We start from the raw sequence: 116331 nt of genomic DNA, 5'->3' as shown, positions 1-116331 counted from the left end.
ATGGATTTGTTTTGGGGGTGATGAAATGTGCTGGAGTTAGTGATAATTTTTTGTACACATTGTGAATTGTACCAAAAACCACTTAATTGTATACTTTATTTTTTTTAAGTTTTGTTTTATTGCTTAAAGTAGTACAAAGAGTATTATATATATCTCCTTTTTTTCCCCTTCTTGACATTCCCCCGGCTTCCCCTACCCCCCAGTGTCTTATGTCCATTGGTTATGCTTATATGCATGCATACAAGTCCTTTGGTTGATCTCTTACCCTCCCCTCATGCCCCCCAAACCTCCCCAGCCTTCCCACTGTAGTTTGATAGTCTGTTCAATGCTGCTCTGCCTCTGAATCTATTTTTGTTCATCAGTTTATAATGGTCTTTATTATCCATAAATGAGTGAGATTATGTGGTATTTTTCTTTCATTGACTGGCTTATTTCACTTAGCATAATGCTCTCCAGTTCCATCCATGCTGTTGCAAATGGTAAGAGTTCCTTCTTTTTTACAGCAGCGTAGTATTCCATTGTGTAGATGTACCACAGTTTTCTAATCCATTCATCTGCTGATGGGCACTTAGGCTGTTTCCAGATCTTAGCTATGGTAAATTGTGCTGCTATGAACATAGGGATACATATATCCTCTCTGATTGGTGTTTCTGGTTTCTTGGGATATATTCCTAGAAGTGGGATCACTGGGTCAAATGGGAGTTCCATTTTTAACTTTTTGAGGAAACTCCATACTGTCTTCCATAGTGGCTGCACCAGTCTGCATTCCCACCAGCAGTGCACGAGTGTTCCCTTTTCTCCACATCCTCTCCAGCACTTGTCGTTTTTGAATTGTTGATGATAGCCATTCTGACAGGTGTGAGATGGTACTTCATTGTTGTTTTGATAGTGACTTTGAGCATGTTTTCATATGTCTCTTGGCTTTCTGAATGTCCTCTTTTGAAAAATGTCTATTTAGGTCCTTTGCCCATTTTTTGATTGGATTGTTTATCTTCCTTTTGTTAAGTTGTATGTATACTTTATTTTTTAATTAAAAATTTTAGTTACAGTTGACATTCAATCGTATTAGTTTCAAGTGTACAGTATAATGGTTAGACATTTATATAATTTACAAAGTGATCCCCCTAATAAGTCTAGTACCTACCTAGCAGCATACATATTTATTACAATATTAGTAACTATATTCCCTATGCTGTACTGTACTTTGCATCCTGGTGACTATTTTGTAACTGCCAGTTTATACTTCTTTTTTGTTCTTGTTGTTAATTCCCACCAGAGGATATTTTTCCCATTGCTTTTCAGAGAGAGTGGAAGAGAGGGAAGAGGAGGAGAGAGAGAAAAACATCAATATGAGAGAGACACATCAACTGGTTGCCTCCCACACGTGCTCTGAACAGGGGGTAGGGAGCAAACCCAAAACCCAGGGACATACTTGACCAGGAATCGAACCCACGACCCTTCAGCATGTGGGCTGATGCTCGAAACACTGGCAAGGGCCAGTTTGTACTTCTTAATCCTTTCATCTTTTTTGTTTAGCCCCCAAACCCTTCTCCCATCTGGCAGCCATGCATTTGGTCTTTGTATCTATGAGTCTTGTTTCTGTTTTGTTCATTATTTTGTTCTTTAGATTCCACATATAAGTGAAATTATATGGTGTTTGTCTTCCTATGTCTGACTTATTATACTTAGCATAATACCCTCCGAGTCCATCTGTATTTTTGCAAATGATAAGATGTCATTCTCTTTTATGGCTGAGTAATATTCCATTGTATTTATGTAGTATATCTTTTTTAATGTATTTTTTATTATTAATGATATTACAGATATCTCTCATTTTTCTCCCTTGTTCCCCCCCTACCTACCACCCACTTTGAGCATTTTTTCATGTGTCTTTTGGCCATTTGTATGTCCTCTTTGGAGAAATGTTTATTTCTCCAAAATGTCTTCTGTCCATTTTTTAATTGGATTGTTTGTCTTTTTTTGTTGTTGAGTTGTATGAATACTCTATTTTGGATATTAATCCCTTATCAGATGTATTATTTTATTTAAAATATATTTTATTGATTTTTCACAGAGAGGAAGGGAGAGAGAGATAGAGAGTTAGAAACATCGATGAGAGAGAAACATCGATCAGCTGCCTCCCGCACATCTCCCACTGGGGATATGCCCGCAACCCTGGCACATGCCCCTGACCGGAATCGAACCCGGGACCCTTCAGTCCGCAGGCCGATGCTCTATCCACTGAGCCAAACCGGTTTCGGCTATCAGATGTATTATTGGCAAATATGTTCTCCCATTCAGTGGGTCTCATTTTCAATTTGATGGTGGTTTCTTTTGCTGTGCAGAAGCTTTTTATCTTGATGTAGTCACATTTTCCTTAGTTTCCTTTGCCCTAGGACAGTGGTCAGCAAACTCATTAGTCAACAGAGCCAAATATCAACAGCACAACGATTGAAATTTCTTTTGAGAGCCAAATTTTTAAAACTTAAACTATATAGGTAGGTACATTGTTATTAACTTAATTAGGGTACTCCTAAGGCTTAGGAAGAGCCACACTCAAGGGGCCAAAGAGCCGCATGTGGCTCACGAGCCGCAGTTTGCTGACCACGGCCCTAGGAGATGTATCTGTAAACATTTTGCTGCATAAGATGTCTGAGATTTTACTGAATATATTTTCTAAGGTTTTTATTGTTTATGCCTTACTTTTCAGCCTTTTATCCACCTTGAGTTTATTCCTGTGTATGATGTAAGTTGGTGGTCTAGTTTCATCTTTTTGCATGTGTCTGTCCGGTTTTCCCAGTACCATTTGTTGAAGAGATTGTCTTTATTCTGCTGTATGTTCTTGCCTCCTTTGTCAAATATTAATTGACCATAATGGTGTGGGTCAATTTCTGGGGTCTCTGTTCTGATCCATTGGTCTATATGCCTGCCTGTTCTTGTGCCAGTACCATGACTTTTTTGGTTATAATGGCTTTGTAGTATAGTTTGATATTGGTATTGTGGTCCCTCCTACTTCGTTCTTCTTTCTCAAGATTGCTGCAGCTATTCAGGATCTTTTATGGTTCCATATAAATTTTTGGAGTATTTATTCTAATTGTGAAGTATGCCATTGGTATTTTTTTTAATTAAATCTTTATTGTTCAGATTATTATATTTGTTCCTCTTTTTCCCCCCCATAACTCCCCTCCTCCCAGTTCCCGCCCCACCCTCCGCCCTCACTCCCCACCCACTGTCCTCATCCATAGGTGCACGATTTTTGTCCAGTCTCTTCCTGCATCTCCCACACCCCTTTCCCCCCCAAGAATAGTCAGTCCATTCCCTTTCTATGTCCCTGATTCTATTATAATCACCAGTTCATTCTGTTCATCAGATTATTTATTCACTTGATTCTTAGATTCACTTGTTGATAGATGCATATTTGTTGTTCATAATTTGTATCTTTACCTTTTTCTTCCTCTTCCTCTTCTTAAAGAATACCTTTCAGCATTTCATATAATCCTGATTTGGTGGTGATGAACTCCTTTAGCTTTTCCTTATCTGTGAAGCTCTTTATCTGACCTTCAATTCTGAATGATAGCTTTGCTGGATAAAGTAATCTTGGTTGTACGTTCTTGGTATTCATCACTTTGAATATTTCTTGCCACTCCCTTCTGGCCTACAAAGTTTCTGTTGAGAAATCAGCTGACAGTCGTATGGGTATTCCCTTGTAGGTAACTGACTGTCTTTCTCTTGCTGCTTTTAAGATTCTCTCTTTGTCTTTTGCTCTTGGCATTTTAATGATGATGTGTCTTGGTGTGGTCCTCTTTGGATTCCTTTTGTTTGGGGTTCTCCACACTTCTTGAACCTGTAAGTCCATTTCTTTCACCAGGTGGGGGAAGTTTTCTGTCATTATTTCTTCAAATAGGTTTTCAATATCTTGCTCTCTCTCATCTTCTGGCACCCCTATAATTCTGATGTTGGTACGCTTGAAGCTGTCCCAGAGGCTCCTTACACTATCCTCGCACTTTTGGATTCTTTTTTCATTCCGCCCCTCCGGTTGGGTGTTTTTTGCTTCCTCGCATTTCAAATCATTGACTTGATTCTTGCGCCCCTCTGGTCTGCTGTTGGGAGTCTGTATAGTATTCTTTATTTCAGTCGGTGTATGCTTAATTTCTAGTTGGTTCCCCATCATAACATTGAGAGTCTCATTAGTTTTCTTGTAGATCTCATTAAGTTTATCGGCGGCTTCTAAAAAGTTCTTGAGAGACCTTAAAAGTGTGGTTCTGAACTCTATATCTTCCATTGACAATTTTGTCCTGTTTCTTTGTCTCCGCATTTTGTTATGCTTTCTTGGTGCACCCCCTAGTGGTCTTTGTGCGCAGTCTTGTAGTTAAGCCTTGATTGTTGTAGCTAATACCAGGGAGGGTTTGACCTCCAGGCCAAGTGGCTGTGAGAATCAGCTGTGTCTGCAGTGAGAGAACTTCTGTTCTCTAGGGAGGTGCTAATCTAGCCTTTGCCTGAGGCTATCCGGCAAATGCCTCTGTGCAGGGCTTGGGCGGGGCGGGTCTCACAGGATCAACAGGGTGGGCCGGAGCGAACAGTTATGGCGGCTCTCAGTGCTGTCCCCAGGGGCTCTGCCTCTCTGAGTCCCAGCAACTGCTACAAACCTCGGAGAGAAAGCTGCACTCGCTCTGACCGAAGCCAGACAGTCCCGCTTCTCCCGTTTGAGTCTGGGTCCCTAAAGACTCGCCCGGATCTGGAGCTCAGAGCCTGCGACTCCCTCCCAATTGAAAACGCCAACTGCGCCCTCCGCCACCAGCCCGCTCTGCGCGCTCTGCACCTCAGAATTTGACTTCAGCACTGCGCCTCCTCTGAGTGTCCGTATGCGTTTCTCTTTCCTCCTAGTTGTAGGACTTCCACTCAGCCAGCGTTCCTGTGGTTCTGGGTGATGTCAGTTCCGTCTTTTAGTTTCACTTTTTTTTTTTTTTTTTTTAATATATTTTATTGATTTTTTACAGAGAGGAAGGAAGAGGGATAGAGAGCCAGAAACATCGATGAGAGAGAAACATCAATCAGCCGCCTCCTGCACATCTCCCACCGGGGATGTGCCCACAACCAAGGCACATGCCCTTGACCGGAATCGAACCCGGGACCCCCCAGTCCACAGGCCGACACTCTATCCACTGAGCCAAACCGGTTTCGGCTAGTTTCACTTTTGAAGTAGTTGTTCAAGGCAGCAAACTCTGGCGTTAACCTATGCCGCCATCTTGGTTCTCTATTGGTATTTTAATAGGGATTGTGTTGAATCTGTAGATTGCTTTGGATGGTATAGACATTTTAATGATGTGAAGTCTTCCAATCCATGAACATAGTATATGCTTCCATCCCTTTGTATCTTCCTCTATTTTTTTTTCAGTGTCCTATAGTTTTTGTTTGTTTGTTTGTTTGTTTTTACTTCCTTGGTTAAGTTTAACTTCCTTGGTTAAGTTTATTGCTAGGTATCTTATTTTGTTGTTATTGTTGCAATAGTAAATGGGATTGCTTTTTTTTTTTTCATTTCTCTTTTTGAGAGTTCATTATTAGTATAAAAATGCCATAACAAAAACAGGAAAAAAAGCACACATAAATATGCCATAGATTTATGGATGTTTATTTTGTATCCTGCTACCTTGCCAAATTCATTTATTAAGTCTAGTAGTTTCCTGGTGGAGTCTTTTGGGTTTTCTATGTACAATATCATGTCATTTTGAATAATGACAGTTTTACTTCCTCCTTTCCATTTTGGATGTCTTTTACCTCTTCTTATCTAATTGCTGTGGCTAGGACTTCCAGTACTATGTTGAATAACAGTGGTGAAAGCAGGCATCTTTGTCTTGTTCCTGTTCTTAAGGAAAACACTTTTGGTTTTTGCCCATTGAGTATTATGTTGGCTGTAGGTTTCTAATATATGGCCTTTATTATGTTGAGGTGTGATCCCTCTATTCCTGCTTTACTGAGAGTTTTTATCGAAAAAGGGTGCTGGAGTTTGTCGAATGCTTTTTCTGCATCTATTGATATGATCATGTGATTTTTATCTTTCAGTTTGCTTATGTGATGTATCATTTATTGATTTGTGAACATTGTACCAGCCTGGCATCCCTGGAATAAATCCCACTTGATCATGGTGTATGATCTTTTTAATATATTGCTGGATCTAATTTGCTAATATTGTGTTGAGAGTTTTAGCATTTATGTTCATCAGGGATATTGGCCTGTAATTTTCTTTCTTTGTAGTGTATTTATCTGGTTTTGGAATTAGGATAATGCTGGCTTTGTAAAAAGAGCTTGGAAGTGTTCCTTCCTCTTCCATTTTTTTGTAACAGAGTGAGGAGGATAAGTGTTAGTTCTTCTTTGAATGTTTGGTAAAATTCACCTATAAATCCATCTGGTCTGATCCAGGGCTTTTGTTTGCTAGTTTTTAAATTACTGCTTCAATTTCATCAGTTGTTATTGATCTCTTTGGGTTTCCTGATTCTTCCTGTTTGAGTTTTGGAAGATTGTATGTTTCTAGGAATTTGTCCATTTCACCCAGGTTGTTCAGTTTGTTGGCATATAGTTGCTTACAGTCCTTTGGATTTCTGTGGTGTCCATTGTTATATCACTTCTTTCATCTCTGATTTTATTTATTTGGGTCCTTTCTCTTTGTTTCTTGATGAGTCTGGGTAGGAGTTCTTCTATCTTCATTTATCTTTTCAGAGAACCAGCTCTTGGATTTATTAATTTTTTTAAAATATATATTTTATTGATTTTTTACAGAGAGGAAGGGAGAGGGATAGAGAGTTAGAAACATCGATGAGAGAGAAACATCGATCAACTGCCTCCTGCATACTCCCTACTGGGGATGTGCCCACAACCAAAGTATATGCCCTTGACCGGAATCGAACCTGGGACCCTTGAGTCCACAGGCTAATGCTTTATCCATTGAGCCAAACCGGTTAGTGCTATTGATCTTTTGTATTTTTTTTTTTTTAGTCTCTATGTCATTTATTTTCACTCTGATCTTTATTATTTCCTTCCTTCTACTTCCTCTGGGCTTTTCTTGCTGTTCTCTTTCTACTTTATTTAGTTTTAGAGTTAGATAGCTTATTAGTTCTTTTTCTTATTTCTTGAGGTAGGCTATGAATTGTAGTGCTATGAAATTCCCTCTCAGGACTGCTTTTGCCGAGTTCCATAGGTTTTTGGTGGTTGTATGTTCATTTTCATTTGTTTCCGGGGAGTTTTAAATTTCTTCCTTAATCTCATTGGTAACCTATTCATTGTTTAATAATATGCTATTTAGCCTCCATGTATTTGAGTATTTTTGAGGTTTTTAAAATTATTATTGCAGTTGATTTCTAACTTCATGCCATTGTGATCTGAGAAGATGTTTGGTATTGTATCAATCTTATTGAATTTGTATAGACTTGTTTTGTGCCCTAACATGTGGTCTATCTTTGAGAATGTTCCATGTGCACTTGAGAAGAATGTATATTCTGTTGCTTTAGGGTGAAATGTTCTGTAAATATTGGTTAGATCCATCTGATCTAGTGTGTCATTTAAGGCCTCTGTTTCCGTGTTAATTTCTTGTCTGGAAGATCTATCCAATGATGTCGGTGGGGTGTTAAAGTCCCCCACTATGAATATTTTGCTGTCAGTCTCTCCCTTAAGGTCCATCAAGTGTTTTTTTAATGTACTTAGGTGCTCCTATATTGGGTGCATATGTGTTTACAAGGGTTATATTTTCTTGTTGAATCATTTCTTTAGTATTATGAAGTGGCCTTCTTTGTCTCTTCTTATGACCTTTGTTTTGAAGTCTATTTTGTCTGATATAAATATTGCTACTCCAGCTTTTTTTCCCCTTTCCATTTGCACAGAATATATTTTTCTATCCCTTCACTCTTAGTCTGTGTTTATCTTTTGTTTTGAGGTGGGTCTCTTATAGAGAGCATATATATGGGCCTTGTTTTCTTATCCATTCAGTCACCCTATCTCTTTTGACTGGAGCATTTAGTCAATTTACCTTTAAGGTTGTTATTGATAGGTATTTATTGCCATTTTTATTTTCTTTATGCCTATGATCCTCTCTCTCCTTTTCTTCTTCTTAAAGCATTTAACATTTCTTGCATTGCTGGTTTAACCTCTTTTTGTTTGGAAAGCTTTTTATTTCACCTTCAATTTTAAATGATAGCCTTGCTGGATGCAGTAGTCTTGGATTTAGTCCCTTGCTTTTCATTACTTCAAGTACTTCATGCCACTCCCTTCTGGCCTGAAGTGTTTCTCTTGAGAAGTCGGTTGACATTCTAATGGGAACTTTTTTGTATGTAATTTTCTCTCTCTCTTGCTAACTTTAAGATTCTTTCTTTGTCTTTAACATTTGCCATTTTAATTTTGAGGTGTCTAGGTGTGGTCTCTTTGAGTTATCTTGATTGGGACTCTCTGTGCCTCCTGAACTTGTGTGGCGTTTTCCTTCACCACATTGGGAAAGTATTCTGTCATTATTTCTTTAAACAGGTTCTCTGTTCCTTGTTCATCTGCTGCACCTTCTGGTATTCCTGTAATGCAGATGTTGTTACGTTTCATGTTGTCCCAGAGCTTTCTTAAGCTATTTTCCTACTTTTTAATTCTTTTTTCTATTTCCTGCTCTAATTGGGTATTTATTTCTACCATGTCTTCCAAATCCTCTGCCTCATCCAGTCTACTGTTAATCTCTTCCAGTATGTTCTTCATGTCAGATATATCATTCTTCATTTCTGTCTGGTTCCTGTTAATGGCCTTTATTTCACTTCTCATGCTATTGTAATTTGCACAAAGTTCCATAAGCATCTTTTTTTAAAAAATTGAATCTTTAGTGTTCAGATTATAACAGTTGTTCCTCTTCCCCCCCCCCCATAGTACCCCTCCACTCGGTTCCCACCCCACCCTCTGCCGTTACCCCCCCGACTGTCCTCATCCATAGGTGTATGATTTTTGTCCAGTCTCTTCCCGCACCCCTACACCCCCACACCCCTTTCCCCCCTGAGAATAATCAGTCTACTCCCTTTCTATGCCCCTGATTCTATTATATTCACCAGTTTATTGTGTTAATCAGATTATTTATTCACTTGATTTTTAGATTCACTTGTTGATAGATGTGTCTTTGTTGTTCATAATTTGTATCTTTTTCTTTTTCTTTTCTTCTTCTTCTTCTTCTTCTTCTTCTTCTTCTTCTTCTTCTTCTTCTTCTTCTTCTTCCTCTTCCTCCTCCTTTTCCTCCTCCTCCTCCTCCTCCTTCTTCTTTCTTCTTCTTCCTCTTCTTCTTTTTCTTCCTCTTCTTCCTGTTCTTCTTCCTCTTCTTCCTCTTCTTCCTCCTCTTCCTCCTCCTGCTCCCCCTCCTCCTTCTCCTCCTCCTCCTCTCACCCCTCTTCTTTCTTCTTCTTCTTCAAGGATACCTTTCAGCATTTCATATAATACTGGTTTGGTGGTGATGAACTCCTTTAGCTTTTTCTTATCTGTGAAGCTCTTTATCTGACCTTCAATTCTGAATGATAGCTTTTCTGGATAAAGTAATCTTGGTTGTAGGTTCTTGGTATTCATCACTTTGAATATTTCTTGCCACTCCCTTCTGGCCTGCATAGTTTCTGTTGAGAAATTAGCTAACAGTCGTATGGGTACTCCCTTGTAGGTAACTGTTTTTCTCTTGCTGCTTTTAAGATTTTCTCTTTGTCTTTTGCTCTTGGCATTTTAATTATGATGTGTCTTGGTATGGTCCTCTTTGGATTCCTTTTGTTTGGGGTTCTCAGCGCTTCCTGGACTTGTAAGTCTATTTCTTTCACCAGATAGAGGAAGTTTTCTGTCATTATTTCTTCAAATAGGTTTTCAATATCTTACTCTCTTCTTCTGGCACCCCCATAATTCAGATGTTGGTACGCTTGACGTTGTCCCAGAGGCTCCTTACACTATATTCATATTTTTGGATTCTTTTTGCTTTTTGTTTTTCCAGTTGGGTGTTTTTTGCTTCTTCGTATTTCAAATCTTTGACTTGATTCTTGTGATCCTCTAGTCTGCTGTTGGAACTCTGTATAATATTCTTTATTTCAGTCAGTGTATGCTTAATTTTTAGTTGGTCCTTTTTCATAACCTCGAGGGTCTCACTAGATTTCTTGAGGGTCTCACTAAATTTATCAACAGTTTCTAGAAAATTCTTGAAAAACCTTATAAGTGTGGTTTTGAACTCTATATTCAGTAGTTTGCTTTCCTCCATTTCTGTCATTTGTGACCTGTTTCTTTGTCTCCACATTTTTTATGCTGCCCTGTGTTGATAGAGTGGCTTTCTGTGCTAGGTGTCCTATAGGGCCCAGTGGCTCAGCCTCCCCAATTACCTGAGGTGGACACTCTTGGTGCACCCCTCTGTGGGCTTTGTGCACAGTCTTATTGTAGTTAAGCCTTGATTGTTGTAGGTATCACTGGGAGGAATTGACCTCCAGGCCAATTAGCTGTGAGAATCAGCTGTGTCTGCAGTGGGAGAACTTCTGTGCTGGAAACACCCTTCTAGGGCAAGACTTGCTTCAGTGGGGCTTTGGTGCTCGCTGAGTCTGCCCCCTGAGTGTGTCCCTTATGGATCTGAGGAGTTGTAATCTGGATGGTCCCACTCTGACCACTGGGTACACTGGCTCTTGGATCTCTAAGGAGGTGCTAATTTAGCCTCTGCCTGAGGCTATCCAGCAGGAGCTATGGAGAGCTCTGCAGATTCCTCTTCTTTGTTTGGGATTTGGAGGTGCCCAGATGAGGCCCAGCTGTGAAGCAATGCAAGCTGCTGTGGGGCCTTGGGCGTTCTTTTGGAAGTTCTGGGTCTCTCTGACCCAGCTGCAGTTTGTTAGGTAATTTTCAGATTGCAAAGGGCCAGGCCTTTCATATGCAAAAGCCTCTGTGCACAGCTTTGGTGGGGTGGGGTCTCAGGGGATCAACAGGGCGGAACAAGCAGCTATGGCTGCTCCTCAGTCCTACCCCAAGAGGCCCTGCATCTCAGTGTCCCGGTAATCGCTGCAAGCACCTCTGAGAGAAAGTCGCCCTCGAGTTCTGACATGCCAGACAGTCCAGTTTCTCCCCGTATGAGTCTGGGTCCCCAGAGACTCGCACTGAACTGGAGTTCAGAGCTGTCAGGAGCTTGAGACTCCCTCCCGATTGAAAAAGATAACTGTGTCCTCAGTTGCCAGCCCTTTCCGAATGAGCCTCCGTATCTCTGCACTTTACTTCCGCACCTCCTCTGAGTCTCAGTGTGCTTTTCTCTTTCCTTCTAGTTGTAGAATTTCCACTCAGCCAGCCCTCCTGTGGTTCTGGATGATGTCCATTTTGTCTTTAGTTGTATTTTTGAAGTGGTTGTGCGGTGTTTACCTATGCCGCCATCTTGGTTTTCCCCCTCCATAAGCATCTTTATAACCATTGCTTTGAACTCTATTTCTGATAGGTGGCTTGCCTCCATCTCATTTAGTTCTTTTTCTGGAGATCCCTTCTTTTCTCTCATGTGGGGGCTGTTTCATTTTCTCCCCATTTTAGCTGTCTCTTTATATTTGCTTCTATGTGTTAGAACTGCTATGCTTCCCAGTCTTTGTAGGATGGCCTTATGTAGAAGGTGTTTTGAGGGGTCCAGTGGTGTAGTCTCTTTGTTCACCTGAGCTGGATGCTCTAGGAATGCCCCCTGTGTGCATTGTTTGGGCTCTCATGTTGTAATAGGGACTTATTGTTGATGTCCCATTTATGGGAGGGGTCTCCCCTCTGACTTGCTGCCAGTGAGGTTCAACCCCAATGTCTTTTTGCCAGCTGTCCAGAGGTCGGGGACTCCTTAGCCCACAGGATGGGTCTGCCTTGTGTCTCACACCTTGATTGACCCTCTTCTGGCCTGTACTTCCTTCCTCCATGGAGCTGGTCCGGCAGGTGTCCGCTGCAGGTACTTGGGGTCTTGCTGGCTTTTGCCTCTCTGAGCAGTCTCCCATATCTTCTTAATCCAGTCATCTATCAATGGATACTTAGGCTGCTTCCATATCTTGACTATTGTATATGAAATGTCCACCATTGTCTCTTTTATAGCCTTTGTTTTAAAGTCTATTTTGTTTGATGTAAGTATTGCTATTCCAGATTTTTTAACTTATATTTGCAGGAAATATCTTTTTATATCCCTTTAGTTTCAGTCTTTTGATTGGAAGTGGGACTCTTGTAGGCAGTGTGTATATATATATACAGTATATCTTGTTTTCTTCTCTATTCAGCCACCCCATGTTTTTTGATTGATGCATTTAATTCATTTGCATTTAAAGTAATTGTTGATAGATATGTAGTTGCTGACATTTTATTATTCATACTTTTTATTGTTTTTGATTCTTCTTAAAGAAGGGCTGCCCTAGCTAGTTTGAATCAGTGGATAGAGCATCAGACTGAGGACTGAAGGGTCCTGGGTCCAGTTCTGGTCAAGGGCACATGCCCGGGTTGTGGGCTCAATCCCCAGTAGTGGGCATGCAGGAGGCAGCCAATCAATGATTCTCTCTCATCATTGATGTTTCTATGTCTCCCTTTCCCTTACTCTCTGAATCAATAAAATATGTTTAAAAAAAAAAAAGAAGAAGAGCAAGGGCCTTTAACAGTTCTTTAATGCTGATTTGTTGGTGATGAATCCCTTTAGGTTCTTCTTGTCTGGCAAACTGTTTACCCTCCTTTGATTCTAAATGATAGCCCTGCTAGGTAGAGTAATCTTGGTTGTAGGTCCAGTTTTTCATCACTTGAATATTTCATGGCAGTCCCTTTTGGCCTGCAAAGTTCCTGTTGAGAAGTCAGCTGACAATTTTATGGGAGCTCTCTTATAGATAACTAATTGCTTTTCTCTTGCTGCTTTTAATTTTCTCCCTGTCTTTAACCTTTGGCATTTTAATTATGATGTGTCTTGATGCAGGTCTCTTTGGGGCTCATCTTGTTTGGGACGCTCTGTGCTTCCTGGACTTGTATGTCTATTTCAAGTAGGTTTTCAATCTCTTGCTCTCTCTTCTTTTTGTGGTACCCCTATGATGCAATGTTGTTGCGGTATCCCAGAGGTCCCTTAAACTCTCCTCATTTTTAAAAATTCTTTTTTTCTTTTTGCTGTTCTGATTGGGTGGTGTTTGTTTTTTTTTAATCCTCACCTGATGATATGTTTTACTGATTTTAGAGAGAGAGGAAGGAAGAGAGAGAAAGAGAGAGACATCAATGTGTGAGAGAGAAACATTGACCTATTGCCTCCCATACATGCCCTAACTGGGGATTGAATCCACAACCTATATGTGTCCTGACCAAGAATTGAACCCACAAATTTTGGGATAATGTTCCAACCAACTGAGCCACGCAGCCAGGGCTGATGGGGTGTTTTTCATTAGCTTGCCTTCCAAATTGCTGATTTGATTTTCTTCTTCATCTAATCTATTGATTTCATCTAATATAGTCTTCATTTCAGTTATTTTAGTATTCATTTCTGACTGGTTCTTTTGAATGGTTTCCCCTCCTTGTGTAAGTTCACTGAGCATCATTATAATCAGTGTTTGGAACTCTGTATTCAGTAGATTCTGTGCCTCCATTTTGTTTAGTTCTTTTTCTGGAGTTTTGTCCTGTTCTTTCATCTGGGACATGTTTCTTTGTCTCCTCATTTTGGCTGCCTCCCTGTATCTGTTTCTATGTATTAGGTAGATCTATGTTTCACAGTGTTGGCAAGGTGACCTTATCTAGTAGGTGTCCTGTGGGGCCCAGTGGTGAAGACTCCCTGCTCACCTGAGCTGTGTGCTTCAGGGGTGTTCCTGGTATCATTTTGTGTGCTCTCCTGTTCTAGTTGAGCTTTGATTGCCATTGACATGTCAGTGGTGGGCTTGACCCTAAGGTGGACTGACTGTGAGGACTGGCTGTGACTATAGTGTATGAGCTAGAGTGCGGGGGTTGACTCTGTGGAGAGTTAGTCACTGTACTGAGGCTCTGGTGCTTGTGGAGTCTACAGGTTGTTTGTGTCATTTATGGAGCTAATTTGGTGATGCTCTGGTATGATCTGAAGCCAGCCACCAGGTGTGTTGGTTCTGGGGCCTTTTGGGAGGGGCTCCAGTGCAGGCCCAGATCAGCCATTACCCGTGCCTGGTCTGGGGACAAGTGATGTGAACTACAAAGTGATTTGTTTGATAGTGCCTGTGCTGGACTTGGAAACACTTGGGAGAGGCTCTGGTGCAGACCAAGGACTACCGCCACTAGTCCTGGGCCAGTTAACCAGAGGTAGTGGTCATGCCCAGGCCGACTGCTGTTTGTTTGGAGTTTGTGGACCTTTTAGAGATTTGATGAAAGTCCACACAGTGTGGGCCCAGACTGGCAGTTTGCGAGGAACAGCCACTGAAAGAGGTTTGGGTTGGCGTGTGAGTTAAATAGGGTGGGTTTCAGGGAATCAACAGTGTGGGGTGAGTTTGATAGTAACTCAGATTTGGTATCAGCCTGTGTTTGCTGGCTGTGTGCAGGGAGGATTCAACAAAGGAACAATGGTGCTTGCAGCAGTTTAGTCCCAGGGAGAGCTGCTCCTCCAGCCTTCCAAAAGCCAAACAAGTCAGTTTCATCCAGTCTCTTCCTGCAATTTTTTGAGTGCTGTCCCTGAACTGGAGTCAGAGTCAGTGAGTATGTCAGCAAGTAAGTTTGTACACAGGCCCTTGCGAAGGAATACCTGGGACAACAGCAGCCCTCCATGTCACCCAGACAGAATCTCCACTGATTTTCACAGCCAGATGTTTTGGAGAATCCTTTTCCTGGCACCGGTGCTATGGTCTGTGCCCAGTGTAGCGCTGGGACCCCTGGCTCCACAGGGAGGACCTCCATAGCTGAGACCAGGCTGGGACCAGCCTGTTTCATGTCTTTGCCCTCCTACCAATCTTGTGAGACTTCTTATTATATCCTCAGTTGTACGAGTTTTGTTCAGCTAGTCTTCAGATGGTTCTCAAGGGTGGTTGTATAATTTAGTTGTAATTTGATGTGGTTGTGGGAGAAGGCAAGCATGTAGGAATAGGAAGTACTATATACTTTAAAAGAGTGAATTGTATGATATGTGAATTATATAACAATAAAAAACCACCAGACACAGGGAAAATTTCATCTTACATATACAAATGTTTAGTATCTAAAATATTTATAAAGAACTACTACAAACAAAAATAGTTAAGTATCTAGATTCTATAAGTAAATAGTCAAAGGAGCTATATAATTTCTATAGAAGGAAACAAAAAGTAGAAATTCACTTGGAAAAATTCAGTGCCTCAATAAATATTAATGATATGAAACACAGGTAAAACCCCATTACATCTCTGTTAAATCAGAAAAAAAAAAAAAGTCAAACATTGCTTTGGGCAGAAACATTTTTTAATCTTTCTGAAGGATTGTCTGGCCACTGTAGTAAGTGTTATCAAATAGTTTATATTTTAGAACCATTTTAGGAATAACAGGAGAAAAAAATAAGTGTTTGGGGAGGTGGGGGGAAATATATACAAAGCTGGTTGTGAAAAGGTTATTAGTAAGGGATAATTGGGAGTAATAAATCACCAACCATAGGGAATAGCTAAACAAGTAGGGCACGTGAACTGTGTCAGCATATAGATTATTCGCATAGAACCAAGCTCCATAAAGACAGCAAAGCATGTGTTTTGTGGTCTGGTCATAACCATGGAGAACTGGAATCCAATTTGGCTCTAGTGTGCAGATGTGGAAAGAGGAGGTGCGGTAGGAAGAATTTGGAGTTTAATCTTGATTTGATCCCCCCACCCCTTATATCCTTTCTCTTTACATGTCTTTAAATGGGGGATGATAGCGGGACATCTGTGAACTAAAGCACCTAATATTCCCACAGATTTTCAGACAGAGATTAGGACAGAAAATGTGATACTTAGAATATATGTCAAATGTTTTCCCACCACCGTAGCTCCATCTCTTTCATGGTGTTCAGTGGGGAAATGGTATCTCACAGCAATCAATCAAGCAACAGCAAATGGAATTATGATTAAATCTTCTAATCAGTTTATTTATCAGGCACAGCCAATACTCTTAAGAACCATAGTTCATTAATCCAGATACAAAAAAAATTTATAGCAAGCTACTTTGCTTATTTTTCCTCCCTAGACAAGTCCTCAAGACAGGGGAGAATAAAATGAGGGGACATATCCTTGCCATGGGTACTGAGGGAACATGAGGGTGGAATCTCTGTCGCCGGAGCATCTTAGGGTGCTAATCCATACAAGGGTTTATTAAGCCATGCACTTTCTACTCTGAAAAAAACATGGCATGTCATCAGCATATGTGTTCTCTTCACCCTTGGTTTACCATTATTTGAGTACCTAGCTTATTTCTACTACTATTCCATAAGCTCCTAGGACACAAGGACTATTCTCTGATTTATTATATTTCCCAAAGCACCCAGAACCCAATATACGTTCAATAATAACTGGCGAGAGTATAAGTTCAAAGTACAAGGCTGGGAGTTGGAAGAGAGATACAAAGTGTAGGGCTTTCAGTGAGGCCCCTGGTCACCGACTGGACAGATGGTGAGAGGATCCATGTTCTTCCCTCCATCATGTGTCCCAGGGCTGAAGATCGCTTGAAGGGGCCCAGAGAAAGAGAAGCTGGTGAATGTGTAGATGTGCGATTTGGCTGTCACATTGTAAAAGGAAATATCTCCAGCCTTGTAATCCAGGAAGATGCCCACACGCCTGGGGGGCTCCCTCATCCGCAGGCGGGTCGGGGGAAAGGTGGATGCCTGGTACTCATTTCGCTTCATCATCATCACCACCCAGTAGCCATTCTCCGGCGACAGAGTCATGTTCCCCTTTCTGCTTGTGGATGCCTTGCAAATACCCAGGACCCACCCTGTCTTGTCTCCCACCTCCACTTCCCAGTAATGACGGCCAGAGCGGAAGCTTGGAGAGCCCAGGGCAAAGATGCAGCTATCAAATCTTTCTGGACTGTCAGGCATATGGATCCACTTGTTTCCAAGTCTAGCACTCTTCAGGTCATCAGAGAGGATGAGGTTGGGGTGGGCAGTTTCTGCATCCAGAATCACATTAACTGCAGAGAGAATTAGAATACCTAGCTGGGAGTCAATGGGCAACATCCCCACAGGTTCACCCCACCTCCAGAAAACATGGACAGGGATCCATCAGGCCAAGACCACTCGCCTTGATCTTGTACTTACCGGCATGTGCCTGAGCATCAATCAGTTCTGGAACTACAGAGAAAAAAAAGAGATGAGGGGGGAAATCCTGAGCATTCCCACTCAGAGGGCTAAATCTACCTGGATCCCCACAACAAGGAAAGACAAGAACCCATATGCTCAGGACCTGATTCCTCTGCTTGGATATAACCCCATTCCTCCCAGGCACCACGGCCTCTCTGGTCTGGTGAGTTGACCCAGCTAAAGGAGTTTCGCACAGAACCTGTGAGGGCCTGTTACGACCTTTCTCTTGCCTTTGTTACAGGTATTTTTCTCACTGTCTTCTAAATAATGCCCAGAAATCAACAGTACAAGGAAATACCATAATAACTCCTGCTCAGCACATACCACCACCACAGTACTTACCATTGAAGGTTTCCATTTCTGAACGCAGGGTTCCTAAAGGAGAAAGAGAACTAGAGTTAATTTCCCCAGCTAGGGACAGATCAGAAGGAGGCTGAAGGCAGAATCAGAAGACTGAGAGATGGAGAAGGGATGCTCGGGGGCTCTGGGCTACATGGATCTCTGGGAGGAAGTGAGTGGGCACCTTCTATCTTCCTCCAAGCCCACCTACCTGAGAAATGCTTCATGCTCTTCTCCACAAACTCTGATTTCTGGAGGAGCAGGTGGATCTTCTCTTTCACCTCTAGAGGGGTGGCCCATGGCTCAGGGACAGTCACTGTCTTGACTCTAAAGATAAAAGACTATTGTCCAGAGAGGGCTGGAGCATGGAGTGGCCCAAGCTCCCATAAAATGGAGGGAGGTACAGCCTCCACAGGGCACACCCAGCCCCACCTGGGCTTTGCAAAAAAATTCCTCCCTGGACTTCAAGTTCTAAACATTGGTCCTCAACTTTGACCATGAATTTGCATCACCTGGGGAGTTTTTATTTTTTTTAATCTATTTTTATGTATTTCAGAGAGGAAGGGAGAGGGAGAGAGAGATGGAAATATCAATGATGAGAGAGAATCATTGATCAGCTGCCCACAACCTGGGCATGTACCCTGACTGGGAATTGAACCATGACCTCCTGGTTCATAGGTCGACACTCAACCACTGAGCCAAGCCAGCCAGGCTCACCTGGGGAGTTTTTAAAAGCACTGATGTTAAAACCACAACGAATTTTAATAATAGCTTTAAAATGCTTCTGATATTGAAATGCTCAGCCCAGAATTATCTGTGTCAAATTAATTATACTTCCTCAGTCATTTTCTTTCTATTGAAATAAAATGATAATAGATGAGGAAAAAACACAATGAAATATTACTTCACACCCATTAGTATGGCTGTTGTTAAGAACAAAAATAGCCCTGGCCAGGTAGCTCAGTTGGTTAAAGTGTCATCTCAATATACTAAGGTTGTGGGTTTGATCCTTGGTCAGGGCATGTACAAAAATCAACCAAGGTATAACATAAATAAGTGGAACAACAAATCAGTGTTTCTCTCTCCCCTTTCCTGCCTCTCTAAAATCAATCAATAAAAACAATTTAAAAAGAAAAAGAACAAGCTTTAGTAAGGATGTAGAGAAAGTTGAACCCTTGTACATTGCTGGTGGGAATGTAAAATTGTCCAGACACTGTGGGAAATATTATGGTGGTTCCTCAAAAAAACTAAACATAGAATTACTACATGATAGAGAAATTCCATATCTGGGGATATACCCAAAAGAATTGAAAGCAGAGACTCAAACAAATATGTCTATATCAATATTCATAGCATTATACACAATAGCCAAAAGGTGGAAGCAATCTAGTGTCCATTGATGGAAGACTGGATAAACAAAATATGATATATACATACAATGGAATATTATTCAGCCTTAAAAAAGGAATGAAATTCTGACACCTGCTATAGCATGTAGACATTATGCTAAAGGAAATAAGCCAAACACAAAAGTACAAATATTTTTTGATTCCACTTACATGAAGTAGTTAGAATAGTCAAATTCACAAAGACAGAAAGTAGAGTGTTGAGTGCCAGGGGCTGGGGTTGGGGGGAATGAGATGTTTAATGGTATGGAATTTCCATTTGGAAAGATGAAAAAGTTCTGGAGATGGATGGTGGTAATGGTTGCATAATAATGTGAATGTACTTAATGCCACTAAACATACATTTAAAAATGATTAAAATGGTAAATTTTATGTTATGTATATTTTACCACAAAAAAAAAAAAAAAGACTTGAAATATTGATTCCTGAGTTACACTCCTGAAGATTCAGCTTTAAGTCACCAGCCCTAGCCTGGATGTCAGGATTTTGTAAAGCTCAGGGGGTGATTGTAATTTCCGGCCTCCTCCCTTCCATTCCCTCCCCCGCCTGCGGGGCTTTGCAGCTCCACTCCAGGAAAGTGCTTCCCTCCCTGAGGCTACAGGCACTCTGCAGGAACAGTTTTCTTGAGGTGAATTGCATAGGACACAATCTATTAGGGAAGTTTCTTAGGACACCACTAACAGCATGGCAGGCTGTATTCATTCTTCCAGTGTCAACCCCATTTTCTTCCTCCCGATCACACTCCAGTTTTTGCTACACAAACCCAGAAAGGCCTTAGGTAGCAGCAGGAAATGGGAGGAGCCCAGGAAGGAGTCCCAGACCCAGGGCTGGGAACATCTCCCTTCTAGGACTGCCTTCCCAAAATGCTTCCTGCAGGACACCCAAGGGATCACCAGGGGAGCTCTCGGTACCTGTGCAGGGTTACTCCGATGTCCTAGGAGAAAAAAGAGGGAAGCTCTCCGTTACCAATCTCCTAGGGGCTGCACTAACTACTGGCCTCTCTTCCTGAGTCCCAGTGCATCCGCAAACCTGGGGCACCTCTCCCAATTTTAATTCTAATTCCCCAAGGTGCAGCCCAGCTGTGGCCTGAACAGAACTGCACCCAAGTCCTGCTGATCTCTTCTGGGAGATGCCAGGAGATCCCCTCATTCTGAGCCACTCTGGGCTCCTAAGAGCTCACAAAAGGGATCTGGGCACAAGAGGCATTGTGGGTCACCAAGACCAAGTCCCACCCTTGGGCCCAAGGACCTCACCCCCTGGCTGGGGCAGAGCAGGTGTCTGTGTTAGGAGCCCATGTCTTCCTACTGGGAACAATGGGCAGGGCAAGGGCAGGTCCAGCCACACTCACCTGCATAAGCTCCCATTCCGGCTGGCACTGCTTGGTCTCCAGCTCCTCAATCAGCTCGGTGAGAAGGGCAATGTCCCTGGACACTTTGGTGTCATATGTCTCCCTGACCTGGTCAATGGTCTGTGCCAGCTTCTCCAGCCAGGCCACAAAGAGCCGCTCTTGCTGCTCCAGAAACCGGCAGAACTGCTCCATCTGGTACCTGACTCTCTGCTTCTGGATTTCAGTTTGTTTCTGGGAACAGGGGACAGGGAGGTAAAAGGGTCTGTGCAATAAGGTGGGTGTGTGTGCCCAGGGAATCCCCAGAAGCCCACCTCCTGGAGGTGGATAAGAAGCAGGCTTTCTTAGAGGCCTGCATTCCAGAGAAGGCGGCCAAATGGACCAGAACCTTTCCACAGCAGACTGAGGGTGGAAGGGACTGGCTCTGGGAAAATGCCCTAAAACCTGCTGTTACGGGTTAAATTGGGTTCCCTCTAAAATTCATGTTAAATTTCTAACCCCCAGTACCTGAGAATATGATCTTCTTTGGGAATAGGAGTTTTGCAGATGCAATTCGTTAAGATGAGGTAATACTGGAGTGGGGTAGGCCACTGGAGTGGGGAAATTTGGACACAGACACGAACATGAGGAGAACACCATGTGAAGAGACAGGGAAAAGATAGACACCTACAACTTGAGAAGAGAAGCCTGGAACATGTCCTTCCCTCATGGCCCTCAAGGAACCAACCCTGCCAAGACCTTGATTTCTGACTTCTAGCTTCCAGAACTGCAAGATAGTAAGTTTCTGTGGTTTAAGCCACCCAGTTGGTGGTATTTTATTACAGCAGCCACAGGACACAGATATCTGATGTCACCTTTTTCCTTGAAAGCTAGTGTGAGGATGGCATATACTTGGGGTCATAAATGGACAAGATTATGACCACCAAGCTCTCCAGAAGGGAAACCTCTCCAATCCCTGCTCCCCTGCCCCAAGTGCGGGCATGCAGAAGGTTCTCAGTATGGCTCTGAATGGGCTAGTTAGTCCATTTATTTGAATGTAAGTGAATTTGACTTCCACTACCATTGCACACTGGTCACCCATTAGTTCTCTCACCCTGTTTCTCATCATCACTAGGAAGCTTCTCTGGAGAGGTGCAGTGGCTAGAGCACCTTTTCCTTCCTCCCAGGAGGGTGAGGGCCTCTTAGATCCACTAAGACTGGACTTAAGAAGTCTCATCATGCCGAAACCGGTTTGGCTCAGTGGATAGAGCGTCGGCCTGCGGACTGAAGGGTCCCAGGTTCGATTCCGGTCAAGGGCATGTACCTGGGTTGCGGGCACATCCCCAGTAGGAGGTGTGCAGGAGGCAGCTGATCGATGTTTCTCTCTCATCGATGTTTCTAACTCTCTATCCCTCTCCCTTCCTCTCTGTAAAAAATCAATAACATTTATTAAAAAAAAAAAAAAAAGAAGTCTCATCATTTTGGGCTCAAAGGACAGGACTAAATTTCCTCACCCAAGGATATTTTTTCCATTGAGAGTGGAGGGGAGGGAGGAAGGCTCGGGGAGAGACAGAGAGAAACATCCATCTGTCACCTCCTGCACGTGCCCCAACTGGGCCTGGGAGTGAGCCTGTAAACAAGGCCCCTTCAGTGTGTGGGCCACTGTGAATTTCTTAAGTGAAGGCTAGACCCTCTTGTCTCCCTAGTTTCCCTGAGCAGCTCAGATTCCTGACATCCTTCTCAGGGGACATCCCTGACCTCTGTTCCATCCATAAGTTTGAAGCCTCCTGGGGTTATAGGAAAGGGTTTTTATTTTACTACAATTTAGGAGTTTCCCAAAAGTCAGGCACTGGGCCAATGCCACCTTCCTCCCATTCTTTTTTATCTTTGTCTGTTTCCCATTGCAATGTGATGGGTCCCAAAAGAAATCTGGAACCCAGAGAGGGAGAGAGGATCCAACCAGCAAAAGTGCATGAGGTAAGTCGAAGTGCCTTGGGGTAGGTGCCTTCACTTGCAGGTAAAATGGAAGCAATTTACACATCCAAGAGGCTGGACACCAGCTCCACAGGGGAAGGCCAGTAATCTGTGGCATTGCAAGACCGCGGTTCTAAAGAAAATGTGTATTTTAAGCGCTTGAATTTTAAAAATCAATATGGTTTTTGTAAAAAAATAAAATGGAGAACAATGCTGAGAGCAATAAAGAGAAGTATTCAAAGTTGTGAAGTCCTCCCTGTTCCTCAAGCCCATCCCTCAGCCACAGGCACTGGCATTAGTTCCTCTAAACCATTTTGTGGTGAGAATGAGAAAGTGTGACAAGGTCCTCAGAGATGCCCCTCCCTCCGAGCTCTAGGGGCAGCTCATCCTTGGACACCCGTACCCCTCCCCCACTGCAGCCAAGAGCAGATCATTCTAAATATATGATCAGCTCTGCTTCCCTGTGAACCAGAATAGAACCTTGCAGACCCCTGTTTACTGTCTGTCCCTCCCTCCTGCAGGGGTGAACCTGAGTGAGGACTGGCCATGGAACACCCTTTGCCTTACCAGGTAGTTTGCAGTGTTCTTATCCCCTTCAGATCTCTGCTCTTCTCCAGATCTTCTCAACGCCTTCAGATGCTCCAGCTCCTTCTGAATTTGCTCCTGGACAAAGAGCACTTGTTGAAGCTTAAACTTGGCTCCAGCTATGTTCAGTTGGTGCCAACTCTAGAGGGGAGAATCTGCTTTAGGGCATAACGCTGAGGGTGCTGCAGCCAAAAGCAAAGGGAGGGATGCCCAGGAAAGAGAAAGAAGGAATCCATCACACTAAGGGAAGCAGAGCCAAGAGGAAGAGAAATTCTAATGACCTCCTGTGAGCACCTGCATTTCGCCATACCTGAAGCAAGGCCCCTGGACCTCTCAGCTACCTGCACTGGTAAAGTTTTTCTTTGCTGTCCAGGTTTATATTGTGTTTTTGCCATTTACAGCTCAAGAGTGGCAGCTAATGCACCAACCTCCTAGCGTCATTGGGCAAAGGAAGCAGGCCCCCATATGTCCAAGTGCCCAGCAGAGAAGGGCCCCTAGGCAGGAAGCCCTACCTTGTATTCCAGGGCAGCTTCCTCGATGGGGCGCACCCGGTGGCCTCGGTGCTCCTGACTCAGGCTGCAGATGAGGCAAATAGGCTCCCTGTGGTCTTCGCAGAAGAGCAGCTGGACCTGCTTCCTGTGACGCGTACATTGCGGCTGGGGCGTGGGGCTCAGGCTGCCCATCAATGGACCCTCCTGCGGCTCGATGCCTCCAGAACTCTTCCCTGGGAGCGAGACCTGACACCTGAGGCAGTTGGGCAAGCAACCATCTGAGGCCTTGGGATCCTTAGAAGCAATGGAGCAGCTCCAGGAATCATGCACACAAGTGCTACCAACCAGGTCTCCTTCCTGGGCCCGGGAGAGGGGACACACAGCTTCATCCTGCGGCCTCCCTGGGAACACAGCAGTAGAAAAACCCCCTGAGTGACAACCCCCAGATGTGACGAAGGGGTGATGCAAAAGCACAGCGGAGAAAGAGCCCACACCCGGGACTCGGGAGTTCTCCATTGACCTGTGGCCACTTCCTAGCTTGCCCCCCTCCGATTCCTCTCCAGCAAGGCAGCAGACAAGTCCCTTTGACTGAGAGTTAAGGGCTAGATCTCATGACAGCCCTGAGACCTGGAATTCTTGGGGACTTATCCTAAAGAAAGGCCTTTTGCTGTAAATCCTATGCCTTCCTCCCACACACACACGGATCTAGCAGTTGATATAAAGACAGCAAGACATTTGGACGAGTGTTTGCTTTAGGACTTAAAACCACCCAGGCCACTCATGACTTGAGTAGGAAACGCCCAGGAGACATTGACTGGCTCATAGCTAGACGCCCCCGCCCCTAGCAAAGTCCCTGGCACCTGGTGAGCCTTTGGGGAAGTGCATTAAATGAAGGAACAAATGGACCGCCTTTCACACCCAGGTTCATGGAGCATGAAATGAAAGTAAAGAAGGGGATATTTCTAAGGCTAAAGGGTGTAATCTGCCATGTTATTGTGACTAGCTCTGCCCCAAGACCATAGCACAACTTTACAAAGCAGAAATGACAGGTCCTGGCCGGGTAGCTTAGCTGGTACAGCATTGTCCTGATACGCCAAGGTTGCAGGTTTGATCCCAGGTCAGGGCACATACAAGAATCAACCAATGAATGCATAAGTAAGTGGAACAGTAGAACAATAAATAAATATATATCTTTTTCCCTCCCTTTCTTCTCCCTCCCCTTTTCTCTCTAAAATAAACTTTAAAAATTAAAAAAAGACAGGCAGAAATAACAGGAGATCCAAGAAGAAATAGAAACACAATCCATTAGGGCCCTCCCACCTCTTCCTTTCAGAAATTTCTATATCTGTGAGACTGTAAGAAGTCCCCCAATAATCATTCTCGCCTCCTTCCCTTGTGATAGAATTGTTTGTTGTCCATATGGCTGATTCCCCCGACTCAACACCCCCCAAATAAAACTACATTTCTCAGCCTCCTTTGCAGTTGGTTGTGGCCATTTGACTATATTCTGACTAGAGGGATGTAGATGGAGCTGTCACAACCAGCTTCTAGGAACTCCTGGAAACTTCTAGAAACTTTCCCTAAGTGATACTGTTCTTTGTCTCTCTATCCTGCTTCCTGGAATGAGGATGCCACTATCTGAGACCATGAGTTTAAAAGCAAACTTGATGAGAAGAAAAACAGCAGGAGCCTGGGTTTTGGCCCATAGGGTACCACATCTGCCCTGGACCATCTGCTTATGATTTATGTGAAAGAGGAACAAACTTCTATCTTGTTTAGTTACTGTTACTATAGTGTTTCTGTCATTCAAAACCCAACATAATCCTAATTTCTTCCTCCTTAGTAAGAGACCTAGGGTTTTGGCCAACAGCTCTTCTCTCTGCCCAGAGAGGCGCAAATGGCAGATTCTCAACCCCATGACATACTGCTCTGGGGGTATTGAGAGAAGGGGATATTTTTACCCAGTCTTACTCAGATACTCAACCTGGGGTTCATAAAGCCCTGGGAACTCTAAAGCATTTCAGAGTGTGTAAGAACTAACAAATTTGAAACAACAATTTGTGAAGATGTGCATTTTTCCCCCCCCCAGGATTTACAGCCTCCAACAGATTCTCAAAGGGTTGGGGACCTTAGGGGACAACCAAAAGTCCAGTAACTACAGAGGGGGATAAAAGGAGGTCTGTGGAGGTCTCCCTTCCTAAGGATACCAGGTCTTCTGGATTCTGGGGTCCTTTCTTACCTGAAGACGGGGGGACTTCTGGATTTGAAAGCTCACTGCCTACTGCCTCCCCCAAGGTCTTAGGGATCTCTGGACCCTCAATTCTATTTTTCTCCAAAAGTGCTGTGTATTCTGGATGCTCCCAGGTCGTCTCCTTTCCATCCAACAGTACATTGGAAAGTGTATTCCTGAGTGTTCCCCTATCCACGATCACAGAATGTTCTGGATTTCTGGAGCCTTTCTCAACAGCCATAGTAGCCCCTACATCCAGAGTGGCCACTTTGCTGGGGGTAGCTGCTGAGTCCAGATTCTCACTTTTCACTTTCTCCTGAGGCAGAAGAGTTTCTAGATTGGAGAGAGCTCTCTCTCTGAAAGAAATGGTAAATTCAAGACTTCTGGGTCGATTCTTTTTTGAAGGTGAACGTGCTTCAGATGCCTTGCATTCTTTCCTTCCCAGGGACCCAGCATACGACCCACTGGAGAGCCCCTGGAGCCTTCCTGCAGAGCTGGCATTCCTGCGGAGCCTGACACTGGACTCACTGCCCTTCTCCCCTGGCTGCTTGCTGGGGAGTGTGCTTCTCCTGGAACACAGAGTCACACCCCTGGCCCCGGGCTTGCCCTGCACATCCAGGCCCTCTGAGCCCTTCTGATCTCTCCGTTTGCCCTGAGGCTTCTTCTGGGGCCCCTTCCCAGCCTCGGGCTGGCTGGCTGCTCCATCACCACTTTGCTGCTGTCTGTCCCCTTCCAGGCCATTTGGCATCTTCAGGCTCTTGGGCTTATTCTCCCCCGAGGAACAAGACATTGCTGGACAGTCAGTGCCACTTTCTTGTATCGGATATTCTGAAAAGACAAGGAGATGCAAGGGCATGAAAATGTCAGGTGCTTAGGGCCCAGGGCTGGGGAGAAAGAAGAGAGAATCCTCTCAGAGATTAGAGAAGTTCAGAATATTCTAGACAATAGCAGTAAGTTACCATGAAATAAGAACATACTATTTGCTATATATTCTTCAAATAGTGCTTTCAAACTTTTTAGGCAGGAGGATTTGTTTCCAATATCAGAATTCCAAAAACAGAATTCTTCATACATAAATAAAATCCTAGTTTATTGGTATAAATTTGTGTGTGATTATAAAATCAATCAGTAAAGAATTCCCTTATAAGATCAATCAATAAAGAATTAACAGGTGGAAATTAGACTTTTGATGATGAGCACACTCTATATCAGCGGTTCTCAACCTGTGGGTAGCGACCCCTTTGGGGGTCAAAAGACCCTTTCACAGGGGTCGCCTAAGACCATCGGAAAACATATATAATTAGATACTGGGTTTTTTTTTATTAATCACTATGCTTTCGTTATGTTCAATTTGTAACAATGAAAATACATCCTGCATATCAGATATTTACATTACGATTCATAACAGTAGCAAAATTACAGTTTTGAAGTAGCAACGAAAATAATTTTATGGTTGGGGGTCACCACAACATGAGGAACTGTATTAAAGGGTCGCAGCATTAGGAAGGTTGAGAACCCCTGCTCTATCTAGTGTATACAGTTATCAAATTATAATTATACCAGAAATTTATATGATATTATCAACCAATGTTACTTTAATAAAAAACAAACAAACAAAACTCGCCAGGAAAACAAAACTCAATTATCACAGTAAGCAAGGGAAGAATAGAAGTATTCAGAATGGCAAAGTAGTGGTGATCATTGAAGGGTGATGGGTACAAAGAGACTTCATCTTAGTATCCTCTACTCCTGAGTGTTTGAAAATCCATATTTAAAGGTTTTAAAGAAAACCTTCCATACAGAAGGGAACAGCTGGATGTGTACCTGTAGATGTTGACATCAGATAGAGCAGAAAAAGAAAATCTCTCCTGAAGATTTGTAAACATAAGTCCTCTTTCTTATGCTTCAGCCCGAATTCACATTATTCATGCCCGAAAACCCTCAGGAGAGTAATTTCTTTTGAAGAGGGTACTGGGTGGCATTCCCCCCAGACAGGGGTGAGAGGAATTTCCGCATTGCTGCATTTTGTACTGGAAAGTTAAGAGCATAAATCCCGAGTTCTCATTTTACCAGAGGAGAAGATGGGTGTTAACTGAACCTATTTGGCAATCATTTCACAATATATGTAAATGAAACATTATGCTGCATGCCTTAAACTTATACGTAATATATGTTGGTTATTTCTCAATAGAACTGGAAAGCGATAATTAAGGTGTTTGGCCAAAATTTTGAAATTGGGTTATGATTTAGGAAGTAATTTATTTGTTTTTCCTTTGGTTTCATGAGTTGAAGAAAATCACAACTCACACAGATAAGTAAGTGTAAATGGTAATGAAAGAAAACAACACACAGCTTGCCTGGAAATGTCAGGATACTGTTTAATAAAACAGAAATGACAGAAAAGGCTTAATTCCAAGATTTACATAAAAAGGAGTTCAGGTACAGCATGAACTATCACACTGGTGGCCTTCAGTATTTTAAAATTTGGTTACTGATACATTTTAATATTAATTTGTTAGTCTTGTTAGTAACAAATTTAATAAAATTTAAATCAAGTATTTGCTAATATTCAAAGGAATCCCTGAAATATCACCCTCAGATATAATTTGAAAACCACTACTCTAATAAAGAGATGAAGATACCCTGTAATTAGCACCTTAATATTTGGTTTGAGGAAGCTCTTATTGAAATTACTTCAGAGTAGTTTAAAACACTTTGCTGTTGGCTTTGTAGGAAAACAGGAGTTTTCAAAACTGACTTAAGAACTGGTGAGAAATCCTGAAGATGCAGATTTTAGAGCATGAAAAACTAATTTAAAAATTCCATTCATCAAGTTATTCTGGATTCAGATTACAGTTGGTTTAGTTCTGTCACTTTTTCAAAGAGCAGATAATTTTTGTTATTTAAACTGTTCTACCACATAGAAACACATGAAAATAATTTCTAATGTATTCTTTTATTTTAAAATATATTTTATTGATTTTTTACAGAGAGGAAGGGAGCGGGATAGAGAGCCAGAAACATCGATGAGAGAGAATCATCGATCAGCTGCCTCCTGCACACCCCCCACTGGGGATGTGCCCGCAACCAAGGTACATGCCCTTAACTGGAATCGAACCCGGGACCCCCCAGTCCGAGGGCTGACGCTCTATCCAGTGAGCCAAACCAGCCAGGGCTCTAATGTATTCAAAATGTAGAAATAGAAGAAAAATTCAAACACCAAAGAATATTTTTTTTAATGATCATGTGTTAGCCATCCTCCAAAATCTTTAAAAAGTCTTTAAAAGCAGAAATTGAATAGGCCACATTAGCTAATCACAATATAACAAAATTGGAAAGTACAGCAAAAGACAGAAGAAGAAGCAGGAGAAGGAAGGAAAAGAGGAAAGAAAAGATGAAAGGAAGGAAGAGGAGAGAAGAGAGAAAGGAAGAAAAAGAAAGGGAGAAGGAAGGTAGGGAAGGAAGAGAGGAAGGAAAAGAAATGAGGAGAAAGTCCTCGTGAACAATTTTTAAATGCCTTTGTAAAACGTGTTAGCAAAGAACTCAATTGCAGGGGGAAAAGGGTGGGTGGAGGTGAAAGAAGTTGTAGTAGGGATAATTGGTGATGGGATTTGTTTGTTTGTTTGTTTGTTTGTTTAAAAAAAGAAAAACTCAAGTCTTGGCCAGGTAGCTCAGTTGATTAGAGTGTCATCCCCATATGCCAAGGTTGTGGGCTCGATCCCCAGTCAGGGCACACGCAAGAAACAACCAATGAATGCATACATAAGTAAGACAACAAATCTATATTTCTCTCTCTCTAAAATCAATCAATAAAAAATTATTAAAAACTCAAAACTAAAATTATGTGGGTAACAATAAAAAGATTACCTATCAACCCTGTTAATACGATTGGTTAGCAAGCCACTTTTGCTCACCCAGGGACTCATCTGTGCATACGTGTTAATTATCAATAACATGAGGAATTCTCTGGGAACAGTCATCTAGCTCCTGCCTCTCCTGACCCTTCCCTGAGTCAGAATCTCAGCTGCCTACTCCCGCCACCACCCTTTTAAGCCATTGGGAACCTTAGTTCAGCTCCAAAGCAGGGAGAATGACTTGCTTGGCCAAATCACTAACATCTTGATAGAGCGGGACTCCTAGTCCCCAAGTCATAGTGCACTGGTCCAAACACATGCTCATTCTTGCACCTTCCACCCCAACTCACGAACAGCCAGCAGAGGAGGGGACATGGGGGTCTGCTCACCTGGGTCAATAGCCCTGTGGAGCTCCTCTGCCAGGAGGTGCTGGTTCATGGCCCTCAGGACCTGCAGGGTCAGCTGCACAGCATACTTCTCCCCGTAGTGGCTGAGCAGAAGACTGGCCAGCTTCACCGGCCTGGCTGACGGGAGCAGGCCTCGGGGTATCCGTTGTTGCTCCTTCTCCAGGCTGGTGTTTTGCAGCTTGAACTTGAATTTCTCAAAGTCATAGGGCACCAGCTCCTCCAGGGAGCGCAACAGATAGTCACCAGGGGTCTTGGCCATGGTGTTGACCAGGAGAGGCCAGAGCCAGCTGACTGGCTTCTGGGAGGAGAAAAGGCCCTCTGTCCTTGAGCTCAGTGGGTAAGTGAGAAGAGGCAGCTTGTGAAATAACGGAAAAGGGACAGGAAATGCTCTGTGCTTTGGTGGGAATTGAGGTTATGAGAGTCATTGCTGGCTTTGTGTTCCCTTTGTCGCAGATTCAGAGGCTTTTCCAGCTGGGAGGGCTCAATGCCTTGCCACACGTGTGGTCCTCCAGTGCCCCAGCTCTTATCTCCAAGGTTGGGTTGTAGAGAGGCGGGTAAGTCTGTGAGGGAGGGTCTGGAATTGGATTCCAGCCTCTTGATCCTTCGGCAGGCACTCAGATGCTTCCCTCTCTCCTACGTCCAAGATTCAGGGCTGGGGTGTGGGAACCAGAGTCCCTGGTCCCATGCTGGAGAGGACCATGATGAGGGTCAACCCCTCTGGCCAACTGTTCTCCAGACTCTTGGAGTTTTACTGACCCTCCAAAGCCAATGGTGAGGAGAATAGGGAGCAGCAAATACAGCCCTGCAAGGTTTGTGGTTTCCTGCCCAAGAAGGCAGGCAAGGCCAGAAGGGCACTGCCAGGAGACAAGCCTGGTACCATCCGTTGATTCAGTTCCAGTTGCCTGGTACCACCAGCAACACGAGAGCCTCAGAGTGCCATGCTCAGCAGCACCATCCTGATTTGTTTGTTCCCAGGGCTGACTCTGCCCTGGCTTCCTGGGAGCAAACCCAAGCGAGAGGACACTCATCCATGCTCATTTGCGAAACACATATTCTGAACACCATGTGAGGATGCTGGAGAAACAAGGTAAATAAGACATAGGTGTCCCATTGAGGGGTCCTCAAGGGGGCTCATGGATGTTGTACTTGAGGTGAACTGACTTGTTCCTCAGTTAACTGCTTCTGTCTTTCCGCATACCCTGATCTTTATCCCCAACGTTTTGTTTTAAAAAATTTCAAACCTAAAGAAAAGTTGAGAGCATAGTACAATGAACACACACACACACACACACACACGTGTATGTGTGTGTGTGTGTGTGTATATATATATATATCCCCTTGGATTCACAAACTTTATATTTCATAGTATTTGGTGATAATCTCCTCTCTCTCCCTCTCTCTCTCTCTCTCTCTCTCTTTCTCTCTCTCTCTCTCTCTCTCTCTCTCTCTCTCTCTCATATTCATGCACCACTTTTTTTTAACTGTTTGGTAATGAATTTAAGACATTATCAGATATCACTCCAAATACTCTAGATACCCTAAATACTAAGAACAAAGATGCAAGTATATTATTTCAGATAATCAGAATACAGTCATTACACTCAGGAAATTTAACGTTGTCAAATCAAATTTCCTCAGTTGTCCTGGTAATGTCCTGGACAGCTTCGTTTTTTTTCAATCCAGGACCAATCAGAGATTATGTGTTGCTTTTAGTAGTTATGTCTCTATAGTCTCCTTCCAGCTAGACCACTTTCACACTTCCATGCTCTTTTTTTCTTTAATTCTTTCAAAATATTAATGTTCTTGAAAGTCTATTCTAAGCAGAACGTTCCTCAACTTAGATTTGTGTGGTTGTTTCCCCATTATTAGACTGGGGGTACATTCAGGAATCCTCGAGACCTTTCCATTGTAAAGGGACATTTTTCTTTGTAATTAATAAGTACCTGATTGTGCAGAAGTGTCTGGTCCTCCTGCAATCTTTCATCCGTGGTTTTAGCATGCATTGATGATCCTTTCCTAAATCAGTTGCTACAGTGGTGGTTGCAAAATGGTGATATTTCTATCACGTAGACTGTCACTTGTAATCCATATCCTGGTTAAAACTTTGTCTTTCTCATGACATTTTTTTACCGATGTTTTGTTGGTAATGCAGTTACCCTCCAATAGTGCAGACTCTGTGCCCAGCACAGCTTGCTTTATCCCCATCATCTCCAGCATTTCTGCAGCTCCCCTTCAGGGCAGGATTCATCACCCCATTTACAGACAGGATTCAAACCCACTCTATTAGCCACTTTGCAATATTGTCTCTCTGTATGATAATTTATTATTTGACTATGCATCACTTTATGGATATCACCTTTTCAGCTGACCAATGATGCTCAAAATGTCAGTGACAACATTCTGGTGCCTGGCTGAACAAACAGCTCTGTGTGTGACCAGCCTGAGACCAAGGCTTCAATGAGTTGTGGTCGATTGCATTTATCTTATTGTCCAATTGGCTCACGTGCTTTGTATTTTACAGAGCATTCAGTGCTTTTGGTGTAACAGCTGATGACATCCAATTCTCTGATCCTGCTGAGAAAATAACCCCCAACCCAACGTTTTTCCTAAAAAATGGATGAACCCACATCCACATTTCCAGTGTAAATGTCAGTGTGTGAAATTCTCAGGTTGGGCCAGAAGGGTGTTGACTGGGGTGTTTCTGGGACCAGGACCAGTGGAAGAAACGCAGCTGCCTCCCACCGCTGACACAAACATGATGAAATTGTGCAATGACTGCAGCGCCCTTCGTGTTTCTTACGTCTCTGACCCTGTCCTGTCTGGCCAGGAAAATCCTCTAAGCTGAGACTAAAGCACCTATGACAGAATTGGATAGGAAGTGGGGCTTTCCAGGCGGCAGCAGGCTCTTTTGCAATTGCAGGGACACCTCCTGCAATGGGCAATTCTGAGGAAAGGACTTCTTGAAAAGTGATGTTTTGACGCCACTGAGAGTCTCACAAAGCTTCCATTTATTTCAGGTTCCAGTTAGTTTTTAAATGAAGAAATGTGAAAATAGGATTACAGCTCTTGGGATGCATTTTTAACCTTTTTCTTGAGTACATACTCTAATAAATTTACTGTGCTTTGCCAAATCTTTCTGACATGCTCTTGAATCCTTTCTTGTTCCGGGACAAGAATCTGGTTTGGGTTGAGGCCTCCTTTGGCCTTCCCCTTCCTGTGTGCCACCAGGGATCACCATCAAGACTACTTTCTTTTTATAAATGTATTTTTATTGATTTCAGAGAGGAAGGGAGAGGGAGATAGAAACATTGATGATGAGAATCACTGACCGGCTGCCTCATGCATGCCCCACACTGGGGATCAAACCCACAACCCGGGTATGTGCCCTGATGGGGAATCAAACCATGACCTCCTGGTTCATAGGTCGACGTTCAACCACTGAGCCAACATGGCTGGGCAAGACTACTTTCTAATATCAGGTAAACATAACTAGACTGTATTCACCTGCATGATGGTCTGAGGGCCACCTTTTTACTTAAATCCTTGTCATCCATCTGGAGCATTCTCCTGCCTGCCACACCTGCCAGTTAGCAATTGTAACAACTTAAATGACTATCACCATGTACTGGCTTAGTAAATTGTGGTGAATCTATTCCATGAATTGTACAGCATCCATTGAAAACAGTGCAGTGCGCCCTAACTGGTTTGGCTCAGTGGGTAAAGCATCGGCCTGCGGACTGAAGGGTCCCGGGTTCGATTCCGGTCAAGGGCATGTGCCTTGGTTGCGGGCACATCCCCAGTGGGGGGTGTGCAGGAGGCAGCTGGTCGATGTTTCTCTCTCATCGATGTTTCTAACTATCCTTCTCTTTTCCTCTCTGTAAAAAATCAATAAAATATATTTTTAAAAAAACCCCAATGCAGTGGTTTTCCATGTGCTAGTGTGCAAAGATGGTCAATATATAGTAAAAGAGCATGTTTACAATACAATGTAACAGTATAATCCCATGTGTATAAATAATAGGAAAATATTATAAAAATGTAAATATCTCAAGGAAGACTCAAGAAATAACATGGCAACCTCTTGAGAGTAGAATTGGGGGTAGGAGTTGTGCTTTCCCCCCTTATGCCCTCTATATATTTTTGTGTTTTTTAATGAGCATTTAAACATTTTATGGCACATGAAACATAATCTGTGAATACATTTTCACTGTAAAATAATAAGGCAAAACAGAAAATACAGCAAGAATGTTAGAGTAAGACTTTCATGTTTTGCTCACTATTATAACAAAAACTGAAATAATACCTAATTGCCTAGCCAGTGTGGCTCAGTGGTTGAGCATCGACCTGCGAACCAGGAGGTCAGGGTTTGATTCCTGGTCAGGGAACATGCTTGAGTTGTGGGCTCTTATGCTATCGCTCAAATTAATGTCTAGATCAGTGGTTCTCAACTTCGGTTGCACATTAGAAATATCTGAGGATCTCTGGAAAATCCTGATGCCAAGACCAAATATATCAGAATCTCTAGCCCAGCCTGCAAGGCTCAGTGATGGAGCGTTGACCTCTGAACCAGGTCAGGGTTCAATTCCAGGTCAGGGTACATGCCCAGGTTGTGGGCTCGATCCCCAGTAGGGGGCGTGCAGGAGGCAGCCAATCAATAATTCTCATCATTGATGTTTCTATCTCTCCCTCTCCCTTCCTCTTGAAATCAATTTTTAAAAATATATATTTTTTAAAAAGAACCTTTAGGGGGTGGAACTTACATGCTATATTTGTGTCCCCTCAAAATTCATATGTTGAAATACTAATGCCTCATGTGATGCTATTAGGAGGTGGAGCCTTTGGGAATTGCTTTGTCATGAAGGTAGAGCCCTCATTAATGGTATTAATCCTCTTATAAGAGACCCCATAGAGCTCCCTGGCCCCTTCCACTATGTGAGGGAGAACATGGAGACTGGCAGTCTGTATTCTGTAAGAGGGCACACACCTAACCATACTGGCACTCTCTGATCTTGGAATTCCAATAACCAATACTGTGAAAAACAAATATCTGCTGTTTATAAGGTACCCAGGCTGTGATATGTTGTTATAGCAACCCTAATAGACTAAGACACTAGTCATCAGAACTGTTTGTTTTTTTTGTTAATCCTCACCCGAGAATATTTTTTCCATTGACTTGGGAGGGAGGGAAGGAGAAAAGGATGGAGGGAGAGGCAAAAAGAGAGAGAGATATCGATGTGAAAGAGACACACCATTGGTTGCCTCCTGAATGTGCCCCTATTGGGCCGGGTATTGAACCTGCAACCCTTTGATGCATGAGCTGATGCTCTGACCACTGAGCAACACAGCCAGGGCTAAGCATCCAAAGTTTTCAAAGCTCCAAAGGTGATTCCAATATGCACAAAGCTGAGAATCAATGGTTCAGGGGTGGGGAATAATCTGGCTCTTGGGCTGTATAAGGTCCTCAAAATCATTTGGTCTGGCCCTGCCAATTAATGTTTGACCAAATATAGCAGGCTACTTTTTAAATTGTTAATTCTGTATGCTCCTTGAACGATGTTATAAATATACAAATGGCCGTTGGCAGAAAAAATTTCCCCACCCCTGGAGATTGTGAGTAAACTGTTCTCGAACCAGTTCTCATTTTAGGGAAAAAAGTCCTCATCTCAGTTGTTAAAACGCTCAGATTTGGGGGCTGGTTAAACTGACTATAAGTGCTAAGGAAAGGCCAAGAGGTGAGCTCTCCTCACCCCATTCCACAGCTTTACAGGGGGGACTTGAAGAGAGAGAAAGCAGAGTCAGGCGAGGAGGCTTGAGACTAACTAAGCGTTAGCTGATTCTGAGATTATTCAACCCAGATCACTAGGCTAGAAATAAAGATCCAAGTTTCCTGGACGGCTTTGGATGGTTTTTCAGGAATGTGAAGGTGACTGCCAAGTGCAGGAGGGAAAAGCATAAAGTCTCTCAACCCCCTCTATATTGTGAGCTCCTTGGGAGCCGATTCATCAGTCTATTCCCTGATCCCCTTGATTTCAGCCTAGACAACACCCTCATCACACTGTGAAAGAATTCATGGAGATTCTGGAAGGTCACAATTGCAAAAATTTTAATATGACCCCTGCAGGTTCTCTTTGCTTTCAAGAAGACAAACAACTATGGCATCTTAGGGAGGACTATCTTAGCTACAGAAAGGGATGAGTTCTCTCCTAGATCCTTTAGCCTCCTGTTTTTACTGCATTCAGTAGCTAAGCAGCTATTAACAACTGCTTTATAAAATACATAGAATAGTTGTTTTTAAAAACTTTTAACAGATAAGAGGAAGTAAAAACAAAACAAAACAAAAACACAGGAGGCAGAATGGGAAGCAACGCAAACTTTTCTCACTTCCCCTTCACATAAGCATGAAGGATGCTTCCAAACATATAAAAGTACTTGAGAGGCCAGGCTACTTTAGATTTGTTGTTTTATAAACAGAGCCCTTGTTTCCTAGAGCCTTTAGAATACTTAGCAAGTTTTATCAAATATAAGTCTACCAGAAAAATCCTAATAGACTTCCAAAGCAGAAATAGAATGAATTTCATTTTCTAATCAATGCAGTTAAAAAGTTTAATAAATTTTCTTGACCAGATTATCCAGTTGATCAACTCTTGGCTCAAAGGTGAAATAAGTTAAAAACAGCAATGACAAACTATTCTGAAATCATCAATAAGGAGAGTATTCTATATAAAAATTATGTGAAGTAACCAAAGCTGTACTTAGAGGGAAGCTCATAAATTTTTTTTATCATTAAACAACAAAGACTAGAAATAAAATACAATTTTATTTATTGAAAGTTTATTTTGTAAAGAGCCTGCATTTAAATATATTTCACTTAATCTTTATAATACTTATAAGGGCAGCAATGTTTTTCACCCCTTTCAAAATACTCAGTATAACTAGGCATATCCACTGCAATGTTCTGTGTTCCTAGTTTCCAAGAGATATTTTCTATTTCTTGACTCAATGCTACAAGCACTTATTAATGTTTAATATGTACAGGGCACTTTACGGGATGAAGATATGAATAGATGTTCTCTACCCTGTAAAATTCCAGTCCTGGGTGATGTTGATGTAGCATAAGGGCAGAGGAAGACACAGATCATAGTATGACTGCAACTGACCTGCCTAGCTAAGGTAAACTGTGTTAAGTGCTGAAAATGAGGCCTAAACAAAGCACTGGGGACCCAGAAGAAAGTTATTCTGACTTGGGGTGGGGCAGGAATCACATGCAGTGCTTATTGCCACGTTCAGGGCCTGCATCATGAAGATTTTTTGTTGCTGTTTTGTTTTGCTTTGGTTTCTCCTGTCAGCATAGTTTCTCAGAGATGGAACTGCTTGATCAAAGAGGAGTAACATTTCAAGATTCTTCAAACACACTGTCAAATTGATTTCCATAAAATGTAGTGAATTCCCAGGATCTCTCCCCTGTGTGGAGGCACTGGTGTCTATAAAGGTCTGAGAAGGAAGCTTTTCCCACAGTCAGGGCACTTATAAGTTTCCTCTTCTAAATTAATCCTCTGCTGTTCAATAAGTTTAACATTGACAGGTTCTTTTAGGTTGAAGTTCTCTGGGCTCTCTTTCTATAGAGTGGTTATGATGATCTATAAGCTTTGCTAAATCTGGGGATTTCCACATTGATTTTGTAAACATTTTGTTGTTGTTGTTAATCCTCACCTGAGGATATTTTCCCACTGATTTTTAGAGAGAGTAGAAGGGAGGAAGAGACACAGAGAGAGAAACATCGATGTGAGAGAGCCATATCAATTGGTTGCCTCCCGCATGCACCCTGACCAGGGCCAGGGATTGAGCCTGCAACCGAGGTGTGTGCCCTTGACCAGAATCAAACCAGGACCTTTCAGTCTGAAGGCTGATGCTCTATCCACTGAGCCAAACCTGCTAGGGCTTATAAACATTTTTAGTAAAACAAACTATGGAGAGCATTCCCCTCTAAATGAACAATGAATGGATGCAGAGTTTCCCGTTTTTTTCTGCTTCTATTTTCTCTCCTAATCTCAAAACTTGAGAAAAGAAGTAGAAATGGCACATGTTACCCTGTTCCAAGGGGAAAGAGTTGCATTAAACCAGTGATGGGATGATACAAACACCTATGTAGGTGCCAAAGTTTTTTTTCCAATTAGGCTGATTTTTCTTTTCTTTCTTCCCTCGGGCCCAATGAACACTCATTTCAAAGTCAAATAATTGTTTCATTTACTCAGAATCCTGTAATCCCTTCACCCATGTGATGATGTCTCTATGCTTCACTGGGAAGCTCAGGCCAGGATGTAGTACTGGAAATCATGGTTGTAAGAAAGACTGGAAACATAATATTTGGATCACCATCAGTTTTGCCTGAACTCAAGCTGATTTCTGGGGCAGACAGCCTCTATATCTACCTCCTTTTCAGGATTATTTTATCTCTGCCAGGCAGTTTTTCAATATTAAAACAAAACCAAAATGAGGGAAAAACTCCTTTTGTGCTTAATCCAAGGCTATTGTGCTCCCATAGGAGTGAATTAATTCTATGTTATAGTAATGCACTAAATTAGTCTTACATTATGTTTTCTTAAAATTTTTTAAATATTTCTTTATTGCTTTCAGAGAGGAAGGGAGAAGGAGAGAGAGAAACATCAATGATGAGAGAGAATCATTGACCAGCTGCCTCCTGCACACCCGCACCAGGGATTGAGCCTGCAACCAAGACATGTGCTTTGACCAGGAATCAAACCATGACCTCCTGGTTCATAGGTCAATGCTCAATCACTGAGCCATGCTGGTGGGACAATGTTTTTAATATTTTGACAAAAGAATTATCTAAATTAGGTTACTGAGTTCCAAGAGAAGATAAAGGTAAAAGTGAGAGTTTTGGAATTATGTTCTGGCTAATTTCAGTTAAGAGATTTTAAAATAAAAATTGATATCTGGCCCTAGTTGGTTTGGCCCAATAGAGAGAGCATCGGGCCTGCAGACTGAAGGGTCCTGATTTCCATTTTGGTGAAGGGCACATGCCCAGGTTGTGGGCTCAATCCCCAGTGGGGGTCGTGCAGAAGGCAGCTGATCAATGCTTCTCTCTCATTGATGTTTCTCTCTCTCTTGCCCTCTCCCTTCCTCTCTGAAATCAATAAAATTATAAAAAAATAGCCCTAACCGGTTTGGCTCAGTGGATAGAGCGTCGGCCTGCGGACTCAAGGGTCCCAGGTTCGATTCCAGTCAAGGGCATGTACCTTGGTTGCGGGCACATCCCCAATGGGGAGTGTGCAGGAGGCAGCTGATCGATGTTTCTCTCTCATCGATGTTTCTAATTCTCTGTCCCTCTCCCCTCCTCTCTGTAAAAAATCAATAAAATATATTCAAAAAATAAAATAAAATAAAAAAGACACAAAATAACATGTTTAAAAAAAATATATATATATATATATTTTTTTAAATATATTTTATTGATTTTTTACAGAGAGGAAGGGAGAGAGATAGAGAGCCAGAAACATCGATGAGAGAGAAACATCCATCAGCTGCCTCCTGCACATCCCCTACTGGGGATGTGCCCGCAACCCAGGTACATGCCCTTGACCGGAATCGAACCTGGGACCCTTCAGTCCGCAAGCCGACGCTCTATCCACTGAGCCAAACCGGTTTTGGCTAAAAAATATATTTTAAAAAATAAAAGTAATTTTGAGTAACTCTGAAAGTCCATCTAGCTTTAACTACCCATTAATAACCTGAAATCAAAAGGAACTTACATAGCAAATGATTCATCTTTCATCCCAAGCTATGTGTAGTTTTGCAAACATTCCCATACACATCCTACAATAATCACCCAAGTGGCCTTTATATATATATATATATATATATATATATATATATATATATATATATATATATATATATATACTAGAGGCCTGGTGCACAAAAATTTGTGCATTTGGGGGGAAGGGGGGGTCCCTCAGCCCGGCCTGTGCCCTCTAGCAGTCTGGGATCCCTCAGGAGATAACGACCTGCTGGCTTAGGCCTGCTCCCGGGTGGCAGAGGGCAGGCCCAATCCCTAGGTGCAGCCCCTGGTCGGGCTCAGAGCAGGGCCGATTGGGGGGTTGGGGCACCACCCCCTGTCACACTCAAGGCAGGGTCGATGGGGAGGTTGCGGCGCGACCCCCTGTCACGCACAGAGCAGGGCCCATCAGGGGGTTGGGGAGCTCCCTCCTGTCACGCACAGAGCAGGGCCCATCAGGGGGTTGAGGAGCTCCCCCCTGTCACTCACAGAGTAGGTCCGATAGGGGAGTTGGGGCACCGTCCCCTGTCACACACAGAGCAGGGCGGATCAGTGGGTTGGGGCGCCGCCCTCTATCACCCACAGAGCAGGGCCAATCAGGGGATTGGGGCACCGCCACTGTCACACTCAGGGCAGGGCTGATGGGGAGGTTATGGCTCTACCCCATCACACACAGAGCAGGGCCCCTGGGGGGGCGGGGATGGTTGGGGCGCCGCCCTCTATCACCCACAGAGCAGGGCCAATCAGGGGATTGGGGCACCGCCACTGTCACACTCAGGGCAGGGCTGATGGGGAGGTTATGGCTCTACCCCATCACACACAGAGCAGGGCCCCTGGGGGGGCGGGGATGGTTGGGGCGCCACCCTCTATCACCCACAGAGCAGGGCCGATCAGGGGGTTGGGGCGCCGCCACTGTCACACTCAGGGCAGGGCCAATGGGGAGGTTATGGCTCTACCCCATCACACACAGAGCAGGGCCCGGGGGGGGGGGGGGGGGGGTTGTGGCCCCGCCCCCTGTCACCCACAGAGCAGGGCCGATCAGGGTGTTTGGGCGCTGCCCCCTGTCACGCTGATCTCGGTGCCGGGAAGCCTCTCGGCTCTGCTGATCCCGGTGCTGGGAGACATATTACCCTTTTACTATATAGGGTAGAGGCCTGGTGCATGGGTGGGTGCCAGCTTGTTTGCCCTGAAGGGTGTCCTGGATCAGGGTGGGTGTCCCCACTGGGGTGCCTGGCCAGCCTGGGTGAGGGGATGATGGCTGTTTGAAGCTGGTCACACACCCTTCAGGGTGGGGGTCCCCACTGGGGTGCCTGGCCAGTCTGGGTGAGGGGCTGAGGGCTGTTTTCAGGCTGGGGGTGACTGAACTCCCAAATGCTCCTTTTTTCCTTTTTTTTTTTTTTTTTTTTTTTTTTTATTCTGGGCCAGCTTTAGCTTGAGGCTTGGCTCCAGCTCTTAGGCCTCCGCTCCTGAAAGTGGTTTCTGGCCTTTGCATACAATGTTGCGAGTCTGCTGGCTGAAGCCCAGAGGTATTTGTTACAATGTTTGAAACTGCAGGCTCAGAGGCCTGCAGCCACAGGCGGGGAATTGGTTTCCTCCATCACTGAGGCAAGCAAGCCTCACGTTAGTTTCAAGCTGCCTGGCTGCCCAGGGCCATCTTGGCTGACAGTTAATTTGCATATCTCGCTGATTAGCCAATGAAAAGGGTACCGGTCGTACACCAATTACCATGTTTCTCTTTTATTAGTGTAGATTATATATATATATATATATATATATATATACCTTTATTGATTTCAGAGAGGGAGAGGGAGAGATAGAAACATCAATGATGAGAATCATTGATCAGCTGCCTCCTGCCCGTTGAGCCTGCAACCCGGGCATGTGCCCTTGACTAGAATCAAACCCGGGACCCTTCAGTCCACAGGCAGATGCTCTATCCACTGAGCCAAACCGGCTAGGGCAAAGCTAATTTTTTAAAATAACAGTTAATATTTATTTTCACACTAAGTGCTAGGTACCATTCTAAGCATCCTATACGTTAGCTTATTTAATCCTTATCCAATGTTATAAAATGGGTATAGAATTATCCCCTCAAAACTGATGAGAGGACTGAGGTTTGGGACTTAACAAGATTTAAGAACTTGTCTGAGATAACATAGTAAGTGCCAGAGAACTGGTTATAAGGTTAGACTCTATAGTCTCCTGAAATATAAATCTCTAAAACATGAAAATGGTCTTAGAGGACTCTGAGGTCTCATGGTTTTTTTGAAATGGACCTAAACCTGCCAGTGCACGGAGGCCTCTGGATCTGCATTTGCCACAACAGTTTGTGGACCTGACTTTTCCCCTGGAGTGAAATAAAATATATATATATATATATATATATATATATATATATATATATATATATATATATTCCGTACTTTTTCTCTGCATCCTCGTATCATCCTTTACCATCATGTCGCTTTACCTTCAGCGACAGACTAGCTGTACGACCCTGGGCAAGTAACTTATTGACCCGCGGTGCCGGGATCTGTAACAGGCGCCTAACGGTGTATACTTGCTACAGTTTTGCGTGTTGTGAGTCTCCGGCTGCGTGTACGCAGGCGCTCAATAAACGGTCCTGGTTGTCACGACTCACTCCTATTATGCTTCTACCTCCTGAGCCCACGGGCCTGCACGGGTCTGCCCGCTGCCGGAGGGAATGGAGAAGCCGGGCCACCCTCCTCGCACTGGCACAAAGCACTCTGCTCGGCCAGAAAGACAATCCTACGGGTTTGCTTCCAGTCACCTCTCACCACGAAAGTTCACGGCGGAGCCGGGAGGGAGAGAGGATCCCGCGCCCGCAGGGCTGGACAACGAGCAACACGTTCCAGGCAAGTTTAAAATCCGGTTTAAAACCGGAAGCGGCGGCGCAGGGCCGAGTCCCTAGCGGCCTTCCGGGCCATCCCATCCAGCCGCCCCAAACTGGACGCCGGGCGGTCGGGTGGCCACCGCAGGCCGCCAGCCCCGAACCCCCATACCGCGGGGTTGGCGCCGTCACCTGCAGCGCCACGGACCGCACCTCCCGGCAGGCCCCGCGGGGCGCCGACCTGGGCGGGGCAGCTCGCTTACGGGCCCCCCCGAGAGGCCGAGCGGGCTGGTGGACACCGGGTCGGGAGCCTCCGGTGCCGCTGGGGTAGATGGCTCCCTCTCCTGCAGCCCTGAACTGCCGGAGCGGGTGGAGACCGCCTTTAATCCGTCATGACTGGGACAGTGACTCTCAAATAGGCTTATGGGTGAAGAATTTCTGGGGGGGGGGGGCGATGTTAACAAGTCAGATTTCCGAGCCACCCCGACACTCTGACGCACTGAATCTCGCGTGGCTCGAGGGTTTGTATCTTAGTAAACTTTCCGGGGGATTCGGGCCCACGTGGCCCGCCGGTCACGCCCGCTTTAGGACCAATTTTTATAAATCTATTTAGCGAAGCCATCCTCTCCCTTGGAACCTCCAGGGTGTCAGGGCTTGTCGGACGACTCCGCCTCTCGCCTTGAATTGGCCCCTCGCTCCTCCCGTCCCGGCAGATGACTCTCCCTTCCTGGTTGGTCGGCGGTGAATCCGTGGCGAGGTCTGGACCAATGGGCGCTGTAGTTCGCAGAACGTCACCTGGAGGTGGGTCCCCAGCTGGCGCCGTTGGCCGTGGACGCCTAACTCTCGCGCTGAGACTTCCGGCGGGGAAGCGGAGAGCGGAGTTCTGCGTGAGTTCGTGACGCGGCGAGAAGCGGGGCGCCCAGGTCCGTGCCTAGGGAGGCCCTGGGGAGGGCTGGGCCGAGGGCTGGCGCGGCGGCTCCTGCACCGACTGAGAGGCCAAGGTGCCGCAGGCGGTTGCGGCCCGGCTAGAGCGGGCTCTTCGGCCGCGACCTGAAGCCCAGGGTCCTCGGGCTTCTGCTGACGCCGGCCATCCTTGTGCGAGGCTGGGGGCTCCTTTCCAGGCGGGCACCGCTGGTTTCCCGGGTAGGGCACTCCGGGGGCCTGACGATGGCGTCGGGCCCGGGCTCCCAGGATCGGGAAGGGCTCCTGATAGTGAAACTGGAGGAGGACTGCGCCTGGAGCCAGGAGCTGCTCCCGCCGGACCCGGGGCCCAGCCCGGAGGCCTCCCACCTGCTCTTCAGACGGTTCCGCTTCCAAGAGGCCGCTGGGCCCCGGGAAGCCCTCAGCCGGCTCCAGGAACTTTGCCATGGATGGCTGCGGCCTGAGATGCGCACCAAGGAGCAGATCCTGGAGCTGCTGGTGCTGGAGCAGTTTCTAATCATCCTGCCCCAGGAGATCCAGAGCAGGGTGCAGGAGCTGCACCCGGAGAGCGGCGAGGAAGCAGTGACCCTTGTAGAAGATATGCAGAGAGAGCTTGGGAAACTGAGGCAGCAGGTGAGAAAAAGAGCTGTTGTATCCGCGGTTTGTTTGACCCTAGGACTGGGACAGCATGTTGGCCCACTTCCCTATTTACTTGGTTTCCCTGAATAGACCTTAAATGGGCCAGAGGCCTTGTTGTAGTTCAGTTAGGAATAGTCATCTTCCAGATTTTACCCAATGAACAGAGTGAGTAGTAAAGTGTCCTGTTTCCATATGGAGGCAGTGTCTCTGCATTAATGGGAGCCCCAAACTTAGTTTGCAGGGTTTAAATCGTCACTCTTGTTTCCTACTAGCGTTGTGACTTTGGGCAAGTTAGCCTTTATTAGTCTCAGATACGCCACTGGTCAAGTGTGAATGGTAGAATACCTTCCTGGTGTTGCTTTTAGGGTTAGAGGGAGAGCAGTATGTAGCGTGTCCCCTCCCCTCCAAATTCTTGCAGCACACCGTTGAAAATCGCTGCTTTAAACAGTCACACTACTTTCTGAATCACACTTTTACCAGTATTTTTTATTTTGCTTGGTGAAAAGCACTCAAGCAAGTTGTTACAGTCAGACATACGTTTTTTAAAAAAATGATTTTGGAGAGAGAGAAAGGAAAGGAGAGAGAGACATCGACTTGTTGTTCCACTTATTTATGCCTTCATTGGTTGATTCTTGTATGTCCCCTTACCGGATGGAACCAGAAACGTTGGCATATCGGGATGACACTCCAACCCAGCAGTCGTCAACCTGTCAGACCTCAACGGACCACCGGTTGGCGACTGCTGCTCCAACCAACTGAGGCATCTGGTCAGGGCCATGTAGTTTTGATCACACTACTGGCTCGTAGTTAGTGCTTAATAGCTGTTAGCTCTTGTTATATTAGGGTCTGCAGTCTGGTCTCCTAAACAGAGCTGGGTGGGAGTTAATTGTGGACTTAGAAAACCAGTTTGTCACTGAGACTCTGAGGGCACGTGTGCCCCCAGAGCCAGCCAAGTTTAACTTATCCAGTAGTGAGGAAAGGGAGCATCTAGAAAAGGTAGGGGGAATCTAGAGGGAGTAAGGTGTGTCCAGAGGAGCTATGTGGGCAGGTGTGCTCAGGGAGTGGACTCTTTTCCCCACCCCAACCCTCCATCCCCATTTTCTCTCATGCACTTGGGATCAGAAAACCCTGTAGTGGAAACCATCCTTCTCTCTAGCTGGGTCCAAAGGTATGTACCAGTGGTTCCCTGTTGAAGGTTTGCCCTCAGAATTCTGTACTGATTTCCCTTCCTGTGGGGCCCTGTTGTGATGATGAGTAATGTGGGTTGGTTCCCAGGTCACAAACCATGGGCGGGGAACAGAAGTGCTTTTGGAGGAGCCTTTGTCTCTGGAAACAGCACGAAAGTCACCGAGCTTCAAGCTGGAGCCAATGGAGACTGAGCGAAGCCCTGGTCCCAGGCTGCAGGAGCTGCTAGGCCCCAGCCCTAAAAGGGACCCCCAGGCTGTAAAGGAGAGGGGTGAGGAACAGTTATCTGGGTAGGTGGGAGGGAGAAGGGGCTTCGGGTTTGCCTTTGACAGTAGGATGAAGCACCTATGCCAAGGAGAGGGAATTTCTGGCTCAGGGTTCCCAGAATGGAGTGAAAGATCTAGAAGTGGTGGTTGGGTTCTTCTGGAAGTGGGAGGAGGAGGGAGATTTCTTTGCTCTTTTGTATGCAGAACAGAGACTTTTAGAGCTAGATGAATGATTGAGGGCTTGAATGCTGCAGACAGACTAGTGATATTCCTATTCCCACCCCTGCATTTAGGATGTCATTTTGGATGTAGCTTAATTGTGCTTGTCTTGCCTTCTTTTGTTCAGTGTTCAGTCCTCAGAGCAGACTGGGTGATGGGGAATGGATACTGTGTTATAATCCTTGGGTTGCCAAGAATTAGGAATGCCATTCTCATCATGATTTCTGTCACCTTCAGCATTATCTGCTCCCTGGCTTTCTCTCTTTCCTCCCGAAGGAAACATGGAAGACAAGATGACTGGGCCCCAGGTGATGTGGAAGTTCCCAATGTCTTCCCTCAGTGCACACACACACACACACACACACACACACACACACACATCCTCATACACACTGTGTTGCTCTTGTGGTGGTGGGGTCCTTTGGTCACTTGGAGAGGATCCTTACTTCCTCACCAATGTGTCTCCCCAGCTTTCTTTATATGCCTCCATCTCACCTCACTCCTAGGCCTCACCTCACTCCCCATGAAATGTGTTCTGGGCACTCCTGGGTTTTGCCCCTTTAACCCTTGACTTTGCTTGAATTGTTCTTGGTGCCTCAGGGGCTAAAGGAGATCTTGTGCTGTTTCAGTTGCCTGAGAGCTTAGAGGACGTGGCTATGTACATCTCCCAGGAGGAGTGGGGGCATCAGGATCCTAGTAAGAGGGCCCTCTCCAGGGACACGGTGCAGGAGAGTTATGAGAATGTGGACTCACTGGGTAAGGACTTCTTTTCTAGGGATGAAGACTGAGTCATTTCTGACTAGGTTCCTATGTCTTAGTCACTCACCTCCCGGACATAAGTTCCTAATTTTTTCAAAAGGCCTCCCTTATTCTAAAACTAGAGGCCCGGTGCACGAATTCATGCACCAGTGGGTTCCCTCGGCCTGGCCTGCGGGATCAGGCCAAAACTGGCTCTCTGACATCCCCTGAGGGGTCCTGGATTGCAAGAGGGTGCAGGCCAGGCCAAGGGACCCCACCAATGCACGATCGGGGAAGGGACACGGGAGGTTGACCAGCAGGGGAGGGACTGCGGGAGGGCTCCAGGGCGAGTCCATCCAGTCTCGCTCTGTCCCAGTTGGGATCGGCTGGACCCCAGCAGCGAGCTAGCCTACCAGTTGGAGCATCTGCCCCCTAGTGGTCAGTACATCATAGCAAGCAGTTGAGTGGCCTTAGCATATCATTAGCATATTACGCTTTGATTGGTTGAACGGATGTGGCACATTTGGCACACTTAAAGGCCCCAGCTGCCAGAGCTGAAGGCAAGGAGTCAGAGCTATAATGGTCTTCCCAAGGCAGAACAAATAGAACAAAATCAAATCCAGTGACTGACCCCCTTCCAAGCATGACACATTCTCAATGTCCTAGGATGCTGTGGAACTATAAAGTTCTTGATGACTTGCAATTTTGAAATGCTTACTCTTCTGATTTCACTTGTGTTTTCTATACTTCATTAGTATTTCTAGGCCCTTCCCCAAAGACACAAATTTCAGGGGTAGTGGCACCAGCATTCCAGCTTAGCAGCTCTCCCAGCCCTTAAAAATTCAGTAAGTAGGGAGGAACTTATGGAAATTTGGAAGTGATATATATTCAAAACTGGAGCTAAATGAATCAAGTGTAAATTAAGGTGCACCTGTGTGTTGACCTATTATGCAAGATTTTAAATGATGCCTATGAAATATGACCAAAAAAACCCAACAGTTTTTTAGATGGAGATTGCACAGAAACTCAGGATTTAGGTGAAGAGTGTAGAGGTATTGTTTAATTCCTTCAACTTTTAAGTATGTATGAAAATTCTCATAATAAAAGTTGAGGGAAGTCTTTAAAAACAACCTAAGACAGCAATGTGTCCGTTACAATTATGGCTACATTGACACACACCATAGCAGAGTCACACTGGACTTTGTTTTCATAAGTTACGTTTTTATAAAGAGAAGCACAGCTGTCAGTTCACTTGCACTAATTCTGCAAAGGGGTCACTGCTGGGTTTGTTTCCCTTCATTTGGACCTTCTCTAGCTTCCCTATTACTCTGCTGTGGTTTGGTGCCTAAGTTGAGCACAGCTCTTTCAGTGAGTGCTAAATTGGAAGAGATGTTCAGATCACAAGTTCTTAGAACTAAACTGTTTAAAGTCCAAGTTTGCTGGAGTTAGAGTGAGGTTTTTGTTTTTAGCATAGCATAGGAATGGCACATTTTGATTTCGACCTCAGGGTCGTTTTAGAGCCTCCAGATCCTTTTCTGATTGTCCATCATATTATAGTTTCCTCTTCTGGAGTTGCCCAGTCAGACTAAATTCTATTCTCTATACGTAAGAGTCAAGGCTCTTTTACAATATTAAACTGATTACTTAAGGAACTGACCACTCTGACCATTTTGGTTTGGTTGTTTTAATTACAAAAGTGGTACATTCTCATTGTAGAAAAATCCCAGGTACTACAAAAGTGTAAAAAGAAAAAAGCTATAGTCTTCCCCCAATTTCTTTCTTTAGAGGTAACCACTGGGAACAGTTTAGCAGGTTAATGTATATTTCAGACTTATTTTACCCTCTGTATCTACTCACAGAGGACAGGGAACATGACTGTGTTTCCTCTGCTTGGTGGGGGAATGTGGTGACACAAAAATCGATATCTTTCATTGTGAACAGAATCTCAGGTTCCCAATCAGGAGGCCCTGAGCATCCAGGTGGAACAAGGAAGAAAACCATGGGAGCCCAGTGTCCAGATTTGCAAGGAGGGACTGAGCCCCAGAAACCCAGCTCCAGGTAAGGAACTTGAGGAGCCTGCCCATCTAGTTTCCCCTTGTTGGGAGTGAGGCCTTTGAGGGTTTGGGTGTGGGGCTAGTCCATCACTGCTACCAGGAAGGTCCTGTGTCCCCACTGCCCACTTTCATCCCAGTGAGGCAGGCAAGGCACCCAGAGTTCAAAACGTAAGGAAGCATTCACGCCTGGGTTCATTTTCCCATCTTAGTCTCAGCCCTGCTCCATCCCACCCATTTCCGAAGGGCAGAGCTAGAGGCTCAGTTGAAGAGGGATATGGGGGCCCCTACAAGGGAATAAGACTGGTCTGAGCTCTGGTTCCTGACCAATGGCCCCATCTTTTATCCAGATACCTCTCTAGAGTGTTTTCCCTGTATGGGGAAGATAGAAAACAGATATAGCCCGTCTTTCTGGACTTCTGACCTACTGGCAGTAGTGGGCATATGGGATTTTCTTTAGGGTAAAAATAATGTAGGGTTTGGTTTCTCTCACTTTACCAGAAGAGAAATTTGAGAGCCGGGAAGAAAGTGCTCAGTCTATTTCTCCTGAGAACATCCATCTACAGGTGCTTCTGACTGGCCAGGCCAGAGGGGAGGTGCCCTGGAGTCCTGAGCAGGGACGGCCTGGAGACAGGGCAGAAGGGCATTGGGAGCTTCCCCCAGAGGATCAGATGGAGCAGTCCATAGTGGGAGCCACAAGTTGCAGAGAAGCAGGCCGGCCAAAGGAACTGCAGCCAAAGAAGCTCCATTTATGTCCCTTGTGTGGCAAAAATTTCTCTAGTAACTCAAATCTAATTAGGCACCAGAGAATACATGCAGCAGAAAGACTGTGTATGGGTGTAGAGTGTGGTGAAATCTTTGGTGGGAGCCCACACTTTTTATCACTACACAGAGCACATTTTGGAGAGGAGGCCCATAAGTGCCTTGAATGTGGAAAAAGCTTCAGTCAGAATACCCACCTGACTCGCCATCAACGCACCCACACAGGCGAGAAGCCCTATCAGTGTAATGTATGTGGAAAAAGCTTCTCTTGCAACTCCAATCTCCACAGACACCAGAGAACACACACCGGTGAAAAGCCCTACAAGTGCCCTGAGTGTGGTGAGATTTTTGCTCACAGTTCCAATCTCCTTAGGCACCAGAGAATTCACACAGGAGAGAGACCCTATAAGTGTGCTGAGTGTGGAAAAAGTTTCTCTCGAAGTTCCCACCTTGTCATACATGAAAGAACTCATGAGAAAGAGAGGCTTTTCCCCTTCTCCGACTGTGGGGAAGCAATGAGTGACAGCAGCTCCTTTCTTACAAATCATGGAAGCCACAAAACAGAGAAGAAACTCTTTGAATGTCTGACCTGTGGGAAAAGCTTCCGGCAGGGCATGCACCTTACCAGACATCAGAGAACGCACACAGGAGAGAAACCATATAAATGTACCCTTTGTGGGGAAAACTTTTCTCATAGATCCAACTTAATCAGGCACCAGAGAATTCACACAGGAGAGAAACCCTATACCTGTCATGAGTGTGGAGACAGTTTTTCTCACAGCTCCAATCGGATTCGTCATCTGAGAACCCATACAGGAGAGAGACCCTATAAATGTTCTGAATGTGGAGAAAGCTTTTCTCGGAGTTCACGCCTTATGAGTCATCAGAAAACTCACACCAGATAGAAACAATGGAGTTTCATTTCACCAGAGATAAGGTGGCATATTCAGAGGGGTCTGCTGTTGAGAGCTGGTATTTCTTGCCCTGCTGACCGAAATCATCTGTGTTGTTTTATTTTTACATTTATTTTATTGATTTCAGAGAGGAAGGGAGAGGAGAAAGAGAGAAACATCAATAATTTGAATCATTGATGGGCTGCCTCCTGCATGTCTTCCCCCTCCCCCCACTGGGGATGGAGCCCACAACACGGCATGTGCACTGACCAGGAACCTAACTGTAACCTCTGATCCATAGGTCAACACTCAACCAGTGAGCCGTAGGGGCTGGGTGAAATCATCTGTTTTTGAGGTAATTATTGTAAAGAGTAACAAGGATGGGTATGTGTGTGGGGGTGGGGGTGGGGGTAGTCATTGCAGGGGAGAAGCAGAGGCAGCAAAGGACTAGCATCAAACTAAAATGGAATTCTGTCTGAACTAGTAAGGACGAAAAGTCTTTGAGGTGACCTGCTCAGGGCAGAATTCTCTATTCACCTTGTCTCATGGTGCCTACCCCCTTAGTATATTTGGCCACATTGTGATTTGGATGCCTTAATTAATCTTGTCTTTCCCAGCAACTTTGGGAATCTATATGACTTTTTGTTACTGCTTCCTTACTTGGGACATTCAGCAGAAGTATTTGAACTCCTGAGGCCCTTGAGACCAAAGAAAAGGGGCTATATCTCCTGGGAAACCATCTTGAGGGCAAAGAAAGACTGGTGGTTAGTTGTAGCTCTCCAAAAGGCCTTGACAGGGAAGCCACAGCACACCTCAGTGGCCTCACAGGAAGGCCCATTGGCAGGCCATGAATGTCATTGTCACCTCAGACAAAAAGGACCCAGAGGCCTAAGGGAAATAGTAAGAAGGAATTTGCAGGTCAGCCTAGGAATTGGCAGAGGGAACTGGAATCTGAATTACTCTAATCTGGATCTCTGTACTCTGACCTGTACAGAGATCAAGACTTCCCCCACCTCTGTCAGAGAAGGATAAACAGAACTCTGGAGTCTTCAGAGGGTTATGTAAGAAGGGTTCCCTAGGAGACTTTGAAAACACAGATTTTTAGGGAAATTAGGGATCATGCCTTTCCCTGCTGGAAATATGTTTGGATGGTAATAAATACCTTCAAGAAACATGAAAGTGTGTGACTCTTCATTGAAAGTGTCCTGGCCTCCAGTGTTGAACTGTTTGGAGGACCTGCTTTCTCTTTGTGGTCTTGCTGTGTTGGTCGAGAAGTTGTCCCACAAAGGTGGCAGCAGACAGGGTGAGGTAGGGTGTGGCATGGTAACAAAGACCATTATGATGTCATAATGGTCTCTGAGGTTTTCTTCTGTAGTGTACAGCAGTGAAAGTATCTGATTTTTTTGTTTATAATGTTTTATTTCTTGGAAAGTAGCTGAAGGAAGATCGGGCTCTTCAGAGACAGGATATTTGGTCTTACAAATGATTCCCAGGAAAAGGTGGTCCTGCTATAACTGAATTATTGCCCATTAGTGGAGAAGGCAAAATTATTAGGAGAAAGCATATTTTAGAATGGGTAATCAGCCGAAACCGGTTTGGCTCAGTGGGTAGAGCGTCAGCCTGCGGACTGAAAGGTCCCAGGTTCGATTCCGGTCAAGGGCATGTACCTGGGTTGCGGGCACATCCCCAGTGGGAGATGTGCAGTTGGCGGCTGATCGATGTTTCTCTCTCATCGATGTTTCTAACTCTCTATCTCTCTCCCTTCCTCTCTGTAAAAAATCAATAAAATATAGAATGGGTAATCAGGAATAGGAATTTTAGGAGTGTATGCTTGTGGGAGATAAAAAACAAGGAGGTATTCTAGAAGGACATTCTGATGCCTTGAAAACATCTCAGGAAAATATCTAACTAGCTGCTTGTTTGGGAAACAAAACATTCCGTTGGAAACCAGCTATCAAATTAGCAATTTTAAGTGAGAAAAAGAACCCTATGTGCCCCGCCCATTTTTATTAGTCTGGCCTCAGCCCTGCCTCAGTTTAGAATTGAGTTCTTCCTTGGTTTTCTGAGCCAATTTTTAAAAATCTTTGTTTTGCCCTAACCAGTTTGGCTCAGTGGATAGAGCCTCGGCCTGCAGACTGAAGGGTCCCAGGTTCAATTCCAGTCAGGGGCATGTACCTTGGTTGCGGGCGCATCCCCAGTAGGGGGCGTGCAGGAGGCAGCTGATCGATCTTTCTCATCAATGTTTCTAACTCTCCCTCTCCCTTCGATGGGATATATTAAAAAAAAAAAAAAAATCTTATTTATTTCTCTGCCTTTCTCTTATCCACAAGAGGGCAGTGGTGGTGTGTGTGTGGGGGGCGGGGACGTTAAGGATTTGAGAGATTAGTGTAGGATCCACAGTGGTAGGAGTGAGGCAGGGATGATGTGGTTGCTGATGCCATGAAATTGGTGGGTGGTATCAAGTTGATGTTAATAAGCATTCTCTGGTTAAGATCACAACCTGTATGCATTTAAATCTTATAAGAATAGAAAGTGCCCCTCCCCCTTCACTCTCGCTCCTCCTAATCTTATGATGTGTCCAACTGGTGTTGCTCCTACTTGGAGCATTGCAACTTGAGGCTTATAGCAACAAGGACTCCCAGGTATTTGCTTTTGGGACTGAAAGGCTTTCCAATAGGGGCCTTTACTCAGTCCCAGTGTTAGCTCCCTTTCTAGCAAATTTCAGATGCATAGTGGTTCTTGGCCTTCTTTCATGAGATAATATCACAAATTATTGCATGTAAAAAACATTTAGCACAGTGCCTAGCACATAGAAAGTATGCACCTGTTTGTGCCATCTGTGGTCAGATAATATTTGCAGGACTGTCTTCTAAGCCCCCTGGTGCTGAGATCAATGTAAGACCACATTGGAAGAACTTCAGGTAGCAGTCTGATATTGCAGGCAGGCTTGATGAGGTCTTCCCTTAGAGGTCCTTCCTTACTGCAGACTCTAACCAGAACAGATTCCGACTGGCTTTTATGCCAAAGGAGAATGATGCAATAAATACCCCTGCCCCCTAAGTTCAAATGGGTACAAAGGAGATGTGGCCTGACCCTGAGCAATAGCTACACATCCATGTAGTAAATGTAGCACAGGAGACCAGCAGAAAGGCTCCTAAGTGGAGAATCAGTAATACATTTAAGCAATGTGAAAATGCCTGGCAGAGGCAGACTAAAAGTAGGCAGACAGCAGTGAGGACAAAGACTAGCGCCAGAGACTAGACGTTAAACAAGCATTAAATTTTGTTTGGGGGTTTCTTCCCAAGAAAACTCATCAGAAATTTTAAGAGTTTTTATTGTAAGAATGAAAGAATTTACTGGTGTCAACATCATACTCTGAAATGGCTATTGAATCATTACTATTGTTATTTGCTACTGATAATCATAGAATTATCAACTGATACATACTTGAAATAGGCAAAATCACCACTGTTTTAAGACTTGTAATTTTTGTAAATGTTTCACAAGCATTTGAAACAAAGCATGTAAAAAGTCTTGATGTATGTTATAGGAAACCAACTAGCAAATTTATTAGCATTAGGAGACTTCCTAACTAAGTTAAGTGTTAGGAGCTCAAGAATAGCAAGATGAGTTAAACCAAAAGTACATTTATTAGCCCTAGCCAGTTTAGCTCAGTGGATAGAGCACCAGCCGGGTTTGATTCCGGTCAAGGGCACATAACCTTGGTTGCAGGCTCCTCCCTGGGCAGGGCTCGTGCAGGAGGCAAACAACTGACGTGTTTCTCTGACCAATATTTCTATCTTTCCCTCTCCACTCTATAAAAATCTATAAAAATGGAAAAAATATCCTTGGGTGAGGATTAAATTTTTTTTAAAAAGTACATTTATTAGAAACATTTTCTTTTAGCCTTCAATCTAGCTTGCAGGCACTTCTGATTAAAACTTTATTTCTATTTTTAAAATATATATATTTTTATTGATTTTTCTACAGAGAGGAAGGGAAAGGGATAGAGAGTTAGAAACATCGATGAGAGAGAAACATTGATCAGCTGCCTCCTCCACACCCCCCACTGGGGATGTGCCCGCAACCAAGGTACATGCCCTTGACTGGAATCGAACCTGGGACCCTTCAGTCCGAGGGCCGATGCTCTATCCACTAAGCCAAACTGGTCAGGGCTCATCATCAATTTCTTAAAAAAATTACAAGACTCTCTTCAAGTTGCTTCCACCTATAAGGTTGTTTGCAGCTTAAGATCATACCTTGATTCATCGGTTGAATCAAGGTTGAAGTGTTGTGGGGAAAGAACATGCATTTTATTCGACCATCCTCACTAGTTAGTGATTCAGCAGAAAGGTGAACTGGGGAATTGTCCAGAAGTAACAAGCTCTAACATCCTCTTCATGGAATCTTAGAAAGTTAAGTTGAAAATGCTTGACCTCAGGAACAAAATTTTGAAAGAACCATTCTGAAAATAATTCTCTGGTGAACCAAACATTTTTACTAGGTTTATATATAACAGGTAATGTACTTTTGTCCTCTTTCACATTTTTGGGCAGCTTTGATTTTCCAATAATGAGACTTTAACTTATGAGTGCCATCTGCATTTGCATATAAGAGAGCAGATAACCGTTCTCTGTGTATTTTCCTTCCAGGCAGGCAGACATCTTTTCTACTTGTCTGTTCTTTGGCACTGATTTCCAAAAGAGGTCAGTCTCACCCCCACTGTATAGTTGAGCTAGACACAGTTTCTCCTCTTTGATAAGTATGGACAATTTTTGTTGAAATGGCTCAACAGTTTCTGAAACTGAACTTAGGACTTGCTCCACTCATATTTTTCGGTTCCCAATGGGGGTGGGGGAGTGGGTGGGTAGGGGGCGGGCTGGAGGGGTCACTGGGGAGGGGGACATATGTAATACTTTCAACAAAAAATAAATAATAAAAAGCCAACCAGTACTAGCTTTGAAGTCTGTTTGCCCAAAACACTGTGCGAATCTCTGCAGCAGTCTGAAGCTCCACACCTCTAACAGCGACACTAGCTGAGTGTTTCTATTGATACCATATGTAGACAGCATTGTCCACATCACATTTGGTTCCTGTTGTCTTCTTTCTCTTCTCAGCCCCAACTAATGGCATGTCCTGCTTCAGTACAAAGTTCAAAATAAATTTCTTATTCTTTTTAATGTCATAAAATGTTGATTTGCTGATTCCAAATTCATCCTTTACACTTTTAAGAGATCATCCAGCTTCAATCCTACTTAGAATCTTCATTTTATCCTCCAAATTCAATGCTGTATATTTCCCTCTCTTTTTCATACTGAGTTTGGCTTTAAATAACCAACAGGAGAAAAGGGAAAAAACCTTACTGAATTGGAAAAAAACATTCAAACAAAACAAAAACCCCAAAACTAGCTTAATGCCCTAGAAGGCACAGGCATTTGAATTGAAGGATAATGAGCTAACGGGATAAGGGCTTATTATTAAAGTGTTAGTCTAGAGGTAAAGGTATTATGAACTCAGAAAGCTGCCACTTATAAAGGCCTCTCTTGCTTTCACTCCTTCAAGACATGGATGATCAGTTTTCAGAACTTCCCTGCTCCTCTTCTCCCTCAACAGATATAGCAGAACCAGTCAGGAGTAACAGGAATACCTGTATACTCTAAGTCAACACAGAAAAAGACACAAGGAAGAGAGTAGGCAAATTGTGCTCACAAGTAAAGACCCAGGTGAGATAAGCCTCAATAAAAAGTGGTGCTCATCCTGACTAGTGTGCTCAGTGGTTAGAGCATCAGCTTGCACACTGAAGGGTCATGGATTCGATTCCTGGCCAAGGGCATGTTCCTGGGTTGCAGCTTCAATCCCCAGTGGTCAGGGTGCATGCAAACAATTGATATGTCTCTCACATATGGATGTTTCTCCCTCTCTCATTCTTCCCCTTCCTCCTATCCTTCCACTCTCTCTAAAAATCAATGGAAAAAATATCATCGGATCAGGATTAGCAACAACCAAAAAAGTGGTGCTGAGGCGCTGGCCAGGTAGTTCAGCTGGTTAGAGCATTGTCCGAATATGCCAAGGTTGTGGATTCCATATCGTCAGGGCACATACAAGAATCAACCAATAGCCCTAGCTGGTTTGGCTCAATGGATAGAGTGTCTGCCTGCAGACTGAACGGTTCCGGGTTCCATTCCAGTCAAGGGCACATGCCTGGGTTGCGGGCTCCATCCCCAGTAGGGGGCGTGCAGGAGGCAGCCGATCAATGATTCTCTCTCATTGATGTTTCTCTCTCTCCCTCTCCCTTCCTCTCTGAAATTAACAAAAAATATATTTAAAAAAAGAGAATCAACCAATAAGTGCATAAGTAAGTGGACAACAAATCGATGTTTCCCTTCCTCTTTATTTAAAATCAATGAATAAATAAAACTTTTTTTTTAATGGTGCTTGAGAACATGGGAATGTGGAAGCTTCAAAGGCAAGGACAGAGTAATCTTGTGTAGCAGAGATGCAGTGAGGCTCCTCCTCTTCCAAAAGTACCTGATTTTACCTCACTGCCAGAAAAGAAAATGGTGTTAATATTGCTCTGTATGTAGTGTTCACTGGGCAGCAGCCCATCCACCTGGATAGACTCCAAGTTTACCCTGACATTGGGATGTCTAGAGCTAGAATTCAGTAACAGTTATAAATATCTTTAAGTGAAAAAGAAAGTTAGTAGTTTCTGCTGTCCATATGAATGAAATCCAACTTTGATTACATTCAATATAGCATTCTCAAAGACTGATCTTTAACAAAGTCATCTGTAAGAAGGCAAATAATTTGTTACTGGCACCTTTCCACTCTCAGATCTTCCTTGTGCACATCTGGTGTATTCTCAAGTATTATTTTTCAACGAAACTGTTTCAGAATCATGGCAATTCTTAGAGGTGAGTGTAATAGTTTTATAAATATTTCACCATAATTAAAAAGTTAAAAAATTTTTAAAGATCCGTTTTTTTGTTTGTTTTCCTAAATTTACATTAAGGTTTTAAATAATACACATTTTATATTTGAGACTTTATTTGGTTTCTCTTCAGTGTAGATTTTGTTTAATTTGAACCAAGACTCAATTTTTCCACTGCTTGGAAAATTTAAAAAAGTTTCTCTACTGGTATTTCTGATCAATTGTTTCCCATAAATCCTTCTGCTGGCAAAGTCCTCTGTAGCTCAGCTCACTCAAGTAGTCCATTCAGGTCCTCTTTGTGCTGCTCAATTCCATTTATTCCTTAGAAATGTCTTACTCTATTAATGTCATGGTTCTCATTCCAGATATAGAACTTCCTGGGAAGTAACAAAAACTACCATTTTTTTTTTCCCATTCCAGGTGCTATGAAAAAAAAAAGTGTCAGGGAAATGATAAAAATAAATTTCAGTTATTTTCCACTCCTTTAGGGAAGAGCCTGACTGGCTTTCAGTCATTCCTCAACTAATAGAATTCTCACAAGCTGCTTATCTAGGAGTCCAGAAGAGCCTAACCATTAGTTTTCCTCTAACATTGGTTGCAGGAAGTGCCACTGGTTTATGGAGCACTAAGATTATGAAAGAATATCATAGTTAATAGGGTGTGGAGGTAGTTACAGGCTAAGATCAAGCAACCTTGTAAAAGAGGAAGCTATAACTAAGGCAATTCTAAAAAAAAAGTTTTTCAGCCAACAGTAGCACTATTAAGTCCAGCCAATTACCCAGCAAAAATACTCAGCCTGCTATGGCAGTTGGGTGGTGTCTCAAAATAAACTCCATGTATTTGCTTTCATTGCTCCCACCTGTGCATTCATCATTTTCTCAAACCATGATCAGGCAGGAGAAGGTGAGATCAAAGGAAAGACCCACGGAACTTTTATGGGTTCCACAGCAAGAAGTAACTATGGCCTCAAACTTCAACCAGTGAAAATCATCAGTGGCCCTTATTCACTCTTCACCATATTGTGCTTTGTTTTCTCTACTTTCTTTCACAGGGTCTCTTCTCCCACTTCCCTAACCAACTCCCTACCCATGCTATGAATCAGGTCTGCCAATGACATCAAAAGGCACTGCTAGCAGAACTTCCATTTATTCAATTCAGTAAGTTCCAATCATGTGTTCAGCTTTGGGACAGCTGATGAAAATCTCAATGCTAAAAGCATCATTGTCCACTGGTTCTGAGACTGGAAACAATACTGACTTTTTTTTTTTTTAAATATATTTCATTGATTTTTACAGAGAAGAAGGGTGAGGGATAGAGAGTTAGAAATATCAATGAGAGAGAAACATCAATCAGCTGCCTCCTGCACACCCCCCACTGGGGATGTGCCCGCAACCAAGGTACATGCCCTTGACCGGAATCAAACCTGGGACCCTTCAGTTCGCAGGCTGACGCTCTATCCACTGAGCCAAACCGGTTAGGGCAATACTGACTTTTGAAGAAACTAAGTCCCAACCTGGTAGATACTAAGGAAATGGAAATGCTTTGAAACATAAGCAAGTGACTTAGGCAGATGCCTATAGTTACCACATTTAATCTTTTTCTCACTCAAAAAGGATCAAGCTCTATACCTCAGAGGAGTGTAACACCATTCTATCTAAAAGCAAAATAGCGTAATGGCCTGGTTAGTGGTCTCTCATTTTCATTTCCACCTTCAACTTACCTCCAGATGAACACCCTAGAAAGAAGCTCCCTCAAAAACCTTCAAATGATGCTCTGGTATATGCTCTATTAAACGCATTTCTCTTCACTTCCATTCAAAGTACATAGATCTACATGAACTTATTTTCTAACTTTCTTTCCCTAAATGTAGCACAGTTACATTTAGTAAAAATACTAAAAATTTCACACACTAATCTCTCTAGCTTTTCAAGGCTATGCTTTTATGTTACCCCCCCCCCTTATTTTCAACCTTTTTAATCTCACAGCACATAAGTAATCACTAAATTCCTACAGCACACCAAAAAATGTATTATATTTTTTGCTAATCTGACAAAAATATTTCTGTCATGGAGAATGAATTACAATTCATTCACATTGGACAGCTATTGTGTTGGATGCTGTCATTTTTTTTTTTTATTTGACAATGTAAGGGAAAACAGGTCAGTGCCCCTGACTAAACAGTCAGGTATTGAATGTTTTTAAAATTCTTGCAGCACATTGGCTGAAAATCGGTACCTTATAATTTTCCCCAACCAAAATTCAACGTCCATTTCCTTGGAATTTCTGCAGCGTTCAGCTAAAGCCCTCCCTTTTCCTACCCTGTGATACTGATTCATGAAATTGCCTGAGTACTTCTGCCAGATTCCTTGATTAAAATACATTGTTCTATGAAGTTTGCAACACTGACTACGCCTGGTAGACTTAAATAATTCCTTGACTGGTAGAGGCTGGTACTATGAAAACACTAGTAATTAGAACAAAACTAAAACGAAATACTCAGATTCCTTTGAATATGATTTAGTAAATATTTGTGGAATGCATATCTTAATCAGGTAATTCGGCCAGACACGGAAGGAAATACAGGATAAAAAGGTTCCCATTCTACAGGAAGCACGCTGTCCTGAAAAAGGACAACAGGAAACTAAATTACAGTGTAGAAACGGCCAATGGTAAGTTATGTGACCCTCGCAAGTCACCTCTTAGCTCTCAATTTCTGTCATGGAGAACTATAAATGTAACCTATTCCACATACCTCACAAGAAAAAACAATTGTGAGATGCACAGCCTCAAACGGGGTAACCTCAGGTCCGCTGATCCTGAACGGAACAAAGAGGCTTCCTTCTCGAGGCGGTGATGTGCTAGGGACGAAAGCTCGGGTGCGGCCAGCTGGGCCAGGAAGGCCGAGGACCCTGCGAGACTAGCGGGCGGCGACCTTTACCCGGCGGGGCTCCCGGTGACTCGGCCGCAGGCCTCCTGAGGGGACTTAGGAACCACCCCCACGCTCACCGCCTCAGAGCCAGGCCGCGAGACCGCGACTCCCACGGGCCGAGGTGCGCGCAGGGTCCTTCTAGGCTCCACAACCTGGAGACTCTGTAGCATTAACTCTTCCGGCGCAAGGGCTGAACCCTACCGGACTAGGTAGGTTCCTTCCGCGAAGCCTGGCGCCCCTGCGCAGGCCGGCTGACTCAGCTGGGCGGCAGAGCCAGTCGGGAAGTGCACCACTTCCGCTTCCGGTAGGAGCGCGGGTTTCAGACAGTTGCGTAGAGAAGGCCCCAGGCGGGCGAGGCGTCCGGTACGTCCGTCGGGCCTGTTAGGCCTGTGACCTTGCATCCGCACATCTCGGTTCTCTGGACCCCCTCTGGGTGTCGAGAAGCCGATAGCTGCGGTCCTGGAGAAGCCGCCGGAAGTGCGGCGACTTGCGGTAGAGTCGGAGGATGAGGGAGCGGCCCTCACGAAACGCAGCTGTCTGAGGTAACTAAGAATCGATTCCCCTTCGGCGTCGGCTGCGGAGCCTCAGAGACCTGCCGGCCTCTGCTCGAGGCCACTGCAAGGTGGTTGGAGGCGAGACGCTATTTCCGGGAGCCCAGCGACGAGAGCCTGTCTCGGGCGAGGCCGGCCGTCAGGCTCCGGAGGTCGCTCTTCCTGCCCTTTGCGCTGATAACTCCGGGGCCCGCGGCGGCGGCACGCTCGTACGCTGCCCGCTGGCGCAGGGCTCACGAATGCCGAATGCCCTCAGAAAGTCTACGTTCCCGCCTCTGCTGGCGTGTTTTGTTTTGTTTTAGGCAGGGGTGCGGGGAGGCTTGGGAGGCATTGCTGCTGATGTTAACCGCGAGAGCCGCAGTTCAGCCTAAGAAGATCCTTTCTTCTGAGGCAGAAGTCCCCGGGCCTCCCGAGCCGGGTGCACAGCGAGGAGCCGGCCATTCATTTGTGAGCCGTGGCACCCTGCACAGAAGCTCGGGGCGGGTTCTGCTGCATCACCCAGGGAGACGGAGGCTTGTGAAGCTCTCCGTAGGCTCCTTAGAAGTCTAAAAGACCCTCGAAACGTAAAGTCAGAGGAAGGGTCAGCTTAAGTAAGCATCACCAACTGCCCTTCCCCCCCTTTTTACGACTTGGTATTTGGATATACATTTTGTAAAGAAAGGTCGGCTGTGATTTTTCCTAGTGGAAGTAAACAGACATTTTAAAATACAGGTATAAATCTTCTGCGTAGTGCCTTTAATAGGTCTTGCAAAGAAGGTCCGAAAAAAGAACGTTGAGCATCTCAGTTACTTAATTGGGGGATGCTTTCTGAGAAGAAAAGGCTACTTTTTCCCTAATTACGTTCCTTCTACTCTGGTCTCACTGTCTGCTGCCAGTATTCATGCAAGTAAAGGAGAGTCTCAAATGTTCCACGAAGTGAAGGCTTCAATCATTACAAGAGGATGGAGGGTCATAGAAGTTGTGCCTCTTATTAAAAGCAGAAGGCTAGGAGATATATTAAAATTTAAGAGAAACTCAGAATGTTTTCATAATTTATTTATGTATTTTTTACATGATAGGAAGCACATCAATGAACTCTTTGGATAATCCCCAAATTCTTTGGAGTCATTGGGTGCCAATTTTCTCACCCACCAGTTTTCACTGATTTATTATTTTCTTGTAAAGGCAAAGTCATCAGTTGACATTTGTCTTTAATGAGCTGTCTTATAGATCAACTGAATAATATAAAGAAAAGGAGGGAAACCAAGGGCCTGCCTGGCAGTTGATTTTAAAGAGAAGGCAAGCAGGATATTTTCATTTTTCTCTCACAATAAGTAGCAGGTAGTAAAGTTCATGTGATTTTCTTATTGACCTGCTTTTTTTCTGTCCTTGGTGCCTTAGGAAGAAGATCCTTTTATTGATTTTATTCCAGACCAGACTGGGCCTTAGTTGTCAGAGGTGGTACTGGTGGTGTGTGCCCACAGGAACAACTGTTCCAGCAGAATGATGATGGTAGATCTGAAAGTGGCTGAGTACTTGAACCCTCAGATCAGGGCTCTGTGGGAGACCAAGGGACCTGTGACAGAGAGCTCCTCTCAGAGTAAAAAATATACTGCACAAATGGACAGTCTCAGTCCTGAGAGCTTTCGCCAACACTTCCGGAATTTCCACTATCATGAAGCAGCTGGACCCCGTGTGGCTGTTGGCCAACTTCAGGAATTATGCCGTCAATGGCTGAGGCCAGACATACACTCAAAAGAAGAAATCTTGGATCTGCTGGTGCTAGAACAGTTCCTGAACATTCTGCCCAGGGATACTCAGACCCAGATAAAGAAGCACCACCTACAGAGCATTGAAGAGGCTGTGGCCTTGGTAGACCACTTGCAGAGTGAATCTGGTCAAACGAAGACTGGGGTGAGAAGATTCCTGATTAACTTAACAGTGATATAGAATGAAAATAGATAAATGGGGTTAGGGGCAGTTAACTGAGAAGTAAGATGAATTAGATCAATGATCTGTTGTTGCTTTAGGCCATCTAAGGCAGGACCTGAAACCACTGATCTGCAGCAATAGTCATTCCACAGGTGTTGGAGATTCTGGCAGAGACTTCCTTGGCCATAAGAGAGAGTTGCATTTTCCCCTCTTTGGAGCCAGAATATATTGAGTCTGGCTTGGTGTAGGAGATGGGTCTTAAGTTCTAAGAAACAAAGGGCAACAAGAAATTGGAGAAGAAGGGGCAGATCCAAAAAAGGGAGAACATATAAAGATGAAAGGAAAGGATAGTAAAAAGAAAGAGAAACCAAAAAGTTAGTAGGGAAGACTGCAGAGGAAGAAAGGATAAATTAAAAAAAAATGGAAACAAACATTTGGAAATCCCAAAAGAGTGACAGAGAAGAAAGACAGAGGGATAGTGTCCTTCCTACAATAGACAAGAGCCTCCATTGCCCTTCCTTAGTGGTTGGTCCTTGGCTCTGTTGGTGAGTGGGAATCACATCAACTGGCTTCAGGCCTACTGTCAAGAATACAGGGCAGGGCATATGTTTGGTGTCAAGATCATCAGGAGAGAGGTTGCAGTCAGAATCATTCTTTTCCCTTCTCCATTTTATCCACATTCTCTGTAAAACCTTTCCTGACCTTGGAGAAAATCTTAGACAGTTAAATTTTTTAATATTTTGAAGAAAGTATTAAGACAAGAAATCCAGCAGGGATCTAAGTGAAGAGAGAGATACTGTCAAGACAGCATGGGAATAGGCGTCCTGCACAACCCTGCTAGTGGTCTGAGCTGGGCTATATATAGAGGAGTAGGGAGTACTCTTTTGGAGGGCTGGCAGTAGCCACATCTTTTTCCTTTTATCCTGACTTTCTCACATTTGTGGATAGTTTTGTTTTTTTGTTTGTTTTTCTTAATCCTCACCCAAGGATATTTTTCCATTGATTTTTTTAAGAGTGGAAAAGAGAGGGAAAGATAGAAATATTGACATGAGAGAAACACGTCTATTGGTTGCCTCCTGCACACTCTATGACCAGGGCCGGGGAGGAGCCTGCAACCAAGGTATGTGCTCTTGACCGTAATCAAACCCAAGACCCTTAGGTCTGCAGTCCGACGCTCTATCCACTGAGCAAGACCAGCTAGATAGCCCTTGGTGAAAAATTGGTGGCCCATTATGTCTTTTTTTTTTTTTAAGTTTTTTAAAATATGTATTTTTATTGATACCAGAGAGGAAGAGGGAGGGAGAGAGAGAGAAACATTAGTGATGTGAGAGAATCATTGATCAGCTGCCTCCTGCATGCCCCTTACTGGGGATCGAGCCCACAACCTGGGCATGTGCCCTGACAGGGAATCAACTGTGACCTCCTGGTTCATAGGCTGACACTCAACCACTGAGCCATGCAGCCTAGCCCATTATTTCCTTAAGTCTTTTTGTCATTTCCTTTAGTGTCTCATACTTACCACAATCTGGACTCTGCTTTCTCCTCCCTCTTCCACAAGCCCCAAGCCTCAAGTAAGTTCTGGTAACATGGATGGGAATTATTTCTAGGTTGCAGTCCATGTGCTGGGAAAGGAGGCAGTGCTCTTGGGAGAAACAGCAGAGACCTCAGGCTTCAAACTGAAGCCAGCAGAGTCCCAGCCAGTGGGCAGGTCCCAGGATGAAGAATTTTGGAATGAATATCAGGATCTACAACAGCTGAGCAGGAATACTCATAAAGAAACTGAGCCTATGTGTGAGAGGGGTAAGGAGCTTCATCATAATTTCTTTCTGCTGGGAGCTGTCATAGTAATTTGTCCAGCCAGAACATTGTGAGCACTTTCTGGGTTCCCAGCTTTGTGGATGTGCAAATGTAGTCATGTTTGCAATTATGATTACCCTTACCCTTACCCCTCACAGATGGCCTTAGAATAGACCAGCTGTTGTGAAGGTGGGGATTGGCCTAAGGTTCAGAAATATCCAAACCAGAGGACCCTGGTAATAACACCATGAACACTGTTCCTTAGCAAAGGGGAGGATTGGGCCACCCCATCCTCAAATCACAGAAGGAATTGGGATCACAAATGGGCTGTCAGTGGCAGTATGTGAACTATAATTGTGTACCATGAAAATAAATAAATGATAAATAATATATCTCCTACTGTACACTGGAGTCCATGAGTATTTCATTTTAAAATCTGTTAAAATTTTCTTAACTCGGAACTATTTATGTCATGAGAGGAAGTTAATGGTTTTTGTTGTATTCATTTCACTCATGAAAACTGGGCAGCCTATTCTGGGGATTGATAGATACTTGGTTCTTACAATGATAAGGCCATTTCACACTTAAAATGGTTTCCCATCTACTGAAAGAATCAAGATTTTCTTTATTTTAGAAATGAGTGCAGGATGTGCATAGAAGTGAGAGAAACTTCTGATGGCTCTTTTCCACCCATAGCTGTGCCTGCTCACCAGATCCTAGACTTTCCTGAGCAGACAAACACCAAAGACTGGACAGTGGCACCTGAGCTCATCTTGCCTGAGTCCCAGGTGAGCTGTGCTTTTGAGCTCTTCAGGGCTGCCTTTCCCTGCTCCCCATGACCCATACTGCCCAGCAGGTGCTTAGCGGCATTTAGCCTAGATATTCTCCCTGGGTAATTGAACACCTCCCAGACTGTTTGCTGATCCCTTGCCTCCTTCCTTTCTGCCTTTTCACTTAAAAAAAAAAAAAATCATGTATTGTTTATTCCTTCAGTGCCTGGCCTACCATGCAGTTTGTGGGCTGGATGTTAGGGCTGCTTCTGGAGTGGCCAGTACTGAGCTAAAGCCCATTCTCTTCTTTAGAGCTTATTGACATTTGAAGAAGTGGCCGTGTATTTTTCCCAGGAAGAATGGGAATTACTGGATATCAGTCAGAAGACTCTCTACAATGATGTAATGCAGGAAAACTATGAGACTGTCATCTCTCTAGGTAAAGATTCTTTCTGCCCTTTGTGTAGAAGTTGAGTAATCTAATGTTCTTAGCTTACTGGGAATGCACCCTGGTTCCAGTAGCTAGTTGTTTCTCAACTTGATGGTGTGGGCAGGGAAAAGTGTATCCAGATCATCTCAAGCTTTTACAAAGCGCATATGCTCATTCCTTATCCTAAAATTCTCTACTCTCCCTACTTTTCACTCTTGCTTACAAATCTGCTCTTTTATCTTTCCATTTCCATAAATGCCACCACTATTTACCCAATATTTCAGGCCAGAATACTTGGGTCATCCTTTAGTCCAAACATGTCAAACTCGCGGCTGGTGGGCCACGTGCCATAAATGAGGCATGCAGCCTATTGGCCGCGAGTTTGACATGCTTGCTTTAATATGAACTTGCCATTCATAATCCACTACTCATGCATCACTAGTCCTCTTGGCTCCACCTTTGCATCATAGCCTGAGTCCAACCATGTCTCATTCTCTTGCCCTGTTAGCATTCTGGTCTAAGCCAGTGGCTTCTCTAACCAGCTTTGTAACTGGTGCCCTGACACCACTCTTACCTTCCCATAGTCTGTTTTCCACAAAGCAGTCAGAGTCTTTAAAAAAACTGATGAGCCGAAACCGGTTTGGCTCAGTGGATAGAGCGTCAGCCTGCGGACTGAAAGGTCCCAGGTTCGATTCCGGTTAAGGGCATGTACCTGGGTTGCGGGCACATCCCCAGTAGGAGATGTGCAGGAGGCAGCTGATCGATGTTTCTCTCTCATCGATGTTTCTAACTCTCTATCTCTCTCCCTCTCTCCCTTCCTCTCTGTAAAAAATCAATAAAATATATTAAAAAAACAAAAAACTGATGAGATATGACAGTTCTCTGCTTCAAAACCTTACGATAACTTTTCACATTCAGAATAATATCTAAACTCCTTATAAGGTATGTAGGCCCCTCCAAGATCTAGCTCCTACTCACCTACCTGCCACTTGTATCCTGACTCCGTCCACTTTAGCCACACTAGTCTTCTTGCTGTTTCCTTAACTTGCTATGCTCATTTTTACCTTCCTACTTCCTTTACCTGACACACTGGACTCTCTCCTACTTTTTCAGACACCTCTAATTTTTGTCCAACTCAGAATAATTTAGGTAATGTAGGGAAAAAGTGAGACTTCCTTTTATTGACTTCAGTCATGAAAACTGAAGACAGTCAGTTTGGAAACTGGTTGTAGGGCTGATAGCCACTTCTAGGTACCACATAACACTTGTAAACGAGTCCCATTTCTACTGAAAGAATCAGATCTTGTATATTTTAGAAATGTGCCCAGGATGTTCATAGAAGCAAGAGAAATTTCCTATGGCTCTTTTCCATCCACAGCTGTGCCTACTCACCAGATCCTATACTTTCCTGAGCAGACAAACACCAAAGACTGGACAGTGGCACCTGAGCTCATCTTGCCTGAATCCCAGGTGAGCTATGCTTTTGAGCTCTTCAGGGCTGCCTTTCCCTGCTGCCCATGACCCACACTGCCCAGCAGGTGCTAAGAGGCATGTTAGCCCAGATGTTCTCCCTAGGGAACTAGACACCTCCCAGACTGCTGATCCCTTGCCTCCTTCCTTTCTGCCTTCTCACTTAAAAAAATTAATTCCTTCAGTGCCTCGCTTACTATTAATTTCATGGGCCAGATATTAGAACTACTTCTGGAGTGGCAGGTACTGAGCTGAAGCCCATTCTCTTCTTTAGAGCTTATTAACATTTGAAGAGGTGGCCGTGTTTTTTTCCCAAGAAGAATGGGAATTACTGGATCCGGGTGAGAAGGCCCTATACAATGATGTAATGCAGGAAAATTATGAGACTGTCATCTCTCTAGGTAAATATTCTTCCCTTCCCTTTGTATAGAAGCTGAGTAATCTGTCATGTTCTCATCTTACTGTGAATACTCCCCTGAGGGACAGTCTGTTCCAGTACTTATTTGATTCTCAACTTGATGTTTGCAGACGAAAAGTGTATATCCAGATCACCTGGGAACTTTTTCCAAGTACACATTCCTTATCCTACATAGAATTCTGGGTCTCTTTCCCTTAAACCTGCTCTTCTCATATCTTTTTCATCTCAGTAAAGATCAACTCAGTAGCTCAGAGCAAGACACATAGTCATTCTTTCCCATTATCTTGTCGTCATACACCACTACTAATACATCACTATTCTCTTGGTCCATCTTCACAGTATAACCTGAGTCCAACTATGTCTCATCCTCTTGCCTTATTAGCATCCTGGTCTAAATCAGTATCATCTCAAACCAGGCCCATCTTAGTAGCTTTTTAATTGGCTGATGGTACCAACTCTCTTGCCCTCCAATAGTCCGTTTTCTATCCAGCAGCCAGAGTCTTTAAAACCTAATCAGATTATGATATTTTCCTGTTTCAAAATCTTATGATGACTTCTCACCACATTCAGAATAAAATTAAAACTTTTCCTTATCAAAGTTCTCAGACCCTTCAAAATCTGGTGTCTCTTCTCCTTTCTGCCTTCATCTTCTATAGCTTGTGCCCCTTGTTCAGTTCTGTTTAGCCACACTGGTTTTCTTGGAAGCTGTTTTGTTTTGTTTAGTTTTTTAATGTATTGATTTTAGAAAGAAAGGAGGGGAGAAAGGGAGAGACCAGTTTGTTGTTCCACTTATTTATGCATTCATTGGTTGATTCTTGTATATTCCCTGACTGGGGATCAAACCTGCAACCTTGGCGTATTGGGATGACTTTCTAACCAAACTGAGCTACCTGGCCAGGGCTTCTTGCTGTTTTTTGAAATAACCATGCTCATTTCTACTTTCCCTTTTCCTCTACTTGACATACTTTTCTGCTGTATGACAAAACTTGCACCTTTTGTTCTGTTCAAATATCACTTTCTCAAAGAAGTCTTCCACATAGCCATATCTCAAAAAGCTTCACAGAAACAGGATCCTTTTTTTTTTCTTTTTTCTTTTTTTGTTAATCCTCGCCTGAGTATATTTTTCCATTGATTTTTAGGGAGAGTGGAAGAGAGAGGAAAAGACTGAGAGAAACATCGATGTAAGAGAAATACATCGATTGGTTGCCTCCGAATAGGGCCAGGGCCCGAGGAGATGGGAACCAAGGTCTATACCCTTGACCGGGATTGAACCCGGGACCCTTTGGTTCACAAGCCAACATTCTATCCACTGAGCCAAACCGGCTAGGGTAAAAGAATCTTAAATGCTCTCTTACCCTGCTTCAGTTTTTAAAAAAATATATATCATTTCCTGCCCTGGCTGGTGTTTCTAAGTGGTTAGATTAGGGGTGGGCAAACTTTTTGACTCGAGGGCCACAATGGGTTCTTAAACTGGACCAGAGGGCCGGAACAAAATCATGGATGGAGTGTTTGTGTGAACTAATATAAATTCAAAGTAAACATCATTACATAAAAGGGTACGGTCTTTTTTTTTTTAGTTTTATTCATTTCAAACAGGCCGGATCCGGGCCGCGGGCCATAGTTTGCCCACGGCTGGGTTAGATAGAGCGTCGGCTCATGCACTAAAAGGTCATGGGTTGTTCCTGGCCCAGTCAGGGCTCCTGTGGGAGTCAATGTATCTCTCTCACATCAGTGTTTCTCTCCCTGTCACTCTCTTTTTTCCCTTCTATCTAAAAGCGATGGGAAAATATCCTCGGGTGTGGATTAAAAAAAACACACAGAAACCTTTATTACTTCTTGATATTTCCTTTTGTCCGCTTTTTGATGTTTGATTGCCTCAGTTTCCCACTAGAAGATAAGTTCTATGAGATCAGGGGATTTTGGCTTATTCACTACTATATTCCTATTTCATAGAAAGTGTTTGGCATGCCATAGCCAGTTAATACATATTTGTTGAAATATTGAATGATGAATACTTTCTATCCTTGGAAATTTATACGTAGAAAAAGTCCACTAAATGATGCTGATCTGTTTTGTCCAACTGGATATGAACCAGTGAGCTGCAGGAGTGATAGAAATATTTCCTAGTTCAGTTTCTGGTGCTCAAGAGCAAAATAAAAGACTACTATAATTATGGCAGAAATCACTTGTGCATATGATTCCTAATCCACTGACCTTCACATTGGCTCTGCTAGGCCAGGTCTTATTCAGGTGACTCTTAAAGAGTTAATAAGACTCTAAAATCTCTGGAGTTTTAGTCCACCTTGGTCAAGTGTGCAGTTATTGGTGGCAGAAGAGGGGAACGAACATGCACAAAATTCCCATGACTATGTCCTTTCTATCGACCAAGCTAATCTCCACTTCGCATGTCAACCTACAAATGCAGTGTAGTATAAAACTAATAGCTGATATGAAGGTCTAACCATTTAACCATTTGGGGATAACAAATTGTAAGTGTTCTTTACGCTTACTGAAATATCTTGAATTAGTGAACCATTATTAAGTTAGCAATCCTTGACCTCAGTTTTTTCATTTCACAGCCATATTTGTGCTCCCCAAACCTAAAGTCATCTCCTGTCTAGAACAAGGGAAAGAGCCATGGGTTCAAGGATCCACAGAGATCATGGACAGTCCTGGAGAGCTGCCTATAGGTAAATACACTATGGGAAGAGGAGAAATGTGCCTTAATAGGAATCTTTGCAAGGAATTAACATTTTAAGATTCTACTTATCTTATACTACAAATCAGTGATCTTTGATGTTTTTTCCTCTCCATTCCTGTGGTTTTCTTGGCTCTGCCACTCAGTTGGCTGATTGTCATATTAATTCCAACAGGGTTAAAGCTCAAAAATGATACTGAAAATCATCAGCCTATATGTCCTTCTGACTTAGAAATACAAGCTCCTGGAGACATAATATCAAAAAAGGCCAGAGTGAAAGTTCCCCAGAAAACAACAGTCAAAGAAAATCATGGTGATATACATAGGGTGGGGAAATGGCACCAAGACTTTTCAGTGAAGAAAAGAAAGAAACTTTCAACCTGGAAACAAGAGCTGCTGAAACTTATGGATCGTCACAAGAAAGAACGTGCAGGAGAGAAGCCTTTTAAATGCCAGGAATGTGGGAAAAACTTCAGAGTTAGCTCTGACCTTATTAAGCACCAAAGAGTTCACACTGAAGAGAAACCGTATAAATGCCCACAGTGTGATAAGAGGTTTAGATGGAGTTCAGACCTTAATAAGCACTTAACAACACACCAAGGGATAAAACCATATAAATGCTCATGGTGTGGGAAAAGCTTCAGTCAAAATACAAATCTACACACACACCAAAGAATTCACACTGGAGAGAAGCCCTTTACATGTCATGAATGTGGGAAAAAATTCAGTCAGAACTCCCACCTTATTAAACATCGGAGAACCCACACAGGTGAGCAGCCTTATTCCTGTAACATATGCAGAAGAAACTTCAGCAGGCGGTCAAGCCTTCTTAGGCACCAGAAACTCCACCAGTGAAGGGAAAATCGTCCAGTGTCCTCAGTCTGAACAAATTCACCAAGAGGAACTTGACACTAAAGTTTATGAAAAAATAGAAAATTATGAAGCATGATTTTTTCATCAGTGGAATATTACACAGAAAGGAATCAAGTTCAACTCTGCATGGGATGAATTAAAGTTGTTCTACTTACTGTGTTTACTTATAAACTATAGGGAATTCCATAGCAAGATTGGTGTTCTAGGAACATTCTAAAAATGGAAAAAACTGTTTTAGGATTATACCTAAATATCTGAAAATATCAAATTCAGTTTCAGACAGCAGATGAAGCCATAAAATCAATCAGTCTTCTGTGGTCATAGAGGTAAATAGTGTTGGTTTTTCATTGATCTACCCAGCCACTCTTAAACGCATGTGATAGAAACATTTGTAGCATGGTCTTCCAAAACAAAAAGCAATAATAGGCTTGTTTAATTGTATACCATTGTCTTCAAGGTAGCAAGCTTAAAAATTTCATTAGTCTCATGGGATAGAAATGAATTCTAATGTAAAGTTTCCTAAGAACCTAATTGGATTTTCTTCCTCTCTCATCATTGGACTTTGTGTGAGTTTTTTCTTGAACTTTTTAGGAACTTTAGCTCTTGAATTGTATTAGCTCAAATTTTACTTCGATGAAATTATACTTACTTCACCACTAGGGAATCTGCCAGATAACTAATAATGCACTATCTTATGCATCTTATTGGTGGTATTTGAAAAAAGGAAAACATTTCTAATGAGATTATATATAAACTAGAGGCCTGGTGCACGAAATTCATGCACGGCGGGGGGAGGTGGGTGGTACCCTCAGCTCAGCCTGCACCCTCTCCAATCTGGGACCCCTTGGGGGATGTCCAACTGCCGGTTTAGGCCCAATCCAGCAGTCAGACATCCCTCTCACAATCCTGGACTGCTGGCTCCTAGTCGCTCACCTGCCTGCCAACCTGATCGCCCCTCACTGTCTCTGTGTGCTGGCCTGATTGCCCCTAACTGCCCTCCTGCCGGCCTGGTCACCCCTAACTGCCCCCCACTGCTGGCCAGGTTGCCTCCAACTGCCCCCTCCCTGCCGGTATGGTTGCTCCTAACTGCCCCCCACTCCCGCTGGCCTGGTCACCCCTTACTGCCCCCCCAGCCGGCCTGGTCACCCCCAACTGCCCCCCTCTGCCGGACTAGTTGCCCCTAACTGCCCCCCTGCCAGCCTAATTGCCCCTAACTGCACCCCCACCTGCTGACCTGGTCATGCCTAACTGCCCCCCCCCCCCAATGGCCTGATCACCTCTTACTGCACCCCTTGCCGGCCTGGTCGCCCCCAACTGACCCCCCCCCCCCCCCCCCCCGCTGTCCTGGTTGCCCCACGCAGCTTGCTTGTTCAGTCGTTTGATCGTCCCTCACAATCCCCCCTGCTGGCCTGGTCATAGGCAGCCATCTTTGTGAGGATGTGAGGGTTAATTTGCATATCACATCTTTATTATATAGGATGGGTTGGAATTTTTAGCCATGGAATAATATATTAGATGTAAAGAAATTTTTTTTGCAATAAAAGAAACTAGATTGTTTCCTTTCCTCATAATGTCAATAGGATAACATAGCCATAAAAATTAGTACTTTCCCGAGACCTAAAAGAAATGGGAGCCCTGGATTCACTTCTCAGGATTTTGTTTTCTTTTTCATTTGGCTTTTGTTATTAAGAATCAGGAGAGATTTGTGTGTCTGGGAACTGGAACATGTGCTGTAGGCAGGATCCTGTGTTTTACTGTACATGGTGACCCAGGAATCCATTCAGCAGCGTACCAGGTTTCCAAAAGGATAGTTTTGGGAACTGATGCAGAGTGGTTGGCAAAAGTGAGCTAATCCACATCCATATTGATTGTCTTACACTGTAAACTATTAGGCAGGGTCTACCTGTATCTGTTTTCTTCAGCATTTAATAGTAGTCTTGGTTGATGCTTAATAGACTGCTGAAAACCTATAGGCAGTAGATATTATAACTCATGCTTTATCTATTTTTACCTTTAATACAGATGTGTTCTTGTTAGAGCTTTCAGGTTGTATCAGGAAAGGGGTTAAATTATCTCTTCCAAATCTATCCTATATAATAAAACCCTAATATGCAAATCAACTGAACAGCAGAATGACCGGCCGCTGTGACACGCATTGACCACCAGGGGGCAGATGCTCAATGCAGGAGCTGCTCCCTGGTGGTCAGTGCGCTCCCACAGGGGAGCGCCGCTCAGCCAGAAGCCAGGCTAATGGCTGGCAAGCACAGTGGCGGTGGCAGAAGCTTCTCCTGCCTCCACTGCAGGCGGGCAGTAAGGAGTGAGGGGCCCCAGACTGTGAGAGGGATGTCTAACTGCGGCTTTGGCCCGATTCCTAAGCCCACAAGCAGACATCCCCCAGGTGTCCCAGACTGTGAGAGGGTGCAGGCCAGGCTGAGGGACCTCCCCCCGCCCCCCCCCCCCAGTGCATGAATTTCATGCACTGGGCCTCTAGTTAGTTTATAAATGAGGAAGTTATGGCACAAAGAGATACAGGGACTTGTTCAAGACCCCAAAGCTAGTGGGTCTGTTGGCTGTCACTTGGCTGCTTTAGTCAGACCTGAAGGCAGGATTGTCAGGACTTTGTATGTTATCCCTGTGGAGTCAGCCTAGATAACATTGTATTATATCTGTTTTCAGCTTATGAAACATTTTTGTTTCTTGATTGGTTATTGAAACATTCTTAAGTCTCCATTTTCTCTCTTCTTTTTAAAAAATTTTTTAATGTTGACATAATTGCAGGTGTCCCCCTCTTCCCCACCATTTGCCCACCTCTACCCACCCCTGCCTCCCCCATCCCTCGGCCTTCACCAAACTGTTGTCCGCATCCATGGGGTATGTATATATGTTCTTTAGCTAATCCTATCACCTTTATCCTGTCATCCCATCCCCCTCCCCTCAGGCACCAGCCAGTCTCCATTTTCTCTATGTATAGAAAAACACTCACCTCAGGGTTGATCTGGGGATTACAGGGATTGATGAAAGAAAATCACCTACCAGCCTGGCCAATAGTAGATGCTTAATCAGTGTGCATTTCTTTCCCTTTCTCCTGCTTCCCAGATATATTGGGTGAACTGACTATATTTAAGGAGTAGATGCATTTGTGGCTCTTGCAGCTTCTTTCAGGAGTTGAGCACTGGTTGTGGTGGTTATGCTGAATTGATTTGGTTTGTGGCTTCAGTGGTTTTTTTGTATATATCACCTGAGCTTTGGTCTGGCTTCTTCAGTGGGAATTATTTTCTTCCAGAAGTTGAACTACACCAAGTATTTTTTTTTTAATGATCATTTTTTTTAAAAAAATACTTTTTAAAATTGATTTCAGAGAGAGGAAGGGAGAGGGAGAGAGAGTTGGAAACATCAATGATGAAAATCATCAATTGGCTGCCTCCTTACATGTCCTCTACTGGGGAGTGAGGCTACAACCCAGGCCTAACCAGGAATCAAACCATGACCTCCTGGTTCATAGGTCCACACTTATCCACTAGCTACACTGGCAGGCCACCAAAAATTATTTCTTAAGCATGGCCAGCTCTGAAGCTTTAGTGAGTAGCTCTTACCCAACACCCTCAGCTTTAGATCCCTGGGACTCATCTCTTCTCCAAAGATACATGTGAATTTCTTATTGGTAGTACATTCATTCATTTACTTAATTTAATGATGGCCTATTATGCACCTAGGCACTGTTCTAGACCAAGGATATAATAGTGAACAAGAAAAAAAATGGCCCTAACCGGTTTGGTTCAGTGGATAGAGCATCAGCCTGCGGCCTGAAGGGTCACAGGTTTGATTCCGGTCAAAGGCATGTACCTTGGTTGCGGGCACATCCCGAGTAGGGGTTTGCAGGGGGTAGCTGATCGATGTTTCTCTCTCATCAATGTTTCTAACTCTCTATCCGTCTCCCTTCCTCTCTATAAAAAAATCAATAAAATATATTTAAAAAAAGAAAAAAATGGATACCCACATGGAGCTTGTATTCTAGTGAACAGTAAAAAAAGAGAAAGGTTATGCTTTACTCCTTGTAGTTAGACAAGGTCATCAGGTCATTTTGTTCAGTGGGTTGCTAGCAGAAGCCTCACTTCTGGGCTGAAGCATTTATTTGTTGGTACAAGACTCTCTGGTGCTCTCCTTTCTTGCCTCAATCGTGGAAGCACATATAGAGAGAGGTGTCATGAGATCAAACCAGTCTAGAATGCTGAGTCCCTTACATAGTGGGTTAGCTGTTCTGTGAGTCCCCCAGGCCTATAGTGGGCTTTGTGGGAACAAGAAATAAACATTTGTGTTTAATCACTGAGATGTGTGCTGTGTGTTTCTGCAGTATTACCTGGCCTGTTTTTAATAGAGGTGGCTCTTATATTAGAGCTTTGAAACTTTTTGTTTTCCATTTCACTTGGCCTTTGGCCCTCAGGAAAGATCTAGTTCCTATGGATGCTCCACCAAGCTGATATAACACTGATGGGAACACTAGGAACTTAAAAGACTATAGGTAAAAGTCAAAATATTAAGTAAAACAACAATGGCCCTAGCCAGTTTGGCTCAGTGGATAGAGCATCGACCTGCGAACTGAAAGGTCCCAGGTTCGATTCCGGTCAAGGGCACGTACCCACGTTGTGGGCTTGACCCCCAGTGGGGGGCTTACAGGAGGCAGCCGATCAATGATTCTCATTATTGATGTTTCTATCTCTCCCTCTTCCTTCCTCTCTGAAATCAATAAGAATATATTTAAAAAACAAAACAAAAAACAACGAAAAGGACTATATAAGATATTAAAAAAAGACTCATTCCTTATCAGGGCACATATCCTAGGAGGTCAGTTTAAGTGGACAAGGCAGTCTTCTCCCTCTGGCCTCATTCCTCTTTCCTTGTTCTTTGTTCCCTTATACACCACTGCCCCATGTGCACAAAATGTGTTTCTATTGATCAATGAGGTAGGGAGAGAGTAGGGGTTGCCTTTCATTCCTCATGTGAGTACAGATTTCAAGGAATGGTTGGTAACTACCCCTGTGGAACCTTCTGTGAGTTGTGCCTCAAAAAAAAAAAACCAAACTAAAAAAAACATGGGATATGTGGCAAATCCTACACCCATATTGGTGTATAAAGGAAGTGGTTGCTCTTCCTGGGCTAAGGGGTGACAGTTGGGAAGAAGCTTGAGTAGGAAAGCAGGAGTAGGACATCATTTGGGGAGTGAGAAGTCTCCAGTGGGAATGTCCTAGCTTAGCCAATAGCCAGCAGCACAATGTCTCAAAACTCCTTATGCTTGGAATTTGGGGTGGACATGTGGAAATTGTTAAAGGAACTTCTATAGCCTTATCACTGGGATAAGAGCAGATAACTAAAAGAACAACCTAAATACAAAATCTATTGCTCTGGCTGGGTAGCTCAGTTGGTTAGAGCATCGTCTTGATATGCCAAAGTTAACGGGTTTGATCCTCAGTCAGGGCACGTACAAGAAACAACTAATGGATGTATGAATAAGTAGAACAACAAGTCTCACTTGCTCTCGCTCTCTCCTCCCTCTAAAATCAATAAAATATTGAGGCTTATTTTAAAAATAAAATCTGAGACATGACCCTATATTCAGTTTCCAATATTAGTATTAAAGTTCTCACAATTCTCACAAATATATCCTCCATACCCAGATGATTTCTAAGACAAACCAAAGCTAGCCCCCAAATTCTCAACCCCTCCTCTGCCCTAGTCTAAGTGGCCAAAGTGCTGGGCACATCCCAGACCCAGAGTTCTCCCCACCATTAAGTGGATTCTGAAACTTCAAGCTGATCATAAGAACCTCAGCTATCTTAACGAGGGGAATGAGGACTTGGAATCAAACTAAAACTAAGACTGTTGGGGTTTCAATTGGTTTTTGGAAAAGTGAGAACAGTTTAATTCCCCAAGAGAGCTTGAGAAGAAGGATGCTAAGCAGTCTTTCCCATCCAACTGGACAGTTGGGATAACAAAATATTTGAACTCCATAAAATATTTTTAAAGCATTCACTGAGTCACTCCACTGACAAGTGCTTACTGAGCACCTGCAGTTTCTACGCTCATGTGTAATGGATCATGGCTACCTATTAACTACCTTTTCTCTTAGGGCAGTGGTCGGCAAACTGCGGCTCACGAGCCACATGCGGCTCTTTGGCCCCTTGAGTGTGGCTCTTCCACAAAATACCACGTGCGGGCGCGCATGTACAGTGTGATTGAAACTTCATAGCCCATGTGCAGAAGTCTGTATTTTGTGGAAGAGCCACACTCAAGGGGCCAAAGAGCCGCATGTGGCTCGCGAGCCGCAGTTTGCCAACCACTGTCTTAGGGGCTTTCCCTCTAGTACTAGAGTGGATTATTTGCTGAAGTTCTCACATTCTTTCTGTGGGTTCTCTCTTGTATAGAGTCTCTGAAGTATCCTCAGGTAGGAAATGTTGAAGCTTTACCTATACTCTATAGTTGTGTCCTTTCCAAATGAGTACACAAGCATATTATTACTGAATCTTTTCCACACTTGTCACTTTTACAGTTTCTTTCTTGTGTGGGTTCATTGGGGAGCAAACCCTAAGCACTTTTTGAAGCATTTACTAACCTTTATTGTAGGGTTTTCTTCTTGTGTGAATTTTGTGAATGGTAACTGGGCCACAATGAACTGCTTTCCTCCAATATGATATACACATATCTGATCATTTCTGTACTTCACTTAAAGCAATTCCCCCATCTACCTGAGAAATTAAGTAAGCAAGCTCTTACGCTGAGTTTTCAGATTTGGGAAAACTATCAGAATCACTTCTCATTTCTATCACAGAAAGATGATAGATATTGCACCACTCTTAGCACTAACTCAACAGATTAAGCTTTATAGTATTTGGATACACTGCACCTTTACGGAAAAATAAGTTTACTGATGAATTTTTTTAAACCAATGGATATACAAGGCACAGAAATGTATACATACTTTAACAGCTGGTAGCTGTTAAATGAAATGTATTTTAATAAATACCACCTTTATCATTCAAAGTGTGCATACTAGTATACATTTTGGGGGACACCCTGTATTTCCAACAACATAATTTCCATGATTTGTACAAACAACTGCACAGTTTCAAAGCATTGGAGGGGGAAAGTGAATGATCTTTAATGTTCATGAGGAGAAAAGTAAAATTAAGTATTTTTAATTTTAAAAATCTTAAATTAGAAAAGTTAGTAGCTTAAGGAATAAACATTTCTTGCACAGAAGAGTTAGAAAAATGGTTTTTTAAATGTTTCTTCAGCTCTAGCCCAGTGGATAGAGTGTCTACCTGTGGGCTGAGAGGTCCCAGGTTCGATTCTGGTCAAGGGCAGGTGCGTGCCCTTGGTTGCAGGTGCATGTGGGAAGCAACCAATTGATGTGTCTCTCTCACATCAATGTTTCTCTATGTCTCTCCACCTCCCACTCTCTAAAAATCAATGAAAAAATATTCTCAGATTAGGATTAACAAAACACACACACACACAAATAATAATTTTTAAAAAGTTTCGTCATCCTGTAACTATCGTGAGTAAGCATTACCCAGCATTAAAGCTATTTATCCTCCTACAAGGAGAAGCTCACCTTTCCAAACTATTCTTCTTTGAGTTAAGAGCACTCTTATAGCCCTGGCTGGTGTGGTTCAGTTGGTAAAGAGACAGACACATAGATCAATGGAATAAAAAGTCCAGAATTAGATACACATAAATATGGCAAGTTGATTTTTTATGGGCAACTTTTTAATGAGGTAACATTCACATAAAAATAACCATTTAAAAGTGAACAATTGAGCTTGGTTGGTATGGCTCAGTGGTTGAGCCTTGACCCATGAACCAGGAGGTCACAGTTTGATTCCAATTAGGGCACATGCATGGGTTTCAGGCTTGACCCTCAGGAGGGGGCATGCAGGAGGCTTCGGATCAATGATTATCTCTCATCATTGATATTTTTTTCTCTCTCCCTCTCCCTTTGTCTCTGAAATCAATCCTATATAATAAAAGCCTAATATGCTAAGTGTCTGGTCAACTGGTAGGCCATTCAACCAATCAAAGTGTAATATGCTAATGATATGCTAAGGCCGCTCAAGCGCTCACTATGACATGCTCTGACCACTAGGGGGCAGACAGTTGACTGGTCAACCAGTTGCTATGCTGTGCACTGACCACCAGGGGACAGATGCTCTGATCAGTAGGTTAGTTTGCTGCTGGGGTACGGCCGATCTGGACTGAGCAAGATGGGCCAGACATACCCTGGAGCCCTCCTGCAGTCCCTCCCCAGCTGGTCAACCTCCCGCGCCCCTCCCCAGCCCCAACCATGCACCAGTGGGGTCCTTCAGCCTGGCCTGTGCCCTCTCACAATCCGGGACCCCACGAGGGATGTCAGAGAGCCAGTTTTGGCCCCATCCTGCAGGCCAGGCCAAGGGACCCCACTGGTACATGAATTCGTGCACCAGACTTCTAGTAAAGATACAGTTTTAAATGAGCAATTGAGTGACATTTAGTACATTCACAATGTTGTGCAACCACCATCTCTAGTTTCAAAACATTTCCATCACTCTCAAAGAAAAGCACATATCCATTAGGTAGTTGTTCCCCATTCCTATCTCCCCAGAGTTTTGGCAACCAGAAATCTTTTTGTGTCAGTAGATTTGTCTATTCTGAATATTTAATATCAATAGAATCAAGCAGTTAAAAAAAAGGGGGGGGCGTGTCTGGCCTTTTTGTCCAGTTAGCGTAATGTTTTTGAGGTTCATCTACATTGTAGCATGTATCAACACTACATTCCTTTTTTGGCTGAATAATATTCCATAATATTAATATACCACAATTTGTTTACCCATTCATCTGTTGATGGACAATTGAATTGTTTCTACTTTTTTGGCTATTATGAATAGTGCTGCTATAAATATTCATGTACAAGTTTTTGAATACCTGCTTTCAATTCTTTGGGGTATACATCAAGGAGTGGACCTGTGGGGTCATATGGTAATTCTATGATTAATTTTTGAGGGATAGTCAAACTTTTTTATAGTGGCTGAACTATTTTACATTCCCACCAGCCATGTGCAGGTGTTTCACTTGCTCTACATCCTTGTCAACACTAGCCATTTTCCTAGTTTATGTTATTACCAGAGGACCGATGCACAAAATTCTGCAAGAGTAGGCCTTCCTTCCACCAGCTGCTGGCACCGGCTTCCCTCTGGCACCCGGAGCCGTGCTTCCCTTGCAGCCCCGATCTTATCCAAAAGGTAGCCCGAAGGACATCTGGTCTAATTAGCATATTATGCTTTTATTATTATAGATTATAGACATTTAAATTACTATGAAGTGGTCTTTCATTGTGGTTTTGATTTGCATTTCCCTAGTGACTAATACTATTGAGCACATTTTTATGTGTTTGTTGATCATTTCTCTTCTTTGGAAAAATATCTGCTCAAATCCTTTGGTCATGTTAAAACTGGGTTGTTTGTCTTTTTACTTTTGAGTTAAAGGAGTTCCTTATATATTCTGGATATTAACCCTTATCCTAATATGATTTGCACATATTTTATCTCCTTATGTAGGTTTTATTTTCACTTTCTTGATAATGTCTTTTAAACAAAAATTTTAAAATTTGGATGAGGTCTAATTTATCTACTTTTTCTTTGTTGCTTTTGCTTTTAGTGTCCTATTTAAAATCCCTTGTCAGCCCAGCTGGCGTGGTTCAGTGGTTGAGCATCAAGCTAGGAACCAGGAGGTCATGGTTCGATTCCAGGTCAGGGCATATGCCCAGGTTGCAGGCTCATTCCACAGTGCGGGGCCTGCAGGAGTCAGTGGATCAATGATTCTCTATCATTGAAGTTTCTATCTCCCCCTCTTCCTCTTCTTTCCTCTCTGAAATCAATAAAAATATATTTTTAAAAAATAAAAATAAAATCCATTGTCAAATACAAGGTCATAAAGATTTACCTTGATGTTTTCTTCTATAGGTTTATAGTTTTATTTGTTATATTTATGTCATAGATCCATTTTATTAATCTTTTTGGATAGTGTGAGATAGGGGTCCAGCTTGATTCTTTTGCATGCGACTATCTGATTGTCCCAGCACCATTTGTTGAAGAGACTATTTTATCAGTCCATTGAATGATCTTATTGAAAATAAGTTGGCCATAGATGTCTGGGTTTATTTCTGGGGCCCTAATTCAATTTTAGTGGTCTGTATGTCTCTCTATATAATCTTAGTACCACATTATTTTGAATACTGTAGATTTGTAGTAGGTTTTGAAATTGGGAAATGTGAACCTTTCAACTTTGTTCTTTTTCAAGACTGTTTTGGCTAATCAGGGTCCCTTGCAATCCTATTTGAATTTGAGGATTAGCTTTTCCATTTCTGCAAAAAAAAAGACCATTGGAATTTTTTTTTAAAATATATTTTATTGATTTTTCACAGAGAGGAAGGGAGAGAGATAGAGAGCCAGAAACATCGATGAGAGAGAAACATCGATCAGCTACCTCCTGCACATCTCCCACTGGGGATGTGCCCGCAACCCAGGCACATGCCCCCGACCAGAATCGAACCCGGGACCCTTCAGTCCGCAGGCCGACGCTCCATCCACTGAGCCAAACCGGTTTCGGCGACCATTGGAATTTTGATAGAGATTGCATTGCATCTTCAGATTGCTTTGGGAGTACTGCCATATTAACAATGATAAGTCTTCTAATCCATGAACATGAAGTACTTTCCTTTTATATATGTCTTCTTAATTTATTTTAGCAATGTTTTGTAGTTTTTAGTGTACAAGTCTTTCATCTCCTTAGTTAAATTTGTACCTATGTATTTTATTCTTTTGGATACTATTATAAATGGAATTATTTTCTTTTTTTAAATATATTTTATTGATTTTTTACAGAGAAGAAGGGAGAGCGATAGAGAGTTAGAAACATCGATGAGCGAGAAACATCGATCAGCCGCCTCCTGCATACCCCCCACTGGGGATGTGCCCGCAGCCAAGGTACAAGCCCTTGACCAGAATCGAACCTGGGACCCTTCAGTCCGCAGGCCGATGCTCTATCGGGGCCACTGAGCCAAACCGGTTAGGGCAATGGAATTATTTTCTTAATTTAGTTTTCACAGTGTTTATCACTGGTGTATAAAAATACAACTGACTTTTTGTTAATCTTGATCCTGGATTTTGCTGCATTTGTTTATTAGCTTTAGTAGTTTTTATGTGGACTCTGGAATTTTCTATATATAGAATCATGTCATCTATGTTTAGAGAAAGATTTACTTCTTTTTCTCCCAATTTGAATGCCTTTTCTTTCTTTTTCTTTCCTATTTACTCTCTATAAAACGTCCAGTATAATGCTAAATATCAGTGGTGGTATTAGGCATCTTTATTTCATTTCTGATTTTAGGCAGAAAGATTTTAGTCTTTTCCCATTGAGTATGATGCTATCTGTACTTTTTTAAACAAAATCTTTATTGTTCAGATTATTATAGATGTTCCTTTTTTTCCTCCATAGCTCCCCTCCACCTGGTTCCCACCCCACTCCAGGCTTTTCCCCCCCACCCCTACTGACCTCCTCCATAGGTGTAAGCTCTTTGTACAATCTCTTCCCATACCCCCTACAACCCCTCCCCCCTGAGAATTGTCAGTCTGCTCCCTTTCTGTGCTCCTGATTCTATTATATTCACCAGTCTGTTCTGTTCATCAGGTTTTTTATTCATTTGATTAGGTTCACATGTTGATAGATATGTATTTGTTGTCACTTAGTTCATTATTTTTTATCTTTACCTTTTTTTTCTTCTTCCTCTTTTTAGAGAATATCCTTCAGCATTTCATGTAATACTGGTTTGGTGGTGATGAACTCCTTTAGCTTTTTCTTGTCTGTGAAGCTCTTTATCTGACCTTCAATTCTAAATGATAGTTTTGCTGGGTAGAGTAATCTTGGTTGTAGGTTCTTGCTATTCACCACTTTGTATATTTCTTGCCAATCCCTTCTGGCCTGCATAGTTTCTGTTGAAAAATCAGCTGACAGTCGTATGGGTACTCCTTGTAGGTAACTAAATGTTTTTCTCCTGCTGCTTTTAAGATTCACTCTTTGTCTTTTGCCCTTGGCAAAAGTCCTCTTTGGATTCCTCTTGTTTGGGGTTCTCTGCGCTTCCTGGATTTGTAAGTCTATTTCTTTCACCAGGTAGGGGAAGTTTTCTGTCATTATTTCTTCAAATAGGTTTTCAATATCTTGCTCTCTCTTTTCTTCTGGCACCCCTATAATTCGGATGTTGGTATGCTTGAAGTTGTCCCAGAGGCTCCTTACACTATCTTCATATTTGTGGATTCTTTTTCTTTTTGTTTTTCTAGTTGGGTATTTTTTGCTTCTTCGTATTTCAAATATTTGACTTGATTTTTGGGATCCTCTAGCCTGCTGTTGGATCTCTGTATATTATTCTTTATTTCAGTCAGTGTATGCTTAATTTCTAATTGGTCCTTTTTCATATCCTTGAGGGTCTCACTAAATTTCTCAGAGGTTTTTAGAAGATTCTTTAGTAACCTTATAACTGTGGTTTTGAACTCTATATCCATTAGTTTGCTTTCATCCATTTCTTTCATTTGTGACTTCTTTGTCTCCGCATTTTGGCTGCTTTCCTGTGTTTGTTTCTATGAATTGGGTGGAGCTGCTAAGTCTCCTTGAGTTGAGAGAGTGGCCTTGTATGGTAGGTGTCCTATAGGGCCCAGTGGCTCAGCCTCCCCAGTCACCTGAGGTGGATGCTGTTAGTGCACCCCTTTGTGGGCTGTTTGCACACTCTTGTTGTAGTTAAACCTTGATTGTTGTTGGTATCACTGGGAGGAATTGACCTCCAGGCCAATTGGCTGTGATGACCAGCTGTGTCTACACTGGAAGATCTGTTGCACAGGAGACACCCTTATGGGGCAGGACTTGCTTCAGTGAGGCTTTGGTGCTCACTGAGTCTGCCCCTTGAGTCTGTCTCTTATGGATGTGAAGAGTTGTAATCTGGTATGGTCTCACTCTGACCACTGGGTACACTGGCTCTTGGATCTCCAAGGAGGTGCAAGGTCAGCCACTGTCTAGGGCTGCCCAGCAGGAGCTACAGAGACATCTGCAGAATCCTCCTCTTTGTATGGGGTTTGGAAGTCCCCAGACGAGGTCCAGTTGTGACACAAGGCAGGCTGTTGCTGCCGGACCTTGGGCCTTCTTTTGGAAGCTCTGGGGCTCTCTAACCCAGCTGCAGTTTGACAGGTTTTAGGCAAAGAGAGGACAGGCCATTCATATGCAAAAGCCAATGTGCATAGCTTGGGTGGGGTTGTAAATTGGGTGGGGCGGGGTCTCTGGGAATCACCAGGGCGGAGCAAACAGCAGTGGCTGCCAGTCAGCCCTACACTGGAGTGGTCCTCGGATCTCCATGTCCCATGCCCCCATGCAGGAACAATGATCAGTGCAAGCATCTCTGAGAGAAAGCCACCCTCGCATTCCTGTCCCGATGTTAGACAGTCCAGTTTCTCCCCGTATGTGTCTGGGTCCCCCAGAGTCTCGCCTGGAACTGGAGTTCAGAGCAGTTGGGAGCTTGTATCTCCCTCCCGATTAAAAGAGCAGCACATCCAGGTGCCAGCACTTTCTGCGCTTCTGCACTTCTTACCACTCTCAATGTGCTTTGGTCACCTCTCTAGTTATGGAACTTCCACTCAGCCAGCTTTCCTGTGGTTCTGGGTGGTAGTTGTTCTGCCTTTTAGTTGTAATTTTGATGTGGTTGTGAGAGGCAACAAGTATAGGTGTTTACCTATGCCACCATCTTGGTTCTCCCTCTGTTATCTGTACTTTTAAAAATAATTACCCTTTATCATCTTGAGAATGTTCCATTCTATTCCTAGTGTGTTGAGTGCTTTTATCATGAAAAGGTGTTGAATTTTGTCAGGTGCTTTTACTGCATCATTCAATGATCATTTGTTCTTTCCCTGCATTTTACAATGTAGTGTATTAGTTGATTTTCTTATGTTGAAACCACCCTTGCATTCCTGGAATAAATCTCACTTCGTCATGCTATAAAATCTTAATATGCCATTAAATTCAGTTTCTTAGTATTTTGTTGAGGATTTTTGTATCTGTATATATAAAGGATATCGGTCTGTAGTTTTTTCCCTTGTGGTATTTTTGACTGTGGCTTATTTATTTATTTTGGTTAATCCTCACCGGAGGATATTTTTTTCCCATTAATTTTAAATAGAGTGGAAGGGAAGGGGGCAAGGGGAGAGAGAGAAACATTGCTATGAGAGAGCCACATCAATTGGTTGCCTCCCAAGCATGCCCTGAATCTGGGCGGGGAACCTGAATCCTAGGTGTGCTCCCTTGACTTAGATTCAAACCTATGACCCTTCAGTGCACCAGCCAAAGCTCTAACCACTGAGAACACTGGCCAGGGCTGTGGCCAATTTATTTATTTTATTTTATTTATTTATTTATTTTAATTAAATCTTTATTGTTCATATTATTATAGTTGTTCCTCTTTTTTCCCCCCATAGCTCCCCTCCAACCAGTTCCCACCCCACCCGCCGCCCTCACCGCCCCCGCCCCCGTCCTCATCCATAGGTGCACGATTTTTGTACAGTCTCTTCTCGCATCCCCCATACTGCTTTCCCCCACAAGAATAGTCAGTCCACTCCCTTTCTATGCCCCTGGTTCTATTATAATCACCAGTTTATTCGGTTCATCAGATTATTTATTCACTTGATTTTTAGATTCACTTGTTGATAGATGTGTATTTGTTGTTCATAATTTGTATCTTTACCTTTTTCTTCTTCTTCCTCTTCTTAAAGGATACCTTTCAGCATTTCATATAATACTGGTTTGGTGGTGATGAACTCCTTTAGCTTTTCCTTATCTGTGAAGCTCTTTATCTGACCTTCAATTCTGAATGATAGCTTTGCTGGATAAAGTAATCTTGGTTGTAGGTTCTTGGCATTCATCACTTTGAATATTTCTTGCCAATCCCTTCTGGCCTGCAAAGTTTCTGTTGAGAAATCAGCTGACAGTCGTATGGGTACTCCCTTGTAGGTAACTGACTTACTTTCTCTTACTGCTTTTAAGATTCTCTCTTTGTCTTTTGCTCTTGGCACTTTATTTTATTTTTATTTTTATTTTTTAAAAATATATTTTAATGATTTTTTACAGAGAGGAAGGGAGAGAGATAGAGAGTTAGAAACATCGATGAGAGAGAAACATCGATCAGCTGCCTCCTGCACATCTCCTACTGGGGATATGCCCGCAACCCAGGTACTTGCCCTTGACCGGAATCGAACCTGGGACCTTTCAGTCTGCAGGCCGACGCTCTATCCACTGAGCCAAACCGGTTTCGGCTGCTCTTGGCATTTTAATTATGATGTGTCTTGTTGTGGTCCTCTTTGGATTCCTTTTGTTTGGGGTTCTCTGCGCTTCCTGGACTTGTAAGTCTATTCTTTCACCAGGTAGGGGAAGTTTTCTGTCATTATTTCTTCAAATAGGTTTTAAATATCTTGCTCTCTCTCTTCTTCTGGCACCCCTATAATTCGGATGTTGGTACGCTTGAAGCTGTCCCAGAGGCTCCTTACACTATCTTCATATTTTTGGATTCTTTTTTCTTTTCTGGTTGGATGTTTTTTGCTTCTTCGTATTTCAAATCTTTGACTTGATTCTTGCGATCCTCTAGTCTGCTGTTGGAACTCTGCATAATATCCTTTATTTCAGTCAGTGTATGCTTAATTTCTAATTGGTCCTTTTTCATAACATCGAGGATCTCACTAGATTTCTTGAGGATCTCACTACATTTATTGGCGGTCTCACCAGACTTTTTGAGGGTCTTACTAAATTTATTGGTGGTTTCTAGAAAGTTCTTGAAAAACCTTAAAAGTGTGGTTTTGAACTCTATATCCAGTTGTTTGCTTTCCTCCATTTCTGTCATTTGTGACCTGTTTCTTTGTCTCCGCATTTTTTATGCTTCCCTGTGTAGGTAGAGTGGCTTTGTGTTCTAGGTGTCCTATAGGGCCCAGTGGCTCAGCCTCCCCAATTACCGGAGGTGGACACTCTTGGTGCACCCCTTTGTGGGCTTTGTGCACAGTCTTGTTGTTGTTAAGCCTTGATTGTTGTAGGTATCACTGGGAGGAATTGACCTCCAGAGGCCAGTTAGCTGTGAGAGTCAGCTGTGTCTACAGTGGGAGAACTTCTGTGCTGAAGACACCCTTATGAGGCAAGACTTGCTTCAGTGGGGCTTTGGTGCTCGTTGAGTCTGCCCCCTGAGTGTGTCCCTTATGGATCTGAGGAGCTGTAATTGGATGGTCCCACTCCGACCACTGGGTACACTGGCTCTTGGATCTAAGGAGGTGCTAATTTAGCCTCTGCCTGAGGCTACCCAGCAGGAGCTACGAAGAGATCTGCAGATTCCCCTTCCTTGTTTGGGGTTTGGAGGTGCCCAGATGAGGCCCAGCTATGAAGCAGTGCAAGCTGCTGTGGGGCCTTGGGCCTTCTCTTGGAAGTTCTGGGTCTGTCTGGCCCAGCTGCAGTTTGTTAGGTAATTTTCAGATTGCAAAGAGACAGGGCATTCATATGCAAATCCTCTGCTGCAGCTTGGGTGGGGCGGGGTCTCAGGTCATCAACAGGGTGGAGCAAGCAGCTATGGCTGATCCTCAGTCCTGCCCTAAGGCGCCCGAGTCTCAATGTCCCTGTAATCGCTGCAATCACCTTTGAGAGAAAGCTGCCCTCGAGTTCCGAATCTGCCTGCTGCCAGACAGTCCAGTTTCTCCCTGTATGAGTCTGGGTCCCCAGAGACTCACCCAGAACTGGAGTTCAGAGCAGTCGGGGGTTGTGACTCCCTTCCAATTCAAAAAGACAGCCGAGTCCTCAGTTGCCAGCCCTTGCCGCATGCGCCTCCGTACCTCTGCACATCCACACCTTCTCTGAGTTTCAGTGTGCTTTTCTCTTTCCTTCTAGTTGTAGAGTTTCCACTCAGCCAGCTTTTCTGTGGTTCTGGATGATGTCCGTTTTGTCTTTTAGTTGTATTTTTGAATTTGTTGCAGGAGCCAGCAATTTCCAATGTTTACCTATGCCACCATCTTGGTTTCTTTTTTTTTTTTGTCTTTTTTTTTAATTAAATCTTTATTGTTCAGATTATTACATTAGTTACTCTTTTTTCCCACCATAACTCCCCTCCACCCAGTTCCCACCCCACCCTCCGCCCTCACTCCCCACCCACTGTCCTCATCCATAGGTGCACGACTATTGTCCAATCTCTTCCCTCACCCCACACCCGTTTCCCCCCCCCAAGAATAGTCCATTCCCTTTCTATGTCCCTGATTCTATTACATTTGCCAGTTCATACTGTTCATCAGATTATTTATTCCCTTGATTTTTAGATTCACTTGTTAATAGATGTGTATTGTTCATAATTTGTATCTTTACCTTTTTCTTCTTCTTCCTCTTCTTAAAGGATACCTTTCAGCATTTCATATAATACTGGTTTGGTGGTGATGAACTCCTTTAGCTTTTTCTTATCAGTGAAGCTCTTTATCTGGCCTTCACTTCTGAATGATAGTTTTGCTGGATAAAGTAGTCTTGGTTGTAGGTTCTTGGTATTCATCACTTTGAATATTTCTTGCCACTCCCTTCTGGCCTGCAAAGTTTCTGTTGAGAAATCAGCTGACAGTCGTATGGGTACTCCCTTGTAGGTAACTGACTTTCTTTCTCTTGCTGCTTTTAAGAGTCTCTCTTTGTCTTTTGCTCTTGGCATTTTAATAATGATGTGTCTTGGTGTGGTTCTCTTTGGATTCCTTTTGTTTGGGGTTCTCTGCGCTTCCTGGACTTGTAAGTCTATTCTTTCACCAGGTAGGGGAAGTTTTCTGTCATTATTTCTTCAAATAGGTTTTAAATATCTTGCTCTCTCTCTTCTTCTGGCACCCCTATAATTCGGATGTTTGTACGCTTGAAGCTGTCCCAGAGGCTCCTTACACTATCTTCGTATTTTTGGATTCTTTTTTCATTTTGCTTTTCTGGTTGGGTGTTTTTTGTTTTTTTGTATTTCAAATCTTTGACTTGATTCTTGCGATCTTCTAGTCTGTTGTTGGGAGTCTGTATAATGTTCTTTATTTCAGTCAGTGTATGCTTAATTTCTAGTTGGTCCTTTATCACAATATCGAGGGTCTCATTAGATTTCTTGAGGATCTCACTACATTTATCGGCGGTCTCATCAGTCTTCTTGAAGATCTCACTACATTTATCGGCGGTCTCACCAGTCTTTTCGAGGGCCTTATTAAGTTTATCGGCAGCTTCTAGACAGTTCTTTAAAGACCTTAAAAGTGTGGTTTTGAACTCTATATCCAGCAGTTTGCTTTCCTCCAATTCTGTCCTTTGTGTCCTGTTTCTTTGTCTCAGCATTTTTTATGCTTCGCTGTGTTGATAGAGTTCCTTCCTGTGCTAAGTGTCCCAATTACCTGAGGTAGACACTCTTGGTGCACCCCCTTGTGGGCTTTGTGCACAGTCTTGTTGTAATTAAGCCTTGATTATTGTAGTTATCACTGTGAGGAATTGACCTCCAGGCCAATTGGCTGTGAGAATCAGCTGTGTCTGCAGTGGGAGAACTTCTGTGCTGGAGACACCCCTCTGGGGCTAGACTTGCTTCAATGGGGCTTTGGTGCTCACTGAGTCTTCCCCCTGAGTGTGCCTTTTATGTTTCCACGGAGCTGCAAACTGGATGGTCCCACCCTGACCTCTGGGCTTCCTGGCTCCTGGATCTCTAGGGAGGTGCTAATCTAGCCTTTGCCTGAGGCTATCCAGCAAAAGTCTGCCTGCAGGGCTTGGGCGGGGCGGATCCCACGGGATCAACAGGGCAGGGTTAGCAATTATGGCTGCTCTCAGTCTTGCCCTAAGAGGCTCTGCTTCTCAGTGTCCCAGTAATTGCTGCAAGCCCCATGGAGAGAAAGCTGCCCTAGGGTTCTGAGTGATGCCAGACAGTCCCGCTTCTCCCCTATGAGTCTGGGTCTCTAGAGACTCGCCCGGAGCTGGAGCTCAGAGTCTGAGTCTCCCTCCCAATTGAAAACAACAACCCCGCCTTCAGCCGCCAGCCTGCTTCGCATGCACTCCCCACCTTAGTATTTTACTTCAGCACTGCGCCTCCTCTGAGTCTCGGTATGTTTTACTCTTTCCTCCTAGTTGTAGAACTTCCACTCAGCCAGCCTTCCTGTGGTTCTGGATGATGTCTGTTCCGTCTTTTAGTTGTATTTTTGAAGTGGTTGTTCGAGGCAGCAAACTCTGGTGTTTACCTATGCCGCCATCTTGGTTTCTCCATCTTGGTTTCTTATGATGGGTTTTTTAAAAACATATTTTTGTTGGTTTCAGAGGAAGGGAAAGGGAGAAAGAAACATCAGTGATGAGAGAGAACCATTGATCAGCTGCCTCCTACACGCCCCCTACTGGGGATCGAGCCCACAATCCAGGCATGTGCCATTGATTAGAATTGAACCCGGGACCCTTCAGTCCTCAGGCCAATGCTCTATCCATTGAGCCAAACCAGCCAGGGCAATTATGGCAGTTTTTAAAAAAATCTATTTTTATTGATTTCAGAGAGAAAGTGAGAGGGAGAGAGACACCGAAACATTTATTATGAGAGAGAATCATTGACCGGCTGTCTCCTGAATGCCCCACACTGGGGATCAAGCTTGCAACCCAGGCAGTGCCCTGACCAGGAATTGAACCATAACCTCTTGGTTCATAGGTTGATGCTAACCCACTGAGCCACACCGGCCAGGCAGGAATTACAGATTTTAGAGCCTTCTCTCCTTCAAAGCAAAATGGAAATCCACAGTGAGACAGGATTGTGAAATTCTGGGCAGAAATAGAAAGAGGGCTGTGCAATCTTAGGCTGATTCCTATTCCTGGATATGGTTCTTGAGATCCAGTTGTCAAGTTTACTGCTAAGCCAGGGATTGGCTAGTAAAACTATGCACAAAATAAGGAAGCTCTCAGAAACAAATGTTGACCTAAGGAGTTGTCAGGTTTTCTACATATTTGTCGCATCTCTTGCTTCCTGAAATGTATCTCTTCTATGTATATCCCAATGGCAGATTAGGGAAGAATTCTTAGTGAAGCTTTTCTCACACTGGAAGCACTTATGTGGCTTTTCCCCAGTGTGGGTTTCCTGGTGGGCACTGAAGCAGGAGCTTTTCTTGAAGCTTTTCCCACACTGGGCATGCTGGTACAGGCCCTCCACAATGTGGACTTGGCAATGAGGGCTAAATGGGAATTTGTTGACTCTCCTCCCACAGACAGTGCACTGATAAGTCTTCTCCCCAGTGTGGGTTCTCTGGTGGACAATGAGGCTGGAGCTCTGTTTGAAGCTTTTCCCACATTCCACACAGTGGTATGGTCTCTCCCCTGTGTGAGTCCTCAGGTGGGCAGTTAGGTTGGAGTGCTCACTGAAGCCTTTCTCACATTCACTGCACTTTTGAGGCTTCTTTCCTGTGTGGATTCTCTGAAGCCACAAGATAAGAAACCTGGCTAAAGTGTTTGCCCATTTTGTGACATTTGAAGCCTTTTCCAGTTCAGGGGCTGGCTGGTGATTAGAGGAGGGAGAATTCTGAGAGCATTCTCTCCCACACACAACATGTATCCAGGGCTTCTCCTAAGTCCAAAGTCTCTGGTGACATATAGTTTCCTGGGATGGAGCTATCTCCTCATTCTCCCCTGGACACTGTCTATGTTGCTTTCCTGACATTGGTTCACCCATCTTGCTTGTGTTTAGCTCAGAGTGCCAAAACATTTTTCTACTAGAATTTCTCCATAAATCCTTGTTCATTTCTACTTCTTGTGAATCATCCCATTTTAGATTCTCTTTTATAGTCCCTTTCTTCATCTCAGAACCTGAAAGAATAAAATTACATTGGACTCTGGAGAAGGAAACAATGGAATGAGGAAAGAGTTACAAATTAACTACTATAAAGAAGGAATACCTAATTGGAATTCTTCATGTGACTCAGTCACAGTCAGTCTTCTGCTAATGAAAGGCCTAACTTTTATTTTCCAATTGTAATACTTTTTAGCTCCAAACTTGTGGTCACTGATAAATATACTGTACACACACACACACACACACACACCCATTTTTCTCCTATTCTGTATCTTTTGGGATATTCTGACATGATGACAAACTAAAGCAAAGAGGTAAGCTGTCATTCTGTCTGTAGGTGTATTCTCAATTCTTGAATGGCCTAGCTTCTGCGAGCAGAATCATAAAAGGCCACTCTGAGTTTGGGCAGCTGAAACAAGAATAAAGCAAGTTTCTTTGTGTGTGTGTGTTAAATATGTTTTCCTTGATTTTTAGAGAGAGAGGAAGAGAGAGGGATAGAGCGATAGAAACATGGATGAGATTGGCTGCTTCCTGCATGTTCCCTGACCAGGAATTGAACCAGTGACTTCTTGGTCCATGGGTTGATGTTCAACCACTGAGCCACACCAACCGGGTTAAAGCAAGTTTTTGAATATCTGGCAAGCACAGACTTAAGTTATGAAAAGAGGGAAGAGGAGAGAGTCTGAGCTGGAGACTTAACTGGCAATCTAAGGAAGGAAAATAAGTGAAACTCCATGAAGAAAAAAAAATATGGACTCTGTGAAAGAGACCAGCAAATGCAAAATTTGGGCTCTAACGTGCAAGGAAATAATACTTAAACTCCATGAAAATCGAAACTCTCTGGCAAGTATATGGTCATTCATCAAGAAGATGACAAGGCCAAGAGCAGAAACAACCCTTTCTAAGTATATTTTCCAATCCTTTGACCATCAGAGCAAAGAGTCTTACCAAGTATGTTTGGGCACAGGACTGGCAGGTCAACTCCCCTAACTTCCTTCCCATGAACCCTGTAGTCCTTTTCATCTCTGGCTATATTATCTTTAGTGGTACCTTGTCCAACCTTTGTGGACTCCCTGTTCTGCTGACTCAGCTCTCCAAACTTCATGTAATTTCCCTCTTGGCTAAAAACAGCATCATTTGCCACAGGAGGTTCAGAGAAGCTTGAAAGGGCATCCATTTCCTCATAAAAGATATAAGGTCAGGCAAACAATCTCTCCTCACTTTGCAGTAACCTGACTATAGGCTTTTGAATTTGGTGTGACACTGCTATGGGGTCCTCAGAAAAACCTGCTCCTGGAGTTGTTCCTGCACAGCCTGTAGGTCTGGGTGTTCTGCTGATGGGTCTGGAGTTATGAAACAGAATTGCTGGGAGTGGCCAGGAGTATTTTGGTCTCATTTCCCAAGTGTATACCTGCACCAATGGTCAAAGAACACAGGGATCATATCAAAGGACTGGATACCTAAATGCAGAGTTTTAGCAACCCAACATACGAATTTCTCAAACAATGCTACAACTGGCTACCATCATTCCTGGAAGGTATCTCACTGTGGGCATTTTTCCTAAAACAAAAACTTTCAATATCACAGACAAGATATCCTCTCCAACTGAGAAAGATTGTAGTGTATTTACTAAAGCTGCTCTTTGTATTTCTCTTTAATTATCCTGAATCCCACTCATTTTCCCTGAAAGAGCATTCAATAAGGATAGTGCTTGCCTATCTCCACACTGGTGGGAATCCCTGAGGGGATGTGGCTACTTAAGAGGATATGGTGAACAGGCAAGACTTGGAGGCAAGCAAAGATTCAGAGGAAAGAAGAGATGATCATAGGGGACTTGTGCCTAATCCCACTTCTGATGCCTGAGTACCACCTGATCTGCCCATCACCATCTGTTACATCTCCTGTCATCTTTGTAGAAGCAAGAAACTACATCAGTTATTATCCCAAGGTTAGAATAAGCAGTTACTCTAAGGAGAACAGTCTGAGGAGAGCAGTTCAGGCTGGCTGGTGATGTGAGATCCCTCAGCACACACTCCTGCACCCAGCTGAGGCCCAGCATTCTTTTTAAGGGGTGCCCATCTGGGTCAGTTGATGAGGACTCATTTGGCTAGAGCTAGTCCAGCACATGCATTCTGATTATATCTGGTTGTGATTCTCTGAAGGGCACACAGCCTCTATCATCACCCCTTCTAGTCCACTCTGTTCTGAGCCACCATCTCGTATAAGAATTACACCATAGCTGCATCTTTGTGTTTTTTAACTTACTTTCAATTACAGTTGACAACCAATATTATATTCATTTCAGATATATAGCATAGTGGTTAGACATTTATATAACATATAAATTGATCCCCCCCCCCCATAAGTATAGTACTCACCTGGCACCATACATGGTCACTATAATATTATTGACTATATTCCCTGTGTTGTACTTTATATCCCTGTTACTATTTTATAACAACCATCTGTACTTCTTAACCCCTTCATCTTTACTCACCACCTCCCAAACCTCCTCCCATTTGGCAACCATCCATTTGTTCTCTGTGTTTATAAATGTGTTTATTTGTTCATTTATTGTTTTTTAGATTCCACATATAAGTGAAATCATATGGTATTTGTATTTCTCTGTCTGACTTATTTCACTTAGCATAGGGCCCTCTAGGTCCATCCAAGTCATTGAAAATGGTAAGATTTTCATTTTTTTTAATGGCCGAGTAATGTTCTATTGTATATACAGGAGTGGGCAAAAGTAGGTTTACATAATACAAATAAAATAATAATTAAATAATAATACAAGAATAAACTGTGTTTTGTGTACTCACAACTGTAAACCTACTTTTACCTCATCCTGTACATTTTGGATATTATCCTCTTATCAGATGTATTATTGATGAATATCTTTACCCATTCAGTAAGTTGTCTTTTCATTTTATTTATGGTTTCCTTTACTGTGCAAAAACTTTTTAGTTTGATGTAGTCCCATTTGTTTATTTACCTTTTTTATTTCTCTTGCCCAAGGAGACATATCCAAAAAAATATTACTTAGAGCAGCGGTCACCAACCTTTTGGACCTCACAGACCACCAGTGGTCTGCAGACCACTGGTTGGCGACCACTGACTTACAGCAATGTTAGAAAGTTTACTCCTTATGTTTTTCTCTAGGAGTTTTACGGTTTTGGGTCTTACATTTAAGCCTTTAATCCATTTTGAGTTTATTCTTGTATATAGTGTTAGAATGTGGTCTAGTTTCATTTTTTGTTGGTATCTGTCCAGTTTTCCGAGCACCATTTATTGAAGAGATGATCTTTACCCCTTTGTATATTCTTGCCTTCTTTGTCATAGATTAATTGGCCATATAAGTGGGTTTATTCCTGGGCTTTCTATTCTGTTCCATTGATCTATGTGTCTTTTTTTTATGCCAGTACCATGCTGTTTTGATTATACTATAGTTTGTGGTATAGTTTGGTTTCAGGTAGCATGGTACCTTCAACTTTGTCCTTTCTCAAGATTGCTCTGGATATTAAGGGTATTTTGTGGTTCTATATACATTTTAAGATTATTTGTCCTATTTCTGTGAAAATGTCATTGGTATTTTTATAGGGATTGCATTGAATCTATATATTGTTTTGGGTTTCCCTAGTCTTCTTTTTTTTTAAAAAAAAACATTTTTGTTGATTTCAGACAGGAAAGGAGAGGGAGAGAGAGAGAAACATCAATGATGAGAGAGAATCATTGACCGGCTGCCTTCTGCAGGCCCCCTACTGGGGATGTGCCCTCACTGGGGATCCAACCCAGGATCCCCCAGTCCACAGTACCATGCTTTATCCACTGAGCCAAACTAGCTAGGGCTTCCCTGGTCTTCTTGATTCCACTCTTGACCTCCTACCATCTTTTTTCAACCCAGCAGTCAATATGGCTCCATTCAACTAACATATTGAATGTCCATTATGCTAGTTTCTGAGAAATGCAAATATGAATATGACATGGAATCCGCCTTCAAGGAGGCCACAGTCTGGTAAAAGTTTCTGTAACATGAGACGTAAACAAATGTTTAAGTAGAGTTAAGTACCAAACAAATTGAAATATTCAAGTTACTTTAAAACTATTACTCCCCTGCAAGGCTACCTCCTTATAACTCAGAAAGTCTAAGTCCTTACAAAATTATTTATGTAGGGACTCAAGGCCCTTTCTTCGTGATTCTCAAATGATCTGTGAAAAAACATTTTTAAAAAATACAACAAAAATTCAGTTGGGTAGTACAGCAATGTCAAACTGCTTTAAAATTTTCTAAATACTTACTCTCAATTTCAGTTCACGTCACTTCCAAAGGCACTGCCCTACATAATCTGGCTCATGGATCTCATTTATTACCCTTTTTCTCTCTCAGTCCGCAGTAGGTCACAGTGGCCTCCTTCCTCAGGCTCCCCTCCAGCCTCAGAGCCTTTGCACTGGCTATTCTCGCTGTCAGTTACACTCCTTCCCCAGAGAACCACATGGCTCATTCCTTCTCCTCCTAGTCTTTGTTCAAATGTCATTTTTTTCAATGAGGAGTACCCTAACTACCCAAAACAAAAATGAAACCCACACTCTTGACCATTCTTATTCTGCAGCTGCAATGGGACCTGATTCCTAGACTAATGACAGCCTTCTGAATTCACATGATGACACCTTCTAGGACATCAGCCACCTTCCACAGAGAATGCAGTATTCATTCCCCAGGCCAATGTCACCTTCATTCTTTTTTTAAAAAATATATTTTATTGATTTTTTACAGAGAGGAAGGGAGAGGGATAGAGAATTAGAAACATTGATGAGAGAGAAAATAGATCAGCTGCCCCCTGCACACCCTCTACTGGGGTGTGCCCGCAACCAAGGTACATGCCTTTGACTGGAATCGAACCTGGGACCCTTCAGTCTGCAGGCCGACACTCTATCCACTGAGCCAAACCGGTTAGGGCTCACCTTCATTCTTTTATGTTCTACTGACAAACTCTAGATATAACATCTACTCAGATAATTCATTACTTTGGTGATAGTAACATACCTGACTTTGGCCTTCCAATTTCACAACCTGAAACAAAATCCCCTAGACTACCCAGACAACATACGGGTTTAGGTACTATCTCCTATATGTATAATCTATACATGGCCAACTGAATGGCTTTATGTTGGGTTCCACTATACGTTTTATTCCAGTGTACCCCCAACAGTGAGGGAACAGGAAGCATTCAATTTATAGCTAGAAGACAAGACCTAGCTTGGGGGACCTGTTTGCTAATAAGTGATCAGTACCAGGATACGTACAGAGAGGTCCTCAAACAAGTGGCTCTGGAGCAGGCTATAAGTGCCAGACCTCCCAGTTTCCAGGACTGGCTGCTTGCCGTCCAATTTTTAGCTTGTCGGTCCTCCACTGTCCTCGCATCCCTCTTCATTCCACCTCCATGGGCGTTGACTTGTCTCTTTTGCCTCAACAGCTGCGTCTGCCAAGCTCCTAGAACAGTGATGGTGAACCTATGACACGCGTGGCAGAGGTGACATGCGAACTCACTTTTTTGGTTGATTTTTCTTTGTTAAATGGCATTTAAATATATAAAATAAATATCAAAAATATACATCTTTGTTTTACTATGGTTGCAAATATCAAAAAATTTCTATATGTGACACGGCACCAGAGTTAAGTTAGGGTTTTTCAAAATGCTGACACGCTGAGCTCAAAAGGTTCGCCATCACTGCCCTAGAAGAACTGGAGAAGCCTTATGAGGTCAGCAGATCTTCCATCTTCTCTTGAAAGGCACAGGGCTCTTGACAGCCACTGTCCCAGAGACTTCTGAATTATGTTTGGCACTACTCCTGAGTGCAGTGGAAACTTCATTCACAGAAGAACTAATTCCCTCTATAGCTGGCTGCTGTGTTTGTGTACCCGGGGTTTCTCATAAAACTGAGGCTCATTGACAACAGACAGGAAAGTCCTGGTTTCCTAAGATTCCCATGGTGAACCTGCCACTTTCCCAACTGCCCAATACAGCGCTTTTTTTTGTGACTCCTGATTTGTTCTCCCCTTTGCTAGTTAGTGTCTCATGGTATCTAAATGAAAGAGGCCAGACATAACAGGTTACATATTTTAGGATTCTAATTCTATGAAATGTCCAGACTAGGCAAATCCATACAGAACAAAGAGCAACTCCTTAATGGATACAGGATTTACTTTGGAAGGATTCCAGTGCTTTGGAACAGTGTTATTGTACTTAATGCCATGGAATTGTTCACTTGGAAATGGCTAATTTTATGTCACATGAATTTCACCCAAATTGAGAAAAATTTTAAAGATTTTTCCGAAAACATTGAAACGAGTAAAAACATAAACTAGAGCTTCATAAAAAGCAAAAACACTAGAAATGTATTCTGAAAAAGATTAAGCTGGATGGGCTAGACCAGTGATGGTGAACCTATGACACGCATGTCACAGGTGACACGCGAACTCATTTTTTTGGTTGATTTTTCTTTGTTACATGGCATTTAAATATATAAAATAAATATCAAAAATATAAGTCTTGCCGAAACCGGTTTGGCTCGGTGGATAGAGCGTTGGCCTGTGGACTGAGGGGTCCCGGGTTCGGTTCCGGTCAAGGGCATGTGCCTGGGTTGCGGGCACGTCCCCAGTGGGGGGTGTGCAGGGGGCAGCTGATCGGTGTTTCTCTCTCGTCGATGTTTCTGACTCTATCTCTCTCCCTTCCTCTCTCTAAAAAATCAATAAAATATATTTAAAAATATATATATATAAGTCTTTGTTTTACTATGGTTGCAAATATCAAAAAATTTCTATATGTGACACGGCACCAGAGTTAAGTTAGGGTTTTTCAAAATGCTGACACGCCGAGCTCAAAAGGTTCGCCATCACTGGGCTAGACCGTCTAAAATACCGGCTCTTCCACAAAATACCAACTTCTGCGCATGGGCCACGAAGTTTCAATCACACTGTAGTGCGCGCCTGCACGTGGTATTTTGTGGAAGAGCCACACTCAAGGGGCAAAAGAGCCGCATGTGGCTCGCAAGCCGCAGTTAGCCGACCATGGGAGGGGCTTAATGTCTTCAAGTACATGAAGAACTGCTATGCAGAAGCTCAGGGTAAACATGTTCACATTAATACAACTGATTCTGAAGTAATAGAACAAAGGATCTTCACTCTATTGATGCGCTATTAACTAATTTGAAATCTTGCTCCACCTGCTGGACTCTCTCCATTCTCATCGCCACAGAATCCGGTAGATCTTTTTAAAATGTAAGATCGTGTCCATCCCTGTTAACACTCCAAAGTGGCTTCCCACTGCGCACCGAATGAAATCCAAACTCCTCTTCACGGCCTGAAAGGCCTTGCATAACGGGGCCCGCCTTCCTCTCACATTCTCTCATCCCACCCTTCCCCTTGACCCTGAAGCTCTAGCCACAAACCCTCCGTTCTATTCCAAACATGCAAACTCCTCTCCCAGCTGAGGCTGTTAGCGTGCGCTGTGCCCCGGGGCTGCAGGCACAGCTCTGGGCACAACCAGCTCTAACGTCTCCTGAGATGTCCCGGCCCCACTACCGGTCTCCCGAGGTCGTTGTCTATCAGGACCCGTTCCTGACCTCGCAGCACGACGCCTAACGGCTCACCGCGGGAGGGCGACACGCGCTGCCAGGCGGCGCGGAGGCGACTCTGGGCGCGGCGGCTCGGAGACTGGGGGCATTAATTCGAGGCTGCCACGCTGACGGGGGGTAGCCCGATTCTTCAGCGGGTCCCGGTGTCGCGGGGCTGTCAACTGGGGGAGCTGCACCGGGCCTGACCGGAAGCGCTCGGCTTTCGCTTCCGGTAGCAGCGCGGCCCGAGGCCAGAAGTCACGGCATCCTGTGGGCGGAGGGGCTTGTCAGCCGGCGACCCGACCCTGAACGGACCCCCCAGCTCGGCCCTCGCTGCTCCCCGAGCGTCGCGCGGCGGGTTTTGCGGTTGAGCCGTAGGAAGAGGGAGGGGCCTCTTAGAGACGGTGCTACCGGTATCCCAGGTAACCAGGAATCGCTTTCCCTTTGGAGTTGGCTGCGGAGCCCCGGAGACCTGCGGCCGCGGCAGGCGGTTGGAGGCGAGACGCCATTTCTCGTGGCCGAGCGGCCAGAGCCAGGCGTCGGCCATCAGACCCCGGAGGCCCCGCTTTCTGCCTTTTGCGCAGCGACTCCGGGGCCCGCGGCGAGGGCGCGGTCGCACGGCGCTCACGGAGCCCGACTGCCCTCCGGAAAAGCCGCGATCCCGCCCTGCTGGCGTGTTTGGGTTGGTTTGGTGTGTGTGTGTGGGGGGGGTGTGTGTGGGGGTGTGTGTGTGTTTTGCGGACTGATGTTAACAGTCGGAGAACCTTAGATCAGCGTCACTTTCTCCCGATGCAAAAGCATAGGACGCGTCCCCGGGCCTCCCGAGCCGGGTGCACAGCGAGGAGCCGGCCATTCATTTGTGAGCCGTGGCACCCTGCACAGAAGCTCGGGGCGGGTTCTGCTGCATCACCCAGGGAGACGGAGGCGTGTGAAGCTCCCCCAGGCTCCTTAGAAGTCTAAAAGACCCTCGAAACGTAAAGTCAGCGGAAGGGTCAGCTTAAGCATCACCAACTGCCCTTCTCCTGCTTTTTACGACTTGGTGTTTGGACATACATTTTGTAAAGAAAGGTTGGCTATGATTTTTCCTAGTGGAAGTAAACAGACATTTTAAAATACAGGTTTTAAATCTCCTGCATAGTTCCCTTCATATGTTTTTTTTTTCAATCCTCACCCAAGGATATTTTTCCCCCATTGATTTTTTAGGGAGAGACAGAAAGAGCAACATCGATGTGTGTGTGGGTGGGGATGAGCCTGCAACCAAGGTACGTTGGAATCGAACCCACGACCCTGCTCTAACTACTGAGCCAAACCAGCTAGGAACCACCCCCTTCATATGAGGAATGTTGAGCATCTCATTACTTAATTGGGGAATGCTTTCTGAGAAGAAAAGCTACTTTTTGCCTAATTATTTTCCTTCGACTCTGGTCTCACTGTCTCAACTCTCCTGCCAGTGTTCATGAGAATCTCAGATGTTCCATGAAGTGGAGGCTTCCATTATCTCAAGAGGATATAGGGCAGTGATGGCGAACCTTTTGAGCTCTGCGTGTCAGCATTTTGAAAAACCCTAACTTAACTCTGGTGCGGTGTCACATATAGAAATTTTTTGATATTTGCAACCATAGTAAAACAAAGATGTATATTTTTGATATTTATTTTATATATTTAAATGCCATTTAACAAAGAAAAATCAACCAAAAAAATGAGTTCGAGTGGCAGAACCTGTGTCATAGGTTCGCCATCACTGATATAGGGTCATAGAAGTTATACCCTTATACTAAAAGCAGACTAGGGTAATATTTAAAATGTAAGAAAAACTCAGTATGTTCAAATCTTTTGACATTGGGAAGATGAGATAGAAGCCATATCAATGAATTCTTCTGATAATCCCCAAACTCTTTGGAGCCAGTGGGTGCCAAATTTAACACCCACCAAACTTTATAAAAAATCCATTGATTTTAGAGGGAAACATTTAATTGTTTGTTGTTCCACTTATTTATGCATTATTTGATGCTTGTTATGTGCCCTGACCAGGGATTGAACCCACAACCTTGGCTGCCTGGCCAGGGCTCGCCCAACAACCTTTTTTGAAATTTATTTAAAGTACTAGAGGCCCGATGCACGAAAGTTGTGCAAGGGCCTTGGCCCAGGCCCCCGCCTGCCGGTAGCTGGGGACCTCTGCCGCCTCTGCCCCCTCTGCCTCGCCCCCGCCTGCTGCGGCTTTGTCCAGAAGGAAGGACATCCGGAAGGACGTCTGGTCTTATTAGCATATTATGCTTTTATTATAGACATTTTTATTGATTTGAGAGAGAAAGGGAGAGAGAGATAGATGGAAACATCAGTGATGAGAGATTGGCTGCCTCCTGCACACCCGCTACTGGGGATTGAGCCCAGAACCCAGGCATGTGCTGCATGGTCCCTGGGTTGATGCTTAACCACTGAGCCATGCCAGCTGGGCATGAAAATTTTTTTATTTTTTAAAGCAGTCATCACTTCGCCTTTGTCTTCAGTGAGCTGTGCTGTAAATAAAAGGAGAGAAAGGGCCGAAACCGGTTTGGCTCAGTGGATAGAGCGTCGGCCTGCGGACTGAGAGGTCCCAGGTTCGATTCCGGTCAAGGGCATGTACCTGGGTTGCGGGCATATCCCCAGTAGGAGATGTGCAGGAGGCAGCTGATCGATGTTTCTCTCTCATCGATGTTTCTGACTCTCTGTCTCTCTCCCTTCCTCTCTGTAAAAAATCAATAAAATATATTTAAAAAAAAAAAAAAAAAGGAGAGAAAGGGTCTGGCAGTTGATTGATAAAGACAAGGCAGGATGTTTTTTCTTCATTTTTTCATAATAAGTAGCAAGTAGTAAAGTTCACGTGACCTTCTTATTACCTGTACTTTTTTTCTGCCCTCAGAGACTTAGGAAGAAGATCCTTTTTTGTTCCAGACCAGACTGGGCCTCTGTTCTCAAAGTTAGTGCTCGTGGTGTGTCCAACGCAGGAGCAGACTGTTCCGGAGCATAATGACGGTAAGTCTGAAGGTGGCTGAGCATTAGAATCAGGGCTCTGTGGAGACTAAGGGACCTGTGACAGGGAGTGAGAACTATACAGCACAAATGGACAGTCTCAGCTGGAGGGCACTTCCAGAGCTTCCACTATCATGTAGCAAGTGGCTGTTGGCCAACTTCAGGAATTATACTGAGGCCAGAGGTCTACTCAAAAGAGCAGATCTTGGAACTGCTAGCAGTTCCTGCCCATCCTGCCCAGGGATACCGAATCCCAGATGAAGAAGCACCATCTACAGAGCATTGAGGAAGCTGTGGCCTTGGAATACCACTTGCATAGAGTGAATCTGCTCAATGGGAAATGGGTGAGAAGAAAAATTCCTGATAAATAACAATGAAATAGGATGAAGGTAGATATTTGGGGTGTAGAGGCATGTAATTGAGAAATAAAATGAGTTAGGTCAGTGATCTATTGTTCCTTTGGACCATTTAAGGCAGGACCAGAGACCACAGACATATAGCAATAGTTATTCCACAGATTTCAGAGACCCTGGCAGAGACTTCCATGGCCTTACAAAAAGAATTGGTGTTTTTCCCTCTTTAGAGCAGGGTGTATTGAGGGTAATAAACTTAGCCTGGCTTAACATATGGGATGGATCTTAAGTTCTTAGAAACAAAGGGCAACAAGGAGTTGGAGAGTAACAGGGAGAACAAAAAATGGATTATACAGTGGGGCCTTGACTTACAAGTGTCCCAACTAAGGAGTTTTTTGAGATACCAGCTGTCTCTCGGCCGATTTTTTGCATTGAGTTGATAGAGTAATTTGAGTTAACGAGCTCCTTAACGAGCTCTGTCTCAGAACGAATTAAACTCGTAAGTCAAGGCCCCATTGTACTTAGAAAACAAAAGAGAGAAGATAACAAAGAGGAAAAAGAAAAAAGGGAAATCAAGGTTTGGAAATCCCAACAGAGTAGTTGAGATAAGAAAGATGTTGTGGGATAGTGTCTTCCATGCCATAGTTAAGACCCTGCACTGCCCTCCCTTAGGGGTTGGTCCTTGGCGCATCTGGTGAGTGGGAATCCAGGGTATGACCTTGGGCAGGTGGCAGCATATCAACTGGCTTTGGGTCTACTGTCAGGAATACAGGACAGGCTGGACTGGCATGGCTCAGTGCTTGAGACTCAACCGAGAACCAGGAGGTCACGGTTTGATTCTCACTCAGGCCACATGGTGGGTTGTGGGCTTGATTTCCAGTAGGGGTCGTGTAAGAGGAAGCTGATCAATGATTCTCATCATGGATGTTTCTATCCCTGTTTCCCTCTTCCTCTCTCTGAAATCAATTAAAAAAAACAACAACACATATGTATATTAAGAAAAAATTTAAAGACTACAGGGCAGGACATATGTTTGGTGTCAAATCATTTGGAAGGATGTTGGAACCAAGCCCATTCCTCCCCCTTCTCCATTTTATCAACATTCTCTGATCATAGAGAAAATCTGGTTGATAGGACAGTTAAAATTTTTAATCTTTTGAGAAAAGTATAAGATAAATCACTGCAGTAGGGATCAAAATGAAGAGAGAGAGGCTGTCAAGACAGCATGAACACAGGTGGCCCTCACAATCCTGCTAGTGGTCTGAGCTAGGCTATATGTAGAGGCTACTTTGTTAAAGGGCTGGCAGTAGCCACATCCTTTTCCTTTTATCCTAAATTTCCCAGACTTTGTGGAAAATTGGTGGGTGTTTTCACACTTCCCACAATCTGGACTATATACTTTCTCCTCTTCCACAAGCCCCAAGCCTCAAGTAATTCTGGTAACATGGATGGGAATTATTTCTAGGTTGCAGTCCAGGTGCTGGGAAAGGAGGCAGTGCTCTTGGGAGAAACAGCAGAGACCTCAGGCTTCAAACTGAAGCCAGCAGAGTCCCAGCCAGTGGGCAGGTCCCAGGATGAAGAATTTTGGAATGAATATCAGGATCTACAACAGCTGAGCAGGAATACTCATAAAGAAACTGAGCCTATGTGTGAGAGGGGTAAGGAGCTTCATCATAATTTCTTTCTGCTGGGAGCTGTCATAGTAATTTGTCCAGCCAGAACATTGTGAGCACTTTCTGGGTTCCCAGCCTTGTGGATGTGCAAATGTAGTCATGTTAGCAATTATGATTAACCCTACCCCCACCCCTCAGAGATGGCCTTAGAATAGACCAGCTGTTGTGAAGGTGGGGATTGGCCTAAGGTTCAGAAATATCCAAACCAGAGGACCCTGGTAATAACACCATGAACACTGTTCCTTAGCAAAGTGGAGGATTGGGCCACCCCATCCTCAAATCACAGAAGGAATTGGGATCACAAATGGGCTGTCAGTGGCAGTATGTGAACTAAAATCGTGTACCATGAAAATAAGTAAATGATAAATAATACATCTACTGTACACGAATCCCTCAGTATTTCATTTTCAAATCCATTAAATTTTTCTTAATTCAGAACTATCTATATATATAAAAGGCCAATATGCTAAGTGTCCCTCTGGTCATCCAACTGGTAGCTATGACACGCACTGACCACCATGGGGCAGATGCTCAACACAGGAGCTGCCATGGTGCACACTGGCCATTTACAAAGAAACGGCACCACAGACAAACCAACACTCAGCTTCCCCCAAGTGGGGCACAGGCCTTGCCCCCACCCCAGAGCAACACCCCACCAAATTGCAGCCAACGCTGCTGAGACTCCATGGCGCAAAATGCAGTCCACAGCCCAGCCCAGAAACGGTTGCTGTGGGTGCAGGGTAATGACATCACATAGCAACGCCCAGCTTCCTCTCCCTAGTGACTAGCCTCCTTGGAGTTTCTTCAGCCTAGGAACATGACTTGCTTTAGAGCCAGGTGCAAACATTTTACACTTTAACCAAATGTCTATGAAGAGTTTTCCTGTGCCTCATGTCATTTGATCCTCACAGAAATCCTGTAGTAGGTAGATAGGAGACTTGGTGGAATCCTATTTTCTTTTCATTAGCTGGAAAACAGATTTAGAAACTTGACCCGACTAAAAAGAAGTAAGAAATGGTGGACTTTGAAAATGACTTCAGGTTTTCTCACTGTGCAGAATAAAGTCAAACACTGCTGCAGTTAAATATTTTACTGTTCTCCTTGCGTGATCTACAATAATCTGCTTCGTGTTGATATTTACTGCTGTGTTGCTGACAATTATCTGAAAGAGAAGTTGGGGTGCTTCACTGGGCTGGAAAAAGTTTAGCTACATCAGAAAGCAGGTCTAATTAAGCAAGTTTATTCTCTATATATAAAAGGCTAAGTTGACTCGCGCATGCGCAATACATATAAAGCTCTTTCTGGCACCAATCGCACACGTGTGTTTCAATCTGTCATTGTCTATCATGAATTTGATTGACACTTCTATTATAGAGAAAGGGCAAATAGCGATATTAAAATATTTCTTCTAATTAATTTCCTTTCAATGTGCACAAATCCGTGCACCAGGCCTCTAGGTTGTCATAAGATGAAAATAAGGATTTTTGTTTTAGCTTCATGAAAACTAGGCAACCTGTTCTGGGGTTGATCAATACTTGGTTCTTATTAACAGTGATAAGGCCACTTATGGTCACCACACACACTGAAAGAATCAAGATCTTTATTTTAGAAATGAGCTCAGGATATGCATAGAAGTGAGAGAAATTTCTGATGGCTCTTTTCCACCCATAGCTATGCCTACTCACCAGATCCTAGAATTTCCTGAGCAGACAAATACCAAAGACTGGACAGTGGCACCTGAGTTCATCTTGCCTGAGTCCCAGGTGAGCCATGCTTTTGAGCTTTTCTCTGTTGCCCATGAGACCCACACTGCCCAGCAGGTGCTCAGAGGCATGTTAGCCCAGATGTTTTTCCTGGGGAACTGGACACCTCATGGACTGTTTGCTGATCCCTTGCCTCCTTCCTTTCTGTCTTATCACTTAAAAAACACACACACAACAAAACATGTACTGGGCCCTGGTGGGTTAGCTCAGTTGTTTAGAGTGTCATCCCAGTATGCCAAGGTTGCAGGTTCGATTCTCCGATTAGGGCACATACAAGAAGCAATCAATGAATGCATAAATAACTGGAACAGCAAATCAATGTTTCCCTCCTCTCACTTTCTTTTTTTTCTCTCCAATCAATCAATAAAAGAATTTAATAACAAAACAAAAAAATCATGTGCTGTTAATGCCTTCAGCCTATCATGCAGTTCATGGGCCAGATGTTAGAGCTACTTCTGGAGTGGCCAGTACTGAGCTGAAGCCCATTCTCTTCTTTAGAGCTTGTTGACGTTTGAAGAAGTGGCTGTGTATTTTTCCCCGGAAGAATGGGAGTTACTGGATCCCAGTCAGAAGGCCCTCTACAATGACGTAATGCAGGAAAACTATGAGACTGTCATCTCTCTAGGTAAAGGTTCTCCCCTTTGTGTAGAAGTTGAGTGATATGTCATGTTTTCAACTTACGGGAAATGCACACTCTTGTGAGAGAGTCTGTTCCAGGAGCTGGTTGGTTCTCCACTTGATGGTATGGACAGGAAAAGGTGAGTGCAGGTCACTTTGGAGCTCCTTTCAAGTACACATTCCTTATCCTGCATAGAATTTTTTACCTCTTTTCCCTCTTCCCTCACAAACCTGCTCATCTCATATCTTTCTCTACTCAGTAAAGGGCACCTTCATTCACCCAGTTGCTCAGAGCAAGAAAAATATAGTCATCGTTTACTCTGATTTTGCCATCAAAGCCCACTACTAATGCATCACTAGTCCTCTTGAGTCCACATTCACAGTATTGTGAGAGTCCAACCATGTCTTATCTTCTTGTGCTGTTAACATCGGGTCTAAGCCATCTCTGACCAGGTTTACCTCATTCACTTTCTAACTAGCTCTTCCTGCCATCAGCCTTGCCCTCCCATCATCTGTTTTCCATGCAGCAGCCAGAGTCTTTTAAAACCTGATCAGATGATAACATTTTCTTGTTTCAAAATCTTATGATGACTTCTCATCCATTTAGAATAAAATAAAGCCCCCTTACCAAGGCTTCCGGTACTCTCTCAATCTGGCCTCTATAACCTCCTTGCCCTGAGCTCCTGCTACTAGTGCCCTTGTTCAGTTCTCTTTAGCCACACTGTTCATAATGCTGTTTTTTGAACTTGCCATGCTCATTTGTACTTTCGGCTTCCCTCTACCCAGCACACTTTTCTGCCACATGGCAAAACTCTCACTTTTAGGTCAATTCAAATATCACTTTCTCAAAGAGGCCTTCCACAGAGCCATTATCTCAAATAGCTTAATAGAAGCAGGATCTTTTTTTTAATGTGTGTGTGTGTTTTTTAAATAATGTTTTCACTGATTTTAGAGAGAGAGAGGAAGGGAGAGGGATAGAGAGAAACATCAGTGAGAGAGAAACATTGATCATTCCTCACCAGGGATTGATAGATAGGCAAAGATAGATTCCCACAACCTGATTTGGTAATCGAACCAGGGACCTCTTGGTTCATGGGCTGACGCTCAACCACTGAGCCACACTGGCGGGGCGGGAAGTAGAGTCTTAAATGCTCTCTTACTCTGCTTTTGTTTCTCTTAAAACATTTATCATTTCCTGCCATTTTATTTGATTATTCATGTTTGATTGTCTCACTCTCCCACCAGCAGATAAATTCTCTGAGATCAGGGAACTTTGGCTTATGCATCACTATATCTGTTATTCATAGAGAGTGTCTGGCACACCATGGCCATTTGATACACATGTTAAAAGACTGAATGATGACTACATCTCATATTTGATAATACATAGTTACAAAAAGTCCACTAAGTGATTCTGGTTTGTTTCATTCAATGGGATGTGAACCAATGAGCTATGAGTGGTAGAAATACCAGTTTAGTGTCTGGTGTTCGGCTGCTAAATAAGAAGTATAATTATGACAGCAATCACTTATGCATATGAATCCCACCCCACTGGCCTTTACTTTGACTCCACTAGGCCAGATGTTATTCAGAGTGAGTCCTAAAGAGTTGATAGAACCAGCCTGCATTCCCTGCAGCCTCTGGAGTTTATTCCAACTCAGTCAAGTGTGGGATATTATTGGTGGCAGAAGAGGGGGAATATGCACAAGGTTCCCATGAACTGTGTCCTTTGATCAATCAAGCTAGCTAGGTTTATTTCTTAATCTCCACTTTGCATATCTATTCACAAATGCAGTGTAGTATCAACCTGATACCTGATATGAGAGTCTATTCATTTAACCATTTGGGGTAACAAACTGTAAAAGTGTTCTTCGTTGTTCCTGAAATATTCTATAATTAATGGACATTGTTAAGTTAGCGGTCCTTGACCTCCGTTTTTCCATTTCATAGCCATATTTGTGTTCCCCAAACCTACAGTGACCTGTCTAGAGCAAGAGAAAGAGCCATAAGTTTAAGGATCCATGGAGTTCAAGGACAGTCCTGGAGTGCTGCATATAGATAAATACACCATGAGAAGAAGGGAAATGTGCCCTCAAAAAAAGTCTTTGCAAAGACTTAACAATTTAAGATTCTGCTTATCTATATTTTAAAATTGAGTAATCATTGAATTTTTGTCTCTATTCTTAAGGTTTCTTTCTGCTATTTAGTTGGTTGATTTTTATGTTTATTCCAACAGGGTTAAACCTCAAAAATGACATTGAAAATCATCAATCTATATGCCTTTCTGACTTAGAAATGCCAACACCAGGAGACATAGTTTCAAAAATTGACAGAGTGAAAGTTCCTCAGAAAACAACAGTCCAAGAAAATCATGGTGATATACACAGGGTGGGGAAATGGCACCAAGACTTTTCAGTGAAGGAAAGAAAGAAACTTTCAACCTGGAGACAAGAGCTGCTGAAACTTATAGATCGTCACAAGAAAGAACGTGCAGGAGAGAAGTCTTTTAAATGTCAGGAATGTGGGAAAAGCTTTAGAGTTAGCTCTGGCCTTATTAAGCACCAAAGAATTCATACTGAAGAGAAACCGTATAAATGCCCACAGTGTGATAAGAGATTTAGGTGGAGTTCAGATCTTAATAAGCACTTCACATCACACCAAGGGATAAAACCATATAAATGCTCATGGTGTGGGAAGAGCTTTGGTCAAACTTCAAATCTACACACACACCAAAGAACTCACACCGGAGAGAAGCCCTTCACATGCCATGAATGTGGGAAAAAGTTCATTCAGAACTCCCACCTTATTAAACACCGGAGAACCCACCTATAGCATATACATGAGAAACTTCAGCAGGTGGTCAAGGCTTCTCAGGCACCAGAAACCACCAATGAAGGGAAGCTTGTTCAATGTCCTCAGGCTGAAGAATTTTACCAAGTGGAGCTTGACCATAAAGTTTATGAAAATGCAAATTTATGAAGCATGAAAAATTTTTCATCAGTGGAAAATTTGGGGATATAAACTTTCATAGAAAGGAATCAAGCTGGACTCTACAGGGGACATAGTAGTAGTTGTATTATTACTGTTTTTACTTACCCTTCGAGGAGTTTCTTAGCAAAAGGAGTTTGAAAAACCTTCTGAAAGGGAAAAATCTGTTTGGGATTGTACCTGGCAATATAGCAAATTCAGCTTCAAATAGTACACAAAACTATGAATCAATCATCTGTGGTCACAGACGTAAATATTGTTGGTTTTCCACCTACCCTTAAACATGTGATAGAAACATTTGTAGCATGGTCTTTTGTAACAAAAGCAATAACATCCTTGTTTTATTGCATACTATTACTCCAGGGTAAGAGGATAATCAATTTCAATAGTCTCATACGGTAGAAATAAATTCTATTGTAAAGTTTTCCAAGAACGAAATTGTACTTTCTTCCTCTCATCATTGGACATCATGTGAATCCTTGAACTTTTTAGCTACTTTAGCTCTTGAATCCTATTAGCACAATTTTTCTGTGATGGAATCATACTTACTTCATCACTAGGGTATCTGCCAAATAACTAATATCTTATGCCTCTCATTGATGGTATTTGAGAAAAGAAGACATTTCTAGTAGATCATATGGAAACAGTTGAAATTTTTAGCCATGGACTATGTGTTAGATATAACCTAAGGTGGGGTGATCCTGGCAGTTCTTGATGGCTCAGGACATCTACTGGGCTGGCCACTTCAATCTCCTCTTCACCCCGATGGCTTTCTCTCTAAGAGCTTAACTTATTTTTCAAACAGGCAAGGAAGAGAATGAACATGTTTTGTTACCCCAAGTTCAGACTAACCCAGTCTTGCTCTCCTTAAGTACCTTGAATGATTTTTCTCATTAAATTTTTTTTATCACTAACTTAAATAAATAAATAAATAAATAAATAAAAAGGAATTTTCTGCAAAACAAAGTAAATCGTTTCCTTCCCTCACAAGGTTAATAGGATAAAACAATCATAAAAATTAGCACTTTCCTGAGGTCTAAAATAAAATTAATTGGAGCTTAGGGTCAACTTCTCAGGGTTTTGTTTGTTTACTCATTAATTTGACTTGTTTTTAAGAACAAGGAGAGAGTTATGTTTGGGAATAGGACTGTGGCTCACTGGTCATGGTGGGAATTCAGTCAGCATAAGACCAGGTTTCCAAAAAAATGTTTGAGGACTCATGCTCAGTGGTGGGCAAATTGGGCAAATCTACACCCATGTTGGTTGTCTTACACTGCAATCTATTTAAAAGGCATGGTCCACCGGTGTCTGTCTTCTCCAGCGCAGCAATTAGCAGTTGCTTTGGGAGAGTTTGATAGACTGCTGACCATCTCTCTAGACTGTGAGTTTTCTTTTTATTTAAAATATATTTTTATTGATTTCAGAGAGGAAGGGAGAGGGAAAGAGAAACATCAATGAGAGAAAATCATCAAGTGGCTGCCTCCTGCACGCTCCCCACTAGGGATGGAGCTTGCAACCCTGGCATGTGCCCTTGACTGGAACTGAACCTGGGACCCTTAATTCCACAGGCTGACACTCTATCCACTAAGCCAGACTGGCTAAGGCTCTTTTAATTTGTTTTAGAAATATCGAGTTGTTGTTCTACTTAGTCATGCATTTATTGGTTTATTCTTGTGTATGCCCCTCCTGGGGATTGAACCCGCAACCTTGGCATATCAGGATAATGTTCTAACCAACTGAGCTACCAGCCATGGCTAGTCTGTAGGTTTTCTAATAACTCACCCTTTATCTTTGACTCAGATTTATTCCTTTAAGAGCTTTTAGGTAGTATTAGGAAAAAGGTTCCAAATGTGTTATTTCACAAATGAGGAAGTTAGGGCTCAAATATTCAGGGACTTGGTCTGTTCAAGACCCCATACCTAGTGGGTCTGTTGGCTGTCACTTAGCTTCATCAGTCAGACCTGAAGGCAGGATTATCAGGACTTTGTATGTTATCTCCACGGAGCCAGCCTAAATGACATTGTATCTATTTCTATTTCTAGCTTATAAAACAGTCCTGTTTCTTGATTGGTTACTGAAACCCTCTCAAGTCTCTTTTCTCAATGAAACAGAGAAAACACCTCATGGTTGATGTGGGGATTTCAGGGGTTGATGAAAGAAGAGCGCCTATCAGCCTGGCACAATCAATGTGTGTTTTCCCTGCTCCCTAGTAATATGTTGGGTGACTGACTACATTAAAGGAGCAGATGCATTTGTGGCTCTTTTTTTAATTGATTTGAGATACAGACATCAATTTGTTGTCCACTTACTCATGAATTCATTGGTTGATTCTTGTATGTGACGCTCTACTGAACTACCCAGCCAGGGTTCATTGGTGGCTCTTGCAGCTCCTTTCAGGAGCTGAGCCCTGGTAGTAAGGGATATGCTGTCTTGGTTTGGTCTGTGACTTCAGTGCTTTTCTGTGTAAATCACCTGAACTATCTGGCACTCTCAGTGGGATTTTATTTTGTTCCCAAGGTAAACTACACCAAGTATTTCTAAATCAAGGCCGGCTCTGAATCTCTAGTCTGCATAGCTCTTACCCAGCAGCCTCAGCCTTAGACCCCTGGGACTCTGTCTCTTCTCCCAAGATACATGTGGATTTCTTCCTGGCCCTACTCATTCATTTAATTTGATGAGGGCCTGTTATGTGCCCAGGCATGGACTGTTGTAGACCAAGGATATAGTAGTGAGCAAAAGAGAAAAAATGCATATCCTCATGCAATTTGTATTTTAGTGAATAGTAAAAAGGAGAATGGTTATGTTTTTCTGCTCCTTGCAGTTAGGCTCATCAGGTTGTTCATTGGGTTGTGAGCAGAAGCCTCATTTCTGGACTGAAGCATTTATTTGATGGTGCGGAACTCTGCAGTGCTCGCCTTTTCTCGCCTCAATCATGGAAGCACATACAGAGAGAGGAGCCATGAAATCAAACCAGTTTGGAATGCTGTGTCTCCCACATGGCAGGACAGCAGTTCTGGAGAGTCCCCAGACCTATAATGGGCTTTGTGGGAAGGAGAAATAAACTCTTGTGCTTAAGCACTGAGACATTAGTGCTGTATGTTTCTACTACATAACCTGGCCTGTTTCAAAAAGTTTAAGGTCTTAGTGACACAGTCATCTTCTTCTTGATCTCCATGGGCTTGACCTTGTCACCTGTGGCAGTATTGGCAAAGCTAACCAGGTCTGATTCTTTTCACAATCAGACTCTGCTCTTTCCTGTCAATGCAACCAACGACAGAGAGAAGCAAAGGCTTTGGATCCCGAATTTTCCAGGTGATGGTGGTGGACTACTCTTTAGAACAGTCACTTGACTAAACCTACCCCAATAAGAGCTGCTTTCTTAATCAGATCAAGTTCTTTATCTTTATCCTGTTTGTTTTTGCACATGCCTGGGTTGCAGGCTTTTTTTTTTTTTAACAATATTGTTTTTTTTTTATTTTTTAATTATTTTTTAAATTAAATCTTTATTGTTCAGATTATTACATTTGTTCCTCTTTTTTCCCCCCACAACTCCCCTCCATCCAGTTCCCACCCACTATCCTCATTCATAGGTGCACGATTTTTGTCCAGTCTCTTCCCACAACCCCCACACCCCTTCCCCCCCCAAGAATAGTCAGTCCATTCCCTTTCTATGCCCCTGATTCTATTATAATCACCAGTTCATTCTGTTCATCAGATTATGTATTCCCTTGATTTTTAGATTCACTTGTTGATAGATGTGTATTTGTTGTTCATAATTTGTATCTTTACCTTTTTCTTCCTCTTCCTCTTCTTAAAGGATACCTTTCAGCATTTCATATAATACTGGTTTGGTGGTAATGAACTCCTTTAGCTTTTCCTTATCTGTGAAGCTCTTTATCTGACCTTCAATTCTGAATGATAGCTTTGCTGGATAATCTTGGTTGTAGGTTCTTGGTATTCATCACTTTCAATATTTCTTGCCACTCCCTTCTGGGCTGCATAGTTTCTGTTGAGAAATCAGCTGGCAGTCGTATGGGTACTCCCTTGTATATAACTGACTTTCTCTTGCTGCTTTTAAGAGTCTCTCTTTGTCTTTTGCTCTTGGCATTTTAATTATGATGTGTCTTGGTGTGGTCCTCTTTGGATTTCTTTTGTTTGGGGTTCTCTGCGCTTCCTGGACTTGGAAGTCTATTCTTTCACCAGGTAGGGGAAGTTTTCTGTCATTATTTCTTCAAATAGATTTTCAATATCTTGCTCTCTCTCTTCTTCTGGCACCCCTGTAATTTGGATGTTGGTACGCTTGAAGTTGTCCCAGAGGCTACTTATGCTATCTTCGTATTTTCGGATTCTTTTTTTTTTTTTTTAATATATTTTATTGATTTTTTTACAGATAGGAAGGGAGAGAGACAGAGAGTTAGAAACATCGATCAGCCACCTCTTGCACATCTCCCACTGGGGACGTGCCGCAACCCAGGCACACGCCCCTGACCGGAATCGAACCCGGGACCCCTCAGTCCGCAGGCCGACGCTCTATCCACTGAGCCAAACCCGTTTCGGCACGGATTCTTTTTTCATTTTGCTTTTCAGGTTGGGTGTTTTTTGCTTCTTCGTATTTCAAATCTTTGACTTGATTCTTGCGATCCTCTGGTCTGCTGTTGGGAGTCTGTATAATATTCTTTATTGCAGTCAGTGTGAGCTTAATTTCTAGTTGGTCCTTTATCACAACATCGAGGGTCTCACTAGATTTCATGAGAATCTCACTACATTTATCAGCAGTCTCACCAGTCTTTTCGAGGGCCTTACTAAATTTATCGGCGGCTTCTAGACAGTTCTTGGAACACCTTAAAAGTGTGGTTTTGAACTCTATATCCAGCAGTTTCCTTTCCTCCATTTCTGTCATTTGTGTCCTGTTTCTTTGTCTCCGCATTTTTTATGCTTTCTTGGTGCACCCCCTTGTGGTCTTTGTGCACAGTCTTGTTGTAGTTAAGCCTTGATTGTTGTAGGTAACACTGGGGGGGATTTGACCTCCAGGCCAATTGGCTGTGAGAATCAGCTGTGTCTGCAGTGGGAGAAGAACTGTCCTGATCTCTAGGGAGGTGCTAATCTAGCCTCTGCCTGGGGCTATCCAGCAAATGCCTGCATGCAAGGCTTGGGCGGGGCGGGTCCCAGGGGATCAACGGGGGGGCGGAGCGAGCAGTAATGGCTGCTCTCAGTCCTGCCTTCAGAGGCTCTGCTTCTCAGTGTCCCGGCAATTGCTGCAAGTACCTTGGAGAGAGAGCTGCCCTTGAGATCCGACCGATGCCAGACAGTCCCGCTTCTCCTGTTTGCGTCTGGGTCCCCAGAGACTCGCCTGGAACTGGAGCTCAGAGCCTGAGACTCCCTCCCAATTGAAAAAGACAACCGCGCCCTCAGCCCGCTCCGCATGCACCTCCACACCTTAGTATTTTACTTCCGCACCGCACCTCCTCTGAGTCTCGGTATGCTTTTCTCTTTTCTTCTAGTTGTAGAATTTCCACTCAGCCAGCCTTCCTGTGGTTCTGGGTGATGTCCGTTCTGTCTTTTAGTTGTATTTTTGAAGTGGTTGTGCGAGGCAGCAATCCCCGGTGTTTACCTATGCTGCCATCTTGGTTTCTCCCTATCCTGTTTGTTTTTAATCCTCACTGGGAGATATTTTTTAAATTGATCTTAGAGAAAGAAGACAAAAAACACCCATTGATGTGAGAAACATAGATCTGTTGCCTCCAGATCTGCCCCTGCCGGGAATCAAACCACAACGTAGGTATGTGCGCTGTCCAGAAATCGAACCCTCAACCTTTTTTTTTTTTTTTTGATTGGTGGATGTATGGGATGATGCTCCAATCAACAGCCACATGGCCAGGGCTCCTTATCATGTTCTTTTAGTTAAACCCATACTCCATTCTCATTTGCAGCCTAAGAAACACACCTTCAAGCCCTAACCGGTTTGGCTGAGTGGATAGAGCATCTGCCTGTGTATTCAAGGGTTGCAGTTTTGATTCCTATCAAGGGCATGTACCTTGGTTGCGGGCACATCCCCAGTAGTGAGTGTGCAGGAAGCAGCTGATGGATGTTTCTCTCATCGATGTTTCTAACTCTCTATCCCTATCCCTTTCTCTCTGTAAAAAAATCAATAATATATATATATCATATCTAATAATAGAGAAACATGGTAATTAACCATAACTTTGCTACCCTTCCCATTGGCTAATCAGCGGGATATGCAAATTAACTGCCACCAAAGATGGCGGCCGGCAGCCGCGCAGCTGAAGCGAACATGAGGCTTGCTTGCTCCAGTGACGGAGGAAGCCAATGTTCCCCGCCTGCCTCGCCCTGCTCTAAGCTACACTCTCAGCAATGAAGTTGCAATTATAGAAGCTAAACAAGCTCCAGATACCTGCTTTCAGCCAGCTTCGGCCTCAGAGCTTAGAGCGGCAGTGATGGCAACAATGTTTCAATTATAGAA

At 43.5% G+C, this 116331-nt stretch overlaps 3 protein-coding genes, 1 long non-coding RNA gene and 1 pseudogene across 41 annotated transcripts; 3 read left to right on the top strand and 2 right to left on the bottom strand.

The window, feature by feature from the left end:
* Positions 1-15548: 15548 nt before the first annotated feature.
* On the bottom strand, positions 15549-30254 carry MEFV (MEFV innate immuity regulator, pyrin). 2 transcript variants are annotated; one of them, XM_036310529.1, is made up of 10 exons: positions 29829-30254; positions 25595-26413; positions 23377-23756; positions 22847-22942; positions 20330-20560; positions 19893-19915; positions 17787-17902; positions 17579-17611; positions 17195-17227; positions 15549-17088 (listed from the first exon to the last, which is right to left on the bottom strand). In XM_036310529.1, the coding sequence occupies exons 1-10, from the start codon at positions 30103-30105 to the stop codon at positions 16514-16516; spliced, it is 2583 nt and encodes an 860-aa protein (XP_036166422.1). In that variant the 5' UTR covers positions 30106-30254; the 3' UTR covers positions 15549-16513. The 2 variants fall into 2 exon arrangements, with proteins under 2 accessions (XP_036166422.1, XP_036166423.1); XM_036310530.1 differs by having other exon boundaries at positions 15551-17067; positions 29829-30251.
* A 12309-nt stretch (positions 30255-42563) lies between these two features.
* Positions 42564-62088, top strand: ZNF263 (zinc finger protein 263). 9 transcript variants are annotated; one of them, XM_036310537.1, is made up of 7 exons: positions 42573-42820; positions 43207-44047; positions 45329-45509; positions 45961-46031; positions 46353-46479; positions 48403-48519; positions 49014-51341. In XM_036310537.1, the coding sequence occupies exons 2-7, from the start codon at positions 43661-43663 to the stop codon at positions 50177-50179; spliced, it is 2049 nt and encodes a 682-aa protein (XP_036166430.1). In that variant the 5' UTR covers positions 42573-42820; positions 43207-43660; the 3' UTR covers positions 50180-51341. The 9 variants fall into 9 exon arrangements, with proteins under 9 accessions (XP_036166434.1, XP_036166433.1, XP_036166435.1 ...); XM_036310536.1 differs by having other exon boundaries at positions 42573-43014; XM_036310535.1 differs by having other exon boundaries at positions 42573-43014; positions 43137-44047.
* Positions 56541-60182, bottom strand: LOC118656874. Its single transcript, XR_004967737.1, has 2 exons — positions 59851-60182; positions 56541-56709 (listed from the first exon to the last, which is right to left on the bottom strand). It is a non-coding gene; the product is annotated as an uncharacterized LOC118656874 (long non-coding RNA).
* Positions 62012-106168, top strand: ZNF75A (zinc finger protein 75a). Of its 29 annotated transcripts, none has more exons than XR_004967719.1 (9): positions 62015-62471; positions 64097-64289; positions 64983-65074; positions 65369-65495; positions 66865-66956; positions 67231-67357; positions 69954-70064; positions 102346-102458; positions 106153-106168. XR_004967719.1 is itself a non-coding variant. In XM_036310543.1 (8 exons), the coding sequence occupies exons 1-8, from the start codon at positions 62061-62063 to the stop codon at positions 70925-70927; spliced, it is 1833 nt and encodes a 610-aa protein (XP_036166436.1). In that variant the 5' UTR covers positions 62012-62060; the 3' UTR covers positions 70928-71497. The 29 variants fall into 29 exon arrangements, 17 of the variants coding, with proteins under 17 accessions (XP_036166436.1, XP_036166437.1, XP_036166438.1 ...); XR_004967718.1 differs by lacking the exon at positions 106153-106168 and adding an exon at positions 104274-104292; XR_004967716.1 differs by lacking the exons at positions 102346-102458; positions 106153-106168 and adding exons at positions 70248-71271; positions 73724-73798 and having other exon boundaries at positions 62027-62471.
* LOC118656853 lies at positions 102349-110794 on the top strand (annotated as a pseudogene).
* Positions 110795-116331: the final 5537 nt, after the last annotated feature.

The sequence above is a fragment of the Myotis myotis genome, unplaced genomic scaffold (genome assembly GCF_014108235.1).
Source record: "Myotis myotis isolate mMyoMyo1 unplaced genomic scaffold, mMyoMyo1.p scaffold_m19_p_5, whole genome shotgun sequence".
In the NCBI taxonomy this organism is placed as follows: Eukaryota; Metazoa; Chordata; class Mammalia; order Chiroptera; family Vespertilionidae; genus Myotis; species Myotis myotis.
This window is presented reverse-complemented; position numbering and strand designations above follow the sequence as displayed.

Coding starts and splice junctions, on each gene's coding strand:
- MEFV (XM_036310529.1), bottom strand. CDS start 30,105: ATGGCCAAGACCCCTGGTGACTATCTGTTGCGCTCCCTGGAGGAGCTG. Junction 19,916..20,329: donor CGGAATGGGAGCTTATGCAG/GTGAGTGTGGCT, acceptor TTTTTCTCCTAG/GACATCGGAGTAACCCTGCA. Junction 17,228..17,578: donor AGAAATGGAAACCTTCAATG/GTAAGTACTGTG, acceptor TTTTCTCTGTAG/TTCCAGAACTGATTGATGCT.
- ZNF263 (XM_036310537.1), top strand. CDS start 43,661: ATGGCGTCGGGCCCGGGCTCCCAGGATCGGGAAGGGCTCCTGATAGTG. Junction 46,480..48,402: donor TGAGAATGTGGACTCACTGG/GTAAGGACTTCT, acceptor CATTGTGAACAG/AATCTCAGGTTCCCAATCAG. Junction 48,520..49,013: donor CCCCAGAAACCCAGCTCCAG/GTAAGGAACTTG, acceptor TCACTTTACCAG/AAGAGAAATTTGAGAGCCGG.
- ZNF75A (XM_036310543.1), top strand. CDS start 62,061: ATGATGATGGTAGATCTGAAAGTGGCTGAGTACTTGAACCCTCAGATC. Junction 62,472..64,096: donor CTGGTCAAACGAAGACTGGG/GTGAGAAGATTC, acceptor AATTATTTCTAG/GTTGCAGTCCATGTGCTGGG. Junction 65,075..65,368: donor TCATCTTGCCTGAGTCCCAG/GTGAGCTGTGCT, acceptor TCTCTTCTTTAG/AGCTTATTGACATTTGAAGA.